Raw genomic sequence first — 144,179 nt, forward strand, 5'->3', positions numbered from 1 at the left:
TTTTTAATAAAATTCTGGTAAAAGGTTTACAAGTTCAAAATTCTGGCCATAAAACCAAGTTACCATAAAGTCAAAATTTTCCATCAGTAAGATGCTTTGGGTACAGAAGTGGGAAGTAGTACTTTTAAATGTGGTTGTGTCCACCATGAGCTTACAATCTGTTTAGGAAGACAAACTAGGTCCATTATCAGTACAGGTCTTTATGTTTAAATACATGATTTTTTTTAAAGCTGCATCGTAATCAATCCTATGGTTGTATTACAATTTTAATATATCTGGTATTCTTGATTATTTAGCATCCTTCCTTAATTTTTGCTACCTACACGGTGGCTATAAATAATTCAGAGCATCCTGTATTTTACGCTTCTCAAGCACCTCTAATTGATTTCTTAGGTCACTGGTAACAGAACTGCTGAGTCAGAGAATAAAAACCCATGATACACAAGTCTAAACATTTTGCAGAAGACTAACAATTTACATTCCTGAGCAGTTCAATTGTCCTCTTTCAAAAGAAAACAGGGAGGAAAAGAAAAACACACCCTTCTGTGAATGACAGAAGAAAAGCGTGTCTTCAAATCTGTTTATTCTTTATGCCAACGCATATATTTGATAAATGCTATGGCAGTATTTGTTTAATTGACTATAATGGAGCAGGTCAGCCAATGAGCACTTCGAAGTTTGCACTTAGACAAAAGCTTTCGAATTCTCCAGCTACTAAAACCGTGGTTTTTACATTTTGGGGGGTCATAAAACCCTCTGAGGATCTGAAGAAAGCTATAATCGCGTCTCCAAGAAAATGCACTTGCCCACGACTCCTGCAGATTTGTGTATACGGACCCCACCCTCGCTCCCCCAATTAGGAACCGCTTCTCTGGGACCTTTTTTTACAGAGCAATTTCCGGCTACAAAGCAAAACACACGTCCCACTTCCGGGGCCGCACGGCCCAAAATCAAAATCTGAATTCCAGTTCAAAGCTTCCCAACCACCTAGCTCCCCTGCGAGCATCCCCGGGGCTCAGCTTAAGGCCGCGCGGGGGCGGGAGCCCGGTACTGACGTCCCAAAGGCGACGCGCAGTGTGTGAAACTGCCCGGCCTCCGTGCCTTGTTCCTCGGGAAAAACCAACACTTACGAGACATTCTCATGGCTGTAACCGATTTTGGCGTTGTAGGCTCCGTTATCCAACACTAACGTCGTCATTTTAGCACGAAACACAACGCCTCTCCTTTCTCTTTCCGCCCCTTCTCACATTTTCTTCCGGCTCTCTACCGTCCGCCTGGGCGGCGCTTAAGGGCGCGCTTCCTGTATCCCTTAGCAACGGAGGACGCCGGAAGCGGGAGACGACCTAGCCAGCCGCTCTTCAGCCAGTCAGTACTGGCCGTTCCAGCCTAACAGCCCAAAATTAAAATCTAGAAAAGTCCTGGCGAGATCCGAGAGTGGAAGCTGCTAAAGGCTTTTCGCCCACTTCGAATCTGTCCTTTACTTCAAAGTTTGACTCGCTACTGCAACCTTCTTCTAATCCCTGTTGCAAACCAGCTGTGTGTGTGTGTGTGTGTGTGTGTGTGTTCGGATAGTGTTCAGACAGTGACAATTATGTAGAATAAAGTGCAGAACCATACGCAGCATGGTATTAGGTATGAGGTCTCTTCAGTCTCATTCCCCTCAATTGCCCATCCTGCTGTAGGATACAACTACCCTGAATTAGAAATATGCTGTTCCTCAATGGCCTTGCTTTCTTACCCACTTTCACACACTTCCCCTGTCTACTTGTTCTTCAGGACAGAGCTCTGTATCTTTATCTAAAAACCCTTCCCGGCCCTAACTGGTTTGGCTCAGTGGATAGAGCATCAGCCTGCGAACTGAACGGTACCGGGTTCGATTCTGGTCAAGGGCATGTACCTTGGTTGCAGGCACATCACCAGTTAGCAGGTGTGTAAGGAGGCAGCTGATCGGTGTTTCTCTCTCATGGACGTTTCTAACTCTCTATCCCTCTCCCTACCTCTCTGTAAAAAAATCAATAAAATATATTTTAAAAAAATAAAAAAACCTTCCTGACATTTGACATACCTCCTCTCCGTCCTCCTTCTTAAACTGAGGTGCTCCTCCTGTGTGTTCCTGTAATGTTCTCGGCTAACTCCTGTATATCATACTGGCTAAGAGAACGAATTTTGAATTGGAATTCAGACTCTGCCATAAAATAGCTGTGTGACCTTGGGCAATGAAGATGATGATTAATACACATCGCTTAATGTGCATGGGTAAACTGTTCTAAGCTTTCCATGTGTTAGCTAATTTAATCTTTAAAATTTCTGAATGAGGTACTATTATTGAAATCAAAGAGATGGTTAAGAGTGCAGTCTCTGAATTCAAACTCCTACTCAAATTCTGGCTCTGCCACTAGATGGCTGAGACAGGTTAGTTAATGTCTCTACGCCTTAGTTTCCTCATCTGTATAATAAAGTAATAACACCCCCTTGCAGAATTGTTTATGAAAAATAAATTATAAAGGTCAAGTACCTGGTAATAGTTATCACCACATTGTAACTGGACAGTCAATGGGCCTGTGCTGCTAGTCACTACTTGCGCCAATTAAGCAGAGACAGGGTTGAATCGTTTATTCCAATAATGCCAGCAGTATGGGAAAGCAACTAGTCATCCACAAAAATCTGCTCTGCAGCCTCCTCACCCCCACAAACCAGCTGCTTATATAGGGTAAGACAAGGATTACATGGGGAAGTAGGGATTACAGGCATGGGGAAGTAGGAAATGCAAGCTGGTGTGGGACTCCATTGTTTGGGCAACAAGGTTGTTAATCTTTCCATGATAAAAGGCAGTCCTTGAATGAGAATGAACCACATTCCAAGGTTGACTGTCCAAGGTTGACTCCCAGGTCCTGGGGACATACAACTCCCAGGTTAGAATGTCCTTTCTTTAACCAGAACAAGGCAATCATGGTTAACAGAGTATGATGAATATTTCCCAATACCATAATTAATCCCCAATATTCTTTTTGCCCCTAACAACATTATTATTATTATTGTTCTCTTTCTTCCTTTTAGCTTATGATCAGTCTCTGTTAGCTTGCATAGATGGCATACTCCATGAAGTCCAGGACTCTTTCCATGGATGTCTATATCCCTTTGTATTAAAAAAAAAATCATTGAACGTACAAAATTAATTATGTCAAATTTTAGTCCTTCTGTTTTCTCTGATATTAAATTGATAAGATTCCTTACTATATCCATATAAAGAATATTTTATAAATCTTACCTCATATAGCAGCCATCATTCCTATTCATCTCTTACCTTTTAAAATATATTCTTTTACTCCAGTCTCTCTTGATTATAAGCCCTTTCACATTTAAGCTACTCTTTTTGCTTTCCTTTGCACGCTCCTTGATCAGGATCATTTTTGTTTTTGGCTTCAGCAATAAAGACTGATTGCCGGAACCGGTTTGGCTCAGTGGATAGAGTGTCGGCCTGCGGACTGAAAGGTCCCAGGTTCGATTCCAGTCAAGGGCATGTACCTGGGTTGCAGGCACATCCCCAGTAGGAGATGTGCAGGAGGCAGCTGATCAATATTTCTCTCTCATCGATGTTTCTAACTCTCTATCTCTCTCTCTTCCTCTCTGTAAAATATCAATAAAATATATTTTTAAAAAATCAATAAAATATATTTTTTTTTAAAAAAAAAAAGACTGATAAATCTGAAAGCTGAATTTCACCCCAACTGTAACCTGAATGTTTCTACCCACATATCCTTAAAATAATCTTAAAGGGAACAAAACCAAAATGGAATCTTATCTCCAAAATGCCTATCCCACCTACATTACTTTATCTCAATTACTAGAGACCCAGTGCACAAAATTTGTGCATGGGTAGGGTCCCTAGGCCTGGCTGTGAATCAGGGCTGATTGAGGCCTTCCAGCTGCTGGCTGGGGCCTTCCTTCGTTCCACGCCGCCCCCTGGTGGTCAGTGCACATCTTAGGGAGTGATCAAACTCCCAGTCTTCTGGTCGAATTCCTGAGGGGACACTTTGCATATTAGCCTTTTATATATACAGATTGGTGTGCCCCAAGTTAGAAATTTCAACTATTTTCAACTCCAACCTTTGTTTTAATCTCTGGAATCTGTCCTTGGCCTTCTTTCATCTCTACTAATATTGCCTTATCTCTCACCTGAAATAATGCCTCTGCATCTTCAATGCTCTTCCTCCCTCCATTCTCTTATCATCATGTTCTATCCTCTGTACTGCCAGCATAATTATCAGCAAGTGTTTTCTAAAACAGAAATCCAATCCTCTTCCCCAAATTCAATCTCTGTAGAAGTCTTCCATGGCTTGACATTGCCTATGTAATAATGTGCATGCATTTGCAATCTCATCCCCCTTCAACCCATCTTGCAGTGTGTATGCTAGGAAATGTTGAACAACCAGATCTTCAGAAAATGAAATCCTGATTTGTAGTGTTTATCACTGTGTGCTGAACAAACACCATCACAATGGATATTTACAAGCTATCTTGAAGTCATCAAACACCAAACACAGAGTCGGGAAGAAATGCACACAGTTGGTTCTCATGAGCTGGTATAAGCCAGCTTCAGCACAGACTGTTCAGTAAAAGCTCTGACCTATCCACCTTCACACTATTCACTCTCTCATCCCAAGTTTTAGCACACCTATATATTTTGGCAATGTGTTGTAATGTACCCCGCGAATCACAGAAGGACACCTCAAGAAGTCAAATTAAAGAGTCACATTTATTGCAATTCGGGACTTTGAGGGGGCATTTCGGCTCTCCCAAATCTCATAGTGATAAGATGGCCACAATACTAGATTTATATAGGCAAAGATCACAAAGGTATTGATTACATCCCAGGGTTTGGAATGAGGAAACTGATTTGCAAAAAGCAGTTTATAGAAGCAAAGCAGCATGTTATCTAAATTATAGTTTTGGGTCTCCGGAACACTGAGTCAACAGGGACACATTAACTGGAGCCCTCTGACCTTGGGATAATTGTGCTGTCCTTCCCAGGTAAAGGAAAATGTGCTTTCTAAGACCAGTATGACCACAACCCATGGGATATTCACATTACAATCAATAGGGTATTTAATCGAATGGGATAATTTATATAATTCAGAAAATCAAAATAACTTTTCTATTATTTTAGCAAACAAATAAGTACAGAAACCAAACAGCAGAGTTAAAGTTAAACTATAGTTTCTACCTGAGATGATTGCTACCATACTTCAAATGTATAATTTTAAAACAATTAAAAACAAGTCTCTCCTATAAATATGTAATAAACATGTGCAACATATTTATTTGTTATAATAATGAGTTAAAAAATTTTTAATGTATTGATTTTAGAGAGAGGGAGTGACACATAGAGAGAGAAATATCACTTTATTGTTATACTTATTGGTTCATTCATTGGTTGATTCTTGTATGTGCCCTGATTAGGGATTGGTATACCAGGACACCCACAACCTTGGGGTACCAGGACAATGCTCTAACCAACTGGGCTACCCAGCAAGGGCTTAGTGAATAGCTTTGTACCCTGTCTTGTTGGTTCTTACATTAATATTGAGAGGGTTAACTTGAAACACAGGCAGATAAGGGAAGGGTCCAGTGGGAAACAAAGGCAGGTGGAACATAGGCAGGGCAGACATGGTAGTTTGAGCCAGCCTAACCATTGGAACCAACCAAGCGGAAATAATAAATGTTCCTGGACTCAAAGCCGGAGGCATGGAAAAACAAGGGAGGGGCCTGTAGTAACAAGATGTACGAACGCACAGAAATAGAAAACGTTCAGCACAGGAACAGAGAAAGAACACATAGAACAGGGAAAGTCCAGGTCCACTGCTTGGCAAAAACAACTGAAGGAATTAATCAGGTGATGACACAGGTAGACATAGAGCAGGCTTGTAGCAAATATATACCCCTGGACCACAAGGCTTTAAGGGGCAGCTCACTATTGGGTCCCTCTCCTCTGCGGGAGTCTGAATCTGCTTGTAATAAATTTTCCTTAAATCTTTTGCTTAAATCTTCTGACCCACGGAGCTCATTCTTCAGTGTTGGGAGACACGACCCCGGGAAAACGCCTCGGCTCACCGTTCGGGTTATCAATATGAGTTAATAAATCTTTGATGCATTATATATTTGTATGACAGTCATGATTTTAAGTTTTTGAAGATTTGATAATTAAATGTCAACAAAAAATGTAAATTAATTTAAAACACTGAATTTATGATGGTTTTGTGACATTATGTGTCCTCTCAATCCAAGGAGAGTAAAATTAAAATTATTACCATGTATTTTCTCAATAACAAGATACTTTAACTACTATTATTAACCTGCGGGGTTTTTTGATACTGATTATTTTGAAAAGAAATCTATATTTTGTTCTTGCCAAAGCATTAGGCCACTTGCCATTTAGAAGCCATGAACTGTGACACTTGTCTTTTTTCATAATTGTGTTTCCCTTGTGTGAAACATCTTTTCCAGCTTCGTGAATTAATAACAGCAGCTACCATTCTATTGTAACTGGGATTCTCTAAGTATTTTACTTTCATCAGCTTGGTTAACCCTCACAACAACCTCATGAAGATAAATAGCACCATGAAGCTCAGAGGTTCTTTTCCTATGGTCACATACCTAAAAACCTACAGGACTAGGTTTAAAATGCAAGTCTGCTCTCAGAGCCAGTTCTTTCAACACATTAAGCTACATGCTCATCTTTTAAATAATATCTCCTTTCATTGTAAATCTGTCTCTGACTTAACCAGATAGAAATGAATCCCTCCCTCTTCTGTGTTCTCATAGTACTTTGTTTCTGTTCTCAATTACGCTAATGATAATAGCATTTATTAATATCACTTAATTTTTTTAATATCACTTAATTTTGTATTTTCATTTTTCCCCCAAGTAGTTTATTTGGGCAGGCCAGGGGACAGGGAGGCCTTGCATCTGAAAGAAGATGTTGGATCTCTTGGTAGTGAGGGGTTGTTTGTGCTACGGACTAAGGACCGGTAGGGCAGCGGGAGCTTGATCTTGGAGTTATGGAACTGCTTGCCTGCCAATGGTCTGCACTTGCTGGCCACAATCTTCTTCCTCCATGGTCTGGATTGAGGGGGCACCCAAGGTGCCAGGCCCCCAAATCTGGATCTGCAGGGAGCAGGAGGGGGCAGGGTGGACGTTCACTGGGCTCTCTGAGACACTCACTTTAGATGCATAATCTCATTTTTTTAAAAATATATTTTATTGATTTTTTACAGAGAGGAAGGGAGAGAGATAGGGAGTTAGAAACATCGATGAGAGAGAAACATCGATCAGCTGCCTCCTGCACATCTCCTACTGGGGATGTGCCCGCAACCCAGGTACATGCCCTTGACCGGAACCGAACCTGGGACCTTTCAGTCCGCAGGCTGACGCTCTATCCACTGAACCAAACCGGTTTCGGCCATAATCTCATTTAATCCTCACAAAATTCTGAGTTAGATATCATTACTCCAGTAGTCATCTGTGGTAACTGAGGCTGAGAGCTATAAATAACTTGTCCAAGTTTACACAGCTACAATGTGGCTGAGCCAGCATTTGAACTAGTCTAATGATAGAGCTCCAGGTCTTAGCACTAGTAATTGACCTTCTACACAAGGCTGTTAACTCTTTGATTGCAGGAACATTTGTTTTTATTTAGAGATCCCTAGTTATCTGAATAATGCCTGGTTTATAGTACATGATAAATGTTAATTAAGTAGTCAACCCATATATATCTCTTTTCACTTCTTCAGAAAGGAACAGGTGTTGGCCTATGTGTAAACTACACCCTCTTCCCCCCCATGTCTTCCTGATATATCCCTCAGAGGTAGTGTAATTTCTTTTCCTCTTTTAGACATCACTGGGCGGTCATTTTCACATCTGAAAAATGTTGGTTTGGGGTTGGGTGGAGTAGAGGTGCAGAGCTGTAACAGTTCTCCCTGGTATTTCAACAATTTCCTTCCTTTTTACAGAAATTTTCAAGTGAGACTTTACATCTTTATTTCTTTGGATACAACACCCTAATGAGGTAAGGCTGATATTATCAACTCATTTTATAGACGATTAAACTGAGGCTAAAAATAAGATTATTAATTTCTTCAGGTTAACTCAGCTAGAAAATACTAGAGCCAGAACTTGAATTTAGGCCTTTTAATTCCCAGGTCCTGGACTCCATTAGAGCATGTTGTCAACTTCTACTTCCCTTAGGATTGGAAATCACCAGATGAAACATGACAGCACTTAGCCAGGAAAGCAGACTAGCTTAGCAAAGGAAAAGAAACTGAGGCAAGAATATAAAGAGTCCTAGCTGGTTTGGCTCAGTGGATAGAGCGTCAGCCTGTGGACTGAAGGGTCCCAAGTTTGATTCTGGTCAAGGGCACATGGCTGGGTTGGGGGCTTGATCCCCAATAGAAGACATTCATTGATGTTTCTCTCTTTCCCCCTCCCTTCCTCTCTGAAATCAATGGGAATATATATATATATATATATATATATATATATATATATATATATATATATATATATAAAGCTGAGTAGGTGAACAGAGCAAAATAAGCTGAGAAGTTTGTGGAACAAATTCTTAGGAAATGAAAAAGAGAAGTCGAACGTGGCAGGAGACTCAGTGATGGAGTCAAGAACAAGAACAGAGGAGGAGAAGGTTTTGGATTGGGGGTCAAAGCACCCAATAGCAGCAGGGCCTCAGGGTTAAGAATAAGGGTGGCAAGGCAGCATACCTTCCGCACCGGTCTGGAACCTGAGTTGCCCCGCCCCTCTCCGCTGTGGCCCCGCCCCATCTCCCCAGACCCCGCCCCCACCCGCTCGCCCCGCCCCGAGCCGGGCTCGCCCCCGCCCTCCCCCAGGTCTCTTAGGTGATGCTGCAGCCAAGATGGCGCCGGCGGTGGCTGCGGCGGCCTGAGCGAGATGCTCCCGGTCCTCGGCGGCAGCGGCGGCGGCGGCGGCCTCGGCCAGGGCCTTGGGTCTCTCCCGGGCGCGAGCACTCAGGCGCCTCTCCTTCTGCCGGGTTAACCCGGACAAAGAGGAGAGACGGCCCCGAAGTGAGGGGGCAGCGAGGAACCCAGAGGAGAGCGCGGTGCCTCCCGCCTCGGCACCATGGCTGGGCTCATCAAGAAACAGATTCTGAAGCACCTCTCCAGGTCAGTGGGAGCCGCGGGTGCGGGGGCCGGGGCAGCCTGCGCCCTCGGGGACGCCGGGGACTGGCCGCCGTGCGGAGGCGACCCTGGGACGCCCCGCTCCCGTCGGGCCCCGCATCTCCCGCCTCCCGGGGCGGCTTCCCGAGTGAGACCCCAGACGGGGGGGAGCCGGCCGACTCGTGGAGGAGCGCGGAGGGCGGCCGGCGGAGGCGGAGGCGGCGGTGGGGTGGCCCCGGCACAGCGTCCGGGGGCGTCCGGGGACACCTCTTGGCGGTCCCGGCGGAGAGGGGAGATGCCCGCGTCACCCAGGTGCGGGGTCCGCGGTGGCCTGAACCCGGGCTCGGGCTCGGGCTCGCGTCCCCTCGGAGCAGAGCGGGTCCGTTAACCGCGGGCGCCCGGCGCAGCCCGGACTCTCAGGGCCGAGGCTCGTCTTCCCCGGGAAACGTTAACCTTGTTGTTGTTCCGCTCCGAGGCCGTAGCGGGTGTGCCCGTTTGCACAGTTCGGATTTGCTGTAGGGAAGCAGCCAGGGTTCCCAGCTTTGACGACAAGCTCTTTCTGGAGGCGTTTAGCCCCCCGTCGTTCTTACAAAAGAGTTTTTTTGCTTTTTTAAAAACCCGAGGCCCATAAATGTCACGGAGTGTCAGCATCTGTGGCCATAAACCCAAGGCTTGTCGTTCTTTCCATTTCATAAGCGGGTTTAGTCGGAAACATGACTCAGTCACGCTGGCAAGTTTGTTTGTTGCTCCTGGCTTCTCCATATTTGTCTCCAGACGGAGGCTGAACGTGGGATCTGGTGTCCAAGGTGTTAACCGCGAACCCGAAGCGCTTGGTTAGGATCCTTTTCTCCGTTATTTGTCTGTAACTTAGTGAGTACTTTGAGCTCATTGTAGGGAAAGGCGTGGGTACGACGACTTGATTCTACAAATCATGGTATACCACAGGTTATATGTAGGGGCACAACGGTATTTCTGTGATTCAGCAAATCTTTTCCTTGTCACATTAAATAAGATGGTTTTTTTTTAAGTAACAAATTATAGTAGCGTTCATGAATATACATTTCTCAATATTACCACTAATTATAAAGTTTCTTTTGAAATTGTACGTATGGCCCATATGAACAACTTATTTTGGAAGAAGGTTTTAACTTTATTTTTCATTGATTAATTAAGTAATGTCTGACTTATCAGATGTCCTTCAGCCTCTTTTACTTCCATCCACAAGAATATTCAGAGCTACAGAAAAATGATTTCAATTCTCCTTTCTCACCCTCCCAAGGGTGTTTGTACGCAGTTCCATTCTAGATGCAAGGGAGGAAAGTTCACTCAATCAGGGAGTGCCTTAAGAGTTTCATTCTCTTGCAGAACAGTTGAGAAGGGCTCTTAAAAAATTAATAGCCAAGGTAATGGCTTACTTCACAAAATAGACAACACCCACATATTCATTATTTGTATGATCTCTAATATCTGTGTTGTAAATAATAGTGAGGATTTTTTTTTCTCAGAGATGAGTTTTTGAAACACGTGAGTTTTAATTTCATATTTCAAAATGACTTAGGTGACTGAAGAATAGCAAATTTATATTCTTGGATAATCTTATTGGTACTGTCATCGTTATGATGTTATTTATAAATCTAAAGGATGACAATAGATAAAATAAGATGATAAATAAGTTATTTAAGTAGTGATGAACTTTGAAATTACCTGGGCCAAGCTTAATTTTACAAATTATCTGGCAATGAAGATGTCACTATATTGATGTGATTATCTGGCATGCAGTTCAATACAGTTTAACAGCAAATGCTTAAAACACATTGCCTTCCAATAATAGACATTTCATACGGCCCGTGCATGCAACCATGGCACCTTCTCCAAGGAGGCCTTAGACTGACCACGCTTTTTTATAGCATTCATCCTTATCTGTCATGCTATATCTTTGCTGTTGGTCTGTCTTCTGCACTTGAATGCAAGCTCCATGACGGCAGGGATTTTTGTTTTGAGTCTAGTGTAATGTACACTCAACAACTATTTTTTAAAAATCCTCACCAAGGATATCCTTTTTATTTATTTAAGAGAGAGGAAGGGAGGGAGGGAGAGAGAGAGAGAGAGAGAGAGAGAGAGAGAGAGAGAGAGAGAGACATAAATATCAATCGGTTGCCTCCTGTAGGTACCCCAGCTGGGGGAACCCAGGTATGTGCCCTGACCCAGAAACAAAGCCACCATCCTTCCATGCATCCCACGATGCTCCAGCCAAGTGAGTCACACTGGCCAGGGCAACAACTATTTTTTGAATGAATGGATGAATGGCACCAATCAACCAATCAACTGACTCTCCCTCACATTGCCTTTTTTTTTTTTTTTTTTTAACTGAGGCAAAACTCTATGCCACCAATGTTATGGTACTTTACCTTGGTTTTTAGGAAGCAATAGGTAATCGAATCATTGAATAAATGTGATGTTTATGGTGTCCTAGGAAGGAAGGACTAGGAAAGTGACTCTTCATATATATGGTGTCTTCCAATAAGGAAGAAGGCGATCTGGGAACCAACAGGAGAAAGATGATGCTTACTCTGAGCCTAGAGATTGAAGTATGGTGAAATTATAAGCTCAATACCAGTCTTACCTTAATAGAGGCACACGAGAAACTGGCTCTGAGTAAATGCTGAACTGTTTGAGATGTTTAAATCTATACACTTGTTCCTTGCCTAATTGTTATTTCTGTCCTAAGCATGTTTGTATACTTGGAACTGATCTGAAACTGACAGATACTGGGCTGGGAGAGAAGGTGGGAGAGAGAGAGAGAGAGAATGCCATTTGTATGTGGTGAGGTGGGGGTTGGAGTTCTTAAGTATTAAGAGAAGTGAAACAGGAAGTCTTTGAAGGAGAAATTACTCCGATCTTTCAGACTGTAATTGGCACAAAATATGCTTTGGAAGCTTTCCTAGGGGTGTCCTTTTTCACAAGGGAATGGAAAGTTCTAAAGAAAGTTATAACAAGTATCAGAAAGGAAATAAGAGCAGGAGCTACCTTTCAGCTCAAGGCCTCATTATCTTTTACTGTGTATGTAAGTGAGTGCTTGAGCAAAGGCAAGAGGTAGGGGGAGAGAAGCTGGAAGATGGGGTATATTTAAGCCAAGACCTAAAAAGGGGTAGGGAAGATTCAGATACAAATGCTTCCCTTTCCCCTCTGGCTCCAGGCACACTGTAATGGGCACAAGGTTTACTGGTGAGTGGGAGTTGGCAGGACAGACATACACTGCGCCTGATGGAGCCTTTGTATGGTTCTCAACCAGAGGTGATTTTGCCCCTCTGGGGAAATTTGGCAATGTCTGGAGACATTTCTAAATGTCACAACTGGGGCATTGGGAAGGGGGGTGGCTAAGGGTACTAAAGTCTATGGGTTAAAGGCCAGGTATGCTGTTAAACATCCTACAATGCACAGCACATCCCCTCACAATAAAGTATTTGGTCCAAATGTTAATAGTTTTGAGGTTGAGAAACTGGTTTAAATTGTACACATGTATGTCAGGTGATTGAACTAGAGTTACTGTGCTAGTGAAAGTTATTTTGTCTGTAAACAACAAAACCTTGCTCTGTTTAACTGAGGTAAAAAGTTAAATGTAACCAAAAGCTGTTGAGGTAGGTACGGAATAAGGGGAAGGTCAAGAACTAGCCAGCTCCTGGAACCTCATGAAAGAGATCTTGGACTTCAGCACTGTTGGCATTTTGGACAAGATAATTATTTATTGGGAAGGGCTGCTCTGAACATTGTAGAATGTTGAGCAATATATATCTAATATCCACCCACTAGATGCCCATAGCCACCCCCACAGTCTTGACAATGAAAAATGTCTCCACACATTGCTAAATGTCCCCTGGGGGCAAAAAGGCTCTTGATTGAGAACCACTGCTTTGGGGTGCTATCCCATCTCTCACAACTCCCAATCTGTGATCTTTCCTGTCAAGTTTCAGATTCCTGGGAGAGAGAATCTGTATGGCCCAGCTCTATTTATCCACTGGCCAGTTAGCAATGGCAAAGAATTATAGGTACAGTAAAGATATGGTCATGGAAAGAACTAGTATTTTGAGTCAGGCTTGTTGTCTTTAATAGGCACTGCACTAAATTACATGACAAAGGGCCTCAAATTTAACTTCATCCCAGGAGGTGACTTAATAAGGAATTCCGGACAAAAGAAGGACATGATCACTAAAGGTGCCTGGTTATCAGTTTGGTTTCTGAAGTCCAGGGTTCAGGAGCAGTTGTCTGGGGTGGAAATAAAGAATCTGCAGAGGATCTCTGGTTAATTTAAATAGAATAGAAATGTATTGGAAGGATGTCAGTACCTCACAGAATTTATGGGAAAGTTAGAGAACCAGATTTGGAAAGGGACTGGATCCAGGCTAGCTCCAAGCATCTAGGTAGGAGAAACTACCTGACATCTCTACAAGACATGTTTCCTAAACTAAGGGAAAGGAACAAGTAGAAAGGGAGGGTGGCCTGACAAGATTGCTGAGTATTTGGAATATATGTTAAAGAGATTAGGAAGGGTTGAGCATTTGGCAGAATACTGTGACTGACTGGCAAAGTAATAGAGTTTAGATTGCCTCACAATGTATTGATGGGCTGGTTGAGGTTGCATAAGAAAGGAAGGAAGGAGGAGGGCAGCAGCTGATAGCCTGAGAAAAGGAAAGAACCGTCCAAGGGTTGGAGATTTTATCTAGGTGGAAGAGCAGTTGAGAAAAACAAATAAAAGAACTGGAAGATTTGGAGGTTTTGTCTGAAAGGGTTATATTAAAGTTCAAGATTTTAGAGGTGGAATGGGCCTAATTTAGTACATGGTTTCAGATAAGGCTGTGGAAATTAATTGCTGAAGAAGTTAAGGTGCATGTAATTGGAGATGAATACTGTTAAATCTATAATCGTTCCTCTGGAGATTCTTAAAAGGAAATACAACAGATTATTTAGACTGTCAAATTATTTTCTTAATGATAATTTTATATAATTATTGATATGCTAATTATTTACATCTTCCACTTTTATGGCAAAGCTCAATAATTAATTTTTGAAAGTTTATGTATACTAGGTCTTGAGTACTTGGTATTAGAGATACAAAGATGGGTAAGATATGGTCTCAGTTCTTGGAAAACTTCAGTAATTCTCATTCGGGCATAATAAGCATAACTAAATGTAACCTATTTATAGAATATACTGCCATTGAAATTAATGAGATTTGTTTTACTTGGATTAGGCAACTGGGAAAACTTGAGTTAATGTTCCCTTTTAGGATTAATAAATGTACCTTTATAAATTTAGGGATTATTTTTAAAAGTTTTTGTGAGAGAGAGGAAGGTAGAGGGAGAGAGAAACACCAGTGTGAGAGCCAGATATCCACTGGCTGCCTCTCCGCTACCAGGGAATCAACCCTGAGGCATGTGCCCTGACTGGGAATTGAACCAGCAACCTTTCAGTGCATAGGACGATGCCCAACCAATTGAACCACACTGGCCAGGGCTAAATTTGGGGATTTTTTTTTTTTTTTTTACTATATTTTTATTGATTTCAGAGAAGAAGAGAGAGGGAAATATAGAAACTTCAATGATGAGAATCACCGATCAACTGCCTCCTGCATGCCCCCTATTGGGGATTGAGCGTGTATCCTAGGCATGTGCCCTTGATCGGAATCAAACCCAGGACCCTATAGTCTGCAGGCGGATGCTCTCTATCCCCTGAGCCAAACCAATTAGGGCTAAATTTGGGGATTTTTTTTTAAATTTTAATTTTAAATTTTTTTAAAATAAATTTGGGGATTTTTTAAGGTAACTTTTAGTTACTTAAATTGACAGTATTCTTTTTGTTTTTTAAAAAAATATGTTTTTTTATTGATGAGAGAGAGACAGAGAGAGAGATAACGAGATAAAGAAACATCAATAGGTTGTCTCCTGTACTTACCCCTACCAGGGATTGAGCCCAAAACTTGGGTATGTGCCCTAATTGGGACTCAAACCTATGACCCTTCAGGTGCACAGGTCAAGGACACTCCAACCAACTGATCCACACTGGCCAGGGCAATGGAGTTTACATTTTAATCAGAAGATGCCGATAATAAATAAGTGAAGTACATTTTATCAGTTTGTGGTATGTGCTGGGGTTGGGGGTGGGGCAGGAAAGGGGATAAGAAGTGCGTGGAGGTAGGGATGGGGTTTGCAGTTTTAAATCTGTTGATTCTAGAAGCCTTAATTGAAAAAGGTGATATTTGAGAAGAGATCTGAAAGAGGTGGAAGCAAATGCAAAGATCCAGAAGTGGAAGCTTGCTTGTTATTTTGATATATATCTAGGCCAGGAATACAGGTGACAGGTGACGTGGAGTGAGGAGAGGAAGATGAAATCAAAGTCCAGGTCTTGTGGGGCCTTGTAATGAGTTGGCTTTTAACTGAGTGAGATTGGAATCCACTGGAAAGCTTGGAACCAAGGACCGCTCTGCACACAAGTGGAAAATAAGTAATGGGAGGGCAAGGGCAGATGGGAGCTCAGTTAGGTGTTAGCTCTCCAGATGAGAAAGACACTGGCTTGGACCTGGTGGATGCAGTGAAGTTGTTGAGATATCAGGTTTTAGATGTATTTTGAAGGTAGAACTACAGGATTTTGTTGACATAAAATGTGATTGAGAAAGAAAGAGAGCAGTCATGGATGACTCAGGAGTTTTTGATTAGCAGCTGACAAGGTGGAGGTGCTGTTCACTAAGTTGGAGGACACAGGCTTATGGAAGAAGATCAGGAGTTTGAACACGTTAATCTGGATACCTTTCAGTTATCTGTGAAGATCCCTTTTATTTGTGAACTAATTTACACTACGTGTGTTAGTATGGCAACAATGTTTTTTGTGTGGTTATCCTTTGGTTTATGCAATACAGAATTTTAAGGGTGGATTATTTATTTATTTTGGCTATTAACTGCATTATATAGAAATATCTGAAAGCAAGCAGGTGCCTGTATATTTCACATTAATGTTCACATAAAAACAGATTGATTCTTGCAAAAGTTACTTTCAGGAGATTAATTTGAAAACTTTAGGTGAAGAGGGGATGGATGCTTGGTCCACTGAATGTTGTAATATCACCATTCTAGAATCAGAAGGGATTTGTTGCAGTCTGTGAGAAGGTAATTATTAAAACACTAGAGGCCTGGTGCATGAAATTTGTGCACAGGTGGGGTCCCTAGGTCTGGCTGGCAATTAGGGCTGGCCAGAGCCTTCCTCCCCTGACCCTCCTCCGGCTGGCCTCACCTTCCTGCTGCCAGGGCCTGCTGGAGGGGGGAAGGGACCACAGGAGGTTGGCTGAAACGGGGAGGACCAGGGGAGGTTGGCCGGCCACAGGAGGTTGGCTCTGGGAGCGCACTGACCACTAGGAGGCAGCTCCTGTGTTGAGCGCCTGCCCCCTGGTGGTCAGTGTGCATCATAGCGACCAGTCGTTCCGGTGTTCCGGTCGCTCTGATGCACACTGACCATATATATAGATTGAAATGTGTCATCTGCCTAAGGTTAAAGTTTGACAGGTGTTGAGTGGTTGCGTCACTGATCGAGCACCTTTTTAATTTGATTTTTCTATGCCGCCTGCTCAGGCCGTTGTTCCCACCTAATAGTTTGATTTTCTTTTACTCCATTTTCAGCATTTCTTTTAGTACTCTCATGGTGTTTCACCATACTGCTGCAATATCCCTTAGGAGATTCTTTTATAACTTGGGAATTCTTTGACTCAGCAGTTCTTTGAAGTTGTGGAAGCATAATTTCCGCTGGGGCTGACTAGCAGCCCCTGAGCGATGGAGGAACAGATTACTCAGACACAGTTTGACTGTGCAAGAGAGGGCTAAGGGGCCCCTGGCTTTAGTAGCCAGAACAGCCTCTATTGCCTGCCTTGTTAGGCCTTTCTTGGAATTTTTATCTTTCGATACAATCAGTAGGGTGAGTAATCTTGGGAGGACACATGTTTATATTGTCCTCTAGGCAAGGGCATCCAGGGATTAAGCATAAGGATTCCAGTAAACACCCGGAGGTCTGCATATAGCACAGGCTTGTTTGGAAGGTCAAGGAATAATTAGGGGCGCCACCTTCGACACTTCCCTAAGTCAGAATTCCGGCCTTCCACGCACTTCCATTTTATCAGAATGTCCTCCTTACAAACTTTCCAACCAAGTCTCTTATGCTCCCCAACAAATTTCTCACCATTTCTTTTTACTTGCATAATTTTTTTTGCAATATTACTTTTTACAATATTGCACTTTATCTTAATACTACAGTTTCCAGTGTAAACATTTTCCTAATAAGTTGACCTCTTATCAGTTATATGTACATGTTTTAAATTCTGCATATTATAATATTTAGGATGAGTAATTTAATATTTCTATTTAATATCGGTATATAGTCAGTTGATATTAATGATTGGAGCTCAGATTGAATGTAAGTTACAAATAGAAGATTTAATGACTATTTCTATGAGTGAAATATGAACAGTTATATCAAGACCAAGTTATTAAAACAAAATTGAGAGCTGAAGCAAATATGATTCAGGATATAGTAATTTATTGTTTGATTTTTTTCAGGCATTAGATTTACTACTGGTCTGTCTGATAATTCACTGACTTATTTTGAGACTTCTCCCAGATGAAATGAATGTAGTGTATTAATTTTTAATTCCATATTAGTCTGTCTTTTAAGGCTTAATTTTATGTATATATACTTTTTCTACCTCAAAATACTATTAATAGAAACATTATCTGGCTTCTTTTGTCTCTACTCTATTAGCATCAAGTGTTATTTTTGTCTGCTGTTGTGTATTTGTAAACCTTTTGTAATTTTATTGTTAGGAATTAATATTTAGGGATAAATGTAGTAAGTACCAGAAAATTTAGAGATATTAAAATTTGGTAACAGTAAGTATGTTTTTAGATAATAAATTGGGTTTCTGCTCCAAATTTTTCTTCTGCTCTGATGCTTTATATATAAATGAAATACACTATAAAAAGGTGCATTCATAATATGTAAGATTTATCTTTAAGAAATACTATAAATATCCTCATTGATAAGTCATTCATTTATTTTTCCTACCAGTATTTAAAGAAGGTTCTGTAGGATATAAATAAAACTAAGACTTAGGAATGTCTTCTGGAAACAATATGGTAGATGAGTTAGTAAATAGAATTTAAGATAAAATATTAGTTTTCTGAGAGAGGCACAGAGTACTATCTGCAACTTTTAAAGAATTAGAGACAATGAGATGGAGGTAGTCCAAGTGTCAGAGAAAATTGTAAAGCAATAATGAAATAAAGCACATAAATGACAGCTTGGTGATATAAAATGGGTAATTATTAAATCTATTTTATCTGACTACAGCATGCATACCAAGAGAGTATTTTAAGGCAAGTATGTAGAGACGTCAAGGATGACTTAGGTCTTCCAAATTTGGCTGCAATTTTATTTTTCATTGTTTCCCAATGCTACATTTCTTTCCCCATCCCCACTTTTTCACCCACCTTTTGTTTTTTCCTGCAGCCAAATTGTCTGTGTCCCTTTAGGAAGGACATCCTCTCAGGCTTCATTTTATACTTGTACATCTTCATAGGCAACTTTAAGTAGGCTAGTCTTCACTGTTCATCTTCATTTTGAAATGTTTTAGGTCTTAAAATATATTGTTTTATTTGTTAATTCTGCAGATTGTCATCTCTTTAAAGGGCAGAATCATCCTCATAGGCTCTGAATTCTGAGGACAGTGACTGTGCTTGTCTTGTTCGCCATTGTATCTTTAACATCTGCCATAGTACTGTGGTACATAGCAGTTATTCAGAAACATATTTAGCTGACTGGAGAAATAACTTTATAATACAGTGGTCTTCATAGGATACATAGAGCATGAATTAGTTACCCTGAATCCATTTTTGGCTGGTTTAAAAAGTTGATTCATATCCAAAAAATTTAGATTCAAAACTTTTTTCCTGATAAATACTATATTTCTCCTATTTGTTTTTGAATATACAGATGTAGTTTATTGCTGGATTTTCCTTTCTTTTTTTGTTTTGTTATTTTTCATAGGTAACTTAAGTATTCTCTATGAAATGAAGTGAGGATTATTAGTTTTAACTGGGCCTTTTGACAGTTAACTTGACTATTTGTATTTTTTAGAGTGCTTGTCCTAATTGGTTTCATTTAATGTTGTATTATACAGTTCAGTCTTTGTATAACTTTTGTACAATATAGCCATCTCATTTTTGTTAATTAGCATTTTAATATAAAATTTAAAACATACATATTAATTTAATAGCATAGTAGTAATTCCAGTGGTAAGGAGAATGAAGAAATCATTAATAGTTAGTTTATCTTAGAATTTTAGCAGTATTTGTCTTTAGTTAATCCAGTGTGAAATACAACTGTATTTTTTCGAAATGAATCACAGCTAAATATTTTTATCATATCATTCCTTTCCTCTTCCTTCCCTTAAACGTGCTCCCTTCTGTGTCCCCTGTGTACCCATTCCCTGCAGCGATCCCTGCTGGCTATGGTGGAGATTGATGTGCTGTGAATTTCATAATCACCCAAATGAGTACCAGAGGAGTCTAAGAAACCTTGGCAACTGGCTACTTGCTTTCACCAGGAATAGGGACCTTTTGTCTGAAATTTCCTGCCCTCAGGTAATAATTCTATTCCCCACGGTTTTGTTTTCTTTCAATAAATGTGAGCACTTATGCCCATCTCAAAGATACTTAGAGAGCAATTTCTTATTATTTTAGTCAGATACCAATTGCATTAAAAAAAACCACAGCAGCGATGTAGCTACAGGCTCGTGCAATTCCTCTCTTAGAATATCTTTTCTAATATATAAGGTTTGGCAATGCATTTATAATCGGCTCTTTCTGATGTTGCCAAAAGAAGAGTTTTATAATTTAGAGTCAGATACTTGAAAATAGTAATTAGCATTCTTTAATGGGTAAGTCTTCATAGTCTGTTTAATTAATGAGGCATGAAGGCTCTTTTGATAAAGAAAATGTTTTGATCAATTCTCTTACTGAAGGATTTAAGAGTTTATTTTGTCTACTTAATGTTCATTATATTCTTTATTAAGGAGATTGAAATAACTCATGAGCAGCAGTGAAAACAGGTTTCATTTTTGAAGACTATAAGGGCTCCCAACCCCATTCTTTTTCTCCTCCGCCCTGTTCCTTTTTAAAAATTCATTATCAGAGAAAGCAGTTAGGTTATAAAACCAGATTCATGTGGAAATGGCGCTGAATTTCTTTCAACTTAGGGTTCTATGAAAATCCTAGAAACTCAATATCAATGACTACTTCTAATGCTTGGAAAATATATCCACATAAATATTTTGAATCTATTCTAAAAGTCTAGTAAGAAATTGACACTTAAAGAATAGCCATGTGTGGAATTGTGCAACTCATTATATACATACCCTATTAGTAATGGGACAGTTGATAAACTTGTTGGCCATATGTTAGCTAGCAATTGTATAGCTTTGATGATAAGTACTGTTTTTCAATATTCTTGTCTGCCTTGATTCCATACTATCGTTTCGGTGTCTGGGTCTCATAATTGCCAAGAGAGAGATGCCATGCTTTAACCTTACTTAGGTAGACCATTAGTGAAACCTTTGAGATTCTCTCTAGGATATCGATGGTTAAGAACATGTTTATAATGGCATTCAAAGATAGTTCTGATTTTGTATATACCTCTAGCAAACCCACTGGGACCTTTGCTCCTGAAGTATAGTCATAACTGTAATCCTCTGCTTTTTCTGGATTGCACCTCCTTATCTATCTTTTTTGGCCTGGCTTGTACTAAGCCTGTTGAGATGTGGTGTTATGATTTCTTTCTGAGTTTAAACCACAGCTATTCATGAGTTTATTCAAGTAACCTACCAAGCTTAATTACTTGGTAATTTCTTTACCTTCTCATTTTAATCAGTTATGATTCCTTTATACTTAAATAATTCTTGAATTTATGTTCTTTCTCCTGAACCTAGCACATAGCCGACTTCTTGGCATAAAGTAGATATCAGTAATATTTGAATATCTCTGTTGTCACTACTCAGATCTAACTCATAATTTCTTGCATCAGTTATTGCAACTAAGTATTTTCGTTCCCTTCTGTTCTCATATTTCATTTTTCATCCTTGGCACTGTTACCAGAAAGATCTTTCCAAAATGCTAATCTTATTTTATTTCCTGATAAAAACTAGGATTTTTGTCCAAAACATATTAAAATAGAATGTCACTGCATAAAATAGACAAAAGTACAGTCCCTCTAGTTGAGTTAGTAATTGGGTCAGCTGTCATAGCCTTTCCCTTTTCTTCCACCTGCGTTGAATCATGAGCAATTTTCTGAAGTGGCACTTTGGGAACAATACTAAAGTGTAGGATGAAACACACATTTCTTGACATGGGATAACAAAGAGTCTTTCATGCTCTGGCTTCAGTCCATCTTTCAAGGCTTATCATTTCTTTCCAAACTGCCTGATGCCTTGTACTTCATCTTTGCTTACTGTGTGTGAGCCTTGAATGTGCTGCTGCTTTGCTTGAAATGTCCTTACTCTTATTCTTAAAAACTCTTACTCTTAAAACAGCTCAAGTGCTGCCTCCTCCTTGAAGCCTTCTTAAAACAGTATTCTTTTTTTTTTTTTTTAAATATTTTTATTGATTTCAGAGAGAAAGGAAGAGGGAGAGAGAGATAGGAACATAAATGATGAGAGAATCATTGATCGGCTGCCTCCTGCACACCTCCCACTGGAGATTAAGTCTACAACCTGGGCATGTGCCCTGCCCAGGAATTGAATCATGACCTCCTGATTTATAGGTCATCGCTCAACCACTGAGCCATGCCGGCCGGGCGCAAAGCAGTATTCTTTCTAACATAATTGATCACCTCTTCCCTTGTGCCTACTTCTTATCCTATTTCATTTTTATGGTAATATCTGTCACACAGTGCCTGGCACATAGTAAGAACTTAATGTACTGCGATAATTTATTTGTGTGCTTGTCTCTAGTGATAAACTCTGATGTCTTTGAAAGCAGTAATTATGCCTTATTTATCTAAGTTTCTCAAGAGCCTAATCAGCACTCAGTTTTTGCCATGAAGGATGTATGTGTCAGATCTTCCAATGTTTCAAAAATTCAGAAACCCAGATTTCAATATAAGGTTCATCCATTTAAAAAAAAATAAATGTTTTTATTGATTTCAGAGAGAGAGAGAAATATCGATCGGTTGCCTCCCCCATGCACCCTGACCTGGGATCAAACATGCCACCTGGGTATGTGCCCTGATCAGGAATCAAACCCGCAACTTTTCGGTGCATGGGATGACGCTCAACCAAATGAGTCACATTGGCCAGGGCAAAGGTCCACCCATTTTAAATATTAGCCACAAAATCAGGTTTTTTAAAGCACACTATGCAGGACAGACAAAACATATCTCTGGGTAAAGCATAGCTCACAGCCTACCAATTTTCAACCTCTTCCATTCTTTACATGTTTTTGTGGAAAAACTGGTTAGGTAAGATTTGATTCTTTACATGCATATTACAAAACTACCCAAGCCAAACAAAGTCTGTAAATTGAGAATGTTAGAAGAAAGGGAATTTATTATGTGTGTACCTTCCTTGATCCTTGTTCCATTATTGACATTGTAGGTTTCATAGTAATAATAGTTATGCCTTAAATATTTAATAAGCCTCACAAATTGAGATCGAGGGTGAAAACTGCCATGTACTCCTATAGTGCGTAATAAATGTTAAGTTGCATTGAAATTTGATCAGTATGATAATGGAAGGGTAATTGATCCTAAAATATTGTTGAATTGAAAATTGGTCAGTATGATAATGGAATTTAACTAAAATACCTTTTAAGTTAAACTTGTACAAATTTGGTTATAGTTCTTTACTATGAAATGAAGACTTTAGATTAGAGGAACTATTTAGGTGCTCCAATTATAAAATTATTTGATATTTTTTTGCTAGCATGAACGCTACCTATGGCTCTACCTATATCAGGATGTACTTATGATAAATTACCCTTTTTTGAGTATTCCCAGGACCCAATATACAGAATTTATTTGGCTTAATTATTTTTATAATATGTAAATAAAGAAAGTAATCCAATCATGTATAATTAGTATATATAGCTACATCTATATATGTCTTATTAAACAGCTTTACTGAAATGTAATTGATTTATAAACAATCAACTGCACATATTTAAGATGTACAATTTGATGACATTTTGACATAGGCCCTCAAGTTTTTTTTTTGTTTTTTTTTTATTTTATTGATTTTTTACAGAGAGGAAGGGAGAAAGATAGAGAGTTAGAAACATCGATGAGAGAGAAACATCGATCAGCTGCCTCCTGCACATCTCCTACCGGGGATGTGCCCACAACCCAGGTACATGCCCTTGACCGGAATCGAACCTGGGACCTTTCAGTCCGCAAGCCGACGCTCTAGCCACTGAGCCAAACCGGTTTCGGCCCCCTCAAGTTTTTTCATACTTCTTTGTAGTCTTCCTTCTCTCCTGCTTTGTCTTTCATTATTATATGATACTAGAGGCCTGGTGCACAAAAATTTGTGCACTCGGTGGGGAGGGCGGGTCCCTCAGCCCAGCCTGTGCCCTCTCTCAGTCTGGGACCCCTCGGGAGATAACGACCTGCTGGCTTAGGCCTGCTCCCGTGTGGCAGAGGGCAGGCCCAATCCCTAAGTGCAGCCCCTGGTCGGGCTCAGAGCAGGGCTGATTGGGGAGTTGGGGTGCCGCCCCCTGTCATGCACAGAGCAGGGCGGATCGGGAAGTTGCGATGCCACCCTCAGTCACGCTCAGGGTAGGGCCGATTGGGGGGTTGGGGCACCGCCCCCTGTCACACTAAAGGCAGGGTCGATGGGGAGGTTGTGGTGCCACCCGCTGTCATGCACAGAGCAGGGCCGATCAGGGGGTTGGGGCGCTGCCCCCTGTCACTCACAGAGCAGGGCCCATCAGGGGGGTTGGGGCGCCTTCCCGTCACGAAAAGAGCAGGGCAGATAGTGAGGTTGTGGCCCCACCCCCTGTCACACACAGAGCCGCAGGGCCATCAGGGAGTTTGGGCGCTGCCCCCTGTCACGCTGATCCCGGTGCCGGGGGGCCTCTCGGCTCCGCTGATCCCGGTGCTGGGAGGCATATTACCCTTTTATTATATAGTATAGAGGCCTGGTGCACAGGTGGGGGCCAGCTGGTTTGCCCTGAATGGTGTCCTGGATCAGGGTGGGGGTCCCCACTGGGGTGCCTGGCCAGCCTGGATGAGGGGATGATGGCTGTTTGCAGCTGGTCACACACCCTTCAGGGTGGGGGTCCCCACTGGGGTGCCTGGCCAGTCTGGGTGAGGGACTGAGGGCTGTTTTCAGGCTGGCGGGTGACTGAAGCTCCCAACTCCTCCTTTTTTTCTTTTTTTTTTTTATTCTGGGCCAGCTTTAGCTCTGAGCCTTGGCTCCAGCTCTAAGGCCTCGGCTGCTGAAAGCAGGTATCTTGTTTGTTTGGGTTCTATAATCGAAACACTGTTTCAACTCCAGCTCTGAGATCCCAGCTGGTGAAAGCAGGTTTCTGAGGTTTTGTTTAGCTTCTATATTTGTAACTGTTTCAAACTGCAAGCTCAGAGGCCGGCAGAGGCAGGCAGGGAACGTTGCTTTCCTCCGTCACTGAAGCAAACAAGCTTCCTGTTCGCTTGAACCTTCCTGGCTGCCGGCTACCATATTGGCTGGCAGTTAATTTGCATATCTCGCTGATTAGCCAATGGGAAGGGTAGCGGAGGTATGGCTAATTACCATGTTTCTCTATTATTAGATAGGATATTTTATTTTGCTTGGATTAGTTTGCATTTTCCAGAATTTTATATAAATGATCATATAGTATACTTTTCCCCCCCAGTCTCTTCCCTGCAGCATAATTATTTTACAATTAATCTATTTTGGTTTTATGCATTCTATATTATTGCTGTGTATATTCCACTGTGGATATACCATAACTTGTTGCTGCTCACCTGTTGACTGTCATTTGGATTATTTCTAGTTTTTAGCTATTAAAATAAAGCTGCTGTGAACGTTCGTATGTAAGTCTTAGTGAGGACATATGCTTTTCATTTCTCTTGGGTAAATATCTAGTAGAATGGTTGGGTTATGTGTGGGTACATATAAATAACTTTTTAAGAAACTACTAAACAGCTTTTCAGAATGACTCCAGTGTACATTTTATATTCTCACTAGCAAGTATATGAGAATTCCACTTGCTTCATATCTTTAACAACAGTCAGTATCATTCCTTCCTCTCCCTACCTCCTCTCCTGATGATGTGTTCACTGATTTTATTTTTTTATTTTTATTTTTATTTTTTTTTATTGCTTAAAGTATTACAAAGGGTATTACATATGTATCCATTTTATCCCCCCGCCCTAGACAGTCCCCTAGCCTCCCCTATCACCCAGTGTCTTATGTCCATTGGTTATGCTTATATGCATGCATACAAGTCCTTTAGTTGATCTCTTACCCCCCTACCTCCTGTCCCCCAACCCTCCCCGGCCTTCCCGCTGCAGCTCGACAATCTGTTTGAGGCAGCTCTGCCTCTGTATCTATTATTGTTCAAAAGTTTATAATGGTCTCTATTGTCCACGAATGAGTGAGATCATGTGGTATTTTTCCTTTATTGACTGGCTTATTTCACTTAGCATAATGCTCTCCAGTTCCATCCATGACGTTGCAAATGGTAAGAGTTCCTTCCTTTTTATAGCAGCATAGTATTCCATCGTGTAGATGTACCACAGTTTTCTAATCCATTCATCTACTGATGGGCACTTAGGCTGTTTCCAGATCTTAGCTATGGTGAATTGTGCTGCTATGAACATAGGGGTGCATATATCCTTTCTGATTGGTGTTGTGTTCACTGATTTTAGAGAAAGATGAAGGGAGAGAGACAGAGAAGATACATAGATGTGAGAGAGAAACATCGATTGGTTGCCTCCCATACCATTCATCCCAACCAGGGATTGAACCCACAACCTTTTGGTATATGGGATGATGCTCCAACCAACTGAGTCACCAGGCTGAGCTGTATGGTCAGTCTTTTTAATTTTACTCATTTTAGTGGATAAGTCAGTGGTTCTCAACCTTCCTAATGCCGTGACCCTTTAATACAGTTCCTCATGTTTTGGTGACCCCCAACCATAAAGTTATTTTTGTTGCTACTTCATAACTGTAATTTTGCTACTGTTATGAATCATAATGTAAATATCTGATATGCAGGATGTATTTTCATTGTTACAAATTGAACATAATTAAAGCATAGTGATTAATCACAAAACAATATGTAATTATATATTGTGAAATATTTATTTCTAATTACAAATAAATGAAATTTTGTCTTGAAGCATGGTTTCGCATGGGTAACAGTCTTAATATAACAACAGTAAACTACATTGCTACATTTTACGACAGTATGCGTAAAAAGCCAACATCAGTGCGAAGGTTGAGATTCCTTCTTTCTCACCAGTTCAGAAATTCTCAGGCAGTCTTTGCAAGAGCACAGCTAAGATCATCTTCCACAACAAGTCTACTTCTGTATTTAGACTTGATAACCAACAAGCTGGAAAACCTGTTTCACAAAGATAAGTTGTTGGAAATGGAAGAAGAAGGCACAACACAGTCTCAGACAGAACAGGATATGACTGCAAACACTTGATCCAGAATTTTGTAACTGGCATTGTAGAGAAATCAGTTCTCACTGCATTGTTGTTAATAAGTTCAATGAACTCCTCTTGTGCCGTCTCAGGAACATCTTCAACTTTGTGAATGGGCTTCTGGCAAGTGCAAATAGGGTGTCAGGTATATTTGGAAAGTACGATGAAATTTCATCTGCAAGCATGTGCAAGTGTTCTTTCACAGAAATTATCATCATAATCCTTTTGTCTGATTCAATGTCATGTTCCTCAAAGAAAGCAGATAAGGTAGGCAAGATGTAAATTTTATTTTCATCCATTTTTTTTTGCCAAAGCTGAAGTTTCATTTAGAATGATTGGATCTTTTCCGACAAATTGAGGCATGTTGCATTTGGTCCTTACAGTGATAAATTTAACTCATTCAAGATGGCAAAGATGTCAACCAAGTAAGCTATTTACTGCAGTTCACTTTTATCGCCCAAAAGTGCTTCGAACTGTGGTCTTGCTTTCTGATTAAAAAACATTTTGAGTTCATCACGAAGCTCAAAAACACGTTTTAAAATTTTTCCTCTCGATAACCATCTCGCTTCAGTGTGAAATAGCAGCTCATCCAACTCGTTACACAGTTGCAAAAACAGTCGACTATTTAAATTGCTCGCCTTTACAAAATTGACACAACTTATGACGCTTTTCATTACTTCTTGTAACTCTTGTGGCAGCGTCTTCGTTCCTAATATTTGCCGATGAATCATACATTGAGTTCCAATGACTTTTGGTGACTCATTCAGTACCAAACGTTAAGATCCAGATCGACATCCTAGCATAGCTGGAACACCATCTGTGCAAATACCACAAACCTTTTCCCAAGAGATCTTATGCTCTTTCAGAAATGAACCAACTGTGTCAAATGCATCACGTGCAGTAGTTGTTGTTTCAAGAGGTTTGCAAAAAAAAGAAACTCATCTTTAAAGTTGCCATCATTAATATACCTCACGTAAACCAGTAACGGTGAACAGTTTGCAACATCTGTAGATTCATCAAGCTGGATACTAAATATTGGAAGTGGAGCAGATTTAATTTCTTGGATTACCTGATCAAAATATCAGCAGACATGTCATCTATTCTTCTGAGGACATTGTCGTTAGATAAGGAAATTGTACTCAATTTCGTAACAAATTAATCTCCAATCATAACTCGAACAATGTCTCTGGCCGCTGGCAACAGTAAATCCTTAGCAGTGGTGTGAGGTTTCATAGCTCTGGTGATTCTGAGTGCCACCAAATATGAAGCTTCAATGGCTGCTAAGTTTTGTTTGTGGTGCTTGCCACCAGTGTCAAGTCTGGCTTTCTTGGGTCCATAAGCTTTGCTTCTAAAATAGTTGGTATCCTTGCCGGCAAAGCTTGGATGCTTGCTATCAAAATGGCGTTTTAGTTTGTTCGGCTTCATAGATTTGGCTGATAGAACTTCGCAACAAATAACACATTGCGGTTTCTCAATTCCTGCTGTGATTATTGAGGTAAAACCATACTGTAAAAAATCCTCACTATATTTTCTTTTCTTAATGTTCTTCTCTACAAGATCCATTGTCATGGGATGGTTTGCTAATGAAAATAATATATAACAATAGCTTTACTAATACAAAAGATGATACATGGCATAGTTCAGTCAATACAATTCATTAAAGTTTCCTATGATTTACCATTCTCTGTTGTTTTTTTTTACATACCTATTACTATCACAAGGGGGCAGTATTCACATCAACCACAGCTAAATATAAAAAGACCGATCAGCTTCCAGATTAAGTTCCCATGATACAGATATTTTTTTATTTTTGCAGTAGTTGATGATTTTACAGTGCATGATTTTACATTTACCCAGTAATTATAATTTATGAAGTGTCATTTTACCTCCAATACCGCTGCTTTCAACACAGTAGCTGCTTTCTACACAGCAGCTGCTCTATACACATATGTGACTGGTCTGAATAAGTACATTATGGCGACAACCCTGTCACATACACCTGTATTTGTACGGGGTGTATGTGATGGGGTTGGTGCGATGATGTCATCACGCCAGGTACTCGTATGTGGGCGTATCTGCATGTGGGCGGACCCGCCTGGAGATGGATAGAGGAGCAATGTCTCGGTTCCTAAGACCATTGAAAATATGTTTTCCGATGGTGTTAGGCGACCCCTGTGAAAGGGTCGTTCGACCCCAAAGGGATCGCAACCCACAGGTTGAGAACCGATGGGATAAGTAGGGGTATCTTAGTGTGGTTTTTAATTTGCAGTTTCCTGTTGATTGGTGGTGATGTACATCTGCCATCAGTATGTCTTCTTTGGTTGAAGGTCTTTTTAAATCTATTGTCTATTTTATTAATGGGTTGTCTTATTTTTGAGTTGTAAGACTTCTTTTTATATTGTAGATTCAAATGCTTTTTCAAACAAGATTTATAAATATATTCTCCTAGTCTGTGGTTTGTCCTTTAGTGATAGGATAGTGTCTTTTGATGGGCACAGTATTTCATTTTGATAAAGTATACTGTATTGATATTTTTCTTTTATTGTTCGCACATTTTTTTGTTACGTTAGAGAAATCTTGGCCAAGCTCAAGATTTTCTCCTATGTATTTTTTCCCCAGAAATTTTAGGTTTTTTTTTTATTGTTTTATTGCTTAAAGTATTACAAAGAGTATTACATATGTCTCTTTTTTCCCCCCTGCCCTTGACAATCCCCTGGTCTCCCCTACCACCCAGTGTCTTATGTCCAAGAAATTTTAGTTTTTAGAGTTCAGTCTGTGATCCATTTAGAGTTGATTTTTTGTTTTTGGTGTGAGGTGTCACAATTCCTCTTTATTTTCAACTTAAATTCTTTATTGTTTAAGTATTACATATGCCCCCTTTTTCCTCCATTGACCTCTCCCAAACTCCCCCGCCCCCTCCTTTTTTTAACATATGGCTATACAATTGTTCCAACACAATTTATTGAAATACTGCCTTTTTCTCATTGAATTGCTTTTGTGCCTTTGTTGAAAATTAGCTGACGATACGTTTGGGTCTGTTTTGGGACTCTATTTTGTTCCATTAACCATAAGTCTTAAAATTGGTTTTATAAGGCACCCAACTCTGTTCAGAGTTATTTTGATATACTAAGTCTTTTGCATTTTTGTATAAACTTTAGAATGATCTTGTCATTTCTACCCAAAAGCCTTCTTGGTGTTTTGCCTGGAATCTATAAATCATTTTTAGGGAGATTTGACATGTTAATATTAAGTTTTCTGATCTATCTATAGTTTTATATTTCTATTTATTTATGTCTTGTTTAATTTCTCTCAGCAACATTTTGTTGTTTTCATTATATAGGTGTTGTACACATTTTGCAGATTTATCCCTAAAAATTTCATCCTTGTTAATGCTAATGTAAATGGTATTTTAACATTTCAGTTTTCAGTTGTTCGTTGCTAGGATATGGAAACACAACTGATACTTTTATTACACTAACTTTTTATTGAGTAAAATTTATATATATATATAGATAGATATATATCTATATATATATATATCTTTCCGTGCAGCTAAATTATTTTTTAAGTAATATTTTTATTTTAGAATACTTTTAGATATACAGAAAAATTTTAAAGATAGTACACAGAGTTTTCATATACCATGCATCCCATCACCCCTATTACTAGTATTATTAATATGGTACAATTGTCACAGTTGTGAACCAGTATTTATACATTATTATTAACTATACCCCATGCTTATTCATATTGCCATAGTTTTTTGCCCAGTGTCCTTTTTCTGCTCTAAGACTCCATTGTAAATACCATATTATATTTAGTCCTCATGTCTTTTTAGACTTCTACTGGCTATGACAGTTTCTCAGACCTTTCTTATTTTTAATGACCTTGAGAGTTTTGCTTAGTATTAGATGTTTTGTTTAGTGTCTCTCAGTCAAGATTTGTCTATTTTTTTTCATGATTAGAATGGGATTATGAATTTTTGGCAGGAAGACCACAGAGGTTAAGTGTATTTTTATTATGTCATATCAGTGGAACATAGTATCAACGGGTCTTAGCGTTGTTGATGTTGACCTTGATCACCTGACGGATGTCGTGTTTGTCAGGTTCTCACTGTAAAGTTATTCTTTACCCCACTTTCATACTGTATGCTTTGGAAGGAAGTGCTATGTGTAGCCCACACCGAAGGAGTGAGGAATTGTGCTCTATATCCCTGAGTATCTAAATAAGTAATTTGGAAATTTTCTGCATGGGAGATTTATATGTCCTCTCCCAGTTATTTGTTTATTTAATCATGTGTTTATATCTGTTCAGACGCATGTATACTTATTTTACAGTTTGGGTTATAACCCAATTATGTTTCGTTTTGTTGCTCAAATTGTTCTAGCCTTGGCTTTTGGGAGATCTTTTATGTGGCTCCTGTGTCTCTTCAGTCTATTTTATTTTTTATACTGGTCCTTTTTTTTTTTTTAAATATATTTTATTGATCTTTTACAGAGAGGAAGGGAAAGAGATAGAGAGTTAGATACATTGATGAGAGAGAAACATCGATCAGCTGCCTTCTGCACATCTTCTGGGGATGTGCCCGCAACCGAGGTACATGCCCTTGACCGGAATCGAACCTGGGACCCTCGAGTCCGCAGGCTGACGCTCTGTCCACTGAGCCAAACCGGTTTCAGCTATACTGGTCTTACACCCTGTAACCTGCTGAACTCATTTATTAGTTCCAGTAGCATAAATATGTATACATATATATTTAATTGATTTCAAGAGGAAGTGAGAGGGAGAGATAGAAACATCAATGGTGGGAGAGAATCATTGATCAACTGCCTCCTGCATGCCCCATACTGGGATGGAACCCGCAACCGGGCATGTGCCCTGACAGGGAATCGAACCATGAAATCTTGGTTCATAGGTCTATGCTCAACTACTGAGCCAAGAAATCAAACCTGCAACCCTTCAGTGTGAGGGGCCAATGCTCTAACCACTGGGCGACATCTGTCAGGGTTGTATTGTACTTCTTATATATTATTTGTTAAACTGCGGGTCATAGCTTGCCTTGTGAAATTATTGTAGTAGGTTGTGATCACCATTTCAAAAGAATGAAATAGAATATAAAATGTCAGACTGTATGAAACTATTTTGTGAAATTTTTTTCAATTATGTATGTGTATTAGATTGTAACAGTGTATTTCTTGACCTACCTCATATTTTTAAATTTAAAAATAATTAATTCACTTTGAGCCTGAAGATAATGAGGCATAAAGTAGGGCAAGAAAGCAGCTAGCCATAAGAGGAGGATGCCAGATGAAAGGAAATACAACTTGGGTGAAAAAAATGGTGTTGGGTAAGGAAGAAAATGAGACATGTGGGTTTCTTTAGAAAAGCCTTCTTTGTTTCTTAGTTTTGATTGGAGGGATTTTTATGGCTGCATGTTGAAGCTCCTGGACTGTGAAAGGGTGTAATTAGTTGCAGATTAATAACTTGATGTTCCTAGCCAAAGGACTTGGCAGGCTATCAGATTTTGGGGAGTATCTCCAAGAACATCCTCTCTTGTATGACTTTAACATGTGGTTGTAAGGTACTTTTCTCTTCTTGAAATATTGTTTTGAATAAAATCAAGCAGAAGTTGTTAAATTTGCTTACACAAAGATATTGCTTCTTGTAATATGTCTTCATATGCAATGAGAAATTTAATCCTTGTAGGGACCCACAGTTCAGAGATGCTTGCTAGTGCTTTCAATTACTTGTTCCTTTCAAGGGTGTTTGAATTGGGCCCAGTTGTGGAGAATGGAACATGATGGGGGAAGAATTTTTTTGGTACCTGTAAGTTCTAAAATGTTGGATCTGTGTTTTTCTCTCAAATGTATTCTTTTATTATTTGTGATCGCCATCCTAAGGTAATGCTTTAGTTTCAAATTTTGAAGCAAAGAATCTGATTAAACAGCCTAGAAGCCTTGTCAAACTCTAGGTCAGCTGTAACCAAGGATGTATGTTAAACTGTCTTAGATTTGGAACTTTCCCTGTCTGTAGCCTTGCTTTGGGAAGATGAAATCACTTATAGCTGGGCAGCCACCCTAAGAAGTGTTTGTTAATTAATAAGTTAATTTAATTTAATGATATTAAAAAAATCAAATTATGAGGTTGGAATCATTTATTTCCTGGATAGTAGTTAAAATTAATTTTCTTTCTTTAAGGCAATAGTTCTTGGCCTTTTTGGTGTCCAAAAACCCTTTTGAAAATATAATAAAATATCCTGAATCCCTTGAATCCCATCCATGAACTTCAGATTAAGAGTGCCTACTTTAAAGGCCTGGGGTGGGGGCGGGGGCTGGCTAGAAGAAGCTAATGGGAGAAAAAAGGGGACATAATGAAATACATTCAACAATAAAAATTAAAAAAAATAAAAAATAAATAAAACCATAGGCAAAATTACTATCTAAAAAAGTGCCTACTTTAAATTTTTTAATTAAACAATTTAAACATGCATTGTTAAATTCTCTAAAATCTAGTTGCTATAGCATGAAATGTCATAGAATAGAAATGATTATTTCTAATTACAACTATTATTTGAGGAAATATTATCAAGTGGCAGAGCTAATTCTTAAGTTTAGGAAAATAGGTCTTGATATGAATCTCTAACAACATGTACAATAATAGAATCCATAAACAATTTCAGGATAAGGTAGATCAAGAAATTTATTATATGATGCAAAGAGGTAAGTGTGGAAGAACGTCAGATAAGGGTTGTTTTTATTTTTTTTATTGATTTCAGAAAGAGGATGGGAGAGGTAGAGATAGAAACAGCTATGATGAGAGAGAAACATGGATCTGTTGCTTCCTGCATGCCGCCTTCTGGAGATTGAGCCTTCTAGGCATGTACCCTGACCAGCAATCAAACCAGCAACCTCCTGGTGCATGGGATGATGCTCAATCCACTGAGTCACACTGGCCGAGCCATACTTAATGTTTTATAAAGTAAAAAAAAAAATATTTTTTAAATATATCTTTATTGATCTCAGAGAGGAAGGGAGAGGGAGAGAGAGATAGAAACATCAATGATGAGAGAGAATCATTGATTGGCTGCCTCCTGCACACCCCCTACTGGGGATCAAGCCCGCAACCTGGGCATGTGCCCTTGTCCGGAATAGAACCTAGGACCCTTCAGCCCGCAGGCTGACGCTCTATCCACTGAGCCAAACTGGCCAGGGCAAAGTCAAAATTTTTTTAAAGAAAATTGTGATCATTAGTTATGTAATGTCTGTCCCTCTATTGTTGATATTCCTGTTTAACCTGTACCTTAATATTAATAGTAGTTAACACTGAGTTTTCCTGTGTGTTAGGGACAGTTCCTAGCATTTTAAGTGTTCTAACTCAGTTAATGCTCAAAACAGCACTATGAGGCAGGTACTATTATTATCACCATTTTACAGATCAGGAAACTGAGATACCGAGATGTTTAGTTAGTGGTATTTGTCTTCTTGCAGAGCTGGAATTCTTTCTTTTTTTCTTTTAAATCTTTATTGTTAAAAGTATTACATATGTCTCCCCCCCCCAGCACATTGACCCCTTCTAGTCCACTCCCACCCCCCACCGCTAGAGAACTGGGTTTCTTGAGTATTCATGCATTTATGCTGTGCTCTCTTAAATTAGGAACCTTGATTATGTGGATTTACTCTCTTGCTTTTGCCCTAAATGTTTATTAGCATAGCACTTAATTTATACTCTAATAATATGTATTGATTGTAAATTGTATATATAAATCAAACCCAAATATTTTTTATTTGCCTGAGAATTTTAGTTAGTTATTTTTATTGTTAATACTGAAAAAAACATTACATTTCTTTTATTATGTGTAATTAAAGAAGGTTTTGGATAAAATGGAAGCATGTTTTCATATATTACGTATGTTTTTAAGTTGTTACATTGTTTAAAATATAAGAAAGTTAACCAACAAAATGTATACATTCACATTGAAGTTTATTTTATATAATACTAATGTTAGAATCAGGGCCACGTTTATTTTAAAACCTCTTTGCATGCCATAATGTACATAGTAATGAAACTGTCGTGTGCATTCTGAATTTTTAAAATGTAAGAGTTGTGCCATTTTTATCTTTCTTATGTGGTATGACTTTCTTCTGTGCAGTTATAATGTTGACATATTTAGGTCAATCATTTTTCTCTTATCTTTGTTTTGAGCCTTTGTTAACATAACTACTTTGGTTTTCTGTAGATTTCATGCTTCCATTCCCCACCCCCACCCTCATCTCCACCAAGTAAGTAGTTATTCAGAGTTTAATTAATTGACCTAAATTTCTACCATTTTTTAAAAGTTCACTTTAAAATGTTTATATACCTTTTTACAGCTTTAAATGATTCTTTAGTCAGCTGGAATGGTTTATTTAAGATATAATTTATTCTTTTTAGGATAAGGCCTAGTGTTATAACACTTCTCAGTTATAATGTTTAGAAGAATAATACAGCTAGTTATCTGGGGAATTCAAGTAGCAATTTAGTCCAAAGAGCTGGCAGCAACACTTGGAAAAAGCATAGGTAGACACATTTCTCTTTTATGCCTTAATGCTCTTTTGTGTATATTATTCACTTTGTTTGCCTAGTATATACTTCATGAAAGACTGCTTTTCCTATATCAATCCTATATAATAAAGGTAATATGCAAATTGACAATTACATATTGTTTTGTGATTAATCACTATGCTTTAATTATGTTCAATTTGTAACAATGAAAATACATCCTGCATATCAGATATTTACATTATGATTCATAACAGTAGCAAAATTACAGTTATGAAGTAGCAACGAAAATAACTTTATGGTTGGGGGTCACCACAACATGAGGAACTGTATTAAAGGGTCGCGCATTAGGAAGGTTGAGATCCACTGGTCTATATAATCAAGTTCTGTTGGCTTTATCTTCAGAATATATCTAAACTTCTCACCACTTCCTACTTGATCCAAGGCAGCAGCTTCTCTTAACTGGATTGTTGCAGTAGCCTCCTGTTTGGGTTCCCTGTTTCTGCCCATGTCTTCCTGTTATATCTTTTCAGTGGAGTGATTCTTTAAAAACAAAAGTCTCCTGTTCTAGTTAAAACCATCTCTAGTCACTCTCATTTTTACTCAGAGCAAAAGCCAGAGTCTTTAGAGTGGCTTAAAAGATCCTGCATGATCTAGCCCCTGTTATTTCTCTAACCTTATTTCCTGTTACTCTTGCCCTTGTTCATGTCCTCCGGTCACATTGGCCTTCTTGTTGTTCCTTAGACATGCTAAGCATGTTTCCACCTCAAGTTTTTGTCCTTGCTTTGCCTCTGCCTGGGGCATTATTTGCATAGCTAGCACCTTACTTCCTTAAGCTCTTTGCCCAAATGTCAAATTTTCAATGAGGCTTTTCCTGCCCACCCTTAAAAAAATTAAAAGGTCCTCTGTTTATACCTCCTATATTACTATTTTGCTTTATATTTTTTATCTCCATATATATCAGAACCTGGCTTAATATATATTTAACTTATTTTTTAGTTCTCTGTATTTTTTAATTCTCCCCCCCTCCCTGCCCCCATTAAGCTCCATGAATACAGAAATTTTTTATCTTGTTAATTGTTAAAATTCCCAGTGCCTATTAAATTATAGGAACAGTAAGACCTCACTTAATGTTGTCAACACGTTCTTGGAACTGTGGCAAAAGAATGTATAATGAAACCAATTTTTCATAGGCTAATGAATATAAACAAGACTTAAGTTCCTGTGGTGTCTCATCAGTGTTCTAACAGAATGACATTATTTGAGGACCTGCTGTATCAATTAAAATTAATTGAATGAATGAGTTAATGAACAAAATGGTCAGGGCCTTGTATAATGGGCCTCCTCTTTGTTCTTCTAGATTTATCTTCTACTGTCCTGTCCTTCTTACTACATTCCAGATGCTGATCTTTTGTTTGTTCTATTTTATACCACGCTCCCTCCTGCCTCAGAACTTTTAGATGCTTTATTTCCTCTGCTTGGAATACTCTTTCTTGCCCTGCCACCTTCTTTTCCTTCTGTAGTGGGTGTCTACTACTCATCCTTTAGATGTCAACTCAAAATTTCTTGTTTCAAAGAAGCTCTGGATTAAGACTCCCTACTGTATGCTCTCTCAGTCATACTATTTGATCTTCCCTCTTTCCAGCTAAACTGAAACCTGCACAAAAGTAGGGACCTTGAGTGTTCTGCTTGCCACTGTATGTGTCTGAATAGTGAGTCCTCAATTAGTTCTTATTGAATGTTCCCTTCTAGCTCTAATGTCCTGCCTTAAGGAAGTGGTAGGTCATTTCTACATAATTAGGAATGGTGGGCTATCAGGAAACTTCATAGTATTAAACTAAGCATGATTGATAGTTAAGTATTATAACCCAGCATTATTGGTCAAATATGGGTTAGATAGGAACTTTGTATTTCTCAATTGACATTCCATGAGAAGATATGACTATAAATAAAATATGGCTCAAGAATTCTGGTTTAGCATAAATGGAGAAGCATGTGCATATCCTATATAATAAAAGCCTAATATGCTGTGTCCGCTCGTCCAGTTGGCCATTCAACCAATCAAAGTGTAATATACTAATGATATGCTAAGGCCGCTCAACTGCTTGCTATGATGTGCACTGACCACCAGGGAGCAGACAGTTGACTGGTCGACCAGTCACTATGAGGTGCACTGACCAGCAGGGGGCAGATGTTCCGACCGGTAGGTTAGCTTACTGCTGGGGTCTGGCTGATTGGGACTGAGAAAGACGGGCTGGACACACCCTGGAGCCCTCCAGCAGCCTCTCCCTGGCTGGCCAACCTCCCATATCCCTCCTCTGCCCCAGTCATGCACTGGTGGGGTCCCTCGGCCTGGCCTGTGCCCTCTTGCAATCTGGGACCTCTTGGGGGATGTCAGAGAGCCAGTTTCAGCATGAAGGCAGAACAACTGGTTGCTATGACACACACTGACCACCAGGGGGCAGACCCTCAATGCAGGAGCTGCCCCCTGGTGGTTAGTGCACTCCCACAGGCGGAGAGCTGCTCAGCTAGAAGCCAGGCTCATGGCTGGCAAGTGCAGCGGTGGTCGCCTCCGCGGCAGCGCTAAGGATGTCCGACTGACGGCTTAGGCCCACTATAGGGAGCAGGCCTAAGCTGTCAGTCGGACATCTCCCAGGGGCTCCCAGACTGTGAGAGGGTGCAGGCTGGAGGAGGGGACTGACCCCCTGAACCGCCCCCCCCCCCACCCCAGTACACAATTTTCATGTACCGGGCCTCTAGTTGATTGATATTCTTGTTGATGTGTAGGGCATGTGAAAACCTGGTACATTTTGCTACTTTATTTAATTTCAGGAAAATGTAAAAGACTAGCTAGTAACTCTTGTTAGCCAGTAAATTTTGTATGTAGTTTCACTTTAAAAAAGTAATTGCTGTGTGAAATTAGCAATTTTATATATTTTAGAGTTGCTTTAAGCATTAAAGTAATGTATATGAAAATACTTTAAAATGTGTGAAATTTATTGTTATTACTGTTATTATCATTTACTTGTGACATTAGGAAAATAAGTTATGCATTATGTTTATTCATGTAAAAAGTGGGGATAAAAGTAGTATTGACCCTAATGGAAGTTAGATGAGGTAGTAGTGAATGCCAACAAAGAGCCTGGTGTACAGTAAACTCGAGTCTCACGTGGAGAACACCAACATCATTTGCTAAATAGAGTTGCATAAGTCCCTACTTCAGAGACCTTTTAGAACAAAATCTCCTATATAATCCTATCTAAGTAAAAGACAAAAAGGGTAATTAACCGTACCTCCACTACGCTTCCCATTGGCTAATCAGCGAGATGTGCAAATTAACTGCCAACAAAGATGGCGGCCAGCAGCCACGCAGCTGAAGCGAGCAGGAGGCATGCTTGCTCCAGTGATGGAGGAAGCCAAGGTTCCCCTCCTGCCGCAGCCTGCTCTAAGCTCCGAAAGCAACAGCTCCAAAAGCAACAAAGTTTCAATTATAGAAGCCAAACAAACTCCAGATACCTGCTTTCAGCCAGCCGCAGCCTCAGAGCTGGGAGCACCAGTGACGGCAAAAGTTTCAATTATAGGGGAGAAACTAAGATGGCGGCATAGATAAACACCGGGAAATTGTCGCCTCACACAACAATTGAAGAATGCCGCAAGGGTCAGAGCAAACATCGTCCAGAACAACAGGAAGGCTGGCTGAGTGTAATTTCTACAACTAGAAGAAACCAGGGGCACGCTGAGAGCCAGCGGAGCTGCGGAGGTGAAGTGCAGAGGTACGGCGGCGGCTCGCGTGCGCGGAAAGGGGGTGGCGCCTGAGGACGCGGCTGTCTTTTTGAATCACAAGCTCCCGACTGCTCTGAACTCTGGTTCCAGCGGGTCTCTGGGGACCCAGGGCTCATACGGGGAGAGGCTGGTCTGTCAGGCGGCAGCGGGCCAACTTGAGGGCGGCTTTCCCTCAGAGGTGCTTGCAGCCGTTACCGGGACACTGAGACGCGCGACTCCGGGCGCGGAGAATCACCATAGCTGCTTTCACCGCCCTTTGACTCCCTGAGACCCCGCCCCACCCAGGCTGCGGCAGAGGCTTTTGCATGTGAATGTACCTAACTACAGCCCAGCCAGGCAGACCTGGAACTTCCAAGAGAAGGCCCAAGGCCCCGCAGCGGCTTGCATTGCTTCACAGCTGAGCCTCTTCGTGGCTCCTGCTGTGTGGCCTCAGGCAGGGGCTGAATTAGCACCTCCTTAGATCCAGGAGCCACTGTACCCAGTGGTGAGAGGGGGACCATTCTCCCACTTCAGACACAGCTGATTCCCACAGCCAATTGGCCTGGAGGTCAATTCCTCCCAGTGATCCTACAACAACCAAGGCACCAAGAGTGCACCAAGAGTGTCTACCCCAGGTAACTGGGGAGGCTGAGCCACTGGGCCCTACAGGACACCTGGCGCGCAGGGCCATTCTATCAACACAGGGAAGCAGCCAAAATGCGGAGACAAAGAAAAAGGTCACAAATGGCAGAAACGGAGGAAAGCCAACGACTGGATATAGAGTTCAAGGCCACGTTTATAAGGTTTTTCAAGAATTTTATGGAAACCGCCGATAAATTTAATGAATCCCTCAAGGAGTATAGTGAGACCATGGAGGACATGAAAAAGGACCAACTAGAAATTAAGCATACACTGACTGAAATAAAGAATAATTTACAGAGATCCAACAGCAGACAAGAGGATCCCAAGAATCAAGTCAAAGATTTGAAATACAAAGAAACAAAAAATACCCAACCGAAAAAGAAAAAAGAAAAGAGATTCCAAAAATATGAAGATAGTGTAAGGAACCTCTGGGACAACTTCAAGCGTACCAACATCAGAATTATAGGGGTACCAGAAGGAGAGAGAGGGCAAGATATTGAAAACCTTTTTGAAGAAATAATGACAGAAAACTTCCCCTACCTGGTGAAAGAAATGGACTTACAAGTCCAGGAAGCGCAGAGAACCCCAAACAAAAGGAATCCAAAGAGGACCACACCAAGACACATCATAATTAAAATGCCAAGAGCAAAAGACAAAGAGAGAATCTTAAAAGCAGCAAGAGAAAGACAGTCAGTTACCTACAAGGGCGTACCCATTCGACTGTCAGCTGATTTCTCAACAGAAACCATGCAGGCCAGAAGAGAGTGGCAAGAAATATTCAAAGAGATGAATAGCAAGAACCTGCAACCAAGATTACTTTATCCAGCAAAGCTATCATTCAGAATGGAAGGTCAGATAAAGAGCTTCACGGATAAGAAAAAGCTAAAGGAGTTCATCACCACCAAACCAGCATTATATGAAATGCTGAAAGGTATTCTTTAAGAAGAGGAAGAAGAAAAAGGAACTCTTACCATTTGCCACAGCATGGATGGAACTGGAGAGCGGATAAATACCACAGGATCTCACTCATTTGTGGAATATAATGAACAACATAAACTGATGAACAAGGACTGATCCAGAGACGGAGAGGCATTGATTGGACTGTCGGGCCTTGGAGGGAAGGTAGGGGAGGGTGGGGGCAAGGGGGAAAGATCAACCAAAGGACTTATATGCAAGCATATAGGCCTAACCAATGGACACGGACAACGGGGGGGTTAGGGGATGAGCGGGGGGGGGGGGGTAAGAGGGTACACATATGTAATATCTTAATCAATAAAAAATATTTAAAAAAAAAGTTTCAATTATAGAAGGTATATAAATTTCAGATTAAAAAAAAAAGAAAAAAAGGAGAGGCTGGGAGCTTCAGTTGCCGGCCAGCCTGAACATGGCCCTCAGCCCCTCACCCAGACTGGCCAGGCACCCCAGTGGGGACCCCCACCCTGATCCAGGACATGCTTCAGGGCAAACCAGCCGGCCCCCACCCGTGCACCAGGCCTCTATCTTATATAGTAAAGGGTAATATGCAAACTGACCCTAACAGCAGAAAGACTGGGAATGACTGGTCACTATGACACACACTGACCACCAGGGGGCAGACACTCAATGCAGGAGCTGCCCTCTGGTGGTCAGTGCACTCACACATGGGGTAGCTCTGCTCAGCCACAAGCCAGGCTGATGGCTGCCAGTACAGCGGTGGTGGTGGGAGCCTCTCCTGCCTCCTCAGCAACGTTAAGGATGTCCAACTGCAGCTTAGGTCTGCTCCCCGCTGGCAAGTGGACATCCCCCGAGGGCTGCCGGGCTGCCAGAGGGATGTCTGATTGCCAGCTTAGGCCCAATCCCCTGGGGAGCAGGCCTAAGCCAGCAGGTGGTCATCCCCCGAGGGGTCCCAGACTGTGAGAGGGCACAGGATGGGCTGAGGGACCCCTCTCCCCGAGTGCACAAAGTTTTGTGCACCGGGCCTCGAGTCCTTCCTATCTAATAAAAGAGAAACATGGTAATTAGCCGTACGTCCTCTACCCTTCCCATTGGCTAATCAGGGCGATATGCAAATTAACTGCCAGCCACGATTGCGGCCGGCAGCCAGGCAGCTTGAAGCGAACATGAGGCTTGCTTGCTTCAGTGATGGAGGACTCCAAGGTTCCCTGCCTGCTGCTGCCGGCCTCTGAGCTTGCATTTTGAAACATTGTTACAAATATAGAAGCTAAACAAAACCCCAGAAACCTGCTTTCAGCCAGCCGGGATCTCAGAGCTGGAGTTGAAGCAGTGTTTCGATTATAGAACCCAAACAAACCAGATATCTGCTTTCAGCAGCGGAGGCCTAAGAGCTGGAACCAAGCCTCAGAGCTAAAGCTGGCCCAGAATAAAAAAGAAAAAAAGAAAAAATGAAAAAAAGGAGCGGTTGGGAGCTTCAGTCACCCGCCAGCCTGAAAACAGCCCTCAGCCCCTCACCCAGGCTGGCCAGGCACCCCATTGGGGACCCCCACCCTCAAGGGTGTGTGACCAGCTGCAAACAGCCATCATCCCCTCATCCAGGCTGGCCAGGCACCCCAGTGGGGACCCCCACCCTGATCCAGGACACCCTTCAAGGCAAACCAGCTGGCCCCCACCTGTGCACCAGGCCTCTATCGTATATAGTAAAAGGGTAATATGCCTCCCAGAACCGGGATCAGCGGAGCCGAGAGGCCCCCCGGCACCGGGATCAGCGTGACAGGGGGCAGCGCCCAAACCCCCTGATGGCCCTGCGGCTCTGTGTGTGACAGGGGGCGGGGCCACAAACTCCCTATCCGCCCTGCTCTGTGTATGACAGGGGAAGGCACCCCAACCCCCTGATCGGCCCTGCTCTGTGCCATATAGGGGTGAGCTCCCCAACCCCCTGATCGCCCTGCGGTTCTGTGTGTGACAGGCTGCCACGCCCCAACTCCCTGATCGGCCCTGCTCTGTGTGTGACAGGGTGCGGCACCCCAACCCCCACCCCCCGCCCCGGGCCCTGCTCTGTGTGTGACGGGGTAAAGCCATAACCTCCCAATTGGCCCTGCCCTGAGTGTGACAGTGGCGGCGCCCCAACCCCCTGATGGGCCCTGCTCTGTGCGTGACAGTGGGGAGCTCCCCAACCCCCTGATCGACCATTCTTTGTGCGTGATAGGGTACGGAGCCCCAACCCCCCTGATGGGCCCTGCTCTGTGAGTGACAGGGCGTGGCGCCGCAACCTCCCCATCGACCCTGCCTTGAGTGTGACAGGGGGCGGTGCCCTAACCCCCCAATCGGCCCTAACCTGAGCGTGACTGAGGGTGGCATCGCAACCTCCTGATCCACCCTGCTCTGTGCATGACAGGGGGCGGCGCCCCAACTCCCCAATTGGCCCTGCTCTGAGCCCGACCAGGGGCTGCACCTAGGCATTGGGCCTGCCCTCTGCCACTCGGGAGCAGGCCTAAGCCAGCAGGTCATTATCTCCCGAGGGGTCCCAGACTGCGAGAGGGCACAGGCCGGGCTGAGGAACCCCCCTTCCCCCTGAGTGCACAAATTTTTGTGCACCGGGCCTCTAGTCTATATAATCTATATAATAAAACCCTAATATGCAGAATGACTGAATGGCAGAACGACTGGTTGCTATTACGTGCACTGACCACCTGGGGGCAGGCACTCAGCACAGGAGCTGCCCCCTGGTGGTCAGTGCACTCCCACGGAGAACGCCACTCAGCCAGGGAGCGCCACTCAGCCAGAAGCTGGGCTCAGGGCTGGCAAGCGCAGCAGTTGTGGCGGGAGCCTCTCCGGCCTCCTCTGTAGGTGGGCGGTACGGAGCAAGGGGTCCCTGCTGCGAGAGCCCTGGACTGCGAGAGGGATATTTGACGGACGGCTTCTAAGCTGGCAGGCAGACATCCCCTGAGGGGTCCTGGTCTGCGAGAGGGCGCAGGCTGGGCTGAGGGACCCTTCCCTGCCGCCCCAGTGCAGGAATGTCATGCACCGGGCCTCTATTGTGTACTATAATTTATCCCTAGAATGATCTGGGTCAGTTTCTAAAGCTGGGAAGCACTGGATGATTTTAAAAGGAGTGCCAGCCCTGGCCGGGGAGCTCAGTTGGTTAGAGTGTGGCCCTGAAACGCCAAACTTTATGTACCTTATAAAGTGATCACCCTCTGAGGGTGATCCCCAGTCAGGGCATATAAGAATTAACCAATTAATGCATAAATAAGTGGAACAACAAATTGACGTTTCTTTCTTTTCCTCTTTCCTTAAAATTAATCAATCAATAAAAATAAAAGGAGTGCTAACGTGGACTTACTTGTACTCACTTGCTCTGAGCACTAGTGCTGGGGCAGTAGCTCCAAAAGCACCAGGGACATTGTAGCTTTCTCCCCCACCTACAGAAGTGCTGGCAGAGCCCATTGTTTCTTTGCTGAGCCCTCCCGACACAGAGCCAGCAGAGGGGAGCCATATTTGAGTTTCCATTAATCTGACTAACACTGATTCCCCCACCCCATCCAACTTGCTGGCCCACCCATGCTGTTTCCAGTGGATTTTCCATACAAACGGCCTGTCTTGTAAATTACAGCATAGGGAATATAGTCAATAATTTTTTAATAACTATGTATGGTGTCAGATGGGTACTAGATTTACCAGGGTGGTCAGTTTATAAGTTATATAAATGTCTAGTCACTGGGTTGCACATCTGAAACTAATATAATATTGTATATCAACTGTAGTTGAAAATGAAAAATTATTTAAAAAATAAATTAGAAAAAAAGAAAAGGAATGGTGGTAATTACTGCTGCTGTTCCTACTTCTAAACCGTCTCATTTTTCCTAACCTTCCTTGTAGGTTGGTTAGTAGAATAGGAATATCCCCTCTTGTGATGTAGTGTATAGCAAAGTGAACAAAATGTGATATGCACTGCCTTACATAGTGCCTGGGAAACAGTGGACACTCAGTAAATACTCATAAATTTGCAAGACAGTGAGAACCAGAGCTTGATTACATGTGGGAATATGATTTAAATGTATGACAAAAGTACTAGGTTTTCTGTAATAGAGCTACGGACAACAGAGATGAAAACAAAAAATAAAACCATGTTGAAAAACATGGATTAAAATAGTGACTGTCACACAGTTTTGGGTTTCTTAGTGCTGCTATTACATTTTTAATGCTCTGTATATTTGCAAGAATGACTCTACCATAACTGATGCTAAAATAAATGTCAATATATATTCTTTTTCAGATTTACTAAAAATTTATCTCCTGACAAGATAAATCTAAGTACTCTTAAAGGAGAAGGTGAACTGAAGAATTTGGAGTTGGATGAAGAGGTGCTCCAGAATATGTTGGATTTGCCAACATGGCTTGCTATCAACAAAGTTTTTTGTAATAAGGCATCTATTAGGGTGAGATTTTGATATGTGTGAAAAGCATTTTCTGTTTTTTATTTTTTATTTCATCTCTATATTTTAAAATAAATACTTTGTTTTAGATAATTCTATAAAGAAGCATTTTTATTAACATAATTTAAAAAGACAAATACCTTAGTCTAAATCAGGGGCGGGGAACTTTTTTTCTGCTGAGGGCCATTTACATATTTATAACATTATTCGGGGTCATACAAAATGATCAAAAATTAGCCTGCTATATTTGGTCAAACATTTAGTTAACTCACCCCTAATGCCTTGGCAGGGCCAGACCAAATGATTTTGTGTGCCTTACTACACAGCCCACCGGCGGGATGTTCCCCACGCCCTAGTTTAAATAATTACATGAATATGTGCCTTATGAATTTAGTCATATACTAATATATTAATTACTAAATAATAGATTCTAATTTTTAAAACATTTGATATAATTTAAATAAAATTATTGGGAATTTATTAGTAAAATATTCAAAGTTTTTATAGGATTTGTCAAATGTGACAGTTTAAATTTGTGATAAGTAAACACTTTATTTTAAATGAAGACATGAGGACTGATAAGTTATCTTAATCTGTATATTTTTATTTGAAGTTTAATCTCTTTTTCTCATTTGTTTCTTATTTTGAGGATTTTAAAGTTGTGTTTTGTTATTATTACTACTAATTAAAACTTATTTCTACTTACTTTGACACTAATGTCATATCACTTTTTGATCTTAAAGACTAGGCCTAGTTTTAAAGTCTGCTCAGTGGAAATAGTGAATGCTAATTTGTTTCATAAAATTAAAATTGGGCACCAAAGAGAAGATTGTAGGAAAAAAGATAATCTCCTTTAATTTTTCTTTTAACCTCCCTAAACAAAAATATCTTCAATGACATGGTATTTCAGTGCAAGTTATGTTTGAATAATATTTATTTGACATTGCCTACATTTTATAGCAATGGCCTCACTTCTGTATTTATCTTGAATATCTATAAAAAGATTGGTCAGAATTGTAGAATATAAAAAATTGTTAAGTGAACAAAACACTGATTATGCTTTACTGGGAAGTCTTAACTAAATTATGAAATTAAAATGTGTTTTAAGGGCTGGGAAAAGAAGATATTTAAGGCAATCTGAAATTTTTATTTAAAATGATGACCAAACATATGAGTAGTCTTTTATGTAATATAGGCACATCTAATTTTAAGAGTATGAATGAATTGCTCATTTTATTATTTTGCAATTTAAGAAAGAAGTCATCTGGTACAATTTGGTATATCTGTCACTATATTAAGAAAGAAACTGTGTTGGTTACTGTTTTACATCTTTTTAATGATTCATTTTAAAGAAAGAAACTTCTTTTTTTCAGATCCCATGGACAAAACTGAAAACACATCCCATCTGTTTGGTGAGTTCTGAATTGCTTCCGAAATAAACATTTATCTAAGCATCTAACTTTCAGTATTAACACACTCTAGGATTAGAAATTGCACTTGTATGAAATATGATTTTCTTAACAGTATATGACTACTTCTTACTGTTTTTCTGTTATACTCCTATAAAACACACAATTTTCCCACCATATAGTAAGTGCCTTGAGAAAGGACTGAATGCATTGTTTTCTCTTTTGATACTAGTCTCTTTAGGCCTTTAGAGAGGCACTTAAAATGACTCTGTTCACTTAATGTTTACTTAGCTCATAACGAAATGAAAGGATATGGTCTTAAATCTATACTAATAATAGAGGAACATGCAAATTATCTGGGATGCTGTCATGTCACGACCGCTCAGCAGGCGGCGTGCATAGCAGAAGTGGGTGGGCAGGGACTGCTATCACCAGGAGGGCCTCTGTGCGGCCCAGCCTGGCCTGGGGGCGGCCCCCGGTGGAGGCGTGCGGAGGCCTGCCCAGTGCTAACATGACGCTGCCTGTGCATCCCCACCCAGTGCTAACATGACGCTGCCTGCCTTTGTCCCCCGCTGGGGACGTGGTACGTCCCCACCCAGCGCTGATGTTATGCTGTGGGGAGGGAGGGCTTGACAGGTGTGCGGTTGGCTGGCTCTTGGTCTTGCTCATTGGCGGTGGGGCTGGCGGGTGTGGGTCTCAAGTGATTTCTCCGTGTGCACAGGTGTGCCGGGACTTGACTCTGGGTCCTGCGGTGCACCCCAGACTCTGACAGGAGGGAGATTTTCTTATACATTTTACTAATTTTCTTTCATCTCTGACACTTCTATGTATAGAGAAAGGGCAAATAGCAATATTAAAATATTTCCTCTAATTAATTCCCTTTAAATGTGCACAAATTACGTGCACCGGGCCACTAGTATTTTTATAATATACATAAAATAAAATATCTAATTGCTTACAGTTTTAATGCATTCTTATTAGTCCTTAGATAAAGTAATAATGGAAATGAGTACATGTGAAGAACCACGAAATCCTAATGGCCCATCACCAATTGCAACTGCTTCAGGACAGAGGTAAGCTATTTCCATTAATCTGTATGACTGGCAAAGGGAATTCTTTCCTAGAGTCATCTCTATTTTTTTTTCCTTGTTAATTTGTTGTTCCATTGGTTGAATCATTGGTTGATTTGTGCATTCATTGTTTTGTGTTTTCTTTTTTTCCTTTATTTTTACCGATAGTCATCTCTATTATTTGTAGTAAGGGAACATAAAATAAAATCCACTAACCTCAGACAGTCTCTATTTCAGTCATCTTTTCCATCACACATTGTACAGTTTTAGTATATACATTACAAAAGTAGCAGAATTGATTTTAGCCTCTTTTATTCATCTTGTTTTTCTTGATATTTAATTAGTAACGATCAACCAAAGGCAGAGCAGTAGCAGAAAATGAAAGCAGCACAGCTTAGGCATTCTATAAATCAAATGGATATCATTTATTCTATGCATCAAAGGAGTTTTTATGATTCTTAAGAGTTAAATTGATGCCTAAAAAATTTTAGACCTTTTGGATTATTATAAAATTCATTAAGTAAAGAATGCTCGCAAATTGGATTTTGATAAAAGCCTATAATTTTGAGACTTCTTTTTATCAGAAAAGTTTTCATTTTACTCATTGGTTTTCAGTTGAGGCCAATTTTGCTCCCCAGGGAACATTTGAAGTTTATAGTCTGAAGTTCCAGATCTGGATGAAGACATAGATTTAGGAATAATGGTCATATTGATTGATGATCATAGAAGTAATATACTAGTTGGGCAAACTTTTACTTCCCTCCTGCCAAAATATATTGATAGCTTATATTCTAGTTACTAGAGGCCTGATGCATGAAATTCGTGCCACCGCAGCTTCGACCTTCCAGCTTCGTCTGGTCTAATTAGCATATTATGCTTTTATTATTATAGATACTGTACTACTTACCATTATTGAAACATAACCTCTGCTCTCCTACTTATCTGTGCCTTTGCTCATGCTTTCTCCATTCCAGGGTTTCCCTTCCTTCCTATTTCTCCCTTTGGAAACTTCATCATTTTTTCCTAGATACATATCTTCCTAGTTATATGCAATTTCTTCCTCTACCAAATGTACTGATGATTCCCCTTTTAAAAAACAATTACAGATTGCCTCATGTTTTAGTTACTGGGGTGTTTTATTTCCTCCCCAAGTAACTTGTGAGTCCTATAATGCCATAACTATATTTTAGTTTTCCTTATGTCACAGTGTTGTTCATATAGTAGATGTTCAATAAGTATTTGCTGAATTGAATTAGAGAATGTAAACTTTTTTAACCTTATTCTGAAATGATGAAATTATATTTCACTGGTTCCTTTATCCTTCTTTGTGTCATCCTTATTTGTTATAGATGCCTGCTGTCTGAACTGATAATTTTTGAGATACTGATATTAATAATTTAACTTAGGAAATAACCTCCAATTTAAAAAATCTTTTTATCATTTTGAGAAGAGCATTTTTATAAGTTACATGTGACCAGGCTAGGCTATTGTTTTAACAAAAATTTGTTCTTTTAAGACAAAATGAATAAATATGATAGTTTGTGTACATGTTTGAGAATATTAACAGATAACTTTTTAAATGATTTTTTGGCTTTAGCACATTATATTTTGTTTTCCAGTGAATACAGCTTTGCTGAAAAAGTAGTTGAGGGAATCACTGTTTCTGTAAATTCTATTGTCATCCGCATTGGAGCAAAAGCGTTCAATGCATCCTTTGAACTTTCCCAGCTGCGGATCTATAGCGTGAATGCAAACTGGGAGCATGGAGATTTAAGATTTACTCGTATTCAAGATCCACAGAGAGGAGAGGTAAAGATTTTTTTGTTGTTGTTGGCTTAAAAATTATTTTAGTCACTGATAAATAAAAGAGGATGTTTAAAATAATTACTTCTTATGGTAACTTAGATTCACATACTACTGGATTTGCTTTTTAACTATATCTCTGTTTTAATCTTACTCATTATTAAATATGCATATTTTAATATCATTATTGTAATCTTTCAACTCAGAGCTAATCTATTTTAGCTTCACGGCTACTCAGAATTGAAGTTTACATTTACCAAACTAAAATATGTCATTTAAATTCTTGGTCCCATGATTCAAATGATCTTTGTACTTTATAGTAAAATTAAATTACTTAGAATAAAAGTATTAACAGCTTTACAGATGAGGACTATAATTATGAAGATGTGTTACTGAATTTGCTGGAAGTATACAATTTCAAAAAATAAAATCATAGTGACTATCTAGAATGTCATGAAAATTAGTGAAGATACATTTCTATTTCTTTTTTTTTTAATCTACATTTTTCGCATTCTGTTTTGTATAAGTGAAGCCAATCTCTGTGTTCTCTTTAGGTTTTGACATTTAAAGAAATAAATTGGCAGATGATTCGAATAGAGGCAGATGCTACCCAAAGTTCACATCTTGAAATTATGTGCGCTCCTGTTCGATTAATAACCAACCAATCAAAAATCAGAGTTACACTTAAAAGAAGAGTAAGTTAACAGGGTTTCCTTTGTGATTCATGTGATAACTATTAAAATAATTTTTAAGCAAAATATTGGCATATTAAAAGAATGCAAAATAAAATATAGTGCCTAAACCAATATTTGAAGAAACCTACTATAATAACATTTTTTAGTCCTCTGGATTTAATACTTAGATTTTTATTTCTTATGATTGAATAGATTTCTCAGTTGCCAAATAACTGTTGAGCATTAACAGTTTTAACATTTTATTTCTCCTATTGAATCGCTCAAGAGTAAGTAAACAGTAACCAAAACTACTAGCTTTTGAAGGTTATTAAGATATTGACTGGTAACTAAGATAAATAGGGAAGATTGGTACTAAAAGATGTAAGTAGTTGAAAGTCTGCTATGGATTATGATGAAATCTAATGACAGAGTAATGACTTATTTTAACCATGGCTTAAAGTCTCAATAACATGTTTTGTATCACCGGACATAAATTACTATACTAAATTAAGTTGGAAAAGAATTTTTTTAGAATATGTGGTTAAAATAGCATTTTAGTTTTTAATGAATTTTAATGCCCTTTTTTATACTAGAATTAAAATTAACATAGGTAAATAAATGATTTATTACCTTTAAATGCAAAATTAAATTACTTAGGTACTCGTACCTATATAGCTTTTACCTATTTAGGTACAGGAATTTGTCAGTCTTTTTTTACCACTGTATTGCTGATACTAAAAAATATTTTTTCCATACTTTTGGAACTCATTAAATATTTGATGAATAATGGAGGATCCATATTTCTACTCAAAAATTAAAAAATAAAAGTACATTATAAGTTCTACTTCTTGGCTTCATTTTATGAATCAATTTTTTTCACAGTTAAAGGACTGCAACGTCATTGCAACAAAGTTAGTTCTAATATTGGATGACTTGTTATGGGTTTTAACGGATTCTCAGTTGAAGGCTATGGTACAATATGCAAAATCTCTTAGTGAAGCAATAGAAAAATCAACAGACCAAAGGAAGAGTATGGCTTCTGAACCTACACAGGTATGCTATTAAGTTAACAGGAATGAAAACTCTTCTTTACCTGTAAATGGTTTAAAAATCAGAATGGTTAGTTGTTTTGTTTATGTGAAATAGATTATAATAGAGAAAGAGGAAGGGAGAGAAAGAGAAACATTGATGTGAGAGAGAAACATCCATTGGTGTTTCACGTACAGTTCTAAGGCTAATATATCATCAGAATATGTATGCAGAATTGTTTTAGGCTATTAGAGGTACACATATATCTATACACTTCACTATTCTGTGTTTTTTCTCTTGGGGGAGAAAGGACTTTGAACTTAAAATCTCTTATGTCTCTTCTGCTTTCTAGCTTCTTTATATATCCAAGTTCAAAGACACACCACATCTTATAAGAGGCACTAGAGCACTTACACAAGTGCTTTTACAAAGAAATGATTAATTTCTGCAGGATATATAATAGTGTATACAGTTGATATATACAGGGCTCACATTTCTTTTCTCTTTAATAGATAGAAGTAATAATAGTCAAATAAATAAATAAACTGCCTTTAGTAGTTAATAAGTATGTTTTCTAAGACAAGAAAGGCTACAAATATGTGAATATAATTATTCAATTATTTACCAAAACAGATTGGATTCATACTCAAATTGTGTATAGTTGATACAAAAGAAAATGTATTAGCTTATTTTTCATCGCTATTCCTAAGAATACTTATATTTTCTTGTGTGGGAATTGCAAGTGTTTAACCTGCAGTGCTAAGGCAGTATTGAACCTTTTAGAGCTCCACAGCAGCCCCATCTACGCAGCAAGTGAAGTCACCCCAGGCTTCAAATGCTCCTGATCTAAATGATGCAATCGTGAAACTGTTCAATGACTTCGATGTCAAAGAAACTTCCCATCATTTAGTGATTTCTCATCTAGACCTACACATATGTGATGATATTCATGCTAAAGAAAAAGGTAACTAAAGCTGCTTATTTTAAACTATTTTGGTTTTCCTAGAATTTACTATAAAAATGGATTGTTTATTATGTAGTATGTACATAAGATAACTGGTCATAACTTTATCATTCATAAGAGATACATGCATGAAAGGTATAATGCTAAACATTATAGATTGCAGTACATTGAGCTCCATAGAAACACACTTGGGCAAGTGGGAGTTGGCGGGCACTGGGTGACTGTGCTTGCTGAGGAAAAGGAGATCCTAAGAAGCTGAGAGGCAAAATGTCATCATATGCTTTCTTTGTGCAAACTTGCCGGGAGGAGCACAAGGAGAAACCTCCAGGTGCTTCAGTCACCTTTTCAAGAGTTTTCTAAGAAGTGCTCAGAGAGGTAGAAGACCATGTCTGCTAAAGAGAAAGGAAAATTTGCAGACATGGCAAAGGTGGACAAAGCCTGTTAATGAAAGAGAAATGAAAACTTACAGCCCTCCTAAAGGGGAAACAAAAGAAGTTCAAGGATCTCGATGCACCCAAGAAGCCACCTTCTTCAGCTTTTTTCTTGTTTTGTTCTGAATATCACCCAAAAATCAAAGTAAAATGAGCATTCTGGCCTATCCATTGGTGATGCTGCAAAAAAGCTAGGAGAGATATGGATTCACACTGCTGCAGATGACAAGCAGCCTGATGAAAAGAAGACTGCTAAGCTGAAGGAGAAACATGGAAAGGAGATTGCTGCATACCCAGCTATGGGGAGAGCCTGATGTGGCATAGAAGGGTGTCATCACAGCTGAAAAAGCAAGAAAAAGAAGGAAGAGGAGGGAGGAAAAGAGGATGATGATCAGGAGAAAGAAGGAGAAGATGATGATGCTGATGAATAAGTTGGTTCTAGCACAGGTTTTTTTTCTTGTCTATAAAGTAGTTAACTGCCCTGTACACAACTCACTCATTTTAGAGAAAAAAAAATTGAAATGTAAGGTTGAGTAAGATTTGTTTTTAAACTGTACAGAGTCTTTTTTTTATATATATATATAGTTAACATACTACTGAATGTGACGTTAGATAGCCCCGTCTTGGTGGTATTTTCAGTAGCCACTAACCTTGCCTGCTATACAGGTTGGGGGTTGTAAATTAGCATGGACATTTAAAGCAGGTTCTTGGTGCTCAGCACAACTTAGTTTATGTGGGGATGGTAGTATTTTCATCTTCAGTTGTCTCTGATGCCGCTAATACGAAATAATGGTTGTTTTGTAACTGAATGTCACTCTGTAATTGAAAAAACAGTTGCAGCTGTTTTGTTGACATTCTGTATGCCTCTAAGTAAATACAATATTTTAATTAAAAAATAAACAAACATTACATATTGGTATGAAATGTTATTTTTTCTTTAGTATTTAGTATTTCAGCATAATTGTTAGCTATCAATACTAATAAAATTAAGTTTAAATAAAATCAAAGACTTAGTAGATGACATTCTTGGAGGAGGATAAAATATTAGACTTACCTGTGAATTAACTTTTTTATAATTTTGAACTAGAGGCCCGGTGCACAAAAATTTGTGCACTCGGGGTGGGGGTCCCTCAGCCTGGCCTGTGCCCTCTCGCAGTCTGGGACCCCTCGGGGGATGACCACCTGCTGGCTTAGGCCTGCTCCCCAGGGGATTGGGCCTAAGCTGGCAATCAGACATCCCTATGGCAGCCCGGCAGCCCTCGGGGGATGTCCACTTGCCAGCGGGGAGCAGACCTAAGCTGCAGTTGGACATCCTTAACGTTGCTGAGGAGGCAGGAGAGGCTCCCACCACCACCGCTGTACTGGCAGCCATCAGCCTGGCTTGTGGCTGAGCAGAGCTACCCCATGTGGGAGCGCACTGACCACCAGAGGGCAGCTCCTGCATTGAACATCTGCCCCCTGGTGGTCAGTGTGTGTCATAGTGACCAGTGATTCCCAATCTTTCTGCTGTTAGGGTCAATTTGCATATTACCCTTTTATTATATAGGATAGAGGCCTGGTGCACGGGTGGAGGCTGGCTGGTTTGCCCTGAAGCATGTCCCGGATCAGGGTGGGGGTCCCGCTGGGGTGCCTGGCCAGCCTGGTTGAGGGGCTGATGGCTGTTTGCAGGCTGCCCAAACCCCCTTCAGGGTGGGGGTCTCCACTGGGGTGCCTGGCCAGTCTGGGTGAGGGGCTGAGGGCTGTTTTCAGGCTGGCCTGCAACGGAAACTCCCAGCCTCTCCTAATTTCTTCTTTTTTTTTATTCTGGGATTTATTTACCTTCTATAATTGAAACTCTGTTGCCTTCATTGGCGCTCCCAGCTCTGAGGCCGCGGCTGGCTGAAAGCAGGTATCTGGGGTTTGTTTGGTTTCTATAATTGAACTCTGTTGCTTGGAGCTGTTGCTTTCAGAGCTTAGAGCAGGCTGCGGCAGGCGGGGAACCTTGGCTTCCTCCATCACTGGAGCAAGCAAACCTCCTGCTCGCTTCAGCTGCGTGGCTGCCGTCCGCTATCTTTGTTGGCAGTTAATTTGCATATCTTGCTGATTAGCCAATGGGAAGCATAGCAGAGGTATGGTTAATTACACTTTTTATCTTTTATTAGATAGGATTGTCCATAATTAACTTATTGTCCATACTCAACATATAATTTGCACATGTGTTGTCAGCTTGGTGGTTTATATTTTTCTGACCCCCATGTGCATGTAAATACAATTGTGTGATGTTTAATACTTCTTGTGTCTCTTCCAATATTCTAGATTTTGTTAGGAAGCTAAATTTCAGTTAAGAAGGTTTTTTCCCTTTTTTTAGCTTTTGTTTCTTTTATTTTTTCTTATTTAGTTGACAAAGGTTCTTGGTCACTTTGAAAAACTGTGGTTCTAATCTAGATTCTGGAGCATTTCTCTGTCAGAGAGTGTCCCTGGCCCATAGTGTTGAAAGGGTTCAGCAGGTAGTCCTATGTCTTGGACAGTGGTTCTCAAAACTTTGGCGAGCATGAGAATCAAGCTGAGAATTTTTTTAAAATGGGGATATCTGACCTGTGTCCCTCAGACCTGAATCAGAATGATAGCTATGACAATTGCTGCTCTGGATTTTTAAAGCTATGAGCGTGAATATTCAGACTGATACAGTGGGGCCTTGACTTACGAGTGTCCTGACTAACGAGTTTTTCGAGATACGAGCCGTCTCTCGGTCGATTTTTTGCTTTGAGTTGCGAGCTAAAATTCGGGTTACGAGCCAGCTTCAGATACCCCACTGCTAGTTGGCGCAGCGAACGTCACAGTGAACGCCACAACATCAGCCCAGCATCACGTGTCTCACTTGTTCACTGTTGATTTGACATACGAGTAACTTGAGTTATGAGCTCCATCGTGGAACAAATTAAACTCATAAGTCAAGGCCCCACTGTACTGGATACTTAGCAGTAGAAAACATCTTGCCTTCATCATATATAATATGATCAAATGGTGGAGCATAAAAGGTGAGGGATACTTGGAATTTGGAGAAGCTTTGTTGTCCTTCCTTTGTGTCATTTGACATAGTTGGTATTTTCTGTTTTAGTGATTTGGAAGGAAAATCCAAAAAATTAAAACAAACCAAAATAACAAAAAGAGGGGTCAAAGTTAAATAATAAGCAAAAGAACAGAGAAAAGTGTTTTCTAAGCTCTTTCATTCCTTACTTTATATATTCCCTCAGAGAATAAGCTGAATGACGTTACTAAATGGAAAGCCCCTCTACCAAAACACAGTATTTCTGTTGTACAGATGTGTAATTAGTTCTCTGCTATTCTAAAATCCAGAAAGTTCTGAAATGTTTCTTCTTAGGTTTGTGAAAAACTTGCTCGAAAAACTACTTAAACACATTGCTATTTATCATCTTTATTTTATCCACTTAGTGTAAATATTTGAGTTTTGCTGCATAATTACTATTTTTTATTACTTGGTGCTGCCTTCAAATCTGCTTAGAATATGATGTGTCTTGCATATATAGATACCATATTACTTTCATAAAATATTTAAAAAAACTGAATTCTGAAATATTTGGCCAGGAGTTTTAAATGAGTGGTTGTAAGTCTATACTAGAAATTCTGCTAGTTGAAATAAATTAGAGTTATCAAATTAATGCAGTGTGTGTGTACATAACTTTTGTCTTAATTTGTATTTGATTTGTCCATGCTATTTTAAAATTTGATTTTTATGTTGGAGTTACATTAACTTAGGTACTTCTGACCTTAATTTAGCTATGTGATCTTAGACAACTTATCCAACCTAATAGACTCAGTTTCCTCTTCAGTAAGAGAAAAGATGATATAGTGTAGTAGTAAATATTTTCTGGGTTCAAACCAGCTCTACACTTATTGGCTGTATGACATTAGCCTATTTTACTTAACTTCTTTGTGTCTTAATTTCTTTATTTAGAAAATGGGCATACTACTAATAATAGTACCTATCTTATAGGGTTGTTATGAATAGCAAATGAGTAAGTCTACCTAAAGTATTTAAAACAATGCTTGACATGTGGTTAGGGTTATAAATATACAAGTAGATTGCATCCTCATTTTTAATCCTAGTACCTTGCAAGGGATTGAGGCTTAATACTTATTAGATTGAATTGTATTTCCTAAAATCCTTAACGTATTATTCATGATAATAGAGAGACAGTTATTACTGCTTGTACTGTAGGTGTGGTAAATTAAGTGTTTCTGATATTTGCTTATTATTCTCTTCACTTGCTCTCAAATCCATTTTTTTCTTTTCGCAGAGTCAAATAGACGTATTACTGGAGGGGCTATGCAACTGTCTTTTACAAAATTGACTATAGATTATTATCCGTATCACAAAGCAGGTATGTATAACAATTTCTTTAAATGATATAAATCTTGTATTATATTATAAAACCAATTTATTTTACTTTGATGTAATTTTTTTGTTTTTTTATTTCAAGAAAAATGATTTTAAATAGAATGTTATATGCAATAAACCTTAATATTTCAAGAAAAACGATCTTAAATATAATAATGTTATATGTAATAAACACCAATTATTCAAGAAAAACGATCTTACATATAATATTACATACAGTATACATTAATATTTCAAGAATAAAAGGATTTTAAGTATAATAATGTTACCAAAACTGTACTAACATAGTATGATATCACGAAAGTTGTAGGAAATATTAAAAATCTGCAAATAACAGGATTACTTCTATTATATTCTAGAATATTTTTCCCCTCTCTGGCTCTCTTTTTTTTCATCAGTTTATGTTGTTCATTATTTTCCACAAATGAGTGAGATCATATGATATTTGTCTCTCTCCGACTGACTTATTTCGCTTAGTATGATGCTTTTAAAGTCTATTTTGTTGGATATGAGTATTGCTACTCCAGCTTTTTTTCTTTTCCATTTGCATGGAAAATTTTTCCCCATCCTTTCATTTTCATCCTGTGTGTGTCTTTTGTTTTGAGGTTCGTCTCTTTTAGACAGCATATAGTTGGGTCTTGTTTTTATATCCATTCAGCTACCCTACACCTTTTGATTGGAGCATTTAATCCATTTATATTTAGGGTTATTATTGATAGCTACTTATTTATAGCCATTTCAATTCTGTATGGCTAGGTTTCTCTCTCTGTTTCTTTTTGGCAATCCCTTACAACAAATCCCTTTAGCATTTCTTGTAATGCTGGTTTGGTGGTAATGAACTCCTTTAGCCTTTTTTTTTTTACTGGGAAGCTCTTTATTTGACCATCTATTTTGAATGATAGTCTTGCTAGATATAGTAATCTTGGTCTCAGATCCTTGCTTTCCATTACCTTGAGTACTTCATGCCATTCCCTTCTGGCCTGTAGAGTTTCTGATGAGTAGTCAGGTGTCAGCCTTATAGGAACTCCTTTGTAGGTAACAGTTTTCTTTTCTCTTGCTGCCTTTAAGATTCACTCTTTGTCTTTAATTTTTTGCCATTTTAATTATGATGTGTCTGGGCCTGGGTCTGTTTGGGTTCTTCTTGTTGGGGGTTCTTTGTGCCTCCTGAACTTGTGTGACTTTTTCCTTTACCAGGTTAGGGAGTTTATTTCTTCAAACACCTTCTCTATGCCTTTCTTCCTTTCTGCCTCTTCTGGCACACTTACTATTCTAATATTGTTACGTTTCACTTTGCCCCACAGCTCCCTTAAGCTGTCCTCCTGTTTTTTAATTGTTTTTTTTCTTTTTGGTTCTCTAATTGAGTGATATTTTCAACTCTGTCTTCTAATTCACTGATTAGATCTTCAGCTTCCCCTAAGCTGCTGTGTATTCCTTCCAATGTGTTCTTTACTTCTGTTATGTCATTCTTTATCTCAGACTGTTCTTTTTTTCATAGTTACTATATCTTTTTCCATACTGGTGAGCATTTATTTTTTATTATCTTATTATTTTTTTAAATTAAATCTTTATTGTTCAGATTATTACAGTTGTTCCTCTTTTTCCCCCCCATAGCTCCCCTCCACCCGGTTCCCACCCGCCCCTCCGCCATCACCCCCCCCCCCCCCCCGCCACTGTCCTCATCCATAGGTGCATGATTTTTGTCCAGTCTCTTCCCACATCCCCTCCCCTTTCCCCCCCAAGAATAGTTAGTCCACTCCCTTTCTATGCCCCTGATTCTATTATAATCACCAGTTTATTCGGTTCCTCAGTTTATTTATTCACTTGATTTTTAGATTCACTTGTTGATAGATGTGTATTTGTTGTTCATAATTTGTATCTTTACCTTTTTTTTCTTCTTCCTCTTCTTAAAGGATACCTTTCAGCACTTCATATAATACTGGTTTGGTGGTGATGAACTCCTTTAGCGTTTTCTTATCTGTGAAACTCTTTATCTGACCTTCAATTCTGAATGATAGCTTTGCTGGGTAAAGTAATCTTGGTTGTAGGTTCTTGGCATTCATCACTTTGAGTATTTCTTGACATTTCCTTCTGGCCTGCAGAGTTTCTGTTGAGAAATCAGCTGACAGTCATATGGGTACTCCTTGTAGGTAACTGACTGTCTTTCTCTTGCTGCTTTTAAGATTCTCTCTTTGTCTTTTGCTCTTGGCATTTTAATTATGATGTGTCTTGGTGTGGTCCTCTTTGGATTCCTTTTGTTTGGGGCTCTCTGCGCTTCCTGGACTTGTAAGTCTATTTCTTGCACCAGGTAGGGGAAGTGTTCTGTCATTATTTCTTGAAATAGGTTTTTAATATCTTGCTTTCTCTCTTCTTCTGGCACCCCCATAATTCGGATGTTGGTATGCTTGAAGTTGTCCCAAAGGCTCCTTACACTATCTTCATATTTTTGGATTCTTTTTTCATTTTGTTTTTCTGTTGGGTGTTTTTTGCGTCTTCGTATTTCAAATCTTTAACTTGATTCTTGCGATCCTCTAGTCTGCTGTTGGGAGTCTGTATAATATTCTTTATTTCAGTTGGTGTATGCTTAATATCTAGTTGGTCCTTTTTTATATCCTCTAGGGTCTCACTAGATTTCTTGAGGGTCTCACTAAATTTATCGGCAGTTTCTAGAAAATTCTTGAAAAACCTTAAAAGTGTGGTTTTGAACTCTATATCCAGTAGTTTGCTTTCCTCCATTTCTGTCATTTGTGACCTGTGTCTTTGTCTCTGCATTTTGGCTGCTTCCCTGTGTTGATAGAGTGGCTTTCTGTGCTAGGTGTCCTATAGGACCTAGTGGCTCAGCCTCCCCAATTACCTGAGGTGGACACTCTTGGTGCACTCCTTTGTGGGCTTTGTTCACAGTCTTGTTGTAGTTAAGCCTTGATTGTTGTAGGTATCACTGGGAGGAACTGACCTCCAGGCCAATTGGCTGTGAGAATCAGCTGTGTCTATGGTGGGAGAACTTCTGTGCTGGAGACACCCTTCTGGGGCAAGACTTGCTTCGTTGGGGCTTTGGTGCTCACTGAGTCTGCCCCCTGAGTGTGTCCCTTATGGATCTGAGGAGTTGTAATCTGGATGGTCCCACTCTGACCACTGGGTACACTGGCTCTTGGATCTCTAAGGAGGTGCTAATTTAGCCTCTGCCTGAGGCTACCTAGCAGGAGCTAGGGAGAGATCTGTAGATTCCTCTTATTTGTTTGGGTTTTGGAGGTGCCCAGATGAGGCCCAGCTATGAAGCAATGCAATCTGCTGTGGGGCCTTGGGCCTTCTTTTGGATGTTCTGGGTCTCTCTGACCCAGTTTTAGTTTGTTAGGTAATTTTAGATTGCAAAGGGCCAGGCCATTCATATGCAAAATCCTCTGTGCACAGCTTGGGTGGTGCGGGGTCTCAGGGAATCAACAGGGCAGAGCAAACAGCTATGGCTGACCCTCAGCCCTGCCCTAAGAGTCCTCTGGTTTCAGTGTCCCGCCGTAATCGCTGCAAGCACCTCTGAGAGAAAGCCGCCTTCAAGTTCTACCCGCTGCCAGACAGTCCAGTTTTGCCCCATATGAGTCTGGGTCCCCAGAGACTCACCCGGAACTGGAGTTCAGAGCCGTCAGGAGCTTGTGACTCCCTCCCGATTGAAAAAGACAACCGCGTCCTCAGTTGCCAGCCCTTTCCATGTGCGCCTCCGTACCTCTGCACTTTACTTCTGCACCTCCTCTGAGTCTCAGTGTGCTTTTCTCTTTCCTTCTAGTTGTAGAATTCCCACTCAGCCAGCCTTTCTGTGGTTCTGGATGATGTCTGTTTTGTCTTTTAATTGCATTTTTGAAGTGGTTGTGCAAGGCAGCAATTTCAGTTGTTTACCTATGCCGCCATCTTGATTTCTCCTGTTGAGCATTTTTAACATGATTACTCTGAACTCTGTTTCAGATAAATTTCTTTCTTTCTTTTTTTTTTTTTTAAAACACATTTTATTGATTTTTTACAGAGAGGAAGTGAGAGAGACAGAGAGTTAGAAACATCGATGAGAGAGAAACATCGATCAGCTGCCCCCTGCACGTCCCCCACTGGGGATGTGCCCGCAACCCAGGTACATGCCCCTGACCGGAATCGAACCCGGGACCCCTCAGTCCGCAAGCCGACGCTCTATCCACTGAGCCAAACCGGTTTCGGCCCAGATAAATTTCTTATCTCTGCTTCATTTATCTCTTCTTCTGGAGAATTCACTAGTTTTTTCATTTGGGGGTTGTGTCTTTGTTTCCTCATTTTGGTTGTCTGTTTGAATTTTCAGCCGTGGGCAAACTATGGCCCGCGGGCCAGATCCGGCCCATTTGAAATGAATAAAACTAAAAAAAAAAAAAAAAAAAAAGACTGTACCCTTTTATGTAATGATGTTTACTTTGAATTTATATTAGTTCACACAAACACTCCATCCATGCTTTTGTTCCGGCCCTCCGGTCCAGTTTAAGAACCCATTGTGGCCCTCGAGTCAAAAAGTTTGCCCACCCCTGTATTAGGTAGATCCTCTTCACCTCTCAATCTCTATGGCAGGACAGTGTTAAAGGCTGTTTCTGACTAATTGGATCAGGCAAAGACTCAAAGCCACCAGATACCGCCTCTCTCTACAGACTAATAGGATTCTGACTTGAATTGCCCCGAGGCAATCATCCTAAGGTGTAGTGAGAGTTTTTTCAGCAGGGTGGAACAGTTGCTTCTGCCTGGAGTCTAATTGTTATTTTTTATCTCTTAAGTGGCCCCAGGGCAAGATGTTTTCCAATAGGATGTGTCAACTGTCTTTCCCCCAGGCAAGGCAGATGTCTATGTGGGAAAGGTGTCCTCTGCTGTGTGAGGGAATGATTCAGCCCAGGAAACTTGGGGTGTCTGCCTTCTGAACTCTGTCCTCCGAGTCCCCTGTCCTGGGTTCTGGTCTCACAGCTCCAGTCCACTTCACCCTCCCTCTGCCAGAGCATAAGGTGGGTGGCTCCACAGGGAAATTTTGTGCATTGGCCCTTTAAGACGGTGCCTGAACTTTCAGCTGCCACTCCCTGGCAGACAGCACCCCACTGCTTTTCACAGCTAGTTGTTATCTGGCTACCTTCTGCAGTTTGGTGTTCTCTGCTTGGGAGCCCAGCTTCTGGATTAGATACCAGAGTTCTCAGTGGCACTTCCCCCCCCCCCCCCCCACCACACACACACACACACACACACACACACACACACACAGCTGAGATATCTCTTTGGGACTTCACTTGCCATCTGTGGGTGCCTGGCCAGCCCTTTGGCACCTCCACCCCTCCTTCCAGTCTCTATGTGGTCTCCACCTTTGGTCCTTGGGTATCAAGGGGTCTCTCTTGTGAGTTTTCCGTTGATTATTCAGGAAGCCTTTCTGTATTTCAGTTGTAATTCCAGTTTATTCCTCTCCCCTGATAGAACTCTTCATTGCATTCTTTTCTTTAGAATTGAAATGAAGACAAAGGCCTAAATTAGCTTATTCGTGTTCTTGCTCTTTTCAGACTGAGCTCCATCCTGTCTATTTTTCTCCAAACTGCACTAGAAAAACAAAGTCCGCCCTTTCATTCCCCCTTGTGTGGCAGGGCCTCTGCTGATGGAGTGCTCTCTTCTTCACACTTAGAGAGCTAATGTAATTTTTAAAGCAAAAGGAAATCAAGGCTTTTGTTTTTTTCCCCCCTATAGTGTCTTACCAAGAAAATATAATTGCCATAGGAAATTTTCATGCATTTTATATTGAGGTTTATGTAGATTATTAGAAAGTATAGTTGTTAGACATTGGCAATAATCTAAATAACTAATTTAAAACTTTTTTAAAAAATCATAATACAGAGGATATATATTTGTGTTATTCTGTTGTTACCCAAAACGTTTATTAATCAATATGTTTAAATTTTTTAATGATATTTTTAGATTCTTAAAAAATCAAAAAAGAATTTAAAGCAAAAGAATAACAAAGATTTTAGCTAAGTCATAGAAGTCCAGGTACATTAAAAAAAATATTTCTCTATTTTTGAAATTTTGTCAATAAATAAGATTTAATTAGGCTCCTTAATAATCAAATATTGATAGGTTCCTCACCTCAAATAATTTATAAAAGCAAAAGAATGTATGTTTATGGCCAAATTAAGTAATTTGACCTTATGCACATCTCTGCATTTTGGTGGTATGTGATTTGTTGTTTTTAATTCACACAAATAACTGAGTTTTCTAGGATTTTAAAAAGTGATAACATTTTTCTGTTTACAATTTGTTATCTCCCATTGTTTGTTTTTTCTATATCACTACCTGACAGCTTTTAAAGATTGTACTATTTGTTTTGTTTTTTGTTAGAGGGGCTTTTTCTTATATTTTATTTCTCTGGATTCATAAGTTGGCTACATATACCTAAAATATTTTTAACAGTAGAAATCATTCATATTGTGAGGCAAAACTTTTAGTTATAAAGTAGATTTTCTTTTCTTAACCCTTTTATATACATACTAGAGGCCCGGTGCACAAAAAATTGTGCACTCAGGAGGGTCCCTCAGCCTGGCCTGTGCCCTCTCGCAGTCTGGGACTCCTCGGGGGATGACCACCTGCTGGCTTAGGCCCGCTCCCAGGGGATTGGGCCTAAGCTGGTAGTCAGACATCCCTCTGGCAGCCCGGCAGCCCTCGGGGGATGTCCACTTGCCAGCGGGGAGCAGGCCTAGCTGCAGTCGGACATCCTTAGCGCTGCTGAGGAGGCAGGAGAGGCTCCCACCACCACCGCTGTACTGGCAGCCATCAGCCTAGCTTGTGGCTGAGCAGAGCTCCCCCTGTGGGAGCACACTGACCACCAGGCGGCAGCTCCTGCATTGAGCGTCTGCCCCCTGGTGGTCAATGTGTGTCATAGTGACCAGTGATTCCCAGTCTTTCTGCTGTTAGGGTCAATTTGCATATTACCTTTTATTATATAGGATAGAGGCCTGGTGCATGGGTGGGGGCCGGCTGGTTTGCCCTGAAGCATGTCCCGGATCAGGGTGGGAGTCCCGCTGGGGTGCCTGGCCAGCCTGGGTAAGGGGCTGAAGGCCGTTTTCAGACTGGCTACACCCCCTTCAGGGTGGGGCTCCCTGCTGGGGTGCCTGGCCAGACTGGGTGAGGGGCTGAGGGCCATTTTCAGGCTGGCCACACCCCCTTCAGGGATGGGGGTCCCCCCTGGGGTGCCTGGCCAGCCTGGGTGAGGGGCTGAGGGCCGTTTGCAGGCTGGCTACACCCCCTTCAGGGATGGGGGTCCCCCCTGGGGTGCCTGGCCAGCCTGGGTGAGGGGCTGAGGGCCGTATGCAGGCTGGCTACACCCCCTTCAGGGATGGGGGTCCCCCCTGGGGTGCCTGGCCAGCCTGGGTGAGGGGCTGATGGCTGTTTGCAGTCTGGCCACAGCCCACAGCCACCCAAGCTCCCAGTAGAGGCTGGCTGGAAGCAGGTATCTGGGATTTATTTAGCTTCTATAATTGAAACTTTGTTGCCTTTTGCGGAGGCCACAGCTGGCCAGGGCAGGCAGGAAGCTTAGCTTCCTCCACCACCGGGGCAACCAAGCCTCCGGCTTGCTCCAGCTCCATGTCTGCCGGCCGCCATCTTGGTTGGGTAAATTTGCATATAGTCACTCTAATTGGCTGGTGGGCGTGGCTTGGGCATAGCGAAGGTACGGTCTATTAGCGTCTTTGTCTTTTATTAGTATAGATTTCTTTCATTAGTTGCTACAGAGAAACATAATCCTGATTTTTAAATTATTTCTGTAAAAAACATATATATAGATCAGGGGTGGGCAAACTTTTTGACTCGAGGGCCACAGTGGGTTCTTAAACTGGACCGGAGGTCCGGAACAAAAGCATGGATGGAGTGTTTGTATGAACTAATATAAATTCAAAGTAAACATCATTACATAAAAGGGTATGGTCTTTTTTTTTTTTTTTTAGTTTTATTCATTTCAAATGGGCCGGATCCGGCCCACGGGCCGTAGTGTGTCCACGGCTGATATAGATACTAGAAATTCGTGCATGGCCGGGGGGTTGGGGGTGGGATGGGGGTAGGGTCTCTCAGCCTGGCCGGCGCCCTCTCCAATTTGGGACATCCCTCTCACATTCGGGACCGCTGGCTCCTAAGTGCTTGCCTGCCTGCCTGATGCCCCTAACCCCTCTGCTTGCCTGCCTGATCGCCCCTAACCACCTCTGCCTGCCTGACTGATCATCCCTAACTGCTCCCCTGCCCCTCTGATTGCCCCTAACTGCCTCTGCCTTGGCCCCGCACCCGGGACCCAGGCTTCCCTCCTCGGGCTGGCCACAGGCACCCGGGACCTAGGCTTCCCTCCCTCTGGCCAGCCACAGGCACCTGGGACCAGGGGTGGTTTTGCCCAGGCCGGCCGCAGCCACATGTGCCCGGGACCGTGGGCGGCTTTGCCCTGGCTGGCTTTGTCAGGAAGGACATCCCGAAGGTGGTCTGGAAGACATCGGGTGTAATTAGCATATTGTCCTTTTATTAGTATAGATATCTTTATGACTGATGTCTATCTTGGGAATTTTTATCGATTTCTTCAGTTTTTTAATAATCCTCATCATTTTTATGGGTAAGTTTTTGTCAATCACTTTTCAATGGATCTTTGATGAAAAGACTATTTTCTGTGCTGGTGTTCTCTGGGATTCTGTCTGGTGGAGCTATACCAGGTGGTGGAGCATTCAGTGAAGGTACACCAGCAGTGCTGCTTCCATTGGAAACTTTGAGTGACATTTTAGCAAGGGTTGCTTCTAGGTGGAAACCCTCCTAGATTATTTCCTTTTGATCTTCTTTCCCTCTATTCCAAATGTTTGCTCATATTTTCTAGGAATATTAAAACCTGTAGTAGGTAAAGGCTATAAATTTATTGGGAAAGTGAAGAATCCCTTGAATATGAATAAATCTCACTAAAAGCATAAGAGAATAAATGAAAATGGTGAACTTTTCAGTGCAATTTCTTGTTATTCATTTTTCAGGAGATAGTTGTAATCATTGGATGTATTTTAGTGATGCAACCAAGACAAAAAATGGATGGGCTGACGAGTTGTTACATGAATTTGAGTGCAACGTTGAAATGCTTAAACAGGCTATAAAGGATCATAATGTAGGTTCACCACCTAAATCCCCAACACATGCCTCTCCCCAGCACACACAAACAGGTATTTTACTTATAACAACATTATGGCATTCCCCTGATATTGTATTTATGGCATTACCCTGGTGTGTGTGTGTGTGTGTGTGTGTGTGTGTGTTCCTAAAATGGCGGTTTCTGTGAATAACTATTGTGTTTAATTAGTGTATGAATATCCTGCCTCTCATTCAGACCATATGTGTATGGAACACAACACTTTTTAAAAATATATAAGGCTAATACCCAGATAGAATATTTTGACTCTTAAATGTTTAGACTTCTCACTAAATATTTCAGCCAAAAGTTATCACATGAGAGTACCTTAAATGTGATGTGATTCCTAGTTAAGGGCTAATCAACATGAAAAAATAATCACAGTAACTTAACATTTTTATATCAATTTACATATATTAGTAAAGTATTTCCACATATATTGTCTCATTTGAGAAATCAGAGTTTACCTTTATTTTTAGTAGCTGTCATAACAGTAAAAGAATGACTGTTGGAAAAAAATATTTGCAGTAAACTGAAAGGATTTTTTTCCCACAGAGAAAGACTCTGCTGTGAAAGGGACTTCCAGAATACCTTCAGTGTTTTCTCAACAGTCCAAAGCTAAGTTAATGTCTAGTTCTGTTGTGGTTAGACTTGCAGATTTCAATATATATCAGGTATGTTTCACTTTTTAAATTAAATCTTCTGATAAATACGTTTAGTATCTTCTGCAAGCAACTTTTCTAAACTAATGCCACCATTTTGTTTTAAAACATCTTGACTAGTTTTGTGAAGTGACTAAATTAGATAGGACAGAAAATATTAGTTCATTAATTTCTGTGTGTATAGTTTCCCAGGGTTAGGCTCATTGTGTGGTTAAGCTCGAAGTCCTTTTAAATTGCCAAGTCTGCACCAGACTTCTGATAGCAACTCAAGTTCAGGAGTTTCCATAAGCTGCCCACTGATTGGAGAATTCACTGGAAAAATTCACAGAACTTGCTGAAATCAGTTATAGTCAGAGTCACATTTATTACAGGGGAAAGAATTCAAATTAGAATCAGCCATAGGAGAGCATAACATGGAGCCTGGGAGGGTTCTAAATTCAGAACTTGCTTTTTTCCTTAGGACACCTTAGCCTCCTGACATGGACATATACCAGTATGCATGAAATATTGCCCACGTAGTTGAATTCATTCTCTAGGTAGACTGATACCCTGTGACCCAAGATGTCCACCTTAGGCACTACTAAGGCAATCAAAATGTGGCCAGTCCTACTCTGAGACATCTTGTGGGCATAAACTATCATGTTGTGGTCCCGGGGTCATCCACCATGAGTAGGAAATTCCGATAGCTTAGAATTGCCTCCCAGGGGCAGGGACAAAGGCCAGACCTTTCTCTGTAGTCCAGATTCCTTATTACACAATTGTCTTAGTGGAAGAAACTAAAATACCTTTTTGCTTTATTGAACTACCAAGTATTGTCTGTATAGTGCACATAATTTTATAGCTAAGAACTCTATATCCTATTTCCACTAAAAATATTATTCGGGCTATGATCTCACAACATGGTCTAACCTCACAGTCCTTGAGACCAACACAATAGAATATGTGATGTATTTTTTAAAAATAAAAGGAAGTATTTCGCCGAAACCGGTTTGGCTCAGTGGATTTCAGATGTGTATTAACATTTATGAAATGTTCTCATTTATTTTGATAAGCCTATGACTCTGAACTTAGTTTTATCTGAAAAGTTTTCATTTTACTCATTGATTTTCAGTTGAGGCCAATTTCGCTCCCTAGGGGATATTTGGTATTGTCTGAGGACAATTTTGGTTATCACAGTTGGAGGAGGTTGCTACTGACATTAGTGGGTAGAGACCAGTGATTCTGCTTAACATTGTACAATGTACTGGATGGCCCCCACAACAAAGAATATCTGGCCCTAAATGGTGCTAATTTTGGGAAATCCTGATTTAAGAGTTGTGTGTGTGTGTTTTTTATTGTGCAATTGCTTCTTTCTTTACATTCTATACCTAGTGCATTTCATTTGAAACAGACTTTAAATTAGGAAGGAGATTTGATAAATTTAAATGGTAATGAATTATCCATAATCTCAAATGGTTGAAGGTGAAATATGGTAAAGAAATTCCACATATACAAATACAAATACACGAAAACAAAACAACAGCAACTGGAAGAAAATAAAATAGAATATTCATTCCATTTTTAATAACTTTCTAACTATTAAAGGAAAAGGGGGAATAAGCCATTGACTATTAAAATAACTTGACACTTTGACTTGAAAAGGATTTATTTTCATATATGCAGAGAAAAGCTTCTTAATTAGATAATATAAAGAACTGACTTAAATTTATAGACTACAAATAATCAAAAGGTTTGATTAGTAACTTACATAGGAGAAAACTATTGAAAAAGCATTTCACTTTGTGAGAAATATACATGTTTGTTGAATGAATGAAAAAAATTACTTGTAGATACATCTCTAGTCTACTAAGTAAGCATAAATAAGTGAAATTGATAAAACTCTATTGGTTGAACTTTGGGGAAATTAGTATATACATTTTTAATATAATTATAAATCATCAGTTTTGTGGTGAGTATAATGAGAACCTTAAAACTAATAGTGTATTTTTAATAATTTAAAGGATTTGAGAAGCATAATTGTATTATTTTTATTGTAAAATATATGTAACATAAAAATTACCATCTTGATCATTTTTAAGTGTGGAGTTCATTGGCATTAAGTATATTCACATTGTTGTACAACTATCACCACTGTTTATCTTCATAATTTTTTATCATCTCAAACTAAAACTGTATATAATACTTTTCTTAATAAAGAAATTTGAGTAGGGAATTCTTATAAAGTATATATTAGAGAAGCTTTTTAATCTTGTGGACTTAAAAACTATGTCCAGACCCTGCCATTGACTTATTTGTATTATCTTATAGAAATATTCTGTCTGTTATCTTAAGGCTCAAAATAATAAGTTTGCAAGGAATGTTGTACAAGTTGATTTTGTAATTGATAATATTCCAAAGAGATTATAGTTTTCTGAATAGTTGATTTTAAAATAACTTAATGTGAAGTTAATTATATAATAAAATTTTCTTTGGAAATTAACCATTCAGAAATTATTGGAAGCAGTTTTAAGAGTTTGAAGTGATATTTATGCTGCATAAGGGCTTTGATATTCAGTGTTACTTTAGGAAATTTAATTATTTTTTTAGGTCTCTACAGCAGAACAATGTCGTTCTTCCCCCAAAAGTATGATTTCTTGCAATAAAAAATCCCTGTATCTTCCACAAGAAATGTCAGCTGTCTACATAGAATTCACAGAATATTACTATCCAGATGGAAAGGATTTTCCAAGTAAGAGGGTTTCCTGTTTTGTTATCATTTGTTCAAGACTTGGGAAGTTGTTTTTTTTCTTGCTAAGTTTTTTAGTTTTATAAATATGAAAAAAGAAGCAAAGGTCCATTGTTCTTTACTCTTGTTATCGTTGTGTGTAGTATACGATTCTAGTATAGCCTTTTAATATATTATTATTTGTTCATATGTTCTTTTCTCTCACTAGCTTGTAGGATACTTGATGTCAGGAATTATGTAGTATTTGTGCTTCATTTTATCCCTGAATTTTTACTTATTTTTATACTTGGTGACTGTTTAATGACAGTTAGGCTATTTATAGAATAAGATAATTTTTTCCCTTTAGTCAAACTCCATTGATATTTCTGCTACATAAATATAAAACTGTATTTAATTGGAAAAAATAAATAATGAAGTTATCCTTTTATCTACACAGAATTTTTTGGCCTGGTTTTAATGTCCATATATATATACCTTGGACAACTTTTGGCATTTGTCTTTAGTTAAACATATATTACATGAATTTTTATTTGTAACCTACTTTGTCTGCTTAAAGTTAAAATGATTCTACATTTGTGTTCTTTGAATGTTAAAATTCTGTTTTGTCTGTCTCCATTGATCTAGGAGTCCTTCAAACTAAAATTTGCCTTGTTTATGTGGTACCTTTTTCATTATTGCAGTTAAAAATCGTAGTTGAATAAAAGTGTTTAAATGAAATAGGTTATGTTATTGGGAAAAAATTTTTTTACGTCCTCTCTTTAAAAATGGGATTCCAAAATAGTTTGACCTACTTTGCCCATTTGTTTAATATTGACTTAATATAGGTTCTTAGTTTCAAAGGGGATTTCTGATCTCATGCCTTTGTTACATAAAAGGAAGGTAGCCTGCCCTGGGCAGTGTGGCTCAGCTGGGTATCATCCCGTACCACGAAAGGTTGCTGGTTCAACTCCCAGTCAGGGCACATGCCCTGGTCGTGGGCTAGATTCCTGGCTGGGCGTGTGCAGGAGGCAGCTGATCAATGTTTTGCTTTCACATCAATATTTCTCTCTCTAAAAATCAATTTAAAAAATATTTAAAAACAAAAGGGGATAGCCTGGAAATTACTTTGGAGAAACAAACATAGAACTATTTTATCACTTTAATTTTTCTTTGTGCCAGATTTTGGGATCTAATCCTCACCGCTTTAGGTTTTCAACAGTCTTGTGTGTTTCTCATTCGTTTGTTTCTTCTACCTTTCTGTCTAAAATGATGAGAAAATTAAGATAAAGATATTTGCTCAGCACCTTATAAACAGTAGAATGGCACAGCTGAAACTCAAGCATGGGTCTTCTAAATCGAAATTCATTTCTCCCCACTGTTTCCCCAGGCATTCACAGCCATCTGTCTATTATTGGGTAATCCTGTTGTTTCCAGCCCTCTCCCACACCTCCCAAAATTGTTTTCCTTAAGTAATGCATCATTGAACTAGTAATTTTTCTTCAGAGTAAAGGCTAGTTTCCAGGATTTCTAACTTCTAATCTAGGTTTATTTCAATCAGTTTTATTAACATGTGCCAAAGGAATTAAAATCTCATTTTATAATCTATACATTTTTTCTGATACAAATATAAATTTTCACCCAGCAATTTAAATTCTAGACCCCTAGATATGTAGGAGTGGAATTGCTAGGTTATGTTTTAACTTTTTATTACGGAAAATTTTCAAACACACTTAAATGTTAAGAGGGTAGTATACTGAATTCCCATGTATAGGGATCCACTTTCATTCCTTATGTTTCATTTCTCTGTTAACCTATCTAACTTCAAAAACATATAACTTTTTCCCTAACCGGTTTGGCTTGGTGGATAGAGCATCGACCTGCGGACTCAAAGGTCCCAGGTTCGATTCCGGTCAAGGGCGTGTGCCTTGGTTGCGGGCACATCCCCAGTAAGGAGTGTGCAAGAGGCAGCTGATCGATGTTTCTCTCTCATTGATGTTTCTAACTCTCTATCCCTCTCCCTTCCTCTCTGTAAAAAATCAATAAAATATATTTAAAAAACACACGAAAAAAATACAACTTTTAAAATAATTATAAATGTAAAAATGTTTATTATATATTTATAAACTGCCAAAATTTAAAAAATAGCCTATAATTTAGCGCAACTTCTTCTAATACCTAAGCGTATTAGTGTGATAGCACTGCCATAACAAAGAAGCACACACTGAGTGGTTTAAACAACAGAGCAGAGGCTCTGGCCCTGGCAGCGGGTGTGAGCGCCGGGTGGGACCACGGTGCACAGGAGTAAAGAATTTTCAGTAACCATCAGAGGCTTGCCCCAATGACAGCGACTGGCGCCCTGCCTTGGTCTGGCCCCTGGTGGTCAGCGCATGTCATAGTGACCAGTTGTTTGGTTGTTCTGCTGTTCGGTCTATTTGCATATTAGCCTTTTACTATATAGGATTGTCTCTTTAAAAGCCTTATCTACATATGCATTCACATTCTGAGGTACTGGAGATTAGAACTTCAGCATATCAATTTTGAGGGGACATAGTTCAAACCATAACAAGAAGTATTGTTCTGTTCTTTTTTAAATAATTAAATCTTTATTAATCAGATTATTACAGTTGTTTCTCTTTTCTCCCCACATAGCTCCCCTCCACCTGGTTCCCACCCGCCCCTCCGCCATCACCCCCCCACCCCCCTGCCACTGTCCTCATCCATAGGTGCATGATTTTTGTCCAGTCTCTTCCCACATCCCCTCCCCTTTCCCCCCCAAGAATAGTTAGCCCACTCCATTTCTATGCCCCTGATTCTATTATAATCACCAGTTTATTCTGTTCATCGGATTATTTATTCACTTGATTTTTAGATTCACTTGTTGATAGATGTGTATTTGTTGTTCATAATTTGTATCTTTACATTTTTCTTCTTCTTCCTCTTCTTAAAGGATACCTTTCAGCATTTCATATAATACTGGTTTGGTGGTGATGAACTCCTTTAGCTTTTCCTTATCTGTGAAGCTCTTTATCTGACCTTCAATTTTGAATGATACCGTTGCTGGATAAAGTAATCTTGGTTGTAGGTTCTTGGCATTCATCACTTTGAATATTTCTTGCCATTTCCTTCTGGCCTGCAGAGTTTCTGTTGAGAAATCAGCTGACAGTCATATGGGTACTCCTTGTAGGTAACTGACTGTCTTTCTCTTGCTGCTTTTAAGATTCTCTCTTTGCCGGGGTCCAACCCCAGCAGGTCCAGGGGTTCCCAAAGGCGTAGACGGAGTCGGCGAAGAAGGAAGGACACGGAGAGAGTGTTCAGTTGATCAGCAGCCTAGCCAGGATCTCCAGCCAAGTTCTGGTCTGGATCTCCAGAGAGGTTCTGCTCAGGATCTCCAGCCAGGTTCTGTGTCCATGTTCTCTTGCTAGGTTCTCCTGGTTCTCCAGCCAGGTTCTGTAGCCATGTTCCCTCGCTAGGTTCTCCAGCCAGGTTCTGTCCAGGTTCTCCAGCCAGGTTCAGTCACCAGGTTCTAGTCAGGTTCTCTTGCCAATTTCTATAGTCAGGTTCAGTCCAGGATCTTTTGCCATGTTCTCTCCAGCGAAGTTCTTCTGTCTCTAGAGAACGTTCTTTGTAGGTTCTGTGCCTAGGTTCTGTCTCTCTTGGTTCTGTCTTCTAAGTTCTGTCTTGTTACATCTGTATTTATACCAGTTGATTCCAATCCTATCAATCTCTATTCCAAAGGTTAGGGCGTTTCTTATCTCCATTCTAGGGAGTAAAGATTATGTAGCTTAAGCATAATTGTTCGTAGTTAAAGTGATTAATTACCCGCCTGGCACTTAGTTAAGAGGTTTTATTCCCTCCCTAACTTCAGGGGAAAATCCCTACCTGGGGAAACAACCTTTCTCAGAGACCTTGGTTAAAACACATAGTGCCAAGAATGTGAGCAAACATATTAAGAACAGTATGCCATATATGCCAGGTCCCTTGAAACAGCAAGCATGGACCGGCTCCCGGCATCTCTTTGTCTTTTGCTCTTGGCATTTTAATTATGATGTGTCTTGGTGTGGTCCTCTTTGGATTCCTTTTGTTTGGGGTTCTCTGCGCTTCCTGGACTTGTAAGTCTGTTTCTTGCACCAGGTAGGGGAAGTGTTCTGTCATTATTTCTTGAAATAGGTTTTCAATATCTTGCTCTCTCTCTTCTTCTGGCACCCCTATAATTCGGATGTTGGTACGCTTGAAGCTGTCCCAGAGGCTCCTTACACTATCTTCATATTTTTGGATTCTTTTTTCGTTTTGCTTTTCCGGTTGGGTGTTTTTTGCGTCTTCGTATTTCAAATCTTTGACTTGATTCTTGCGATCCTCTAGTCTGCTGTTGGAACTCTGCATAATATCCTTTATTTCAGTCAGTGTATGCTTAATTTCTAGTTGGTCCTTTTGCATACCCTGGATGGTCTCACTAGATTTCTTGAGGATCTCACTACATTTATTGGTGGTCTCACCCGTCTTTTTGAGGGTCTTACTAAATTTATCGGCAGTCTCTAGAAAGTTCTTGTAAAACCTTAAAAGTGTGGTTTTGAACTCTATATCCAGTTGTTTGCTTTCCTCCATTTCTGTCATTTGTGTCCTGTTTCTTTGTCTCCGAATTTTGGCTGCTTCCCTGTGTTGATAGAGTGGCTTTGTGTGCTAGGTGTCCTATAGGGCCCAGTGGCTCAGTCTCCCCAATTACCTGAGGTGGACACTCTTGGTGCACCCCCTTGTGGGCTTTGTGCAGTCTTGTTGTAGTTAAGCCTTGATTGTTGTAGGTATCACTGGGAGGAATTGACCTCCAGGCCAGTTGGCTGTGAGAATCAGCTGTGTCTGCAGTGGGAGAACTTCTGTGTTGAAGACACCCTTCTGGGGCAAGACTTGCTTCGTTGGGGCTTTGGTGCTCACTGAGTCTGCCCCCTGAGTGTGTCCCTTATGGATCTGAGGAGTTTTAATCTGGATGGTCCCACTCTGACCACTAGGTACACTGGCTCTTGGATCTAAGGAGGTGTTAATTTAGCCTCTGCCTGTGGCTACCCAACAGGAGTTCTGAAGAGATCTACAGATTCCCCTTCTTTTTTGGGGGTTTGGAGGTGCCCAGATGAGGCCCAACTGTGAAGCAGTGCAAGCTGCTGTGGGGCCTTGGGCCTTCTCTTGGAAGGTCTGGGTCTGTCTGGCCCAGCTGCAATTTGTTAGGTAATTTTCAGATTGCAAAGGGCCAAGGCATTCATATGCAAAAGCCTCTGCCACAGCCTGGGTGGGCGGGGTCTCAGGGAATCAACAAGGCAGAGCAAACAGCTATGGCTGACCCTCAGCCCTGCCCTAAAGGGCCCCACATCTCAGTGTCCTGGTAATTGCTGCAAGCACCTCTGAGAGAAAGCCGCCCTCAAGTTCCGAGTTTGCCCGCTGCCAGACAGTCCAATTTCTCCCCGTATGAGTCCTGCGTCCCCAGAGACTTCCCGGAACTGGAGTTTAGAGCCATAGGGAGCTTGTGACTCCCTCCCGATTCAAAAACAAAGCCGCGTCCTCAGGTACCAGCCCCTTTCCCCGCGCTCGAGCCTCCGTACCTCTGCACTTTACTTCCGCAGCTCCTCTGGGTCTCAGTGTGCTTTTCTCTTTTCTTCTAGTTGTAGAATTTCCACTCAGCCAGCCTTCCTGTAGTTCTGGATGATGTCCGTTTTGTCTTTTCCTTGTTTTTTTGAAGTTGTTGTGGGAGGCAGCAATTTCCAGTGTTTACCTATGCCGCCATCTTGGTTTCTGTATTGTTCTGTTTTTATTGCATGCTTCTTTTACATATTTGTTTTACATCCTGTTCTTTTCTCTTAATTATAGGAGCATATCCCATGTTTCTCCAAGTTCATTTTAAATACTTTAATAGCTAAATAATTATCTATTTCAGAAGTAGACCCCCATTAGAAACTGCATATAGATCTTTCTGCTGCTTAGAGCACCAGGGTTCTTCCTCTGTCTCAGATCTCAGTCAGGGTCCTTTGCTTTTGTGCTCTAGCCTTGAGGACCACATTTGCTGTCTAGTCTTTTCTGTGTCTGTCATCATCACTTAATATATACTTGAGATTCCTTCTCCTTTCTTCCCTTTCTCAGCATCCCACTTCCTTGCTATTTCTGACAAGCCCCTTTACATCCCAATTGAATTTCTCTGTTGGACTTGAATTATAATCTTGCTATTTTCATGTCTGTCTTGTGTAATAGTCTATGAACTTTTTAAGAAAAGGACCATACCCTATTTTTAAAAATTAATTCTTTGTGCTTAACACAATTCACAAAATTAGTTACCATTCAGTGAATCTTTGCTAAAAGAAAGTAAATGAGAGAGAGAGAGAGAGAGAAAAGAGAGAGGGAAGGAAGAAGGGAGGGAGGGAGGGAGGAAGGAAGGAAGGAACGAAGGAAGGCAAGCAGGCAAATAAATCCTATTCAGGACATTGTTATAATGCTATCTTTACTGGTATCTCACCACTTGAGCCTATTTTCCTTAAATTAATATAGTTTAAAATTTCTAGATATATATATACTACTTTGCTTTGGTAGAAGTAAATAGGTCTGAATATTTAGAATAAAATATCTTCATCAAAATGATCTGAAAATAATTTTGGCTTTTATGATGCAAATATATGTGGATTTCAGGAAGTGATATACACTCTAATTATAAATATTACTTGAACATATATTGGCACTAAAACATTTATCTACCCCTAGGCATTCTTCTATTTTGGGAAGCTATGAAAAAGAGTATTCATTTGATCATTTAAGGGATAATTGAGTTTTCACTTTGCACTAAGTACTATGGTAGGTTTAGGATTAAGGGGAGAGTAAAACTGCACGTGGTCCCTCCTGTCAAAAAGATTTGCCTGGTTTACCACTTTCATAAGAAATTAATCATTAAGACTTGGTTCTTTCATTGTGGAGGATTCATATTCAGATTCAGGTAGTAAAAGTCCTTATTGAAATAAGGGATTAACGATCACAACTTTGGTGTCATAATTCATTAAAGAGGTAAGGTTTTTTGAAGTTTGCTAATTGGTACTATCACATTAGGAAAATAGATGTAAACAGTATTTCCCATTTATATAGCTAGTTTTAGATTAAGTTACATATTTTTTTAGTTAGTGAAACAAAAATTTGTTTTCATCTGTCTAAATGTGTTTGCTATCAATCCACACGTGTCACTTCAATTTTGGGAAGAACATCTGAAAATCTTTTTACCTAAATTGAAAAAGAATAAAACTTGTTAAAAATGTCTTTTCTGTTCTCAGGGAAGGTTAAGAACTATCTGTTTATTAAAAATCTTTAAAAATTTTTTTTCTCCACAGTTCCATCTCCCAACCTTTATAGCCAGCTGAATGCACTACAGTTTACTGTGGATGAAAGAAGTATTCTGTGGTTAAATCAATTTCTATTGGATTTAAAACAGAGCCTTAGTCAATTTATGGCTATATACAAGTTGAATGACAATTCAAAATCTGATGAGCATGTTGATATTCGAGTTGATGGCTTAATGCTAAAGGTACCATATAAACAAGTGGCTATGAGAACATAACCATTGTTTTAGAAGAAAAGTTAACACCATTTTAATTTCCAGAATTTAAGAGGGGTGCTCAATTTAAATCAGCTTCATTGTGATCTTAATTTTGATTTTGAAATTTGTTTTAATTTTGATTTTCAGTTATAGAAGCTTTAAGAGACTTTTCCCTGCTTCTTTATCTTTCTTTTATTTATTTTTCATTGCTTATCCATTTGGAGGTAATCAGTAGAAGTTTAAGTCAGTCATTTTTTTTCATACTTCTCACCAGAGCTGATAAAATTTTGTTTTAAGGAGAGTAAATAATACAATGAAGCTTTAAAATTATATCTAAGTATTATTTATTCACACTTATTCTATTATTAATACCCAAAGGTAATAGAAAGTTGCTTTATATTATAGCCAGGTAACTGGTAGTCTGAATTCCTTGGATATTTAAACTTTAACGGAAGGAAAATTAAAAAAAGAATAACAGTTTAGTGTAGTAAATAGAATAAGACTTGGGCATGGATGAAAATTTCAGTGCTGATGGAAGACTAAATTTATGTACCTTTAATTCTCTGTAAAATAAGGTTAATAATACTTAACAATTACAGTGCAGAAATGTTTCAAAGATCTTTAATATTCAATATAAAGAAACACATTTTGTGATATTTATAATTATAATTTAAGATACAATTATATAATGATCTTTACATTTTCTGAGTATGAAAAGTTTTAAAAGCAATCACTTTGAATTCTTTGATGTATCTTAAGCATTGGGATTAATCATCTCTGGAAAATTATTTTAGTAAATAGTTGCACCTATACACTTAAGTTTATTTTCTTAATTGTTTTCTCCCAGAAAAGTGATTAACATCTATCAAGTCATTCCATTTACTCATGTATTCATCCTCCAAATTCCTTGAACCTCAAATATCTTTAAAATTTTTCCTTTTTTAAACTTGGCACTTTCTTATATGTACAGGGCATAAGTAAGCATTTAATAGTACTGATTTAATTAAAATTTTTTTAACTTTGTGATATGTTATATGCAAATATATTTGTATGCTATGCACATTATTCATTACTTATGTTTGTTTTTCAAGCGTTTCTTAGTGGTAAATCACTTAAATCCTTTTAACTCAGTTTAATAAAAAGATTTTTTGGGGGGGAGAGTATTTTATGTCTGGATAGGAAGCTAGTATTTTGAGGGGTAATATCAAAAAGAATTCCTGAGCTAAGTCATGTTCTTGATTATTTTATCTTATATGGATTTTAATATATTTTTATTTTTTAAAAAATATTTTCTCTTTTCTAGGTTGTTATTCCTTCTGAAATGAAATCTGAATGTCATCAAGATCAACCGCATGCAATTTCTATTCAGAGTTCTGAAATGATTGCCACAAATACAAGACACTGTCCAAACTGTCGACATTCTGACCTAGAAGCCTTGTTTCAAGACTTTAAAGATTGTGACTTTTTCAGTAAAACATATACTAGCTTCCCCAAGTCAGGTGACAGTTTTAATCTTCTACATCCAATCTTCCAGAGACATGCTCATGAACAAGATACCAAAATGCATGAAGTTTATAAAGGAAATATTACTCCCAAGTTGAGTAAACACACTCTTAAAACTTCTGCTGCCACAGATGTTTGGGCTGTGTACTTTTCTCAATTTTGGATAGATTATGAAGGGATGAAAAGCGGAAAAGGACGACCACTAAGTTTTGTAGACTCTTTCCCTCTTTCCTTCTGGATTTGTCAGCCAACAAGGTATGCACTGTCTCAAAAAGAGCTTCAGACTTGTAATCAAATATCTCTAAATACATCACAAAGTGAATCTAGTGATCTGACTGGCCGATTGAAGCGGAAAAAGCTCTTGAAGGAGTATTACAGTACAGAGTCTGAGCCCTTAACAAATGGAAGGCAGAAATCTTCCGATACATTTTTAAGATTTTCCTCTTCATCAGATGCAGATATTCATGTCCTGGTTCATGTTCATAAACACGTCAGTATGCAGATCAATCACTACCAGTATTTGTTCTTGCTTTTCCTCCATGAATCACTTATCCTCCTTTCAGAGAACTTAAGGAATGATGTAGAAGCGGTGACTGGCAGTCCTGCTAGTCAGACATCCGTTTGCATTGGAATTTTACTTAAAAGTGCAGAAGTGGCTCTTTTACTACATCCAGTGGAACAAGCAAATACTCTTAAGTCTTCTATTTCTGGAGGTGTGAACCCAATAGTTCCCGATTATTTGCCTACAGAAAACAGAGAATTCTTATCTTCAAAAAGGAAACAAGTTAGTAATGGTATCAATCAAATTAGAAGTGTAACTGTTAATCATATGTCAGAGAACAGATCTATGAGTGTTGACCTTAGCCATGTCCCTTTGAAGGATCCTTTGCTTTTTAAATCAGCTAGTGACACAAATCTGCAAAAAGGTATTTCTTTTCTGGATTATTTGTCAGATAAAAATTTAGAGAGAATAAGTGAAGATGAAAGTAGTGGAATTCTTTGCAAAAGTGGCTCAGAACAAATTGGATTAGAAACAAGGGACAAAAGGAAATTATCTCATACAGATTCAAATAGTGTCTTAAACTACAGAGAACATTCAGACATGCTGTCATTTGATAATGATGGTAATCAAAATGTGCTTTCAAGTAGTTTAACTAGTGAAAGAAATGAAACCATAAAGTCGATCTTTAAAGCTGAAGATTTGCTCCCAGAAACAGCTTCACTCACTGAGAACCTGGAATTCAGTAAAGAAGAAGCACCCACAGTGAGAACACTTAAATCACAGTCATCTTTAAGGTAACAGTGTGCTATTGGGAGGGGGCTGGGGAGTTTGTGTGTGAGCGTATTTTGATTTTGGACCTGAAATCGCATGGCAAAATATGGCATTGTTAGAATTAACACATGGAAGAGCAGGTTCTTCAAAACATGAAAATACTTTAAGGTTATATTTATAAAATATAATTTATAAATTTGTGGATACTGTATACATGTTTTTATTTTGTTAGAGGTATTTTTTAGAAAGACTTTTTTACGTTATATGTGATGATCTTCTAATAATTTTGTTTGTTAACAGTGGGAAGCCTAAGGAACACTGCCCACCGAACCTGGTTCCACACTGTACATCCTACAAGAACATAAAAAGAAGCTCCTCACAAACCTCATTGGATACCATTTCACTTGACAGCATGTTATTGGAAGAACAGTTGTTAGAAAGTGATGGAGTTGATAGTTTTCTGGAAAAAGGTAAAACAATACAATAAAGCATTTATATTATATCTATGTATCTTATATGTGCTTCTTTTAACCATATCTTTCTCTTTTTTGTGTGTGGCTGACATCTAGCATTTATTTGTATATCCTATATAATGAAAAGCTAATATGCTAATTGTCCCCTCAACCTGGAGTTCGACCAGGGGGCGGGGCTGGCCGGCCAACTGCCTGCGGCCCTTCCCAGCTGGCCGCGTCCCCTCCCCCGACTGGTCCTGCCTGATCAGCCTCGATTGGGGCGGGCTGGCTGGACCCCACCCATGCATGAATTCATGCACGGGCCTCTAGTAGATCATAAAGCAGAATAGCATTAAGGCTACTAGCACTCTTACAGAGACTTCTATATGTGAAATGTTGATTAGGTGACCTTAATTAGCATGATGATTCTTAACTATGTGGTCCTAGGACAGGACTCCAGACTGTATCTACTTAGTTCCATAGCAGGATTTGCTCATGGAAGCTTATTATATGGTAGTAAATATAATAAGAACATTGAGACTATGTTTTGTATGTCTTTGGCTTTTCTAATCTTTCTAGTAATTTACTAATTTTTCTAGTAATTTTCTAATAATTGATCTGTGACAGACACTTAAAAAAATTGTATTTTACCTCAGAGAATTTGAGAAATATGGAAATAATAACAGCACATTGATAAAGTATGGCAGGTAGATAAGAGTGGAGAATGATTACATTGATGGTAGTGGAATTAACTTCATGTAGACGATCATTAGAAGCTACTGTAGGGTACTAAAAAGAAAAATTAAGTGGTCAGACTGGAATTATCCAATGTAGAACAGAGTAAAGCGGGCCACACTGGCTGACCACGAACCTGCTAGTTACAGAAGCACCGTGCCTGCATGGAGAACACAGGCTGAAGTCAGCTGTGGTAGATTTCAGACTAAGTTTAGGGCTTAAGTATCTCTAACATTCTATTGTGAGAAGTTATTATTATTTGCTAACTAATTACAATTTAATTTTTCTTTGTTTATTGTCTTTTAAACAAGGCTATGCTTAGGAAAAAGTTAAAGGGATAGCCCATTTTGGTTAGATAAATAAACATTTTTGGATTATTGGTAAAACTGATTTTATTAGTTTATTTTGTATTATTTCAGTTATTAAAAAGAACTCAAGTACAAATTGCCAGAACCCAGCAAATAGTGCAAATGCCACTGCAAACCTACAGAATTGTGGTGAAACCTCTCCAGATGCCATCAGTACAAATTCAGAGGGTGCTCAAGAAAACCATAATGACCTGGTAATCATTTCAGAAATTTTATGAAGAGAAATGCCAACTTAATGTGCTCACATGTTAAGACATTAATATATAAAATGATCAGATTGTAGGTGATTCACTTTGTTCTCTCTTGAAAACTCATTTTCTATTCTTGAAAATTCATCTTACTGAATTGTTTTTCTCTGAATTTCACTTAAAAATTTTGTTTTTTTGTATTGAGGAGGGGAGGTTCTATCTTTTTTCATCTTTTATTTTTCACCTTTATTTTAGTTTCAATTTAAATATACTTTGAAATAGTTTGATGATAAGATTGGTAGTTCCTATGAGGGGCTTTCTACAAAAGAAATATATTACTGGTTTATTTAAGCCTCTTCACCCAGTGAGATATTTTGTGGATGATTTGGAAAATATGTTCAGCTTTTAATGAAAATAATTTCTCATGGAAATGTCATGTAATCAGTCTTTGTGTTCAAAAAATTCTTCTCTTGACTGAGTAAGAAGAAAGGGGGCTGAAATTTATGACAATAATGTAGTAACCACATTCTTTTGATCACAAGTATATATTTGGTTTATTAGGCCTAAGTTGTATTTTTAGAGATTGTAGTTTCCTGAGTTATTTTTTAAAATTTTTGTTTTAATTACTTGCTATACTAATATTATTTATGTAATCATTGTTAGATGTCAGTCGTGATGTTTAAAATTATTGGTGTTAATGGGGAAATTCACATCCGAGGGGAAGATACAGAAATCTGTCTTCAAGTGGACCAAGTGACACCGGATCAATTAGGCAATATCAGTCTTCGGAATTACCTTTCCAATCGTTCAGTAGGTGAGATTTTAATATGACTTAAACTTTTTTTTTTTAATACCTATGACTCATCTATATATATAAAAGGCTAATATGCTAAGTATCCCTCCGCCCGTCCAACTGGTTGCTATGATGCATACTGACCACCATGGGGCAGGCACTCAACGCAGGAGCTGCCGAGTGGCAGTGACTTTGCAGCGGCAGTTCTCGGGTAATGCACCCCAAAACCAGAGAGGAGGGAGCCCGATTCCTCGTGGGGCCGTGTGATTCCACCTTCAGCCGTGGGTTATGTTGTTGCTGGGGCACTGTCGGCCCTGAATCAGGTTTACTGCACGCTTGCATTTGCGTTTCACACCCTGTACGATAGCAACTTTGCAGAGTACCCTCTTGCACTCTAGGACCCCTTGGAGGATGTTGGAGAGCCGGCTTCGGCCCAATCCCTGCAGGCCCGGCTGAGGGACCCTACCTGCCGGAGGGACCCTGCTTACTCTGTAGATGCCCTTTGAGCCACAGTGCCACCCCAGGTGTGGCCGGCTGGAGAGGTACTGTGGGAGGTTGGCTCTAGGGCATGTCTGGCCCGTCTTACCAAGTACTGCCCCACTGGCCACCTTCTAATTAATTTCTTTTTAATGTGCACAAATCCATGCACCGGGTCACTAGTTACCATATAAATGAATTCAAGAAAAATTACGTTTACATTAGAGACTTGTTTTACATCAGTTTATTTTCATGTTGATTTAGAAATATAATCTGTTGAGGATATAAGGGTCTGAGAAAACTGAGTTCTTTCTATATGAAAAGAGTGATATAGTAATCCTAGAAGGTCATATTTAGGTCCATACTAGAATAAGTGTCAATTTCTATATTCCATATTTTTGTTTATAAGCAAACATTTCCAAATACTTGGTATTTGGAAAAATCACGTATCCTGTTCTTGTGGTTCTGTATTCTAAGATCAACACTCTCCCTTGGACATAGAGGGATATAAACAAAAAAAATGCAGGGTATGAAGAGGAAGCCATCCCTTTTTCAAAGTTTAAATAAAGATATTTATGGTTTTTAGTCATTTGAAGAAATGATTTCTTTAAAAAATATATTTTATTGATTTTTTACAGAGAGGAAGGGAGAGAGATAGATAGTTAGAAACATCGATGGGAGAGAAACATCGATCAGCTGCCTCCTGCACATCTCCCACTGGGAGATGTGCCCGCAACCCAGGTACATGCCCTTGACCGGAATCGAACCTGGGACCTTTCAGTCCGCAGGCTGACGTTCTATCTACTGAGCCAAACCGGTTTCGGCAAGAAGAAATGATTTAATAGACTAGTTATACTAAGAATTTAAAATGACAATATTTAAGTTTTAAAATGTTTTAAAAAATCACAGCCCTGTGATGTTTTTCTTTGCCATATATACAGAATGCTGTATCTGATATATAACATGTTGAAATACATATAGTCCTACATGATATCAAATAAGTATGCTATCACTTCACATCATGGGGATTGCAGATAAATTTGCCATCCTATATAATAGAAGCCTAATATGCAAATTGACAGAATGGTGGAACGACCAGTTGCTGTGATGTGCACTGACCACCAGGGGGCAGACACTCAATGCATGAGCTGTCCCCAGCCCGCAGGCCCCAGGCCAGCCAAGGCAGGTGCCAGTGGGGCTCCCCGGTCACCCCACCAGCTGCCCCACAGAGAGAGGCGACTGGTGACAGCAGGCTGGCGCCACCCCTTGATCGCCCTGCCGGGGGCGGGGCCTGTGAGCAGGCAGCACCAGGCCAGCCAAGGCGGGTGCCAGCGGGGGCCCCCTGGTTGCCCCGCCGGTCACCCCACGGATCAGCCCTGATTGCTGGCCAGTCCTAGGGACCCTACACATGCATGAATTTTGTGCATCAGACCTCTAGTTTTCCTATAAACCATTATGGAAAAAATTGGCTCCTGGCTTTTTTCTGTGTGTACGCCTTGCAGTTTACAATGGATCTGCTAAAAAAAAATGTCAAGAATTTTATATTAGCAAGTGTAAAATTCCAATAACATGCAAAAAGAAGGAAACTAAGTATATCGTTGGAAAGGTTTTACAATGGACAAAAATTTTAAAAAGTTTGAACATAAAATTTCAGAACCTAGACCGTGTTCTATATACAACTCAACCACTTTTCTAATTGTACATTCATAGATTATTTCCAGTTGCACAATTATTTTCTTAACTTTTTTTATACTTCATTTAGTATCATACCTTATTACTTTTGTTCTTGTTGTTCTTCAATGAAGAAGTCCATTTGAAATGCCTTGTATGTATGGGTTATATAGTCAGTGCTATCTAATACCTTAATTTTTCTGAACTGTCTCGCTCAGCTGGTTGCTAGAAGGATAAACACACACACACACACACACACACACACACACACACCCCCCAAACAAACAAACAAACAAAAAAATCAAGGAGAGAGAAAGAGGAAAAGTATGGGGAAAGGGTTAAAAAAGATTTTAAAAAATTAGCTTTAGCATTTCAAACATTATTAACATATGAACAAAGATTGTATTTGTTTGCTTGTTTTTGTTTTTCTATAATGTGTGGATTTTGGATTCCTTTAATAGGAAGTCCTTACTGTAATAGCTTCATGGCATAAGTGGTAGTAGGGAGGAATGGTATTTGACTAATGAAGATAATTATTTCTAGCTCTCAGCTCCCTGGAGTATGTATCTGGTGTGTGTGTGTATGTGTAGACATAGATATGTAGATGTACAGATCATTAAAATATACTATGAAATCACATATACCAAGTTGTTTCTAATTGCTCTTATTTTTAAACTATAGGCCCGATGCATGAAATTCATGCATGGGTAGGGTCAGTAGGCCTGGCTGGCAATCAGGGCCGATCTGTGGGGCGACTGGCAGAGTGACCGGGGGGTGGCGCCAGCCTGCTTGCCAGCCAGCCCCGCACCTTGATTTCCCTGCTGCTGCTGCCACTCGCCTCCCTCTGAAGGACGACCGGCAGGGTGATCGGGAGACCCCAGTGGCACCCGCTTTGGCTGGCCTGGGGCGTGTGGGCTGGGGGCAGCTCCTGAGTTGAGTGGCTGCCCCCTGGTGGTCAGTGCACATAATAGCAACCAGTCATTCCACCCGTCGTTACGGTGTTCGGTCAATTTGCATATTAGGCTTTTATTATATAGAATAGACAAGTTAATTAACTTATTTTTTCTTGATATAGGAAATACTAACATATCTAAGTACATGTTCACACTCATGCTGAGGGAAAGTAAACATTTCATGAATTTAATTAGTGGGGTTTCTTATGTGGACCCATGGCACAGATAACTTTGGTTCCTCAACAATTGATACCTCTTTGCCTTTCCAGAACAATTAGTTTGTTTTTAACTCATGGGTGTTATGAATTGCGAAATGGATCGTGTTTTTCTTTTTGTTTCTGGAAAGCTCATTTTTGGTCTACCTTTGATACAGAAACTTAAATAATGTATTTTGAGTTATTAACTTTCCTACCTATTTTTTCCTTTTCCCTTCTGTTCTTATTTTTCTATTGCTTACTTTTTATCTGATTATGCCATGTGCATGTTTCCTCCTGTTCTTTTAAGAGTTGGGTAAAGTAAAATAAACACAGTAGTTACCAGAAGGGTCAATTCATTTCAGTGGTTCCACTAGAAACTTTTCTTTTTTCAGTTGGATATTCTTTTTAAAAAAAAAAATATTTTTATTAATTGTTTTACAGAGAGGAAGGGAGAGTGATAGAGAGTTAGAAACATCGATCAGCTGCCTCCTGCACACCCCGCACTGGGGATGTGCCTCAACCAAGGTACATGCCCCTGACTGGAATCAAACGAGGGACCCTCAGTCCACAGGCTGACGCTCTATCCACTGAGGGCAAGTTGGATATTCTTTATGTGCTTTATTGAAGTTTTAAAACTTGTTTTTGAAGTCAAGTATTTATATGCCTGTAAGCTATATTTATATGCCTGTAACCTAAAAATTTTTTGAACAAGGCCAAGGCTTAATAAATGTAAATATTTAATACCCAGTTTTAATGAGGAAGGTGCAAAGCCATTTCATTACTTCTTGAGAAATGTCTTTGTAGTCACTTACTTTAAATGCCATGACTGTTTTTTCATGACCATCGTCCATTATATTACAAACTAGGGGCCCGGTGCACGAAATTCGTGCACTGGGTGTGTGTGTGGGGAGTGTCCCTCAGCCCAGCCTGCCCCCTCTCACATACTGGGAGCCCTCAGGCGTTGACCCCCATCACCCTCCAATCGCAGGATCGGCCCCTTGCCCAGGCCTGACGCCTCTGGCCTAGGCGTCCCGCCCGGGCAGTGGGGACCTGCAGTGGCAGCAGGGGGCGCCGCGATTGCGCGGGCTCTGCCCCTGCCCCTGCAGGATGCCTCCGGCTGAGGCGTCCGGCCCAGGCAACGGGGACCTGCAGGTGCAGCGGCCCCGCGATCGTGGGCTTCGCTTTAGGCCCAGGCAAGGGGCCCCTAGCTCCTGGGACTGCCAGCTTCGACCGTGCCCAGCTCCCATCGCTGGCTCCACCCCTACTTCCTGCTATCACTGGCCAGGGCAGAAAAGGCGCCTGATTCTCCGATCATGGCTGGGGGGCAGGGCAAAGGCGGCCCCAGGGCCGCCTTTGCCCTGCCCCCCAGCTCTTAGCTCCTCCCTGGGTTTCTGATCACTGTCAGTGGCAGGGGGCTTCTTCCTGCTTTCCCTTTTGCCTCCCTGCATTGTGCCTACATATGCAAATTAACCGCCATCTTGTTGGCAGTTAACTGCCAATCTTAGTTGGCAGTTAATTTGCATATAGCCCTGATTAGCCAATGAAAAGGGTAGCATCGTACGCCAATTACCATTTTTCTCTTTTATTAGTGTTGATTTGTAGATAGGTACATATCAAGATACACTCTTAAGTATCTGAGGTATGCAGGATACCAGATTTATGTTTCAGATTATTACATTTGTTCCTCTTTTTTCCCCCCATAACTCCCCTCCTCCCAGTTCCCGCCCCACCCTCCGCCCTCACTCCCCACCCACTGTCCTCATCCATAGGTGCATGATTTTTGTCCAGTTTCTTCCCGCATCTCCCACACCCCTTTCCCCCCCAAGAATAGTCAGTCCATTCCCTTTCTATGTCCCTGATTCTATTATGATCACCAGATTATTAGTTCACTTGTTGATAGATGCATGTTTGTTGTTCATAATTTGTATCTTTACCTTTTCTTCTTCTTCCTTTTCTTAAAGGATACCTTTCAGCATTTCATATAATACTGGTTTGGTGGTGATGAACTCCTTTAGCTTTTCCTTATCTGTGAAGCTCTTTATCTGACCTTCAATTTTGAATGATAGCGTTGCTGGATAAAGTAATCTTGGTTGTAGGTTCTTGGTATTCATCACTTTGAATATTTCTTGCCATTCCCTTCTGGCCTGCAAAGTTTCTGTTGAGAAATCAGCTGACAGTCGTATGGGTATTCCCTTGTAGGTAACTGAGTTTCTTTCTCTTGCTGCTTTTAGGATTTTCTCTTTGTCTTTTGCTCTTGGCATTTTAATTATGATGTGTCTTGGTGTGGTCCTCTTTGGATTCCTTTTGTTTGGGGTTCTCTGCGCTTCCTGGACCTGTAAGTCTATTTCTTTCACCAGGTAGGGGAAGTTTTCTGTCATTACTTCTTCAAATAGGTTTTCAATATCTTGGTCTCTCTCATCCTCTGGCACCCCTATAATTCTGATGTTGGTACACATGAAGCTGTCCCAGAGGCTCCTTACACTATCTTCGTATTTTCGGATTCTTTTTTCATTTTGCTTTTCCAGTTGGGTGTTTTTTGCTTCTTCGTATTTCAAATCTTTGACTTGATTCTTGCGCTCCTCTGGTCTGCTGTTGGGAGTCTGTATTCTTTATTTCAGTCAGTGTATGCTTAATTTCTAGTTGGTTCTTTATCATAACATCGAGGGTCTCATTAGATTTCTTGTAGATCTCATTAAGTTTATCGGCAGCTTCTAGACAGTTCTTGAGAGACCTTAAAAGTGTGGTTCTGAACTCTATGTCTTCCATTGACAATTTTGTCCTGTTTCTTTGTCTCCGCATTTTTTTTTATGCTTTCTTGGTGCACCCCCTAGTGGTCTTTGTGCGCAGTCTTGTTGTAGTTAAGCCTTGATTGTTGTAGTTAATACTGGGGGCATTTGACCTCCAGGTCAACTGGCTGTGTCTGCAGTGGGAAAACTTCTGTCCTCTGGGGAGGTGCTAATCTAGCCTTTGCCTGAGGCTCTCCGGCAAATGGCTCTGTGCAGGGCTTGGGCGGGGCGGGTCGCACGGGATCAAACAGGGCGGGCTGAGCGAGCAGTTATGGCTGCTCTCAGTTCCGTCCCTAGGGGCTCTGCCTCACAGAGTCCCAGCAACCGCTGCAAACCTCGGAGAGAAAGCTGCCTAGTTCCGACCGAAGCCAGACAGTCCCGCTTCTCCCGTTTGAGTCTGGGTCCCTAGAGACTCGCCCGGATCTGGAGCTCAGAGTCTGAAACTCCCTCCCGATTGAAAACAACAACCGCGCCCTCCGCCTCCAGCCCGCTCTGCGCGCTCACTCCGCACCTGAGTATTTCACGTCAGCACTGCGCCTCCTCTGAGTCTGGGTATGATATTCTCTTTCCTCCTAGTTGTAGAATTTCCACTCAGCCAGCCTTCCTGTGGTTCTGGATGATGTCCGTTCGTCTTTTAGGTGTACCCTTGAATTGGTTGTTTGAGGCAGCAATCTCCGGCGCTAACCTATGCCGCCATCTTGGTTCTTCTCTTATGTTTCTTTTCTTTTTTATGAAATCTTTATTGTTGAAAGTATTATATATGTCTATATGATATCAGATTTATATCATGGTATGTTGTTTGATGTTACCAAAAAGTAGAAAATAGAGACAAATGAACATTATTTCAGTATAAAATTATCTATAAAATAGGATGTGAGGGTTATATATGGTATCTATATATATAAAAGGCTAAAGGACCGACTGTCCGACCGTCCAACCTACCAACTGGCTGGTACATAAGACGCACACTAGCAATTTAAAAATAAATGTTGAGGGGGTTTGGGGGATAATGGGGGGATAAGGACACATATGTAATACTTTAATCAATCAAGAAAAAAATAAGAAGAAGAAGAAAAAAAGAAACACTTTCCTATTCTGGAGACATAAAGACATTTTCTTCTAAAATAACTAACTAACTAAATAAATTAATGTTGACTTGCACATGCATGATACATATAAAGCTCTAGCTGGCGTCATTTGCACACATGTGTTTCAATCTGTCATTGTTGATTGTGAATTTGGTTGTTTTTGTGGACATTCAACATGAACCACATCACGATTTATTCATCAACTGACCGGCGTCGATACATATGAAGCTCACGCTGGCGCCAATCACATGTGTGTTTTAATTTTATAATACTATATTATATATACTATTTTGATGTGTAACTTTTTGCAGTAACGTAATTACCGCACGAATCTTCTAATTAATTTCCTTTCAATGTGCACGAATCTGTGCACTGGACCACTAGTGTTGTATAAGTACTGTAACTATCACTTAAATTAAGGGTGAATATTAAACCTTATTACTGCTTTCCCATTGCATAAAATGATTGTAACCTCTAATGACATATGAGAGTGACATTTTTGAGTAGTACTTCAAGTTACAATTTTTACATGTTCTTTTTCCGTAGGTTCTGATCATAAAGCTGTTATTCATTCCAAATCCTCTCCTGAGATTACTCTGAGATTTGAAAGTGGGCCTGGTGCTATAATGCACTCTTTGCTTGCAGAAAAAAATGGATTTCTGCAATGCCATATAGAAAACTTTAGCACTGAGTTTCTTACATCTTCTCTTACGAATATTCAACATTTTTTGGAAGATGATACTGTTGCAACAGTGATGCCAATGAAGATACAAGTTTCTAATACAAAAATAAATTTAAAAGTATGTCAATAAATATTTTCACATTTTCATGTTATACATGTTAACTTTGCCTACCTGAACTTCGGATTCATGCCTGAGAATATGCCTTCCCTGTAATATATACTTTACCAGCATTGAAATGAATATGTTGGTGTTTTTAGTGAATGATGTGGAGATCCTTCATAGAAATTAGAAAATATAAAAATATAATAGGCAGTTTTCTCTGTATTAACTAAAAGATACATTTCTAACTCATTAAAAATATTGACTGAAGTAATATGTCTTAAGAAAATGATAATCTTGATTTTATCATTTACTTTAATAACAACATGCTGATACTATTTTTCTTTCCTATAGGATGACAGTCCTCGTAGTGGTACAATATCCCTTGAACCAGCTCCTGTAGCCATTCATATTGATCATCTTGTGGTAGAGAGAAATGACGATGGCTCTTTTCATATCAGAGGTATATATTAAAAACAATTTAAGTGAATACCTACTGAAATTTGGAATTAAATTATTTACATGCTGATTGTTTCTTTTCACCCCTACTACCATTATATGTGTGCACATATGTAGAAGTAGATGATTGAGAGACACTTTCCATACATTGTAATAAAATATTACCTATGTGTAGATCTCTACTTCAGAAATAACTCATCTACAGTTGATTTAGTACCTATCCTACAAATGTGTTTTGAATGAAGGAAGAGAGTTTTTATGGTCCTACATCTTTCTTAATCTTACTTGGGTCTCTTATTTGATCTCTTTCCTAGCTTTATTTCCCATTATTTTTGTACATTTGCTCGACCGTCCTGTTATACTCCCTGTATAGGAATTTGTCTTCCACTTCCCACCTCTATAATCTTATTGCTTGTTATTCCTCAGTAGAACTGTTAATTTTCTTCCCAGGTTATCTGTAGCTTCCCTTTTTACTTATGGTATATTGCCATGTGTTTAGTTCTGCTTTAATGTCTATATTCATTCTAGAAGATTTTTAAGGTCTCTAATGTAAGGATTATATCTTATAAGGTAGTGTGGAGTAGTAGAAAGAGCTTGAGTCCATAGACTTAGGTGTTCTATTCCTCAATTGTTAGTAGCTACTTCAGAGTGAAATATGAGGGACTGATATGTGCATACATTCATTGCCTACCAAAATCTCATCAAATGACATAAAATATGTTAAAAGAAGAATAAAGTTATAACGATACTGCAAAAGAACTATAAGTACCATTAGTGGGTCAGAAATTCTTTTTATTTTATTTTATTTATATTTTATTGATTTTAGAAAGGGGAAGGGAGAGCCTTTTATTTCTTTTTCTTTCCTAATTGTCTTACCTAAAACCTTTAGGACATCCTATATAATAAAGATGTAATATGCAAATGGTCGTTATGCTATGAAGCATAATGACCGACTGCGTCATGACCAGATCAGCAGGAGGGTGGGGCAGCGAGCTACAAGCGGGAGGTGGAGAGCTACAGGAGTGGGCAGGGCAGCAAGCAAGTGGGAGGTGAGAGCTAAGGAGCGGGCAGGGCAGCAAGCAAGCAGGAGGTGGAGAGCTACAGGAGGGGGCAGGGCAGCAAGCTATTAGTGGGGGCTAGGGGAGCTGGTAGAGAGCTGTACAGGAGGGCGCAGTGAACTACTGGCACACAGATTCGTGCACAGGGCTACTAGTTGTTAAATGAAAGTGGTGAGAGCAAACGTTTTATTTCTGATCTTAGGAGAATAGCATTTAGTCTTATACCATTAAGTAGAGGGATATTGGCTGTGGGTTTTTTGTAGCTAGCCTTTATCAGGTTGAGAAATTCTATTCCTAGTTCTGAGTGTTTTTATCATGAGAAAGCGTTAGATTTTATCAGTTGTTTTTCCTGCATTTATTGAGATAATCATGTGACTTATTTTATTCTATTAATGTGATGTGTTATGCTAATTGCTTTTTGATAGTAAGTCAAACTTGCATTCCTGAGATAAATCCCACTTGGCCATGGTGTACAATTATTTTTATACTAGGGGCCCGGTGCACGAAATTCGTGCACTGGGTGTGTGTGTGGGGGGAGTGTCCCTCAGCCCAGCCTGCCCCCTCTCACATACTGGGAGCCCTCAGGCATTGACCCCCATCACCCTCCAATCGCAGGATCAGCCCCTTGCCCAGGCCTGACGCCTCCGCCAGAGGTGTCAGGCTTGGACAGGGGACCCCCATCTCCCCCCGATCACTGGCTCTGGCCCCCGCCCAGGCCTGAGGCCTCTGGCCCAGGAATCATGCCTGGGCAGGGGACCCTCATCTCCCTCTGATCGCTTGCTCCACCCCCCGCCCAAGCCTGATGCCTCTGACCCAGGCTTCAGGCCTGGGCAAGGGGACCATCATATCCCCCCAATCCCCGGCTCCGCCCCCTACCCAGGCCTGATGCCTCTGGCCCAGGCCTGATGCCTCGGCCAGAGGAGTTGACCCTCATCACCGTCCGATCACCAATCACCGGATCGGCCCCTTGACCAGGCCTGAGGCCTCCAGCAGAGGTGTCAGGCCTGGGCAGAGGACCCCCAGCTCCCGCGGTTGCAGGCTCTGCCCGTGCCCAGGCCTAACGCCTCTGGCCGAGGCATTAAGCCTGGGCAGGGGACTCCCAGCTCCCCGCGATCTCCCGCTCTGCCCCTGCTCAGGCCTAACGCCTCTGGCCAAGGCCTTAGGCCTGGGCAGGGGACCCCCAGCTCCCCACGGTTGCAGGCTCCGCCCCTGCCCAGGCCTAACGCCTCTGGCCTAGGCGTCCGGCCTGGGCAGCAGGGACCCACAGTGGCAGCGGGGGGTGCCGCGATTGCGCGGGCTCCGCCCCTGCCCCTGCAGGACGCCTCTGGCTGAGGCATCCGGCCCGGGCAGCGGGGACCTGCAGCTGCAGCGGCCCCGCGATCGTGGGCTCCGCTTTAGGCCCAGGCAAGGGACCCCTAGCTCCCGGGACTGCCAGTTTCGACCGTGCCCAGCTCCCATCACTGGCTCCACCCCTACTTCCTGCTATCACTGGCCAGGGCAGCAAAGGCGCCTGATTCTCCGATCATGGCTGGGGGGCAGGGCAAAGGCGGCCCCAGGGCCGCCTTTGCCCTGCCCCCCAGCTCTTAGCTCCCCCCTGGGTTTCCGATCACTGTCAGTGGCAGGGGGCTTCTTCCTGCTTTCTCTTTCACCTCCCTGCATTGTGCCTACATATGCAAATTAGCCGCCATCTTTGTTGGCAGTTAACTGCCATCTTAGTTGGCAGTTAATTTGCATATAGCCCTGATTAGCCAATGAAAAGGGTAGCATCGTACGCCAATTACCATTTTTCTCTTTTATTAGTGTAGACTAGTGGCCTGGTGCACGAATTTGTGCACAGGTGGGGTCCGGCCAGCCGCCCCAATGGGGGCTGATTGGGCTGGGCTGGAGAGGGTAGACGGGCCGCAGGCAGTTGGCCAGCCGGCTCTGCCCCTGATGGGGGTGGAGGGCCGATTGGGGGCAGGGCTGGCCGGATGAGGGGCCGGCCACGGGCTGGGGGAGGCGAAGGAGAGGGTGCCAGGCTGGCTTGGGGGAAGGGCCCCGATCGGATTGGTTGGCCGCTGCAGTGCGAGTCATAGCAACTGGTCATTCCATCGTTCTGGTTGCTTGGCTTTTATATATATGAATTTGCTAATATTTTGTGGAGGATTTTTGTGTTTATATTTATGAACATTTTGATTTTAGTTTTGTCTGATTTTACAATCAGTAATATTGGCTTCATAGCATGACCTGAGAAATGTTTCTCCTCTTCTATTTTTTGGTAGAGTTTGTAAAGATTTGGTATTCATTCTTCTTTAAATGTTTGATGGACTTCACTTGAAAGCTTTTCTTTATGGATAGCTTTTTTTTTTTTTTTTTTTTTAATCACTGATCCAATCTCTTTAACTGTTACATGTCTATACACATTGTCTAGTTCTTCTGTAGTCTATTTTGGTTGTTTGTCTTCCAAGGAATTTTTCTATTTCATCTAAGTTATCTTTATTGGAATACAGTTGTTATAGTATTCCTTTATAATAATTTTTATTTCATTAAGGCTGGTAGTAATGTCCCATGTTTTATTTCTAATTCTAATAATTTCTTTTCTCTTTTTTTGGTCAATCTAACTAAAGTTTTGTCAATTTTGTTCATCTTTACAATGAATGAGCTTTTGGTTTATTGACTTTATTGTTTTTTCTATTTCATAATAAAGTCTTCATACTAATAGATATATATTCATTTTAAAATTTGTCTTTCACATTAAAAATTCAGATTTATCATGTATTTGAAAATGTTTTACCTGAGCATTTTACTTGTTCAGATTCTCAGATGCTTAACACTGGGAATGATTTGAAAGAAAACGTCACAAGTGAATCAGTGCAGCTTTCCAGTGGAAAGTATGATCTGAAGGAACAGCACAGTGTCACTCAAGCCACTCAGACAAGTCCAGAGACACCTTGGCCTTCTCAGTCAGTTCACTCTCCCGAGCGCTCCTTTAACTTCACTCGGGAACAGGTAATGGGGAAAACTAATCCATTCTCATTCAGTGTCAGTAATTAAAATAAATGTTAGATCCTAAATAATTAAGAAGTTATTTACTTATCTAAGTAATGTTTACTGAGTACCTGTCATGAACCCCCACATAGTGAGGGTTACGCTGTTGAGCAAGATAGGGACAGGCCCAGCCTTCAGAGGGGTTGTAGTCTCATGGGGAGATAGAGGAGTAAATGTGGAAAGAGTTCTCGTTTCTGGAATCCAGGAACACTTCCTAGACGACATATTCATTTTGATGTCTTATTTTTAAGTTGCAAAAGTGTTATAATATTTCATAAAGATATTTAAAACAACTTAAATATATTCTAACCTCCTACAGTGCTATTAATACTACTTTATTTTCTTCCTAGGTTCTTTTCCATAATTTTCCTAAACAGTTGTTATTCTAGTGTATATATTGTATTTTTTTTACTTAACATTGTTTAACAATTATTTTTGGATATTGCTACTTATTCTTCATATTTATTTTAATGACAGAGTAATATGGATGCAGATGTACTGTCATTTCTAAACCTTCCTCTTAATATTTGTTAACATTTGAGTTGCTTCTTATTTTTTGCCACTATAAATAAAATGTCCAGTAGAAGTTTAATTTTCTATGATAGAACCACAGAATGAGCTATTTCATCTGTTCAACAGGATTTGTTGGGTGTCAGCTCTGAGCTAGGATATAGAATTAGACAGTATACTACTCTTCTCTACTGAAAAACTCAAAGACTGTGGGAAAGACAGGGGTGTGCGAATTTTGGTTACCATGTACTGTGTAATGCTATGCTAGCAATTGAGGACAGACAGTCAAGTACCCAGCTTGGTTTATAAGACAGGAATTCTTAAGCTGTACCAAAGAAATCTGAGAACTTTTTGAAATTAAATGCATATATTTTCACGTATTAGTAAATGCGTTTTTCTGGGGAGAAAGTACTTAGTTTTATCAAATCTTCATAAGTAGGGGTTAAGACACAGTCCTAAGAAGATAAAATACCTGAACGGAGTCTTAATGAGGAGGGGAGACCTACTAGCCATCTAGATAAAAATATCTAATAAGATATTCAGAATGTGGGTCTGAAGCTCGAGAGTGATTGATAGTGGATCAGGCCACAGGAGTACATGAGATGACCTAATAGAATGACTCAGTGATAAAGGAAGATGACCAATTATGGAAGCTAACAGAACATTAAAATTTAAGGGTTCCTACATAGTGGAGGAGAGGATAAAAAGTCCATATGTGGGAGGGATAAACATGAAAGAGCTGTGGCAGAAAGGCAGAGAGGAGAGACACGTAGGAAGGAGAAGAGAGGTCCGCAGTGTCTAAAGCCACAGAGGTCCAGGGAAATTAAAGTTAGACTAATTCACTGCTAGATTTCAAAAGTAGGCTTTAATTAGTGTTTTGAATTGCTGGGTCAGTACTTATGAACATTTTTAAGGGCTTGATATGTATTTCCAAATAGCTTCTCAAAGCAGTTTTCAGCATAAGTGTACCTTTGCCAGCATTGGTTATTTTTCTGTTCCAAGTGTCACACCTTTAGCTGATATATAAATTGTCTATATTTTCTGAAAATGATTAAATTCTCTGATTTTTCAAATTTATCATTTCAGCTCATGGAAGAGAATGAATCTCTTAAGCAGGAATTGGCTAAAGCTAAAATGGCTCTTGCAGAGGCTCACCTGGAGAAAGATGCTCTTCTTCATCATATAAAGAAGATGACAGTTGAATAGCAGGAGTGACAGTCAAAACCCAAATTATAGCTCTGCAGTCGGGAGGTTATATTTATAATGTGATGTTACCAACGAGTGGGAGAATTTCCTTTTAATGAAATGACAATAAAATTAAATGGTATGTGATGAAGTAGTGACTAGTCCAAAGCCAGTTTAGGAAATATTAGGTATGGGCATTACAATCTTTGGTTGTTTTGTGTTTGTTAACCCTCTTTTAAACTGGTCTGATATAGGGAAGTCAACACATACTGTAAAGTAATTTCATGCCTAATGAAGATGTCATTTCTTAATTTTGATATCACACTATAGGCATTTTTTTAAAAAGAAAAATGAAAACCTATTGTGTTCCTCAGATTATTGAATTTATCACTCTCTGTTAATGATTACTATGATTTACAAAGATTCAAATGCTTTTAGGGCTAATGTAAAATAAAAGGCTTACATTTTAAATGTTTTAAAATAATGTACTTAAATCTATAAGTATTTAATTACTGTAAAAAGTCCAATCAGACAATAAATTATATAATTTTGGGTTTGAAAATTCTGGCAAATCACCCTACTGAACTTATAAAGTAACTTGGAAATGTGAAAAAGAAATCTTTTTAAATGATGGGTAAACTGTATAAATTGAGACTATAATTTGCAACAAAAAATGGTACAAGTGTAAAAAAAAAATCACAAACTGTAAAAAAGCAAAACATTAGAGCAGCGGTTCTCAATCTGTGGGTCGCGACCCCTTTGTCGGTCGAACGACCCTTTTACAGGGGTCACCTAAGACCATCCTGCATATCAGATATTTACATTACGATTCATAACAGTAGCAACATTATGGTTATGAAGTAGCAATGAAAATAATTTTATGGTTGGGTCACAACATGAGGAACTGTATTTAAAGGGCCAGAAGGTTGAGAACCACTGCATTAGAGTATATGGCCAACTGATTTAAAAAGCATTATTTGTACATTCTTTGAAACATTTCTTGTTAGAAGTAAAAGAGTAACCAGCTAAATTTGGCAGCATTTGTAACTACGAATTTTAATTAATACGATTTATATTATTTCTTTACCTTTATCTTTTCTCTATTTAAGAGTAAAATTTTCAGAGTATTTTCTTTATACATACAAGAAAAATTTCATACCATTCTTATAGTATCAGATTAGGTGGATGTTTGCACATATCCAGTTTATATAGCTAGTTTTGATTAAAGTTCTTTATGATATATATACTGTCTTCTATAATAAGAATGACTGGTAAATTTTGAATTCTATTTTCTAGGAATTGTTGAGGTTGAAACCAACATGAGAGAGAATCTCTTTCATGCATTATGAAATAAAAGTTCCTAGTGTTTAAGCAAGAGAGGTTTTTGAAGACTTAAAGTATATTTGTGATATAATTAAACAGACAGACTTAAATAGATAGTCTATTTTAAAATTTGCATTCTTAAATATAAGTATATCCAAGATAGAACATGAAACAGCTGGACTACTTGTTCTGTAAGGTACTTGACAATTTTAAACCACGTTACGACACTTTATGGTGCTTTGCTTGTTGGCAGGAGTATAGCCATCCCTATGTCTGAGCACTTGGAGGAAAATACAGGCTTCATTTAGTTAAGTGTTGGAGTGACTTGGATTTTATTTAAAACAGTACTGGTCTTTTCTTCTGTAACATCCATTTTCATTGACATGACTTTAATACAGGCCTTGTTTTGGGAGCTGATGCTACAGCAAAGAACAGATTTAAATTGTGAATATTTTACCTCAAAGTATTTAAAAATTATGTTAAACTGTGTTAATCTAAAACTATGTAATAGTCTTAGATTAAAAACAAAGGTCTAATTCAATATTTAATATTATAGCTAATATCCTTTGTAGAGTACTTTTGATTTATAAGTATATATTCAACGAATGCAGTCTCATATAGAAAAACGGATTTGATGGGACATTAACTTCTTCAGAGCCGACAGTGTTTCTCAGGATTGACCGATTTGCTCTATAGAAATTTTAAATTTGTGGCATATTACAGTTGTTTAGTGTTATGGAAGCCAAATGTCTGTCTTATTCCTTTTTATTGGCCATCTTAAGAAAGCCATACAAACAGTAGATATGATAATTAATGTGGATCTGAGCATTCTACTTGCAATGTTGGATTTTTTAAAAATTTATAGTGAGTACTGTTTTTATAGAGATTTAAAATTCACTATCTCATGTAATTTCCACAAGAAAACCTGAGTATTATTTACATTTTAGAAGTTAAATAAAAACACTAAGGCTCAGAAGGGACAAGTGACTTTACTGAAATCATAGTTAATAACTTGCTCTTTTGACTTAAATCCCAGTTATATGCTTTTATTTTACTTTGGTCATTAATTCGCAGATTTTGCCAGGGGTGGGGAGAATCACTGTCTTTTATCTGTTTTTCTTTTAAAGATAAATATAATACTTTTAATTATGTGTGTGTGTGTGTGTGTGAGAGAGAGAGAGAGAGAGAGAGAGAGATGTATTATGCAAACTATGTATAAGATAGTGGGAGGATTTTTGATTGATTAAGTGAATCCCATCCTTTTTGGTGGTTGAAAAGTAAACCACATATTAGAAATAAAGTTGCCATATCTTGAAAAAATTTTTTTCTAAATCTCTGTAAGACTACTGATCAGGGGAATGAAATTGTAATCATGTTTGTTTGTTTGTTAATATTGATTTTTTACAGAGAGGAAGGGAGAGGGATAGAGAGTTAGAAATATTGATGAGAGAGAAACATCGATCAGCTGCCTCCTGCACAACCCCTACTGGGGATGTGCCCGCAACCAAGGTACATGTCCTTGACTGGAATCGAACCTGGGACCCTTCAGTCTGCAGGCTGATGCTCTATCCACTGAGCCAAACCGGTCAGGGCGATGTAATCATGTTTTGCATTTTAATTTTGTGTATGTCAAAAAACATTTTCTTGGTGTCTTGTATTTTTTTCCCTTTTCTCATATTTTATCCTAGAATTTCAGAAGACCATCTTGTGACACTATAAAGCATCATTACCATTATTATTAACCCTCATTGGAGAACATGCTTATTGATTTTAGAGAGCGGGGAAGAGAGAGAGACCTCGATGTGAGAGAGAAATATAGACGGTTGCCTCATGTTTGTGCCCTGTTTGGGGATTGAACTTGCAACCTAGGTATGTGTCTCTGACTGTGAATCGAACCCACAACCTTTAGGTGCACTGGATGATGCTCCAACTAACTGAGCCACACCGACCAGGGCTGAAGCATTATTTTTTTATTTTTTAAATAAGAGGCATGTTTGTTTTTTTTTAAGTGAAACAGGCTTAAGATAGAAATTTTATTTTAATTTTAATATATTTTATTGATTTTTTTACAGAGAAGAAGGGAGAGCGATAGAGAGTTAGAAACATCAATGAGAGAGAAACATCGATCAGCTGCCTCCTGCACACTCCCTACTGGGGATGTGCCCGCAACCAAGGTACATGCCCTTGACCGGAATTGAACCTGGGACCCTTCAGTCCGCAGGCTCTATCCACTGAGTCAAACTGGTTAGGGCCTGAAGCATTATTTTTTATTTAAGGCATGTTAGTATGGCAGTGTATGATTGCAGGCAAATATTTATGGTTTTTTATTGTAGTTATTATTATTCGATACTTGCCAATACAGGAGTTATAATTTCCTCTTTAACAAGTTTTTATTAACCTCCAGTTTATTTAAAGCATCATCCTATTTCAGTAAATGGCAACACCATCACCCTGGTTCCCAAACTAGTAACCTAGAATTCATCTTAGACACTGTCTTCTCTCTAATTCATTCATATTATCTCTCTCTCTCCCCCCCCTCTCCCCCCTCCTTCTCTTTCCCCCCCTCCTTCCCTCCCTCCCTGTCAATTTATTGCCTGTCAATTTACCATGCAAACATCTCTCAAACTTGTCCACTTATCTTCGCTTCTCACCACCTTTTAAATCTAAGCTACCATCAGCATGTTTGGCCTGCATTACTTGAATTGCCTCCTAACTGGTCTTCTTACAGCTGCTCTGAACCTACTACGATTCATTCTGTATATCCAGGCAGAGTTCTCGTTTTGAAATCACACAGGATATAAGGCAGCCTACTCATTCTTACCCACAGCTTAAGCCACTTTAATGACTTTTAATTGCTCTTAAGATGAAAACAAAAATATGTTGTGACCTATGAGGTCACGTATATTAGGTCTATCATTTACTTTATAGAATAACTCTGAGCATTAGAAGAGGTAATGTCTCATAAAATTAAAACAGTGGCTGACACATCACCTTAAAAAGCACTCAGTAGAAGCTAGTTATTGTTACTACTGCTTAGTTAGCCTCATTGTGTACTATGTTTCAGTTACTTTGTGTTCTACTTAAGTATCTGGAATAAGTGAGAATAGAGTACTTCTTCCACATTGGAAACTTTGCTCATGCTATTCCTTTGGCTTGAAATACCTTTCCCTACTCATGTAACTCCTATTTCATATCTTTCATATCTCAGCTCATTCCCTAATTTCTATCACAAAGCAAAACTGCTGGGACACATTGTCACATGAACACAGACCTCCAGTTAGCATTGAACACCTTTGTAATTTTATATGTATTTGATTAATGTAGATCATCTAGAAGATTGTAAACTCAGTGAGGACGGGAATTATGTTTTTGTTGTTGTCATTGTTGAACTTTGTATTCCTTATGCCTCATACAGTGCCTGGCACATAGTAGGTGCTCAATAAGTTTGTTGAATAAAATGGATGAGGTATCAAGGATGTTTTCAGGTATTGAGTTCTTCCTCTCAGTTGGACTGAGGGGAGATGGAACGTAGGCAGAAAAGTATGTGGTGGTTATTAAAAGGAACAGTCTCCTTGAGTCCTTGGGGGAAAAGGTGGGGGATGGAGAAATTTGCCATATTGTGTTCTTCAGAATTTTGAATAGCTGAGCTTCTAGTTAATTTATCGCAAGCCATCACAAAGTGAAATTAGCATATCACTTGATAATACTACTACAGTGCCAGAATGTCATCTGGCTTTGATTGTGGCATATGGTGTTGTGGCTGTCAAAATGTGCCTGTCCCATCAGCTAAACAGAATGGAAACGAGGCCCAGAGAGTAATGGCTGAAAGTTTTTGATTTTGAGAAATTGACTGATACACAGGATCTGTTGTGTCTAATTCCTTAAAGTGCAAACTATCTTTTTTAGCATACGCCTAAAGTAAAGTAGATTTTGAACTTGTTTCAGTTTCCTTTTAGAATACATAAGATATTGAAAGTTGAAATCACACAGGACATAAAAGCACTAATATAGTAATGCTTTTAAAACACTAATTCATTCAATTATAAGTTCTCATAAATGTTTTGCAGTTTTTATTGAGAAATACAAAATTTATGGTAACATGAAGCAAATAAAGTAAGCATGATGGTTTTTATAAACCATTAGATATTAACCTAATGGATTATCATAAAGTGGAAGGAAATTCATGTTACAATATTGAAATTCAGCATATCTGTTACCAACACTTCTATGTAGTCTTGGCAGGTTTCAGAGTTTGAAACTCTTTTAATAGAAAAATGTGAAATCAACTTAATGTCTTTTTTTCTATTTATATAATAAAACATGTATGATAATTTTTTGATCTTAGAATAAAAAAGGTATCTAAATCACCAAGAAGAGTAATCTGGTTTTAAAAAACTTGTGAAAAAATATTTGGACAAAAAAAGCAACACTTATAAATTAGATTTTATTTTCAATTTGCATCACTAATCAAAAGTCAATTCATTCTTTACATGTTATACTTAACTGGTTGAATGGTAAATAAAATTTCTCATTCTTGACTTTATTAATTTTTATGTGCAGAAATTGATAGTTTAAGTGAAGAAATACTTTCTGGGTGGTGGTTAGGAGAGTACAGTGAGGTGATTAAACTTTTTCTTGTGATCATTGGGCAGAATTGTTTTTGTTGGTATGATAAATGTCATCAGGAATAAATGAGAATATTTTTAAAGACAGGCATGTGAATAAAGGTTTAAATAAGTAGAGATTAGTCCCTGTAGGATATGGGTGAAATAAATTTATAGGGTATGATCAAAGTCCATCTTTCACAATATTTAAAAATCAATAAGAATAGATATACAGTAAAATCAGAGCAGGAACATTAAAAAGTAACCACTGAACAAATCTTGTGCAAGGAAATATGTTGAACAAAATTATAATAATTAAACACTTGAGAAAGATCTATGATAAAAAGTTCACTTGGTGTATCATAATGAATTAAAGCCTTAAGCAAAAAAATACAGAAATTCTCCAACTTAATATGCAAAAATTGGCACATTCAGAATTTTTGTGAATAATGATATGCCCCAAAAGTATATCTGTTGAGTTGTGCCCTGTGTGGCTCAATTGGTCCCAAACATTGCAGAAGTTTTGGGGACAGGACATGTACTAGAGGCAACCAGTCGATGTTTATCAGTCAGTCTGTCTTGTCTGTCTATCTATCTCCCTTCCCCTCTCTCTAAGAATCAATAAAAATGTCCTCGGGTGAAGATTTAAAATTTTTTATTGAAATCTTGATTCCAATTTTGATATTAATAGGGCACTCATTGCTATTGGAGACGTTTTATTTGTATAAAACTAATGTGGCATCTTAGCATTTATCTGAATTCAGTATATTTACTTCATAATTCTTATTAGTATAATTAGCATAGATATGATAATGATTTGGTGCTTCTCTGGTTTTACTTTCTCCATTCCTTGCAGTCAAACAAGATTTTTCTATAGTAAATATTAGAGCTCTGAAGGCAAAAGAGTTTTAAAGAGGGATAAAAAATGAGCAAATAAAGCAACTTTTTAATATCCTATTTCTATAAATTTCCAGAACTTACGACATTCTCATATTATCATATCAATATAAAAACATGCAAAAGCCAAGTATATTAAAAGTGATAGGGTCTTGTGTTAGCATACATATTTGAGAATTACTGTAATGTATTTAAGCCTTATCTGTAGTCTAGTGGGAGTCTAGTTAATACTTTGCCATTTCCCCCTGTATCTATAATAATAAAAGTGTAATATGCTAATTAGACTGGATGACGTTCTGGATGAAGCCGGGGCTGTAAGGGAAGCCCAGGTCCCGGGTTCCAGGGGGAAGCTGGTGCCGGCCTCCTTGGGAAGGAAGGCCTACTCTTGGCATGAATTTCGTGCATCGGGTCTCTAGTCTTCAATAAGTCCCCTCCCTCCCTTTTGCCTTCAGAATTCAGTTTCTTGTTAATATATTGACTGAGTAGCTTCATCTTTGACTTCCTTTTGATCTACCTTTTTGTGTAGTTCCATTATACCTGGTGGCCATTATAATGTGACCAATTTTAGAAACTGAAGCACAAGTAATATAAAAATATACACTGCAAAAGTTCCTTTTGTCATGTAAAACAACATACAACGTGCTGGGGATGGAGGTGGGTACCATTATTCCACTTACCACAACCTTCTTGTACTCTTGGTTCCATTTTTTATTTCCTTAATATAATTGCTTGGATTGTCCACTAGTTCTAAAATATCTTCTTAATATATCTTATGAGCATTCTAAGTATTTTTGTTGTTAATGTTACTTCTCATTTTCTAGTTATACAAATTACTTGGCATTTGCATTTATGTAATCATGAAATACTTTTCCTCTTTGCTATACCATGAAAATTTGCTTCACCATATCACTATGAGTTCTTTGTCATCTTATTGTATAATATTTCATTGAGTATATTACTAAAATTTAATAATTGCTGTATTAATCATTTGGGATTTCCCAATGTTTTACTATTATAAATAACTGTAATGAACACTTTTTGTGCCAAAGGATTATTTACATGTTGGATTATTAGGATAGATTCCCAAAAGTAGAATAACTCCATCAAAGGCCATGAATTTCCTATGATCGGAACTGCTTTCCAGAAGGCTTCAGCGAAGTTTGTATCCTCAGAAGCACTGTCACCAGTAGTGAATATCATCATAAGAACAAAGTAAACAAAGGTTGAAATGCAAGGACATTAGACAATAACTCAGAGTCATATGAAGAAGTAAAAATGTCAGTAAATGCATAAGCAGTTATAATAGGTGGCAGTGGTTGTGTAACTCCACTTTTTCTACAAGATTTGAGATACATTTTTAAAAAAACTGCTAGTCTGTATGTTTCTGAGCAACTGTGCAGCGATTGCACACCACCTTCAGCAAACAAAATCCCTGCAGTAACTTCTTAGACAAAGTTGGGAGCTATCTATTCTTACTTGAGCACATCTCTTTTGTGTAACTATGTATGTGTGTAAGTACGATGGATTCTAGCTCCTTCCCTAAGTAGAACAAGTAGATAAAAAGCAGAAGAGGTTTAGACACACTTCTTTGCCACTCCAGTGTTCATAGGTCAGACAGGTGAGGAAGAACCAGGACAGGATACCCAGAAGCAGTGACAGGAGGACAATCAGGACAGTGTGTGCCTTGAAAGGGAAGTGGGAAAATTGTTTTAAAGGAGGGAAATGATTGGCTATGTCAGATGTTGCTCAAAGGTAAAAAAAGATGAGTGAAAATTGACAATTAGATTTAACAATAATGACATGTTTGGTGAACTTGAAAACAGTTTCAGTGCAAATAGGATCAAGACCTGTTTGAAGTGGGGCACAGGAGAGAATAAAAGGTGAAAAACTGGGGAGAATGAACATAGACACCACTTTCAAGGAGTTTTCTATTAAAAGGTAAGCTAACCACATAATTTACAATCCAAACTGGAACATGTTTGCAAAGGCCACCATTAATAATTAAGCCAAAATTTGCCCTGACTGGTTTGGCCCAGTGGATAGAGCATTGGCCTGCGGACTGAAGGGCCCCAGGTTCGATTCCGGTCAAGGGCATGTACCTTGGTTGCCAGCACATCCCCAGTGGGAGGCATGCAGAAGGCAGCTGATCAATGTTTCTCTCTCATTGATGTTTCTGACTATCCCTCTCCCTTCCTCTCTGTAAAAAATCAAAATATATTTTTAAAAAATAAATTAAGCCAAAATTTAATCAAGTATAAACGAACTGTCACAACAAATGTCATTTTATGAAAGAGGATTTGCTGTATGAATTGGTTACTTTTTTTTTTTAAGAAGGGAGAAATAATAGGCAATAGGGATGATCTCTGGAAGAGAGGGAAAGATTTATGATGGAGGAGAAAAATTTTTGTAGCGATGTCTTTGAGTAACCAAGACGGGGTACTATATGGTGCACATGTGGAATGGCTGGTTAGCCAGGGGCACAGATAGAAGGCAAAAAATATGGGGACAAGTGCAGGTAGGAAGGTGATGTCATGGAAGCTCGTGGAACTTTTCTTAGAAAGGTATTTTCTCATTGAAATACGTAGTGAGGTCATTAGCTGAGAGTGGGGACTAGGGAGGAGTTACTGAAGGTTTTAGAAGAGAAGATATGAAATGGTTTTATAGAAGTGAATGAATAGAGTAGATAGATTCGATATGGTTGCCAAGCACCATTAGAGTCCAATTGCATTTAGTCACGTGTTCAAGTGAGACCAATCAACGTGGTTGTGTGTGTTTTTCAAGTCAGGTTTCACTGCAGGTATAGTCAGAGCTGAACACTGAGTTTAATCAGGGTTTATTTAGTACATTGAAGAGAAAGCAAGGGGATTCAGAGTGTATGCAAGGGAATGATTTTATTTCACTAATGATTACTGTATTTGGCCATATGTAATTTAACCTGGTGTGTTAGTTTCACAGGGCTTCTGTAGCAAAGTGCCACAAACAGTAGTTCAAAACAATAGGAATTTGTTTCACAGTCTGGAGGCGAGATGTCAGCAATCACGGTGCTGGCAGGGCCATGCTCCCTCTGAAGCTTAAGGGGAGGATCCTTCCTTGCCTCTTCCAACTTCTAGTAACCCCAAGCATTCGTTCCTTGGCTGTGGTAGCAGAATTCAGATCTTTACCTTGTCTTCATATGGTTATCCAATTTTTTCTCTTTTTGTAAGGATGCCAGTCATATTAAATTAAGGCCCATCCTCATCTTGACTACATCTGCAAAGCTCCTATATTCAAAGGTCACATTCATAGGTACTGGGGAATACTGGATGCAGGTACAAGGACTTCAACATATATTTTGGGAGGACACAGGTCAACTCATAACACCTGAGTAAAAAGAAGTAAGCATGCCCTGGCCAGTTGTGACTTGGTTGGGCATCATCCCATTCACCGAAGGGTTGCTGGTTCAATTCCTGGTCAGGGCACGTACCCAAGTTGTGGGCTCGATCCTCGGTAGGAGTTGTGCAGGATTGATATTTCTATCTTCCCTTCTTATCTCTCTAAAAATACAATAAAAATATTTTTAAAAAGAAGGACTAGATAGGGATAAGAGATAATGAAATAGTGGTAGAATCAGTAGATTATAGACCCCAGTGATATTGAAGGGTGCTTGGAGTTGGGAATCTAGAAATAAGGTAGAGATTGAAGGATAGGATGTTTGAAATTGAGATTATGTAAGGGTTATTAATGGTAGTGAAAGATCTAGAATGACATTAGGAGTGAGTAGCTAACAAAGAGTGAAGGACAATCTCATTGAAGGAAGGAAGACCAAGAAAACTGAGTCCAGGGTATCGATGGCTTCCACAGTGAGGATCTTGAAATCCCCAAGAATATTGACAAAAGGAGTATTAGAGAGAGTGAAGTGATCCAGAGAGTAAAATGTTCATGGACCAAGAAGGAGTAAGCTATGGTGTTGGAAGATAACCTCAACAAGAATGAGTAATGGGTGCTATGGTTTGATGGTACAAGATTCAAAGATGACTGTTTTTGAAGAGACCAGGGTGAGGAAATGTTCTTGAAACATTAATAAAGTGCAAGAAAAACATCTATCCCACCCAAGGACCTGTGATATGAATGATGCGGGAGGAAAAACTGCCACTCCTTGAGAGAGCTGTAGGAGAAGCAAGGCCCTTAGGGGAGAGAGAGGCTTCAGTTAGATAAAGTAGGTAAAAGGAATAAGGGAGACATTAAGGAAATTGATTTTGCTGATGACTGAGTTCTGGAGGGACTCACTGTACAATCTTCAACTCCATCTCTCTATCTTCAACCTATCAGATCATTTATCTGCATTCAAATATAATATTTCCCATCTTTAAGAACAAACAAATTTGCCCAGCCAGCGTGGCTCTGTGGTTTGAGTATCAACCTATGAACCAGGAGGTCACAGTTCAATTCCCAGTCAGGGCACATGCCCAGGTTTGGGGCTCCATCCCCAGTGTGGGGCATGCAGGAGGCAGCCAATCTCTCTCTCTCTCTCTCCCCCCCTCTATTTCTGAAATCAATAACAATATAAAAAAAATTCCCCTTGAGTTCTTGAGTTTTTATTTCTATCCAGATATTGCTCCAATCTTCATGGCCAAACTCAGAAGAGTTATCCAAAACAGTCTCCATATCTTTGCACACTCTATTCTCAACTAGAGGCCCAGTGCATGAAATTTGTGCATGAGTAGGGTCCCTAGTGACCAGTTGCCGGTCGGGGCCTCCCTTCCCCTGGCCGCCTGCTGCCGCTGCAGCTGGCAGGCCTGCCCCACCCCCTGGTCGAACTCCTGGTCAAGGGGACAATTTGCATATTAGGCTTTTTTATTATATAGGGTAGGATTCCATTGCAGTCTGAAGTTCCACCTCACCACCACCATTCAACTGAAACTGCTTTTGTACCATCACCCTTTATGTTGCCATTTCTAATGAAAATGCACATGTTCTCATCTTACTAGAGTTTCTGGAGTTTTTTGACACAAATAAATACTTCTTGTTCTTGGCTTCCAAGATTCCAACACTTCTGGTTTTCCTCTTAACTCATGCCTATTCCTTTTCCATCCCCTTTATTTTCTTCTCTATCCAACCTTTATATGCTGGGATTCCCTGCCTTTTTCTTCTTCTTTTTTTTTTTTTTTAGGTAATCTTATTTCCTGTGGTTTCTATGTATCTTCTATATGCCAAGAATTCCAAAAATATATTTCTAGCTCAGACTATTGTCTGAACTCAAACTGCCTCCTTAACATCTTCACTCAGATGTGTCACAATCTCACACTTAAAATGTTCAAAATAGAGCTCTTGGTCCCACTTAACCCTCTCCTCTTCCCATGTTAACATTCAAGATGAGAATCTTTGCGTATTTCTCATTTTAGTAAATGGCACTACCATTCACACAGCCAAAAGCTTGGATCTTTGTTTCTATAATTTCTCTCAACTTTTCCTCATATACATGCAATCCATCAGCTTGTCCTGTTTAGTCTCTACACATATTTCCAATATAAGAATTGCTCACCATTTTCACACTCCTTCCCAGTCCAAGTAACATAATTTCTTACTTTCAATATTGTCTCAACTTCATCCTTGCACACCTCCCATCTATCTTTTTAAAGAGAAACCAGAATGATCTTGAAACAGAATACAGATACATCACTCCTCTATTCAAAATACAGCATTGATTTTCAATATACTTAAAATAGAACTCCAAATCCCTAACATGTCTCACAAGGCTCAGCATGATCTGACTTCTGACTAATCTATCTTGTGCTTATCTCCACTCTAGCCTTAAGGAAATGCTCACACGTTGTTCCTTCTGTCTGTAATGCCCTTTTCCCATTTCTTTACCAGTTTACTTCTCAGTTTTCAAGTCCCCACTTAAATGCCATTTAAGTATTTGGCTTTTAATATAATATGCAGATACGCTTATTAAAGACAAGTAGACTTTACTTTGTTGTACTGGATTCATTGATTACTACCAGCTCTTTTATAACATGACTTCCCCTTTTGGAGTTGTTTTGATTCTCCTTTCAGTCATCTGTAATATTTTCAAGAAAATTTTTCAGGAAGGATAAATGGGTGATATATTCAAGACTGGCTCTTTAAATATAGATAGATAGATAGATAGATAGATAGATAGATAGATAGATAGATAGATAGATTCCAGAGAGGAAGGGAGAGAAACATCAATGATGAGAATCTTTGATTGCCTGCCTCCCACTCACCCCACACTGGGGATCGAGCCTGCAACCTGGGCATGTACCCTAACTAGGAATCAAACCATGGCCTCCTGGTTCATAGATCAATGCTCAACTGGGTTGGACCCCGGCACTCAACCACTGAGCCACACTGGCCCAGCGGTGATATATTTTTTCTAAACATTTTATGTCCAAGAATGTGTCCTCATTAAAATAACAACAACAAAACAGTTTAGTGGCTTTTTATTTTCAGGTTACAATATTTATGTCCTCTCATGAAAGCAACACTGTTGGTTGCCTACCCAACAGCCATTTCCCATTCTTATTATAAGAACTCTGGTTTTGTTTGGATAATCCATCCTTCTCTAACCAGCCATGCACTGTACTAAGCCAGTTGCATTCTTTTTAAAAGTGATTGGTTTAAGAATGGGCATGTGACACAAGTCTGGCAGTGAGATCTTTCTTCTGCTTGATATTATAATGTCTACTTGTAATGTCTGGAACTGTGGTACCATCTTATGAATAAAATAATGAGTAGCTCAGGACAAGACTGGTCCTCTGAGCTTGGCAAAGCAGAATGATGGAAGGAACTCAGGTCCTTGAGCCACTAACTTAGTCTGAGCGTCAATTTAGGAGTTCTTATGTGAGATGTTAAATTTGCTTTACTGCTTATACTTATAGTTGTGCTGGGTTTTCTATTTCTTGGAACTAAAAATCTCCTGGTACACAACTTGTAATTCTATATGTTGTTCCTTGCTTCACTGGGGAAATATAAGGACAGTATGATTCTTCTTCCTTTATATATCAGTTGTTTTTGTCGACTGATTGCTAGCAATATTTAAAAATAAATATTTAAAACAAAATAAAAATCTTTTGCCCAGCTGTGGTGGCTTAGTGGTTGAGCATCAACCTATGAGCCAGGAGGTCACAGTTCAATTCCCAGACAGGGTACATGACTGGGTTGCAGGCTTAATTACCAGTGTGGGGTATGCAGGAGGCAGGCAATCAATGATTCTCATCATTGATGTTTCTCTCTCTCTTTCCCTCTCCCTTCCTCTCTGATATCAATTAAAAAATATATATTTTTTAAAAACTTTGTAGCATGTATAACCGTTGGTCTCTATTTTTCTTGATTCTTGGCCTTTAAATTTGCAGATTCAAGTCAGATACTAAAAGTTTTCTACATTTTTTTCAATAATTCTGGTTTCTCCTGATCCTTCTTCTGATGACTTTGCTTTAATGACAAGCATTACTAAATCATCAGGGCTGCCTCATAATCCCTCTATAATCAGTTATCCTCTTCAAGTCAACTATGTCATGATTTCTCTTCTTTCCACAAACCTTTAACATTCCGTCTCTTCTCCCACTCAAGTCCAGGACTGCTTGTTTCACTGTGATAATGGAAATAAAAGAGAATTTCTATATCTTCTTACCCTGTGTCAGATATGAAGATGTGTACCCACTCAGACACCCCTTCAAGAAAGGACTGGTTGCCCAGTTGCTAGGTGTGTGCTTGGCTGATAGCTTCCAGCTATTAATGCCTTCAGGGTCCACTTCAGCTTTCAAGCTTTAACCATGGGCTTCTTGAAAGGCCCCCAGACAATGACAGAGCAAGGTGGTGTGCAAGGATATATCCATTTTCATTCAAGATGGGGCTACTATAATGCAGTCTTGACCCTGCATGTGGGCTGGCATAGATTGTTAGGACAGCATTGCAGAAGTCTACGTCGTAATGTGATGGCTCCCTTGACCCAGGTCTTTTCCTTTCATAAGCGTCATTTCCCAGTCACCATTTTAGGCTCCTCACCCTACCTCAGTGTCTGCTTCTTGGAAAACTTACATACCCTCGAACCTGAAATACTCCCTAAATTTATTGGCCTAACAGTGTCTGTGCCTTGCATAAGTGAAATGTGTGGACTGCTAACTCAGGCCAAATCCTCAATTTGCATGAATACTATTGCTTCTAAATCATTCGAGGCTTTTTCTTCTCTGTTTTCCTCTCTCTCCTACATCATATATCTTTTCCTATAGTAGTATTTTTACCAGTATACAAACGTGTTGTAAATCTTTCAACCTACAAAATCAAACAAAAAACTTCCCTTGACCATACATACATTCCCCTTCAGCTTCTATTTTTTTCTGCTCCTTTCTAGAGAAAAGCCCTTCAAAGTACTGTCTGCCTCCCTGCCCCTCTCTCTCTTTTGTCCCCATTTTATCTTGAACCAACTGCAATCAGGTTTTGTTCCTACTATTCCACTGAAACTGTTCTATCTCCACTTTGCTTCAGTACTCAGTACTCATCATATCTGACCTCTCAGGACCAATCAACACAGTTGATCATTTCCTGCTTTTGAAACACTTGCTTCATTTGGTTTTCAGGGCTCACTAGCCTGTGTTCTCCCCCTACCTCACTGGTTGCCCCTTCTCAATCTTTTTTTAATGAGTTCTCCTTATATTCCTAAGTGTCCCAAGACTCAGTTTTGGCTCTTCCCTGTCCATACTTATTTCCTAGGAGATCTCTTCCAGTCCCGCTTTAAATCCCACAGACACATTGACTATTCCCATATTCATATCTTCAGCTCTGACTCCTTAATTGGACTCAAACTCATATACTTGACTTCCACCTGGGTCTTTCTCAGTTTATACTTGGTGTCACTAGACTGGCCAAGCACAGAGGAGTGGCATCGATTTTAATCGTTTGAGATGAGTCTATTTTACAAATTTTCTATGTTTTACTTATAGATTATACATGATATTTTAAAAATAATTTTGTTTAGTTTCCTTTTTTTTTTTTACTTCATTTTCTTTATTTCTTTCTATTATATATTACTAGAGGCCCGGTGCACAAAAATTTGTGCACTCGGGAGGGGGAGGAGGGGTCCCTCAGTTCGGCCTGTGCCCTCTCGCAGTGTGGGGCCCCTTGGGAGATAGCGACCTGCTGGCTTAGGCCTGCTCCCGGGTGGCAGAGAGCAGGCCCAATCCCTAGGTGCAGCCCCTGGTCGGGCTCAGAGCAAGGCTGATTGGGGGGTTGGGGCACCGCCCCGTCATGCACAGAGCAGGGAGATTGGGAGGTTGTGATGCCACCCTCAGTCACGATCAGGGTAGGGCCGATTGGGGGGTTGGGGCACCGTCCCCTGTCACATTCAAGGCAGGGTCGATGGGGAGGTTGCGGCGCCACCCCCTGTCATGCACAGAGCAGGGCCAATCAGGGGGTTGGGGCACTGCCCTCTGTCACTCACAGAGCAGGGCCCATCAGGGGGATTGGGGCTCTGTACCCTGTCACGCACAGAGCAGGGCCAATCAGGGGGTTGGGGGCGCTGCCCCCTGTCACGCACAGAGTAGGGGCGATAGGGGAGTTGGGGCACCGCCCCCTGTCACACACAGAGCAGGGCGGATCAGGGGGTTGGGGCACCGCCCTCTATCACCCACAGATCAGGGCCGATCAGGGGGTTGGGGCGCCGCCACTCTCACACTCAGGGCAGGGCCGATGGGGAGGTTATGGCTCTACCCGTCACAGAGCAGGGCCCGTGGGGGTGGGGGGTTGGGGAGCTCCCCCCTATCAGGCACAGAGCAGGGCTGCTCAGGGGGTTGGGGCGCCTTCCCCTGTCACGAACAGAGCAGGATGGATAGGGAGGTTGTGGCCCCGCCCCCTGTCACACACAGAGCCGCAGGGCGATCAGGGGGTTTGGGCGCTGCCCCCTGTCACGCTGATCCCGGTGCCGGGAGGCATATTACCCTTTTACTATATAGGGTAGAGGCCTGGTGCATGGGTGGGGCTGGCTGGTTTGCCCTGAAGGGTATCCTGGATCAGGGTGGGGGGTCCCCACTGGGGTGCCTGGCCAGCCTGGGTGAGGGGATGATGGCTGTTTGCAGCTGGTCACACACCATTTAGGGTAGGGGTCCCCACTGGGGTGCCTGGCCAGTCTGGGTGAGGGGCTGAGGGCTGTTTTCAGGCTGGGAGTGATTGAAGTTCCCAACCGCTCCTTTTTTTCTTTCTTTTTTTTTTTTTATTCTGGGCCAGCTTTAGCTTGAGGCTTGGCTCCAGCTCTTAGGCCTTGGCTGAAAGTAGGTTTCTGGCCTTTGCTTACAATGTTGCGAATCTGCTGGCTGAAGTCCTGCGGTATCTGTTACAATGTTTGAAACTGCAGGCTCAGAGGCCTGCAGCCGCAGGCGGGGCGGGGAATGTTGGTTTCCTCCCTCACTGAAACAAGCAAGCCTCATGTTAGTTTCAAGCTGCCTGGCTGCCGGCTGCCATCTTGGCTGACAGTTAATTTGCATATCTCGCTGATTAGCCAATGAAAAGGGTAGCGGTCGTACGCCAATTACCATGTTTCTCTTTTATTAGTGTAGATGTTTTTCAGAGAAAGGTTTGAGGTTGCATTATTTAAAAAATATTCACAATAAATCAGGATCTATGTTAGTCATTTTCAGGTGTATAATTTAAGTAATTTAGTTTGGTGAAAAAAATCTATCCTCTGTGATCACCTGAAAAGATCTTGATAAGCTATGTGCTTTATGTGCTTCATCTGTTCTATAATTTTGCCAGCTTTCAATGTCATGCTTATTAGTATTTAGTTCCTGGAATCTGTTTTTTTATGTTTTCAAAATGTAAACATCTGTTCATCTTCAGTCTTTTTAAAAAAAATATATTTTTATTGATTTCAGAGAGGAAGGGAGAGGGAGAGAGAGATAGAAACATCAATGATGAGAGAGAATCAGTGATTGGCTGCCTCCTGCACGCCCCACACTGGGGATCGAGCCCACAAGCCAGGCATGTGCCCTCAAACCCGGGACACTTCAGTCTGCAGGCCGACGCTCTACTCACTGAGCCAAACTGGCTACGCAGTGGTCGGCAAACTCATTAGTCAACAGAGCCAAGTATCAACAGTACAATGATTGAAATTTCTTCTGAGAGCCAAATTTTTTAAACTTAAACTATATAGGTAGGTACATTATTATTAACTTAATTAGGGTACTCCTAAGGCTTAGGAAGAGCCACACTCAAGGGGCCAAAGAGCCGCATGTGGCTCGCCAGCCGCAGTTTGCCGACCACGGGCTAGGGCCATCTTTAGTCTTCTGGAACTCTTGTGTTCTTCTCCATTTCTCAAAATTAGTGACAGTGATCCTATCATTACATCACCTAGTATTATTATGTTTTATAGTCATGGATGCAAGTCATCTGTGGCTGAAGACTTAACCAGTTTAACGGAACTATGTGTATTCTTACTGTGCTTTAATTGTCTAATAATCATGTTTCTTAAACCCTCTTAAATTTTTTTGTTGTTGTTAATCCTCACTTACAACCCAGGTATGTGCCTTTGTCAGGGAATCGAACCTGTGACCCTTTGGTGCAAGGGCCGATGTTCTAATCATTGAGCACACTGGCCAGGCCTAACCCTCTTAAATTTGAATGTAATGAGTATAAGCAACACAGTATTTAATAATAGTTTACTACCTCAAGCAATAGGCTTTTCCTTCAAATTTTTTTCAGAACCAGTTAAAAAAAATCTGAAATGATCTAATTATGACTTTTGCTTTAAACTGCGTAGTAAAGAATAAATTTTAAGAAATATTAATCATCCTTGTTTGCCTATTACTGTATTTAAATTTTGGTTAATTGTCTGCTTCAATGGAGGGCAGTGAACATGTTTATTTTTCCCTAAGTGTTATCCTGAGATGCAAGATTAAAATGAAAGGATTTATAAGGATAGACATATAGATCAATGAAACAGAATTAAGAATCCAGAAATGGATCCACACTTATGTGGTGAATTGATTTTCAGTAAAGGTGTCACAGAAATTTAATAGAAAAAGATTTTTTTTAATGTATTTTTATTGATTTCAGAGAGGAAGGAAGAGGGAGAGAGAGATAGAAACATCAATGATGAGAGAGGATCATTGACTGGCTGCCTCCTGCATGCCCTCCACTGGGGATAGAGCCCGCAACCCGGGCATGTGCCCTTGACCAGAATTGAACCTGGAATCCTTCAGTCCGCAGGCTGACGCTCTATCCACCGAGCCAAACCAGCTAGGGCTAATAGAATTTTTTAAAAAGAATATAGTCTTTACAAGAAATGTTTTTGGGACACCATATATCCACATAGAAAAAAATAAACTTTGATCTTTCTTTATACAATACACTAAAATTAATTCAAAAACCATCATAGACCTAAATGCAAAAACACATACTTTCTATGGAACAAAGCATAGAAGAAAAATCCTTGTAACCCTGGGATAAGATACGAAAAAGCATGAACCATGAATGGAAAAACTGATGAGTTTTAAAAAAAATTAAAATCTTTTGTTTGTTGAAACCATTAAGAAAATGAAAAGACAAACTTCAGCTTGGGAACAAATATTTGCAAAACATAGTATATCTGACAAAAGACATATCCAGATGTGATTAAGAACTTTTGCAATAGCTCTAGCCAGTTTTGCTCAGTGGATAGAGCGTTGGCCCGAGGACTGAAGGGTCTGGGTTCGATTTCAGTCAAAGGCATGTACCTCAGTTGCAGGCTTGATCCCTGGCCCTGGTTGGGGCATGTGCAGGAGGCAACCAATCGATGTGATGTATATCTCTCATGCCGATGTTTCTGTCTGTCTATTTTCCTCCCACTCTTTCTAAAATCAATGGAAAAATATCCTTGGGTGAGGATTAGCAACAACAAAAGAACTTTTGCAACATAATAGTAAGATAACTCAATAGGAAGAAACAGAAAAAATATCTGAATTGGTTGGTATTTAACAAAAAAAGCTCAACATCATTGGTTATTAGGAAAATGCTTATTAAAACCGTAATGAGATACATACCTATTAGAATAGCTTAGAAAGACTGAAATGCCAAGTGTTGGTAAAGATGTGGCAGCCAACCTCTAATCATTGAGCACACTGGCCAGGGCTAACCCTCTTAAATTTGAATGTAACGAGTATAAGCAACACAGTATTTATAATAGTTTACTACCTCAAGCAATAGGCTTTTCCTTCAAATTTTTTTCAAAACCAGTTAAAAAAAAATCTGAAATGATCTTATGATGACTTTTGCTTTAAACTGTGTAGTAAAGAATAAATTTTAAGAAATATTAATCATCCTTGTTTGCCTATTACTGTATTTAAATTTTGATAAATTGTCTGCTTCAATGGAGGGCAGTGAACATGGTTGTTTATCTCTAAGTATTATCCTTAGAGATAACAATTTGTCAGGGTCTTAAAAATGGAAACAAATCCCTTCTACATGACCCAGCAATGCCACTCCTAGGTGCTTACCCATCAATGAGTACGCGTCCACACAAAGGTTTGTACACAAATATCCATAGCAGCATTATTCATAAGAACAGTAGAAACAACTGAAATATCCATCAGCTGGTCAATGTATGAATAAAATGTGGCAAATGCATTCAATATAACACAATCTAGCAAATGTAACAGAGTAAACTATTGGTATACAGAACAATGAGGAAGAATTTCAAAAGCATAATGGTAAGTGAAAGAAATCAGACACAAAAACACATGAAATGAATATAAAATTCTGAGAAAAAAAATGTAACAGTAGAAAGCAGTTCAGTGCTTGCTTTGTGGCTGCAGATGAAGGGCGGCTTGATGGGAAACAGGGAATTTTGAGTGTGATTAAAGTACTCTGAGACATGATTCCAGTAGTGGTTGCACAACCTTGTATATTTACTAAAACTCATACAACCACTTAAAGTGGGTGAATTTGATGTTATATAAGTATGCTTCAATAATGGTTTTAAGGGTGTGTCCATTAAACCCGAAGGTGGATTCTCTCTCTTTTTAAAAAATATATTTTTATTGATTTCATATGCCCCAACCGGGAATCAAACCGTGACCTCTTGGTTCATAGGTTGACGCTCAACCACTGAGCCACGGTGGCCAGGCAAGGTGGTTTCTCTTAAAATAAAAAAAGGATTTCTATTTAGCAAATAAATTGTTGCTGATGAACATTAGTTTAAAAAGCCTAACAATCCATTTTGTACAAAACATAATTGTCTTTGTTCAGTACAGTTATAAAATTTAAAAATCCTAATCATATTGTAATTTGATAGCAATCATGATTTGAGTTATAGAATTGTGAGATTATAAATTTAACATAATTGTAAAGTTTTCAGTAACACTCCATTTATTTGAAGTTTAGCTGTCTGTAACAAATTCAGGAATGTATAAATAATAAAAATTATATTTTATAGCTGATTTTGAGATCACAATGTCTATATTTGTGATCAGAGGCCATATAAAAGTATATATATATATATATATATTAATTTTAAACATTTTAAAGGTAAGTGTTGGTCAAGTCACTGTGAAAAATATATTATTTGCCAAAAATGAATAGAACAGTTTACACAGGGAATAAAAATGTATAAATGAATAAATCAATATTTAGCTATTTATTATTTTTCATAATCTTTGCAACCACTTTTATAATCTATTATTAGAAGAAGAATACATTTTTTTTTTTTTACTTATTCTGATTTTGGACCAAAACTTCTAATCTTAAGACTTTATGAGCAGTCAAAAAGAATAGTATTTCTGTTGACAGAGAAATGAACATATTGCCAACTGTCAATAATGTAATTCACAAATGTTTTTCTGGTATAATAGTTTATTGCAGTAACAATCATTGAAGAGGAAAGTAACAAATTTAAGATTTAATATAACAAATTACAGAGTTATATATAAAAAAAACCTTTCCTCCAATTTAACAAAATATATCAGATAATTTGAAGTTAAATCTTACCTTCAAAAATGCCATTTTTTCTATGAGTATTGTCTTGAGAGAAGACATTTGTCTCTTAAATAAAAATATAAAGCAAAGAAAGAATTAGGAAGATGATGGGAGGAAGTTGGGAAGATGAAATACATACATCTCTTTTGTCCTAAAAGAAAAAAGATGCTCATCATCATTAATCATCAGAGAAATGCAAATTAAAACCACAATGAGATATCACCTCACACCTGTCAGAATGGCTGTCATCAATAAATCAACAAACAAGTGTTGGTGAGGATGTGGAGAAAAGGGAACCCTCATGCTCTGTTGGTGGGAATACAGATTGGTGCAGCTACTATGGAAAACAGTAAGGAGTTTCCTAAAAAAAAATTAAAGATGAAAGTGCCTGATGACCCAGTGATCCAACTTTTGGGTGTATTCTGAAGAAACCCAGAACACAAATTTGAAAAAATATATGCACTCATATTCATTCCAGCATTATTTACAATATGCAAGATATGGAAGTATGCCAAAGTGCCCATCACTAGACAAGTCTATAAAAAGTTGTACATGGAATATTACTAGACCATAAAAAAATAAAATCTTACCATTTGCAATAGCATGGATGGACCTAGAGGTATTATTCTAAAAAAAATATAAGCCAAACAGAAAAAGACAAATACCATATGATTTCACTTGTATGTGGAATCTAAAGAACAAACAAAATAGAAACAGACTTACAGATACAGAGAACAGACTAATGGATGCCAAAAAGGAGGGAGGTTGAGGGGCTGGGTGAAAAAGGTGAAGGGATTAAGAAGTACTAATTGGTAGTTACAAAATAGTCATGGTGATACAAAGCAAAGCACAGGGAATATAGTCAATAATATTGTAATTACTATGTATGTGATACTTGTAATATTGGAGGGAACGCTTTGTCAAGTATATGATTATCTAAAATTTAGTAAGTCAAATGCCTTCACTATTTTTTAAATTGTTGACACTATTACAGATGTCCCCATTTCCCCCACCTTTGCCCACCTCCACCCATCCTCCCCCACAACCCCCCGCCCCGCCCCTGGCCTTCACCACCCTGTTGTCTGTGTCCATGGGCTATGCAGATATGTTCTTCAGCTAATCTCTTCATGCCTTCACTTCTTTAGTCTCATTTAATGTGATTCTCAAAACATCCATCAACCCTGTTGTTACGAACTGAATTGTATCCTCCCTGAATACGTATGTTGACGTTATTAGCCTTTATTACTAACCCCTAATAGCTAAGAATGCGATTGTATTTGGAGACAAGGTCTTTAAAGAGGCAATTAAGTTAAAACGAGGTCATTAGACTGGGCCTTCATCCAACGTAACTGGTGTCCTAAGAAGAAGAGAAAATTAGGACATGCGCACATAAAGCGAAGACTAGGTGAGGACATCGGGAGAAGAGGCCTTAAAAAACACAACCCTGCTGACACCTTGATGTCAGACTTACAGCCTCCAGAACTGTGAGGAAATACATTTCATTTGTTGAAGCCACCCAGTCTGTGGTACTGTGTTACTGATATAAAGGTGTGTGTTACACTTCCGCGTTGACACCGATGGCTTCTAGAAGTTTCCTAAGCTAAAACGAGGTCGCACAAGGATTGCAAACCAGGTCTTCTGCACACAACGCTAGTGCCTTTTCTTTTGCAAAACCATAATTTATGGTATAATGGGAAGAGTGCTTTGGAAAGCACTTAGTTACCAATGTAGAAGATGACACATCCATTTAGACAGATGATGTTAGCTACTGAGTCCAGGAAAAAATATCTCACAATTACTCCCCTTCTGTTCTTGGCTGCAAATCCCGCCCAGCTTGGTCTCCCAGTTGGCAGGCTTGGACCTCAGCTGGGTGACAGGAAGAAGCTGGCCCATGAATATGGAAGGTGGGAGGACTTTGGATTGTGGCAAATAAATAATTAGTTGCACATGTTTCTTTGTTAGCGTAAGAGAATTAGAAAGCATATGTATGCTGGACAGTTATAGTGAGAATTAACGATTTAATTTTTCATATTCAGCTTAGCTTTGTTTTCATGTTGTTTCATGCAACTAATTCCCATTCCTATTCATTGATCCATAAAGTATACCTAGACATGAAAAAAAAAAAAATTAAGCCATGGTTTACTTATTTGGGTTTTCTTCATATGAAGAAAGAGGGAAACCTCTTTGAAGTGGGCTAATTTGATTAAAAAAGGAACTAGAGGCCATATACAAGTAAAAAAAGTAACTTTATCTTTAGAAAAAGCATTTGGATAATACTTTATAAAATTTTGAAATTAAGAACGTGCAATAACAATAACAACAATAAACTTAAATTTCATAAAAATACAAATGTGATTGGGAGAGGTGAGTGAATAAAGTAAGAGCAAAGGTAAAGAAAGAGATGGCAGGAGGTGACTTGGGAATTTAGTTCTGAGAGTATAATTCCAGACTGTCCTCTAAAAAGCAAGGTGTAGTGATTCCCAAACAGCTCTCTGCCTGGAACATTCTATCTCCACCACCTGCTTCTCTTTGCCATTTACCGCTCAGGTCTCAGGCCTTGTGCTCACCTCTAAGACTTAGATGGCCCTGTTATTCACACCCATAGCCCTATGGCATCTTCTTTGTAGCACGTGGCACATTTGTGAATACTTGTTCCATGTCTCTGCTCTTGAAAAGAATGTGAGCTCCATGGCAGTTGTGACTATATTTGCCTTGTTCACTGATGAATCACCAGCACCCAGTGAGCTTCCTGGCATATCACAGACAATGAGTGAATGAAAAGATGAGAAATGTATACTTTATGTATATCTTTAAAGCCAAAATAAGCTTGTTTCTTATAAAATTTTTGAAGGAGAAGCAATCTCTAAGATATTCCCTATGCCTGCTTTCATGTGAGAATAAGTGAAAGAATTACCAAAGGGAAAAAAAAAGAGAAGAAAAAGAAAGAGAACAGGGTACTTTTCCTTAATTCCTGGCATTTTTAAAATTACTTTCAATGGAATCTCCATGAGGAATGAGAATATGTTTGTTTATACTCATTATTCTAGTACTTAGAATATGGCATATAGCAAATTCAATAATACAGATGCAAGTTCAATAATACAGATGCATACATATCTCTTATAATAAAAACATATTGAATAAAATACAACTGAATATCAATAAAAATCAAGGCAAAAATATGTAAAGAGTAATGACTAGGATGCAAAAAGATCACAAATATATCAAATTTTAAATTTGGTTTAGTTACCTGAGAGCTAATGTGGAAAGTGAAAGTCAGTTTATTAGTTAATATTATCAGAAAATGAATTCCTTAGGGGGAGCAAACTTTCCTGTATAGTTTAATGTAAGTGTGGGTTTCAATATAGAATTCACTAAATAAGTAATGGACAAAACTTCCAAGAACATTCCTACACCCCATGGATACCAGATGTCATATAACTGCTGATAATAGTCAAGGACTTTGCATTATACTTCAATTCAATGAAAAATTGTGCAAGGGGCAGAACTGGTCAAATGTATAGCCAACTGGTTGCCCAAGGTTACTTAATGTAATACTCCTACTAAAGTTCTCTTCTGGCAGATCTATGTGGGTAGGGTTACCTTGCTTTCTAGACAAGATTCTGGTTCAACTCTGGCTTTCTTTCTGTCTTGATGTCCCTGTGTTATAAATCACTAAGAAGGGCAGTGAGCTTTCTTCCAATTCCTACCCCAAGATCGTGGGCATACTTGGATCAGGACCTGTCTCAGCATGCTTTCCAAAGGCAGCCCTGAAAACATCATTCTCTCCAGTCCTCTGACACCCCCTTGTGAGACAGGCTTTAGTCTGGTTGGGTGTACCTATATATATAAAAGCCAAGTGACCGGAATGACGGGACAACTGAAGTGACTGGTTGCTATGATGTGCACTGTGGTGGCCAACCAGCCCAATTGGGGCCCTGATTGGCCCCTCCCAACTTCCTGCATCCCTTCCCTCTGGCCAACCCGGTCCCCGATTGGTCTCCCAACCTTGACCTGGGCATGGCAGGGAGGCCAACCTCCTGCAGCCCCCCAGCCCCAGCTTGCCCTGCCCCTGATCACTCCTCCCCTCCCCCCAACTTCCTCTGTCCCCTTCCCCCTGCCGGCCTGATCTGCCCCCATCAGGGCAGGTGGCCAGACCCCATCCATGCGCGAATTCGTGCACCAGACCTCTAGTAAAGTCATATTTGTAGATCCAGATTTCTCCATAGGCAGGTCTCAGGGTGCACATTTACAGAGAGGTAGGCCCCAGACTCATTTTCAGTCTAGTTTTAGTAGGGATCCCTGCATTGTGAGGGATATTAGATACTTACTTGACCTGATAATAAAGATGATGCTCTAATGAGACGCTCATTTGGTTCCCTGTGTCTATTTTCAGTCGGTTAGAACTGGAGAACATGGGTGACTGATATTCTATGGCCTTCAACACTCATGACCATAAATTCAGAAAGACTGCAAACATCATGATATGCTTGGTGCCTGGGTTTCCTCAGGAAGACGATGAGAGGCAGAGTTTGTGCCAAGTAGGTGTAAGGAGACAAACAAATGAAATGCAGCAGGTGAAAACTTGGTCTTCTTTTTAGATATCTAGTATCTGCACGTTCTGTAACCTGAAGCTGTTGACTTCTATCCCACAGCCTATCAGTCCCAGTAACTGCAGAGCTCGACATAAAGTAGATATTTTCCACACCCACTGCCTAAATCACAGGTTTATCCTCTCCTAGCTCAGCTGATAACTTGATGCTGTAAAACATCATCATTTTCTCTTCCTCAGGGGAAACAGACTTTGGTATATAAATCTAAGATTGATCGCGATCCATGTTCCTTCCATTTTTGTTTGCAAAGGCTTTTTTTTTTTTAATGGGTGTGAAAACACTTCTATACTTGTTTTGTCTTTTGCTTTATCTCCTTTTTCTAGCCTCAATCCCTACTACCTCTTTTTATTAATCCAAGAGGAGTGACTTGCAATATGTGTATATTGGAGTAATAATTTTCAACTTGCCAAAAAAGTATACACAATTAGATCTGTATATATCAGTTTTATAATAAGGGTTTCAGAGGTTTTTTATATCTACCTCATAGGGTAGATAGCATATGGTTATATATATGTTATGTGTACATAAATATAGTAAAACTCAAGGCCTGGTACACAAAATTCGTGCACGGCCTGGCCGGTGATCAGGGCTGATCTGTGGGGCAACCGGTAGGGCAATTGGGTGGCCCCTGCCCACATGTGCCTTGGCTGGACTAGGGCCTGCGGGCTGGGGGAAGCTCCTGCGTTGAGCATCTGGCTCCTGATGGTCAGTGTGTGTCATAGCAACTGGTCATTCTGCTTTTTGGTCAATTTGCATATTAGGCTTTTATTATATAGGATTGTGTTATTATGTAGTAGGAATGATACTAGATTCTTTACTTTGTCTCATTTAATTCTGACAGGTACAGGTGTGTGTGTGTGTATAATACAATAATATCCTATATAATAAAAGCCTAATATGCAAATAGACCAAACGGTGGAACAATCGGACAACAGAATAACCGGTCGCTATGATGTGCACTGACCACTAGGATATGTGTGTGGAACATGGCGGGTGTCGGCTCCGGCAAGATGGTGGAGCAGGTGAGCGGGGGCACCAGACCAAGGCGGGGCACCAGTTGCTGTCATTGGGGTGAGCCTCAGGTGGCTACTAAAAATTCTTTGCTCCTGCGCACCACGGTCCCGCCTGGCGCTTGCACCTGATGCTGGCACTTGTACACGCTGCTGGTGCCTGGCGCCAGTCCTGATTGCTCAGCACCATCAGTGGGTGCGAGTGGCGGCTGCCAACCCTGATTGCCCCTGAGGCTTCTCCATCTCCCCCTGCTCCTGAGGGGCGATCGGGGCAGCAGTTGCTGCTTGCACCCACTGATGGCACCGACCCCGCTTGCACCTGCTGCTGGAGCGGGTGTGAACAGGGCCAGCGCCGTCAGCGTGTGGGAGTGGCAGTGGGAGTGGGGCTGCTGGCAGACAGGGGACCAGGGACTGTGGCGAGAGGGGCTGGGCAGGGGCGCGGAGGATGGGCCAAGATCCGCCCCTGTGCCTACTGCAGCCTTGCGGCCCACAGTTCCTTCCGAGGTGCACGAATTCGTGCACTGGGCCCCTAGTATACTAGATATACAATTATATATACAGTATATAATTAGAAAAAGAATCTAGTATCATTCCTGGTATATAATATGCACTTACAACTGTTATTAATATTGAGAATAAGGAACAGAGATTTTGATAAAACTATTCAATTAGAAAAACCTGGAGAATAGTTTTTTTTGTAATTAAAAACAGAATAGAAATTGATCACAAATCTATCCCATGCTTGATTTACAGCTTCAATTATGCATATGACTTAAAGGACTTAGACCATATGTCGTCCTAGGCACAGAATATTAGGGCTGGAAAGGCCAGTGAAGACCATCAGGCACGACTTCTTCATTTCACATATTTCACATGCACGCAAACGGAGATCTAATTAGTCCCCAAGACTTTCTGGCTATTTCCACCAGATACAGATGCAAAATATTTTAATGAAATCTGATGTTTAAAAAAAATCTGGAGGTGTTTTTTGTTTGTTTGTTTTTTGCCTCTTCAGATTTTTGGAAGTATGTTTTCACTTTTAATTTGCATGTTAGTTAGCATGCAGCAAAGCCTTTCTCCTTTTCAACAAGAAGCTATGATGTAACTAAAAACAAAGAGTTTGGAGTTGGAAAACGGCTCTGAGTATCAGATACTGCCTGGAACTGTGGAACTGATCCTTAGGGTAAGTCATTACTAATGGTTTCCCATTGGGAGTTGATTCTGATAAGACAACTCAGGAGCCTCCCGATCACTAACTCAGCCATGATTACATGTTGCATGTGAAAACGGGGGGTGATTTTTAGCTCTGAGCAGTTGAATACTTATAGTATGTTTTAGAAAAGGTGTGTTTTGCTTAGGGGACAACATTAGGAAAATGGCAACTTTCAAAATGAATTCAATGGCTTGCTTCTTTAACTGGTCTGGTTAATCCCATTATGTCACGGATCATGTTATTATCACATATAATATCATCTTGTCATTAAAACAGGTTCTAAAACATAAGGAAACAAGCAAAAAACACACTAGTTCAAAATCTACTTCCTTCAGGAAACCTCCCATGAGTAATCATAATTTACCTAATACTTTGAACCTTTCTATTGAAATCACAGAATACTGAATTCCATAAAAAAATTTAAAAATATACTTGTGCTGTTACTATTACTAAACATCTTTTAAGTCTTCCCCAGTTCTTTATTTAAAATCTCTGCCCATAGCAGGCAGCCCTGGGTTTGAACCTTGGCTAACTTTCTAGCTGCATGATCTTGGAATAGTAAGTTTCCTCATCTGTAAAATCAGGACAAAAATGGTACTCATCTCCCGGGGGTGGCTATGAGATAACATATGGAAAGGACTTAGCAGAGTGTGTGGTACATAGTAACTACTTATCAAATGCCCGTGCTCATTATTGCCTGTCCATTTTATTTTCTCCTGGAGGCGGTAAGGTATATTAGGAAGAGCCTGGGCTGCGCAGTGAGTCAGTTCTGGCGTTCAGTTGCCACCACTTACTGAGAAATTGAATTAACCCTTTGTGCCGCTACTTTCTCATTTCCCAAATGGACATGCTGTGGTCATATCCATTTCCCCGGGTTGCTGAATGCCTATGATGTCCCTTTACTCCCCAATGCATTTATGAAGTGTATCCCAAGGGCAAGGCAAGGTGTCACAAGAAGTTTCAAAAGAAAATAAACGCACGGTCTCCACTGTGGGCATGGAGAGCCTCTCCCCAAACCATGTCAGCCACTCACAGTGAAGTGCTGATGACACACGCACATCACAGTGGGTCTCCCCGCCGTGCCCCTTCATATGGTGCCCGGTGTTCGGTGAGAGCCCTTTTCCCTGGTATATTTTCACAAGTCAGCAGATCCTCAAAGCCCCAGCGAAACGGGAACGGTCACAAGCTGTGCAGTGCCACAGCAATAGGACAACACAAACCCCTTCTTCCTAACCCCGGGCAGGTCTCCGCCGTCTGGGGCGGTAAGGCTCAGGGCGAGGCCAGCCGCCTGCAGGAGGACGGGAGCCTGGCGGAGGCCCCTTTCCCGGGTCCCCGGCCTCCCGAGCCCGCCATGGAGGGTTTTCCTCGAGCGTGGTGACCAACCCGAGGCGTGGCGGCGGCCGGGAGAACTCCAGTCCTCACACGGTTAACCTTCTCCCGAGGCGCCCGGAGGAGGGACAAGGGTGGGTCCCCGCCCACGAAAAACGAGGATCACCTCGGCCCGGGGCCCCGCCCCCTCCCGGGCCCGGCCTCCTCCGTCCCCGGCCCCGCCCCCCCGCCCCCCTCCGCCCCCCCGGCTGGGGACCGACCCGCGGCCGCACCTGCCGCGCGCACACGCCCCCCGCGCGCCGGCCGCCCCGCGCGCCAGGCCTCCGCGCCGCCGCGGCGCCCCCGGCGCCCCCCGCCCCAGCCCGCGCCCCGCCGCCCTCGCCCGCTCCGCCCGGCCTCGGCGCGGGCCCCGGCCGCCCGAGCCGCCGCCGCCGCGCCCCTCCTCGCCGCCCCACCGCCCAGCCGGCCCGCGCGAGGCTCCGGCGAGGACCCGCCGGGGCGCGAGGCCGCCGCCGCCGCCGCGGTCGTGCACTGCGCTCCGGCTCCTTCTGCTCCGACCTCCTCAGTCCTCACCCTCCAACGCCCGCTCCTCCGAAGCTGCCGGGTGGCATTCTCTTCGGGTGGGGCGGGGTGGGCCCTGCATTTTGGGGGAGTGGGGGGTGGGCGGGGAGAAGGGCCCGGAGGGGGAAAGGACTCCGCGAAGGAGTCGGGAAGAGACTATGGGGAAGGACCAGGAGCTGCTGGAAGCGGCTCGCACGGGCAACGTGGCTCTGGTGGAGAAACTCCTGTCTGGCAGGAAAGGAGGGATCCTGGGCGGTGGATCCGGACCCCTGCCCCTGTCGAATCTGCTCAGGTAAGGACGGGCGCCCGCTCCGGGATTGCCCCCCTCCTGAAGCAGGGTGATGGGTACGCGCTGCTCCTCGGGGTAACGGCACCTGCTGGCGGCCAGCGGTTCATTCTTAAATTAGACAGGGACACAGTGTGTGTGGATGGAGAGGAGCCTGCTCGAGCCTCCCGGTCAGATGGACGCCTTGGATTCTTGGAGTAATTTTAGAATAGCCTTCCATCAATGCGCCAGTAGCTACTTTTCTCAGAGCCGTGGTGCAGAACTTGGACATGGGCTAGTGTTGCTGGGAGGAAATGGGTGTTCCACCTGCTCTCCATCCGTGTTTATTCTCTAGCTTCAGCCTCGAACCCAGCCTTGTTGTGTGCGTGTGTATCTATTTAAATGAAATTGGCAGAGAAGCTATAGCGTGAATGCAATCACCCCTGCAAAAGCCACAGCCTTTGGTTGCTGCTACCTGCTCTTGCAGAAGGCATTTGCTCTGCTGTGGGGTATGAGCCCACGGGATGAAGAAAGTGAGCCTTCGATGAGATGGCATCAGTACAGGGTGTGGATAGAACTTGATGAGGCAGCCCAGCAGCACTTGGATATAGCTGAGTGGAAACTTAGTTATTTTGTATCTCAGGATTGGGATACTTACTGTATTTGGAACATGGGAGAGGCCTTTTCATGTGGAGATGTTTCAGGTGAGGCTGATACTGCTTGGAGAATCTTTCTAGGATGACATTTTAAAAAAATGTCAAGGTCTTTATTCAGCAAGCAGTGCTTTAGAAATAGCAGGGATCATTTACGCATTTAAAAAACTATTGACTTAGTTTTGCAATTACCCTGCAAAAGCCACAGCCTTTGGCTGCTGCTGCCTTCTCTTGCAGAAGGCAAAAGTTGAATTGATGGACAAATGAGACCAGTTGGGGGAAGGACGCCTGAAGAGTGGTCACTAGATAAAATTCAAGGAGAGCTCTCTAGTTTCTAAAATCATGGCTTTGCCACGTATCCTGGATATTTTGGGAGGCATTATTCATATCTTCACCCCATCTCTTAGGCAACTCAGCTGTACTTATAAAAAAAATTTAAAAGCCCAAGTGATTTTCATGGTTTTAAAAAGCTGTTCTGTGCTACTCCTAACATGTGCTTAATACAAACTTTTGGACGATAACAGTGTTTTCTAAATACAGTTCTCATATGTTGTAGTGGTCAGACAATGCAGTTAATTGCAGTCCTGGCTAATAGGGTAAATGAAAACAGTTGTGTTACATTGTGAAGAAAGTGAGCCTTCGATGAGATGGCATCAGTACAGGGTGTGGATAGAACTTGATGAGGCAGCCCAGCAGCACTTGGATATAGCTGAGTGGAAACTTAGTTATTTTGAATTTGGTTGGAAAATAGTTGCTGGGATTCAAAAAAGCTCCATAAGTGAACATCTATACTTGTTGACAGTGACATTTTATTGGAATGACAGTTCACTTCAGAACAATGAATGTTTGTGGGACATGTTTTTTCAGTAGTTCTTAGAAGTGATGACTCCTGTGTATACTCCCTTGTTAAATAATTTCCACTTCCATGCACAAGTAGATAATGTGTACATATTTTAGATTATAGCTACAGTAAGTGCCCTTAGTCACAGATAATATAGACAAAAGCAGTTATCTGGTTACAGTTTTAAGTTGCAGGTAAAATAAATTTTTACCAGAGTGACTTATCAGTTATAAAATTGAATGTGGCTAGAAACCTATGTGGTTAAAATAGGTTTCTAAAAATAATCAATTCCTTTGGAATAACATTAAAGAGTTCTTTGAGAACAGGGAGAACTCCAGTTAATTTCATTGAGATAGTTTAAAAAAAGCCTGTTTTTGTGATCAGCAGATATCTATGAAATACTTTCTCAGTTGTGCCATTTTTAATTGTTTTATTGCTTAAAGTATTACAAAGAGTATTATATATGTCTCCTTCTTTTATTCTCCCTTTGACCTTCCCCTAGCCTCCCATACCCCCCAGTGTCTTGTGTCCATTGGTTATGCTTATATGCATGCATACTAGTCCTTCGGTTGATCTCTTACCCATCCCCCAACCCTCCCCGGCCATTCCCACTGTCGTTTGTGCCATTTTTAAAAAGAATAGATGTCAAATTTTAGGAATATAACACCAACTATTTAATGTTAGTAAACATTAAATCTCAAAATTGTGACCCACAATACCTCTTGAATGAGAGGTTTTCTATTTTGCTGTTTTTCAGAGGTAGTAGCAGTAACTCTACAAGAATGCACGTAGAAAACAATGAAACTAAAAAAACATGCTCATTAGAGCAGTGTGAACCAAGTTGTAAAAATCAGAATCAAACCCAGTAACCTTTAAATTTGCACTTTTCTACCTCATACTGAATAAACAACTAAAACAGTGTCTTTGAAGAAAATGGGAGTTGAAATTGTATTCTTCTGGTGATCATTTGCATAAAATGGAATTCCTGAGAGAAGGCACAGTTTATTTAGTTGTCACTTTATTTCATAAATGATTGTCATCAGAAGTTTATTTATAGGATAATGGAAAATTTGACCCTCTCCACTTTAAACATCATGACCCTTCAAAAAAAATTTTTTAAAAATATATTTTATTGATTTTTTACAGAGAAGAAGGGAGAGGGATAGAGAGTTAGAAACATCAATGAGAGAGATTGACCAGCTGCCTCCTGCACGCCCCCCAGTGGGGATGTGCCCACAACTAAGGTACATGCCCTTGACCGGAATCGAACCTGGGACCCTTGAGTCCGCAGGCCGGCGCTCTATCCACTGAGCTAAACCGGTTCGGTGACCCTTCAAAATTTTATTTTATTTTATTTTATTTTAAATATATTTTTTATTGATTTTTTACAGAGAGGAAGGGAGAGAGATAGAGAGTTAGAAACATCAATGAGAGAGAAGCATCGATCAGCTGCCTCCTGCACACCTCCTACTGGGGATGTGCGGGCAACCAAGGTACATGCCCTTGACCGGAATCGAACCTGGGACCTTTCAGTCCGCAGGCCGACGCTCTATCCACTGAGCCAAACCGGTTATGGCGACCCTTCAAAATTTTAAAATATTTTGGAATGAATTGTGGAATAGGGTTGTCTCTCCCCACCATTTATTACTTGTGTTGTGTAATAGTAGTGTTCGATCCTATGTGAAATGCCTATGTGTGTTGTCTGATTCAATTCTATGTCCACCTTAAGTGGTCGATCCTCATTTCACAGATGAAGGACCAAAGAGATAGGAAGACCAAGAACTTGCCCAAGGTCCCATAATTAGTAGGGGCAAAGATGTGCAGTAATGTGATTCAGATTTGCTCCACTACACCTTGTGTGTTATTCATTGAATGTTTTATTTTCAAAAGTTTAAGGTGTATCTGAATATTTTTTTTGCTATGCATAATTTAATAAAAAAACCTTAAATTTTTTTCTAATTAAAAGAAATCTCATCACTGCCCTTTGAGGGCTCACCAGTTAAGAAATTGTGTGAAGATGCTTTTGATTACATATTGCCTACTAAGTGAGCAGTGGCTATTATGATGGGAAGTCAGGTATTCTTGGGGGACAGCTGAACTTTTCAGCAAAAGTAAGAGTGACCTTGAATAAATATAAAATTGCTCCAAGCCTTACTGTCCTCTTCTATAAAGTGGGAATAGCAATAGCACCTACCATACAGGGTTGTTGTAAGGATTAAATGAGATGTTAAGCAATGAATGCACGTCATTTAGCACATTGGTGTTCACCATTAGTGTTATTGGAATTTCTCATGCATCTCTAAAGCACTGGACTCTATTTCTTAAGACCTTAATGACTATGGACTGGGAGTAAATTTCTGTAGTAGGTTTTCCATTAGAATCACAGAATCTTCAAATAGAATGGGGCCTTTTAATTCAACATCTCTCTTAGAGGAATTACGTTTAATATCCTTTACCAGTGAGTTACTCCAGCCCTGTGAAGCCCTCCAGTGACTAGATCTGTTCCATTTTTGAAAGCTCTAATTATTTAAAAAATTCATTTTATTGAGTTGAAATCCACTTCCCTTTAATTTCCAGCAGTTGGTATCAGTTTAATTTATCTGCCAGGACAGTTCTTAAGGTGCATGCATTTAGCTATTTTGTTTTCTTATAAAACTTCTATATTTTTTTTTCATGGAAGTACCGTATTTCCAGCAATTTTTTGTCATGTGGCATTACAGATTAGGTGAACTTAGATTTTCATACTTTTTACTGCTCTATTTTTCTTTCTTTGTATATTCTCAAAGTTAGCAATGACTCTCTTGAAGTGTAGCGAGCAGAAGTGGACAAAATGCGCTAGCTGTCATTAGACCAATGTAGAATACATTGGGACTCGATGTACTGTTGAATTAAAAAAGCAAGACCAAAGAAACGGGTTACAAAATAGCATGTGTAGTACGATCCTACTTTTTTTAAGAAAAAAAAAAAATAAGTGTGTGTGAACATTTATAATGTGCATTAAGAAGTCTGGAATGATAAACACCACAGTGTAAACTGTATTCATTTTTGAGTGGTGGAATTGTGGGTGATCATTATTTTCTTCTCCCTTATGTGCATTTTCCAGGATTCTACAATGGACACATATTATAAAAATGAAAATAAAACAGCAGCTATTTAAAACATGATACAATGAAATTATCACATTATTATTATTGTTGATCTAAATCCTACCTTAATACAGGTCAAGTTTTTCTAGGCGGTATAATGGCATGGGTTCACATTGAGCAGATACTCAAAACTTCTAGGTATTCTTTTTTCCATGACAGGTGGAGCCATGCTTTCCCTATGTGGTACGTGTAAATGTGTTGCTTGAACTTAAAGTATTCCTATTACATCTCATCTTATTTGCTTTAGCCTATATTTATAATCTGTCTACATCTTCGTGTCTCTTAAGTCTATCTTCCAACAGAGTCACTGCTCTGCATCATCTGTAGATTTAGTAAGCATGTTTTCTATAACTGGAATTCAACACACCATGATGCATCTTTAAAGAACCTCTCTTTGGCTTAGCACAAATGTAAAAGTAGCAGTCTTTCTGGGTGGTGTTTCTACCACCGTTGAAGCCACTTAACAGAGCTGTCAGCTACTTCTTTCCAATATACCTGTGAGAATAATATGGAGGAACACTTTATCCACTGCCTTTTTAAATTTACACTATCTTTTGGTTCTGGCTTTCCTTTGATTACCCCTTTAGTGGTAAGTCAACAAATCCCATCCAAATCAGGCTACTTTATTATAGCTTGTTTCCTATTATAGCTTGTTTCCGGATGTAAGCCATTGATGATGCTTAATCCTGATGCGTCTCATTCTTCTGGGTCTGGGTACTTACACTCATTTGAAGCAGCCAAGTGTCTCTTAGGATCTCTGTCTGTTTAGAACTTCAGTAATCTCCTTACGTTATTTGTTTATCCTTTCTAGTTTGGAAATTATTCTCACCAGGGAAGATAGAAGCAAACTAGAAGTTGGGAAGAATCGAATTCTTGGCATTGTTCAATGTCACAGGAAATTCTCTTGTGGTCTAAAACCATCCATGATTTTTTTACTGTTCCTCTGTCAGAGCTCAAGGTTACGTTAGCTGCCATAGCAGTGAACTTTTATACCTCCCTTCTGTTTTTCAAACTTAGCTGAAAGAGACATTAGCATTTTCCCAGGACAAGTATATACGCCCGGTTTTGTGTTTGTTTTCAGCTATACTCCCCACCACCCCCTTTCATCCTTGAAGAAACCTGAGCTCGTCAGAGCTCACCACAGAAAAATTGAGTTGCCTCCCTCCTTTTTCCTCGTCCATAATATGTGGGAAATTTCATTGTATTTAACATATCTTTCATGAGACAGCTGCAACGCCTTTTGAAGTCTCTTCCATTGGTACAACTGCCTTTAAATCCAAATAGGAATAATTCCCTTTGAAAATGTATATTAAATTATTTCTTTTTTAGTGTGTCTAGATTGAGTTATTTGTATTTTAATAAAGCAATAAAAAGTTTGTGAATGCCTCAGATTTACTTGATTTTCTTAATGCCTCAAGGAGCCATTAGTAAAAATGTATCTTACTAATATGTGTTCAATAAGTTCTTGTTGAACATCCAGAATCCAGTCCTCAAGATCCCTATGGGAAAAAAATAGCTCAGTAAGTGGAGGAAAAAAACCTTTTGGCCACCAAACACATATAAACCAGATAGCTTATAAATTTTTTTTTTTTTTAGATTCAGGATCCAGTTCATGAAGTTTTTGTTGACAAGTACAAGGAGATAAGAGGCAACTCGGAAGCATTGTAATTTCCACAACTATTTGAACAACTGTGGTTATGGGGGCTCTGATATAAGATACTTCCAGGGAAACTGCATCGGTGAAGTGGAATAAATCACAAATGGAGCAGTGAAACGGCATGAAAATGTTGTATCTATAAAAATAGTCAACTTGCAAGTGGGTTGTCTATTTTAGATAGTAATGATGTTTGAAGCGGTGATTGCACCATTATGTTCAGGGAGCTGTGTCTGCCAGCGCGAACAGTGCCAGCTGCATGATGGGGAGTGAGGAGGGAGAGGGAATTTTGGTATTGACCTCTTTCTCTCCTAAGCAGGGTTTTCAGCTCCCTCTTCCAAACGGTGAGGCTGATGTGTAGCAGGGAATTAGGACAACCGGCCAGTGACTACTATGCACCTTGTCCATTCTTACATCGCCCAATACCTCGTGTGTCTCAGTGGTTCCTTACAGTTGACAGAATGGTGGAGCAGGTCTTCACTGATGTTAATGCAGAAGCTTACAATATTCAGTAGCATGTCTACCAACTTTAGCCATTTAACCCCTCATGTGGCGGTAAACACAACATGATTAGATCAGTTGTAGAATGAAATAGTTTACTTAATTATGCATTTGGGGTCGTGTTGAAAAATTCTTTCAAGGAGCCTGTTATAGAACATTCTTCCGTATTTAACTAGAAATGGAAGCAGACTATAATTCAAGTCAAAGATTAGAAAAGACTAATTTTAACCTTCAGAACTTGAAGGTATTTAACATTTAATGCATATTTTGTCTGCCTTTGGTTTCCATTTTGAACATTTTGCAGCATGGTTTTATTAAAATACGATGAGTTGGTGATTCATCATAGGTTGATATGAGAGAATATTTTATATCTGGCAAAGCAGAATTTGCACAGAAGATTCATCTGTGTTCCACTTCGTTCTTATGTACGTGGTGACACGGTCCTGTGAACCATATGGCGGGCAGAGGCACCATGCCAGGTGAAAACCCGGGGAACTTCCTTGTGTAACACAGACCCAGGGACTCTCCGTAGAGTCCAGTTTTCTTCTTTCTCATGAACAGGACAGCAAGTGATCTCTAAATCTGTGTTCAGTCTGGGTGAGGACTGAAATGGTGTGATTTATTTATTTTATTTTTTAAAATATTTTTTTTGTTGATTTTAGAGAGAGGAAGGGAGAGGGATAGAGAGATAGTAACATCGATGAGGGAGAAACATCGATTGGCTGCCTCCTGCTCACTTCCCACCAGGGATCGAGTCCACAACCCCAGCATGTGCCCTGACCGGGAATTGATCTGTGACCTCCTAGTTCAGTGATGGCGAACCTATGACACGCGTGTCAGAGGTGACACGTGAACTCATTTTTTGGTTGATTTTTCTTTGTTAAATGGCATTTGAGTATATAAAATAAATATCAAAAATATAAGTCTTTGCTTTACTATGGTTGCAAATATCAAAAAGTTTCTATATGTGACACGGCACCAGAGTTAAGTTAGGGTTTTTCAAAATGCTGACACGCCGAGCTCAAAAGGTTCGCCATCACTGTCCTAGTTCATGTCTGATGCTCCACCATTGAGCAACATCAGCCGGGCGAAATTGTGTGATTCATTTAACAGGATGTCTTCGTGAATCTGTCTGAAAATTGAACTTTGCTTCAGTTGTGCTATGGAGTTATCTGGGTTCCAGTATGTTGTGAGGGCAGCTTTTTTTAAAGTGGTTAATTACTTCTAGTTAAGTGAGCTGAAACAGTCGGCCTAGGCTTCTCGCCGTTCTTTGAACAAATCTTGAGTGATGGATGTGAGCATAAACAGCCAACCTCATTTCTCTCTGCCTGCTTGATATTTCTGTCCCCCACACCATATTTCCTCTGACTCTTCCTGCCCAAAGAGTTTTCTAGAAAGAAAGCCTCATCTCCATTCTAATTGCTACAAGTTCACCCTGGCTTTAGTTTTTGTGCCAACTGTTCCTCTCCTAAGGGAAAGCGGGAATGGGCTGTGTAGTGAGAAGTAGATTAAGAAGAACGGATATTGAACCCTCAAAACTGAGTTTACAGAGTTTGCTTTCATCACCTCTAGTTTCCTGCCTCCCTCAATGTTAATTTCTAACCTCATGGACTCCGTGTCCTCACTTCTTTCCAGCTTTACACAACCACCATAAACTATTTGTGGGAGCTGACAGTTAATTCCTACTGAAGTGTGATTGATTGATATATGCATTTAGAAGAGGAAGCTCTTTTAACATTTTCATTTAAAGAGGAAACATAACTTTAGGCTAAACTAGTTAATATTGGGAGCTCTTGTAGTAAAGTGGAGGGAGTAGATTTTGCCAGATTTTTGAGGGGGGGTTGGGAAAGGTGGTCATTTATCCTTCCTTCTCATTGGAGAACTGAGAAATGGGATAACATAGGGTCTGGTGCTGGAAAAGCCTTTTTGCTACTTATGTAGTATTTTTATTGGTTATTTGTTATACTATGTACACATTTTGGATATCAGCAAATGGCATGTTGTTTGCCTGTTTGCAGAAGAAGTTATTCCTTAGGTGTATATGTTTATGATATGATCACAGGTAACAAAGATATGGAGTGCAATTGTACAAGAGCATTAATATCTAATGTGGTTTGAGATTCAAATTCTTTTAAATGCATTTTCTTGCTTTTTAAAAAAAAATTTCATGTTGCAGGTTGACTTCAGTATGTAGGTTATTGCATAAACCTATGTTTCACTTTACAAGGAAGGCATTGGAAGTTCTGACCCCTGGATCCCAGTTACCATTCTTCCACATTACAGTTTTCTTTCTTCTTTTGTTTGTGCCTTAATTACTGTTTAGCCACTTGGCATCTCTGTTTGATACCTGTAGTTCCTAATCTGCATTTGAAATGTTTTATGTATCACGAGTAGGCTAAATATAGTATCTTGCGTTTTGAAAATACTGAAACACTGCTATATTTACTTACAGAAGTCTCCCTGTTTTGTATAGCTGTTTGACTGCTAGTGTGGAGCCATGGGAGTGAGTGGGAGTGTGTGAGCAGCAGGAATGATAAACTCCAGCAGTGGGGCAGCCCAGGACAGAGTTGCTTCCGTGGGCTTGCTTTGGCTAGTGAACAGCGTGCTCTCTCACTCTGAAGGTCGATGGAAACTTTGAGGGCCTATCAGAGAACATGAAGAATTAGGAACAATACTAAAACGATCTCCTGCAAGTTTTCCAGTGGTATGTTTTATGCTGTGTAGTAAGACCAAAATTTATTACTCAATGAACCAACTACTATCCAACTAATCAACGTCAGCCAGGATTTTGTAGGGAACTGACCTAAGGACAGTGATAACAAAGAACGATTACTATTTATTTTAACTGGTATTTATTGAGTACCATGTGGATCCTAAAATTGAATCAGATCATCTCTCTCTACCCTCTAGTACTTGTAGAGTAATTGGGCAGATATGTCAACAAAGAGTTAAAATACACTGTGATACAGGAAGGAGACTTGACTGGGGGTGGTGATCACACAATTCAATATGCAGATGATCTATTTATAGAATTGTGCATCTGAAGCCTATATAATTTTATTAACCAATGTCATCCCAATAAATTCAATACAAATAAAAGACTTAAAAATATACATGGTATTTGCTGTAATGCAAGTACCAAACAATGCTACAGGAACATGAGGAGCAAGGAGATGCCTTTATTTCTATCTGACAGGAATAATTAGGGGACACTTCAAAGAGGAGGTGATTCTTGAATCTTGTTAGATGAATAGGAGTTTACCAGACTGACCATCTGGGGGAAGGGCATCTCAGCCTAGCATGGTGGCAAAGCCTGAGTGGCAGATGGAGAGGATTGGTTACCTGTGGCAGGATGTATCAAATAAGTGTACGCACTAACGAGAACAGAACCCAAGTTTCTCACCATTGGAGAAGGAAATTACAAATATAGGAAGGGAGAAACAAAAATGAATCCTGCCTGTGGAGATGGACGAATCATTGCTTTCAATAAACGTGTATTTGTGTGTGCGAATATATTGTTTTCACTGATGGGCATAACTAGTACCCAAATCTTAGCCCTTAATGACCATTTTTCGATAAAAGGAACTCTGGTTTCTTGGTAAAATGACTGATCTAGGACTGAAGCAGAGAAAATGCCAAAAAAAAAAAAACAAAACTCAAAGAATGACTCTACAAAGCCAGCCTGAAGGGGCTTGAACTCGCAAAGTCTGGGTCAGTTTAAGTACCAAAATTAATAATGAAGAATGGGATATTCATATAGTTTGAATGTTCCTCTCCACAAAATAGCCAGTGCAAAGGGAAAAAGCAATTGTATATGAAGCCTGATAGACATTATCGTAAACAAGTGAATAAAGTGAACATGATGAGCAAGGACAGGTCTCCTACACAGACACCCTCTTGCCCTTTTCTGATTCTGACTCCTTACGCCAGATTATCCCCAGAGGGATACCCTTTCTGTCTTGCTTGGGGTCTAGCCCCTGCACTGGGCCACCTTTGCATGTGGTGCCCTCTTCACCCTGTTTGGACTCTGACATCCATGTCTGGATGTTCCCTTCTGCCACCACCCCGTGGATACCCTTGCCACCCTACGTGAGCTCTGACCCTCTCATTTCATGCACACCCCTATAGGGTGCCCTCTCTAATGTGCTTAAGCTCTGACATCCATGCTCAGTTCCCCCAATAATGGACATTCTCCTCCCCTGGCTCGGACTCTGTCACTTCACTCTTGCCTCTAGTATGGACGCCTATCTTTCTCTGCCCTACTTAATGGACTTAGGGATGGAATTGTTCAGGAAGAGGAGGGAAATGAAGAAGGAAAAGAGTGGAAGAGGAAGTGGAAGAGGAGAGTAACATAACGCTCTTATTTTTATTTAATGCTGACAATGATGGTGATGATGATAAATTTCTCCAAGTCAGGCATGCCTATACCCTTGTGTTGGGCAATTAAGTCTAAATTTTTTAAAAAAATATTTTTATTGAATTCAGAGAGGAAGAGAGAGAGAGGGAGAGAGAGAGAGAAACATCAATGATAAGAGAGAATCACTGATTGGCTGCTTCTTGCACACTCTCTAATGGGATTGAGCCCACAACTAGGGCGTGTGCCCTAGATTGGAATCAAACCTGGGACCTGTCAGTTCACAGGCCGATGCTTTATCCACTGAGCCAAATCAGCTAGGGCAGTGGTCGGCAAACCGCGGCTCGCGAGCCACATGCGGCTCTTTGGCCCCTTGATTGTGGCTCTTCCACAAAATACCACGTGTGGGCACGCACGTACAGTGTGATTGAAACTTCGTGGCCCATGCGCAGAAGTCAGTTTTCAGCCTGGGCGAGTCTATTTTGAAGAAGTGGAGTTAGAAGAAGTGGGGGGTGTCGGGTCAGTCTGGCGATGGGAGACATGGCGAAGGCGGGCCTGTGGGATACACAGCAGGGGGGAGGCGAGCGCAATTCAGGCAAGAGTTGAGTGAGCCAGTCAGTCAGCAGTCTCATGTGCAGTGGTTAGTGCTAGTCGAGTCTGCAAATCGCACGCAGGTGACAAAAGTACCTACTCAAAGCATAAAGTTACCTGTATTTTTCCAATCAGCTGCAAATCCTACAGGTATTTTTGTCATCAATTTAAGAATTGTAATTCTTTTGTGTTGGTGGCTTTATTATTATAAAATGAAACATTTTTTTAGGTGCCCTGTTTGAGATGGCTACAAAGAAGCAGCAAAGAAAAACGGAAGACAAAAACCGTGATTTTAAAATTAAATGTACCTACCTATATAGTTTAAGTTTAAAAAATTTGGCTCTCAAAAGAAATTACAATCGTTGTACTGTTGATATTTGGCTCTGTTGACTAATGAGTTTGCCGACCACTGAGCTAGGGCAAGAATTATAGTGACAGCCTGCCCTGCGTGGCTCAGTGGTTGAGCATTGAACCTATGAACCAGGTCAGGGTACATGCCCGGGGTTGCCGACTCAATCCCCGGTAGGGGGTGTGCAGGAAGCAGCTGATCAATGATTCTCTCTCATCATTGATGTTTCTATCTCTCCCTCTCCCATTCTCTCTGAAATCAATGAAAGATAGGTTTAAAAAAAATTCTAGGTGACATGGAGATGATAACCAAAGCTTGGGTATTATGTGGCACTTTTTTCTGGACACTATTTCTCCTTGCACTTTGGAGGAAAGATGTGATAATTTGATAGGCTGGTCAGTATGTTGCATTTTCTTTTTATGAGCTTTTTTTTTTCATGTATATTGTTGTGGATATGTAGTAGGCCTCTAGATTGACTGAGAGACAGAAAATCTTTATATAATTTTTGCTGTTTAGCTGAAAGTCTTTATCATAATTGTCAGTGAAATGCCTTCTCAAGAATTTTAGTAAGATGATGATAATGCAAAAGAAGAGTTATAAAAGCACCAAGATAGTAACTGTCACTTACCAAGGAAGTTGAGTTTGCAGAATTTGATAGAGAGAAAGATTTCAGCAAGTAGGTATTTCTTGTTACGTGATATTCCCACTATGATTTTTAAAATGTCACAGAAACATTATGTCAGGAAATAGACCAAGTAAATTTTAAAATATGGTCAATCTGCACAGGTCTTATAAAAATCATTATTGGTCTAAAGGAACCAGGGCAGTAAATAATGTATACTGGGGATTTTCCAGACTTTAAATTACTACCAGGAATCCATAATTTCTAGAAACAAATCTAAACAAAGAAACTTCCTTGAAGCTCTTTAGTAAGCATTTTGATATAGCTGAAAAATACCCTTTTTATTTGAAAAAATTGGGAAATAGTAGTTTGGGAGCTTTGCAACAGTCATTCATTGCAGTTGTATTCTGTCCTTTAAAAGACCATTTGGCGTTTGATGCCAAGTTTAAGAAAAAATAAGCAGCAGGCAGTATTATCAGTTGTGTTGTCCTTTTCTAGGTCTGGGAAAACAAGCTCAATGGAAAGATGATAACATTTTTGGTTTTACTACCTAAGAAGGAATGAAACAGGCCTGGATTTACTAGTAAACAACATGCTTAATGTGCAAGGTACCATCTCGGGATCTAAAGAGATCATGGTTCCTCCTCTTTCCTTACCTTCTTACCTTTTCTTATCGTCATCAGCACCTCTAAGAACATATGACCTTTTCATAGTATTTCTTTTTGTATCTTGGCTTTGCAGTTATGGTACTATTTATTCATTAGCAGAATAAGGGACCACACAGTATCTGTCTAATATATTACCTAATCCATTCATTATCTTAACGAAACTCTTGAATGTGGAACTGGGTGATACTATTTTCTCAGAAATATAATTCAAATGTTGTTTCTCTGATAGAAAGGAGTTGAGGAAAAGAGTACAAGAGCCATGTCTACTGTGCCCTTTCTTGGAAGACTTGCTTGTTTGCTCTTTACAAGGAAATGGGTTGTTGTTTTTGAATAATTCTCACCCGATGTGTTTCTTATTGATTTTAGAGAGAGAGGAAGGGAGAAGAAGAGGGAGAGAGAGAGAGAGAGATATCCATCGATCTGTTGCTTCCTGTCCTTACCCCCCACTGGAGATAGAGCCCGCAATCTGGGTATGTGCCCTGACCGGGACTTGAACCCTCAGCCTTTTGGTGTATGGGACAACTGAGCCACAAAGGCCAGGGTGGGAAATGTTTTGTTTTTTTAAAATCTTTATTGTTGAGATTATTACAGATATACCTCTTTTTTCCCCCCATTGCCCCTATCCCCCATCCCAGGATATCACCACCCTATTGTCTGTGTCCAGAGGCAATGCATAACAGTATATGCATACAAGATCTTTATTTAATCTCTTCCCACCTCCCACCCTCCTTCCCTCTGAGAATCATCAATCTGTTCTATTTCCATGGCTCTGATTCTATTTTATTCACCAGTTTATTCTGTTTATTAGATTTCTTATTTGTTTATTTTGATTTTTGGATTCTAATTGTTGATAGGTATGTATTTGTTCCCATTTTGTTGTTCATATTTTTGATTTTTTTCTTTTTCTTTTTCTTCCTCTTCTTAAAGAATACCCTTCAACATTTCTTATACTGGTTTGGTGGTGATGAACTCCTTTAGCTTTTTCTTGTCTATGAAATTCTTTATCTGACCTTCAATTCTAAAGGATAGCTTTGCTGGGTAGAGCAATCTTGGTTGTAGGTTCTTGCTATTCATCACTTTGAATATTTCTTTCCACTGCCTTCCGGCCTGCATAGTTTCTGTTGAGAAATCAGCTGACAGTTGTATGGGTACTCCCTTGGAGATAACTAACTGCTTTTCTCTTGCTGCTTTGAAGATTCTCTCTTTGTCTTTTGCCCTTGGCATTTTAATGTTGATGTGTCTTGGTGTGGTCCTCTTTGGGTTTCTCTTGTTTGGGACTCTCTGTGCTTCCTGGACTTGTAAGTCTATTTCTTTCACCAGATAGGGGAAGTTTTCTGTTATTATTTCTTCAACTAGGTTTTCAATATCTTGCTCTCTCTCTTCTTCTGGCACCCCCATAATGCGAATGTTGGTACACTTGAAGTTGTCACAGAGGCTCCTTACACTATCTTCATATATTTGGATTCTTTTTCCTTCTGCTCTTTTGGTTGTGTGTTTTTTGCTTCCTCATATTTTAAATCGTTGATTTGGTTCTCAGAATCCTCTACTCTACTGTTGAATCCCTGGATATTATTCTTTATTTCAGTCAGTGTATGCTTAATTTCTGACTGGTCCTTTTGCATTTTTTTGGAAGTTTCTATGACCATGGTTTTGAACTCTATATGCAGTAGTTTGTTTTCTTCCATTTCTTTCATTTATGACATGTTTCTTTGTCTGCATTTTGGCTGCTTCCCTGTGTTTGTTCCTATGTATTGGATAGTGCTGCTATGTCTCCTTGAGTTGGTAGAGTGGCTTTGTGTAGTAGGTGTTCTATAGAGCCCAGTGGCTCAGCCTCCCCAGTCACCTGAGCTGGGAGCTCTAGATGCACCGCTTTGTGGGCTGTGAGCACAGTCTTGTTGTAGTTGAGACTTGATTGCTGTTGGTGTCATTGGGAGGAATTGACCTCCAGGTCAATTGGCTGTGAGGACCAGCTCTGACTACAGTGGGAGAGCTGCTGTGCAGTAGACACCCCTATGGAGCAAGATTTGCTTCAGTGGGGCTTTGGTGCTCACTGAGTCTTCCCCTTGAGTGTGTTTTTATGGATGTGTAGAGTTGTAATCTGGTTTGGTCTGACACTGACCACTGGGTACACTGACTCTTGGGTTTCCAGAGAGGTTCAAAGTCAGCCACTGCCTGGGGCTACCCAGCAGGAGCTACAGAGAGATCTGCAGATTCCTCCTTTTTGTATTGGGTTTGGAAGTGCTCAGATTAAGGCCCAACTGTGAAGCAAGGCAGGCTGGTGTTGATGCTAGGTCTTGGGCCTTTTATTGATGGGTTTGAGGCTCCCTGACCCAGCTGCAACTTGTTTGAGAGATTTTAGTCTGAGCAAGGACAAGTCATTCATATGCAAAAGCCACTGCACACAGCTTGGGTGAGGTTGTAAATTGGATGAGGCAGGGTCTTAGGGAATCACCAGGGTGGAGCAAACAGAAATGGCTGCCAGTCAGCCCTGAGACCAGGGAGATCACAGCATAGGGACAATGATCCCTCCAAGCACCTCTGTCTGGAAGAAAGCCACCCCTGAGTTCCTGCCCTGATGCCAGACATTCCAGTTCATCCTTGCATGTGTCTGTGTTCCCCAAAGCCTCGCCCTGTTACTGGAGCTCAGAGGAAGCGGGATCTTGTAAGTTCAGTTTGTGGTGCCAGCCTTTTAAGAGAAACAGCTGAGTCTCCAGCAACCTCTGTGCCACTGAACCCTAATCTGCACTGGTTTTTAAAGCCCATAGTTTTTATTTCCAGAAGGGACTTCTTTTCTCAGTTCTGGGACCCTGGGCTGGGGGGCTTGTGTGAGGCTGGGACCCCTTGTGCCTCCAGGCGGCCTCTGCAGAGACGACCTCCCTCCCGATTAAAAAAGCAGCACACGTGGGTGCCGGACCAGCCTGTTCTGTGCCTCCATACATCCTACCAGTCTCGGTGCACTTTCTTCTTTACTTCTCTAGTTGTAGGAGTTCCATTCAGCCAGCTCTCCAGTGGTTCTGGATGATGGTTGTTCTGTATTTTATTTATTTTTCTTTTTTTAAAAAAATATGTTTTATTGATTTTTTTACAGAGAGGAAGGGAGAGAGATAGAGAGTTAGAAACATCAATGAGAGAGAAACATCAATCAGCTGCCTCCTGTACATCTCCTACTAGGGATGTGCCTGCAACCAAGGTACATGCCCTTGACCGGAATTGAACCTGGGACCTTTCAGTCCGCAGGCTGATGCTCTATCTACTGAGCTAAACCGGTTTCGGCTGTTCTGTATTTTAGTTGTAATTTTGATGTGGTTGTGGGGGGTGGCAAGTACAAGCGTTTACCTATGCCGCCATCTTAAAATCTCTGGGGAAATGGGGTTTTATAGGAATATATAGACCTCATAAAATCAAGGAGAAATTGAACTACCAGGAGTTGGAAAGACTGGGAATCAAG

General features: G+C 40.0%; 3 protein-coding genes across 16 annotated transcripts in view; 2 read left to right on the forward strand and 1 right to left on the reverse strand.

The window, feature by feature from the left end:
• Positions 1 to 1,273, reverse strand: part of ACTR6 (actin related protein 6) — a 17,128-nt gene extending 15,855 nt beyond the window's left edge. The window contains exon 1 of the mRNA XM_059681881.1: positions 1,131 to 1,273. Within this exon, the coding sequence (XP_059537864.1) occupies positions 1,131 to 1,198 (68 nt within the window). The 5' untranslated portion in view covers positions 1,199 to 1,273. The remainder of the gene's footprint in view (positions 1 to 1,130) is intronic.
• A 7,618-nt stretch (positions 1,274 to 8,891) lies between these two features.
• Positions 8,892 to 101,393, forward strand: BLTP3B (bridge-like lipid transfer protein family member 3B). Of its 10 annotated transcripts, none has more exons than XM_059681882.1 (22): positions 8,892 to 9,191; positions 15,204 to 15,295; positions 45,076 to 45,238; positions 46,609 to 46,647; positions 47,626 to 47,717; positions 49,334 to 49,523; positions 50,072 to 50,212; positions 51,074 to 51,244; positions 52,004 to 52,184; positions 56,914 to 56,997; positions 66,026 to 66,208; positions 66,730 to 66,848; positions 69,423 to 69,564; positions 76,887 to 77,080; positions 78,396 to 79,891; positions 80,169 to 80,338; positions 81,475 to 81,617; positions 82,275 to 82,425; positions 90,123 to 90,376; positions 90,713 to 90,821; positions 94,670 to 94,863; positions 96,499 to 101,393. In XM_059681882.1, exons 1-22 carry the CDS (start codon positions 8,910 to 8,912, stop codon positions 96,616 to 96,618), a joined length of 4,710 nt encoding a protein of 1,569 aa, XP_059537865.1. In that variant the 5' UTR covers positions 8,892 to 8,909; the 3' UTR covers positions 96,619 to 101,393. The 10 variants fall into 10 exon arrangements, with proteins under 10 accessions (XP_059537865.1, XP_059537869.1, XP_059537867.1 ...); XM_059681889.1 differs by lacking the exon at positions 15,204 to 15,295 and adding an exon at positions 19,714 to 19,861 and having other exon boundaries at positions 9,052 to 9,191; XM_059681886.1 differs by lacking the exon at positions 94,670 to 94,863.
• Positions 101,394 to 126,930: 25,537 nt separating this feature from the next.
• The window catches only part of ANKS1B (ankyrin repeat and sterile alpha motif domain containing 1B), an 827,013-nt gene continuing 809,764 nt past the window's right edge, over positions 126,931 to 144,179 (forward strand). For 2 of the 5 annotated variants that reach the window (XM_059681893.1, XM_059681896.1), the window contains exon 1: positions 126,932 to 127,379. In XM_059681893.1, the coding sequence (XP_059537876.1) occupies positions 127,246 to 127,379 (134 nt within the window). In that variant the 5' untranslated portion in view covers positions 126,932 to 127,245. Of the gene's footprint in view, positions 127,380 to 144,179 lie in introns of all 5 variants that reach the window. The other 3 variants (XM_059681895.1, XM_059681898.1, XM_059681894.1) reach the window with 2 other exon arrangements.

This window comes from Myotis daubentonii, chromosome 2, assembly GCF_963259705.1.
Source record: "Myotis daubentonii chromosome 2, mMyoDau2.1, whole genome shotgun sequence".
NCBI classification, from domain to species: Eukaryota; Metazoa; Chordata; class Mammalia; order Chiroptera; family Vespertilionidae; genus Myotis; species Myotis daubentonii.

Excerpts from the sequence above, each read along its gene's own strand:
- BLTP3B (XM_059681882.1), top strand. The coding sequence starts at position 8,910 with ATGCTGCAGCCAAGATGGCGCCGGCGGTGGCTGCGGCGGCCTGAGCGA. Across the intron at positions 51,245-52,003 it reads TGGCTTCTGAACCTACACAG|AGCTCCACAGCAGCCCCATC; the intron begins GTATGCTATTAA and ends TGAACCTTTTAG. Across the intron at positions 81,618-82,274 it reads AAGAAAACCATAATGACCTG|ATGTCAGTCGTGATGTTTAA; the intron begins GTAATCATTTCA and ends AATCATTGTTAG.